Source organism: Haemaphysalis longicornis, unplaced genomic scaffold (assembly GCF_048455015.1).
Source record: "Haemaphysalis longicornis isolate Haplotype H1 unplaced genomic scaffold, Haemaphysalis longicornis Haplotype H1 scaffold_8, whole genome shotgun sequence".
In the NCBI taxonomy this organism is placed as follows: Eukaryota; Metazoa; Arthropoda; class Arachnida; order Ixodida; family Ixodidae; genus Haemaphysalis; species Haemaphysalis longicornis.
In genome coordinates, this window is record NW_027526445.1 from 40,865,437 (window position 1) to 40,987,332 (window position 121,896).

Below are 121,896 nucleotides of genomic sequence, written 5' to 3' on the forward strand. Positions count from 1 at the left end.
AGTGTGCACCGTCACCGAACCACAACGAGACGGCCCATTCGGCGGCACGAGCGCTTACCTACCGCTCCCCCGAGAGTGACCGTTCCGTGTGATAGTTCAAAACCAAGGACCGAATGGCCAGTTATTGCGAAGTTACCAAGCTTATCGCCTAGCTCGACGGACAATGTCGCTTCCCCATCCGGCACTCAATCGGGAGGAGGTCGTCATCCTAAGGAAGCTACAGGCCGCGTCATTCCCCGCCCCGGCATTGCTACACGTGCTTCACGCAGAACTCTACCCGAGTGGTGTGTGCCGTGTTTGTGCAGTGGGTCCGGCGGACCAATAGCACATCATGTGGGACTGTGCCGGGTTCCCGAACGAATCCACCTTCAGGACATACCCGCCCGAAATTCAAAGCGCAGTGCAGTGCAGTCTACAGTACACGGCGCTCAAATATGGGTCGTCCAGCAGGCCCGGGGTGCGCTCGAAAAGCACAAGCCTCACAACCTGCCCCAAACAGGCTGAACTGGGGTAGTGCAGAGTATGGTAAAGTGTTTATCGCCGTAATTGCTTCCCCGTAACTTTTGGTTGTACCTTTTTCTTTGTTATAAATATTCATCCGCATCTACATAAATTTCCCCGTATTTGAGGGTGTATTGGTCGTATGAAGGCTTGCTAATTTTTGCTTACTTCATGCAAGGTGGTCCTTAGCCATTTGCCAACACCAAACTGTTTCCCCTGGCCTTTCTTTTTTTTATGGATGAAAAGTCTCTTCTCTAGTGATCCCAACCAAATCATAATGCCACCCTTTATAACCTCACCTGCGTTAGCAAGTGGAAAATGTCCCGCTTTGGTGCAGCCGTGCTAACATTCAGTTAGTCCGATGTGACATTCTCTTCAGCGTGACAACGCATGTATACAGCCTACGATCTCAGCATCCGTGGCGTAAGGAACCACTGGACATGTGCATCAAGAGCCAGGATGCCAGCATAGAAACTCTATGCGTGCTCTAGCTCGCTCCGTTGACCTGTTTTCCTCGCCTGCGCGAACGCGAGATCTGCTTCGCCATATAGTTGCTCAAGCTGCATGCTCCGTTAAATGTTTCCGCCAGCTTTCGCGTGCTTTCGGCACCTGGTCTATCGTAGTGAGCGAGATAGGTAGCTAGTAACCCCGTACAATGAGATTCATAAACAAGCAATTTCGTGGTAACGGTCGAGTAGTGTGTGCGAGAGGTTTTTCAGTGGTCCAATAGACGCTCCGGAAAGTTACTTCCCAATGTTGGTGCCACAAATCATGGAGCATGGAAAATCTTCGTGGCGGCACTATCCTGAGTGCGTTCTTAGGTAACGAGTTTGCTATTTGGGCCGGCTACACTAAACTTATTGTAGTAGCATTTAAATATGATAAAATGGTTGTTACTCTGATTCTATCGCACCGCATCGACTGCGGAGAGACTTCCCACTAACGGTTCTAGCGAGCCAAACCACCGGAGAGGGTCGATCAGGTAAGCGTTATTGTCAAATGAGTCGGCCCCCGCCAATCAATCCAGGGATAGGCGATAGCTTTCACAGAACGGAACAGTAATTCACTAGGCCGACAACCCCGATGCAAAAACAACACTGCACTGAACACCTAACCCTTACGGCAATCAACCTTCAGCGTATATACACAGCACGACATCGGGGCAGTTAGCGCATGCACGGCAACTGCAGCGCGCCGCGCGCTGAGGTAAGAAAAAATTCACGCATCCCCACGAAGTGAATCATGACGAGTGGGCGAAGCGCTGGGGATCGTTCTTACCGAAAATCACCCGTGGCATTGCCCACTCGCGCATGTAAATAAGTGACAACGCGTGTGTACATCATGTACAATTCCAATCCAATCCAATCCGGTACAATTCAATTGAATCCAATCCAATACAATGCTCCTCGCGCATGCGCAACACTGTGTACACGAACGCCAAGCCCCGAACAAAGCGAGGCCCTAAGGTGCTTCGCGCCTAAAAGGGGTTGGGTGAAGGGGAGTGCTCACGACGGCCGCTACGCGTCAAGCTATACACGGTTTCGCCAGCGCTCGCCGATATCTGGCAACATTGTGCGTTCACCGGAAACGTGCCCTAGAAAGCTTCCTGTTTACATTGTTTTACCGTGATTTCAGTCTGTGTTGGTAGCGGCAGCTGCTTGTCTTTCGATGTTTTCGGCGGATAACATTATTCCGATTAAGCGCTCGCGACCCGGACACTGCTGTGTTGTGTCGGGATGCAGTCTTCGTTCCGGAACAAATTTGCTATCGGAAGTCAGAACGTTCTGTTTCCCGAGAGATGGAGGAGCGCCTGGCTTGCAGCGATCAAGCGAGAAAACTAGACTCCCACAAATAGCGCGAAGATTTGTTCTGCCCACTTCATCAAAGGCAAGTAAAGCCCAACGTGTTCTTCAATTGCACAGAGGCGATGCTCAGACGTTAGTCAAAGGTCCTCAATTACAAGGAACACGACGGACGCCGTCATGATCCACCCATAACAGTAACCGCGGTGACGCTTTAGTTGGATAGCAAAGCTGGCTAACGCCGACAATACATTGTAAAGGTGTTTCTTGTAGTTAGAGGCTTAATTATCAGGGATGTGTACTGTTCGAAGCAACACTGGGGACACCAAAGTAGCCGCGCTTCGCATGAATCGCCGCACAGCGTACGTCGCGTTGCCCACGTTTTGTTGTTAATTACAGTAGCGCCGTTACATTTGCTTTTTGTGAGAGCGACGCCTGCGAGTGGGTTTTCATCGGTGCGAGCAACTGACTCGTAGTTTGACGTGTTGCCGCCAATGGAAATCGTCGCACTCCAGCTAATTTACTTTTCGGTGAGAGTGCGGACTACATGCAGGTGGGTTAACTTGAAAGTTAGATTCATGAATAGTGCACTCGTCAGTAAACCATAGTTGTCCTCGTAACTCAGCCGCACCTGACGTCATCACATAATGAGTACGTCGTGTTATCTCAGTCACACTGAAGAACTTAGATCGCGACCGATTCCGATCGGCGCCGATCTCTATCAAAACTACCCATTGTGACACAGGCGAAGTCAAAATCGATTTATCGTGATGTGTTCCAAACGTTTGAGTGTGTCAACTAGCCCGTTTTAGGCAGCTTAAAATACGTGACAGAAAGCGTAGGTTCCATTTATGTGAAAGGGCGTACCGTACACACCCCTTCTTATGTAAAAACTGGTGTTCATTATTGCGACTTTGTTAATAGTGTTGTCACAGTAGTAGTAATGTAGTCGCCAGACATCGCTCTGAACACATCTTAAGAAATGAGCCAGAAATAATGCAGCAACAAACTCAAACACACCAGGCAAATACCGCCGCGACGGCCGCGACCATTGCAAACCATTACCGGAAGTGCCGCACCGGAAGTCTTCTGGGGCGAACCGTTCGGCGCATTCATGTTTGTTTACAAACAGCGAAGGTGTCTATAGCCTGTATTATATAGCGAGGCACGCATGCAGGCAACCATGTGAATGCGCCGTCACTGGTTACGTCGGGCTCCGCGGGATGGCTGTACTTGTCCGTGCTAAGCGCATGATATGGGTTGTACATTCCAAGTTCTAGCCCGCCGAACGCGAAGTACCGTACTTACCCGATTCTAACGCGCACTTTTTTTCCACAAAAATAGGTCGAAAAATCGCATGCGCGTTAGAACCGGACAGGAAACCGAAACTGCCGAAACAGCGCAAATTTCGTCTCGCCCATCGCCATCGCCATCTCAAGATGGCGCCAAAGTTTTTAGCAACAATTTTTCGGACGCAGGAGGCATAGGCGCCTCGGCTTTTCTATCGGCGTTCACACAAATCGTCAAATCGTTCCACTTGCGCGCTTGATGACAGCAATGGCTGGCAGCAGCGGCTCCCACGCGTTCAAAACAAGCGGTCGGCTGAAGCGTGCACTTCTGGAGAAGCTCTCGGGATGGGCGTGCGAGGCGTGGGTCACGATCCCATCGACCATGGTTGAATGTTCGTTCAGAAGTGTGGCATCGCGAACGCGCTTGACGGCACCGAGGACGAGATGTTGTGGTCAGCGGAGAGCGACGAGGAGTGAGATGAGTGAGATTACTTCAGGAAATAAATCGCCCGTTTCTCTCGCATTCGTTTTTCTTGCTCACAAAGTTCCGTGCGCGTTACAATCGGAGGTGCAAGTTTTTTCGGTTTTTTTTGCCAGGAAAATCGGGTGAGCGTTGGAATCGGGGGCGCGTTAGAATCGGGTAATTACGGTAATGCCTCGACTATAATGTGAGTGCGATTAACAACAACTCTGCTGACACCTCAATTGAGAATCGGGTTGAAACGGAGCAGACGACGCACGCCGGTGTTATTTTTTGCTTCGGCGTGCGGCCGCAGTGGCACAAGCCGCGCCATGTCTGTGGCGTGTCGGCCATGTCCGTGGCCATTTCAGTGTTGCCAAGAGAAGAAATTGACAGTTAAACTTTGCAATGAATACCACCTATACGGGGCTCGACCGGGCGGCACGTGGCACTCGTCTGCCAACATTTAGCGGCGCTAGCCGTCCAGGCGATGACACAGGCACACCCGACTTAAGGCAGAGAAGCCCGAGATTGACCCAACGTCCTCTGACAACTAGTCACCGGCACGAGCACGGAATAACGCAGTCATGGCATGCATGCACATGCCATGACTGGGCCCCCGCGCCCCGTCACCGCAGCCATGGCTGTTCCTCCGCGCGCTGCAGAAAGGGCCTTTCTGCGAGTATTTTGAACGTGACACGAGTCGTTTCCGTGATTTCACCCACTTAATGTGCTTATGAGTTCCTGCAGCGATGACAAAAAAAAAAAACTAGGTTCGACAAATTAGATGATGCTAGGCTATCCCGTTTGAAAACGCGCTCGCACGTTGACATCCAGGTCCGTCGCTTCGGCAGAGGGGTACGCTGATTCGAAATTTTCTTGTTACGTCTTTCCGTGTGTTTTTCGTGTTACGCGCGAGCGAGCGCACATGCGCGCCCAGACCGCGGCCGAGGTCTTCTCCATCTCTACGGGTCCGGGCAGCATGACGTTAGTCCCAAAACCATGACGGGTTATACCAAAGCCACTTTGAAGTTACACATGGCGAAGCAGCGCAGCCTCAGCCAGCGCGTCGGTTACGTCACGGGAGCCCCGACGTTGGCAGTTTGGGGCAAGGAGCAGATGATGTCATGCTCCCCCGCTCTGGGCTTTCTCGTGCGGACGAAGATTAAAATGGATTTAAAATGTGTTATACTGAACGGTTAGTGTTCAAGCTTGCTGGGAGATATCTCCTGATAAAAAAGAAGCATTTTACATAGTTATGTCAGCTTTGAAATTCCTGGAGTGCTGTAAGCTGGTCTAGTTGGTACTCCATCAGAGTGGTTTCTTGGTCGAGTTGGTCATTCATAGTGTAAGTAAGCGCGAAATGAACTGGTAAGCGCGAAATACGTTGCTACTGTTCCATGGCAGGTAACAGCGCAAACTGGCCGAAAACACGAAAATGGAGAGACACAAACAAGCGCTGGCTTACAACTGATTTTATTCAAAAAAAAAACACAATTATATACATACGTCGCATCCTCAGCGTGGCATCATCCGTCGCAGCGCTTGTTTGTGTCTCTCCCTTTTCGTGTTTTCGTCCAGTTTGAAATTTCGAGTCACTACTCCTTTAACTTGTACCCGAGTACAGTGGGAAACAGCGGCGGGTGGAACCAAGGCCACGAGTGGCGTAAATGTACGCCGTGCCTTGCTGAGCCCCGGTCAACCGTCGTGTCCGGGCGACCTCTCGTGTTCCTGTCGACCAGGGTTGCCACGTCCCCGGAAGGAAAAGTCGCCGGTTAATAGCCGAAAGTAGCCAAAAAAGTCGCTACCTTAAAGTGAATGTTTGAAAGGGAGCCAGAAAAGTCGCCATTTTTAGCAAGACGATGCTACATAGTAAGTACTTTTTCCTTACCTTGGCGGGAAAAAATCAGAAATTACGAGTAAAAAACCGTATTACAAATTTACTCATTTGTGGTGGTGCGAGAAAGCGACAGCGGTTGACGACTGCCTACAAAAAAAAAAGTTGAAATATGCAGGAATAGGTAAATCATTCAAACAATAGGATTGACTTGGAATGGGCGTTTGCTGCACACCGTGCTTTACCACTTTCGCTGCCTTTTGTAGCGTAAGGTACACTGGCCGAGGTTGAGCAGTTTCGCGTGGACCTTGAAGGGCAAGCGCGAGGAGCATTGCATTGCATTATATTTGGATTGGATTAGATTGGATTGGATTGTATTCCAATTGGAGTATGGGTGGGTAGAGAATTGGGTCTGCACATTCGCCGAGGCAGACGTACTGGCGCCGGCGCGTGCCCAGCTGTGCGCCTCCGTGTCGCAGTAGCCAAGTCTGACTGTGCGCCAGAGCCGCTTGATAGCCGTTTCGCGTGGCTCCGGGAGAGCCGTGCTGCGCATGCGCGAGGAGCAGTGACTGGACTGGATTGAATTGGACTGGGAGAGCAGCAGTAAATCGTTTTAGCACCAGTAAGCATGATAATCAAGCTAATCCTAGACAACCACGAAACCTAAGAATAACGAGCTGAGCCTTAGCTCACGCTACGTATATGCTGGCATGGCCGAGCTAAGCCGCTGTTAATTTTTTTTTTTACGTACACCACTGTGCATGACATCTCCCGCAAACTACTGAAGCCTTTAAACCGATATCGATGCTTGAAGTAAGACATCAGGTGCAGGATATTAAAAGGAGCAAGGCAAATTTCGATTTGTGCAGGTAAGTATCGCTGTACGGTGGTGTGTTTGAGTAAATGATTTGTTGGGACCTATTCTAGACTTTGCCACACAACCGTCTTGTGCCTAAAGGTGTGTTCTGTTCTGTTTTAGGTTTGTCTCAACGACTGCCATGAACTGAGAAGTCATTAGGCCTCTTTGTGGAAAGTGGGGGCATCGGAAGTGCCCGGAAATGCAGAAAATCATGAATGCTCTAAGGAGCCAGGAAGTAGCCAAGTCGCCGCACAGAAATTTCCCTCGCCAGTTTGGCGACAAATCGCCAGACCTGGCAATCCTGCTGCCGAGTCCCCCCCGTAGGAAGAGGAGGAAAGCGCGCGACGATACCCTCGCACCACTAAGAAGAGAGAGCGAGAGAAAGCCCGTTATTTGAGCTTCATGCTATCGTGGCTCCGGGTTTATGCCGGGCACCGACGTGGGCGGGTGGTGAACAGGGAGGTTGTGATATCCTGGTCTGAACTCGCCATCGCCTCTTCCCTCTGCTCATTGGAGGAAAAGGGAGAAAATGGTCTTTGATGCATCCCCATATGATGTGGAGAAGGGTCGCGAGGCGCCCGCATGCTTCGCAGTTTGCTGAGGCGTATGGTGAAGGGTGGATGAGGTTGAGCGTGGCTGGGTTCGGAAATGTGTTGCTTCAGAGCACTCGCCACGTGTGCTTTTGTGAGCGCGTTGGCTGAGGGTATATTTTCCTGCGGGAGCGGCGGAGATGGGTGGTTATTTCTTGACACGAGACCATGCTGTATCTTGCGGATGTGGCACCATGGTAGGGGAACGTGCTTGCCCGGGCTCGGATAGTGAGCCCTCGAGCCGTACTGTGGGCGGCCTCGTTACCCTCCCGGTAGGCCAGCGTGCCCCGAAGCCCATACGAGTTCTACTGGGGATTGTGGTGGGTGCTGTTGGATAATTTTGGTTGCCTGTCTTATTCGAAATTTCGAATGGCTGTCTTAGAATCGGATATTATGGTTGCATGGGCTGGCCTTTGCACGAGCGCGAGGACTATAACATACCTGCCAGGTTCGCCGGGATGGCATCTGGCATACGGAAATATGATAGGAGGGGGGGGGGGATATTAGCAGGAACACAATGGAATATACCTTGTGGCAAGCAAGCCCCCCTCCTCCCCTATATAATGCTCTCGGGCCTTTAAGGAGCAAATAAATGAAATGCAATATTTTAAATTGATTTTCGTTTAGTTACACCTAAGCAGGAACCGAGCTGTTTCGACCAACTGCTAAAACCCACACCACTGGTCACTTGCCAAATATTCGACGTGTCAGACGCCGCCCTCTGCAGGAAGTCTTGGGAATTCTGTCGAGCGGAACAATGTTCGACCCTGCGACAATTCGCCGAAAGAACGTGACTGAGGTTTGTCAGACATAGAAGATCGGACCTCGGTGCGATTTTTTTCAGCTATGCTAAACTGCCTCTTGCATTCAGCGTTGAGCAATACTGACCAGTTCAACGTATGCGCATGGAGGACTTTACCTTTTAAGCTCTTTACTGATAACGATGTCAACTGGTGTAGGAATGAATTGGATGGTCAGGTAGCTCCGGCGTAACATGGCCAGACTTCGAGAAAGATTACAATAGACGGGTGCGTTTTCGGGAGATATTTGTTTCGGTCATAAAATCGTACATACCCATCACAATTCGGGAACCTCCCGGAGAATTCGGGAAACCTGGTCAGCATGGCCGTAGCCGCCTCTTCCGCAGATGCCGGGTTGGAGTTGAGAAGAGTTGTAAGGAGTTCAAGAAAAGGGGATTTCGGGGTCTCTGGTTGTTGCTATTGCGAACGCAGCACGGTGTCTACATTCCGCCGCGTCCACATAGATCGTTCCCACTTCGGAGGGAAATCGTATCTGAAGAGCGTTCGCCCTCTAAGGAGGGAGCGGCAACTCCTCCGCGCCTAATGAAGAGGGCGCCCAGCAAATTAACACGTCTCTAGTTGTGGGGACGAAATGCATTCCCACAACTAGAGACATGCTCACAATGTGGATTCTGCCAACTGCGCCCGCTAGTCTACCTATAAAGAATAATTATATTGTTGCCTTCGGTGACCCCTTATGCAATAGTAAGCACGTGTGAATTACTTATGCGCTGCCCACAGAAAATAATATAAGGCATGTACGGTAAATTGGTTATAATTACAATTAGGTTACTCACGTGGCATGAAACTGCAATGAAAACAGGCGTGATTTTTTGGGATCTTATTCATATCGTGGTTCGTTGTGGTCTCTCGTGTTTTTTTTTTCCAGAGCTTCATAAGCCAACCCATTCTGCCACACAATGCGATGAAATTGCATTGATTTTAGGTACATGCAGCACAAAATAAAAGTGAATGGCATCAACTCAACAGCCTTCCTTCACGTATGGGCGGGAGCTCACTGGAAAAGAACTCCTTTCGCAATAACAGAATTGGGGTATACCACCAAGCGCAAAGTAGTATTTGGCACTGTTCATCAGTTACCCCGAATTTAAGGTGGTTTAAAAAGCAGAGGGTACACTGGGGACCCCTGTGGTGAGCTACAGGCGCTGAGATTAACCTAAACGCCTATGTCTTCGATCCACTTTATTCCGCTGTCCTCGAGAGGAAAACGGCCGTACTGCGCTCTATATATACAAAGCCACTATCGTAAGAAATGGCCGCAGGGATTTTAGTTACCCACTCCAACCTTTGGCTGCGTAGATTATTGTTGCCGGAATGGTCGGTGCGACGCTGATTCCGAAGCAAGAAGCGGATTTAGAATGTCCCGCGTAAGGTACAGTCCTAATCATGGTTGGCGGTAGCGCGGTAGAGCGTAGCTTCGGCTACTATCCGAACTGCATAACGGTCCGCCGAATAAAGAACGCGCGTATGGCCACCCCAAGTATATGGCGACAAAAAATCGGTGTGATCCGTCCGACTGTATACGTAATTTCGGCTTGCTTTCGACGCCAGACGCTAGTACTACAGCACTAAAAGGTACGCACAACCCTTGTTCCTGTGAATTATGTGGCGCATAACCGAGGCACAAAGAAACAAACGCGGCCGCTCGATGGAACCTCCTTTTCATCGAGTGGTCGTGAAACAACAACACCCGCTCGTTTGAGTCGTTTGAAAAGCAGCGGTTTTTGCTTTATTTTATGGTAAGACACGCTGCGACGTCAACTTATTGTACCTAAAGTCTACGGATCATCATCGTTACTTACTATTACTCTGTAAAGGCCCCTTCTGTGGCTCATCACAAAATGGGGGGGGGGGGGGGGGGCAATAAATGAAACGCCCCTTCGTCTAACAACAACGATGGTGGAAACACTCAGCTTTTTCTGTTCACAGAATTTTGCTGACGGGGCGGTCGGCATCAGTGACACCAAGAAAGCTTCGCTTCAAGTCCAAACTGCTTCTACCATGCCTTATCATGTATTTGTTGTGATGGGATTGTACCGCTTGTTGAAGTGCCGCATGACTGACAGGCACGCGGAACCCCCTCGCCCAACGAAGTCCATTTTAAATGCAGAGCATTTCAGTAACTCACGATGTCACCCGCGTTGACTTCCGTAGTCGTAGTCCGCACCGTTGTTGTCCGCACCCCTCCCCCTACACTATATAAAAAAAATACTATCCGGCGCCTGGTTTCGATCCCTCGACCCTGCGGGCGGAACGCAATGTACACGGTGCTCTACCCACTGCGCCACAAAGCCGACACAGATTGGGTGGCTACGAACGCGCCTTATATCCTTGACTCATTCAAACTACGTCAAGAAGCTGCTGATGCGCTCGCATCGCGCTTTCTCGCCGCGGTCGGTTCGCGCTTAAACCACATATGTCGTTCGCGCGCGCTCCGGTCGCTAACATCTGTGGCGTGATCGTGACGTCAACATCACGCGTTCGTGTGGTGGCGCGATTTCGGCGCTATAACACTCTCTCGCGAGGGGCATTGGATTGGATTCGATTGGCTTGACTTGGCTTGGCTTGGCTTGGCTTGGCTTGGCTTGGCTTGGATTGGATTGGATTTGGATTGGATTGGATTGGATTGGATTAAAGTGGATTGTGTTGCGTCATAGCCGCTCCACGTTGCGTCATAGCCGCAGCAGGGGGTTCACGGCACGTTTCACGTTTCACCATCGACTTCATCGACAATGTCTACGCTGGAAGAGAAGAGCGGAAATGCTCTGTATTTGATCGTGCCCCTCACGAGGGGGATGTTCTCATTTGTCTCCACAGGAAAACATCCACCGCGGACTGGATGCCCGTTTCTAAGTTTGTCTTTGCGTTTCCACCTTCGTGGAAGGAAGGCCTGTTTTTTCCGGAGCAGGCTGCGTTGGTGCGGAGCATTTATGCGGCGCAAAGTGACCCACCAGAATAATGGCTGCATCTGTTGGACGCGCGCGTCTGCTTGCCGGAGTTTTGACGGACGGCTTATTTTAGCTGCAGTGATGTGCATCTTCTTCGATGACTGATAGCTTTTGTAGGCTGTAATAAGGGCAGTTTTCTACGCAGAAAAGAAGAAAAAAAAATGTCCGAATGACGCAATCGGATAAACGCCGGCTTCATAACGCAAGGAACTCATGTTTGATTCCGACCTCGGGAAGCGCTGTTGTTCTTTTTTTATTTTTGCTTGAGGCGCGAGTTATGAATTCGCTTACCACCATGAAAATCATTTTGTGAAACCCAATGTGTACAGTTGGCATTCCTGCAGTGCGTCATGGGGACGAAGCGGTCGCCAACAGTGACGCATAAAAGAAACGTTTCAAATCGCGCGCCATCAGCCATAAAGGGTTCGCACAACATCCGACAGATGGCGACGAGTGTACTGGCCAGTAGGAAGACGCAGTGAAACATCCCCCTCGCCAGGGGCACGATCAAATGCAGAGCATTTGAGGGGGCGCACGACGTTAAGTAGTTTGCGTTACGTTAGTGTTGTTGCACTTGTGGCAACTGCTGACGAGAGAGCGCTCGTCAGCAGTAATTTGAATGAGTCAACGATATAAGGCGCGTTCATAGCGTCCCATTCTGTGTCGGCTTTGTGGCGCAGTGGTTAGAGCACCATGTACATTGCGTTCCGCCAGGAGGGTCGAGGGATCGAAACCTGGCGCCGGATAGTATTTTCTTTTTATATAGTAGCTACTAGGACAACGACGGTGCGGACTACGGACGTCAACGCGGGTGACATCGTGAGTTACTGAAATGCTCTGCATTTCAAAGATTCGCTTTTATAGCAGAAACATTTGAAGAACGGTCACGTGAGAGTAATACCTCGAGTAGAACACTAAACATGCGCACAGACAAAACAAATAGAAAAGCAATGCAGACTCAATTTCACTTAAACTAAACAGTTCCGCGTCACACGTGTTTTGCACGTACGCAAATGGCAGAACGCAGCGATACTCACGTTTGCGCCTCGCGGCAACGAATCTCGCCGTTTCGCTACGCCAGTCCCTTTCTTAGCAAGAGACGCTACACAGTCTTAACGCTACCTGCCTCCGTGTTTTCGTGGCAGCGTGGAAAAACGTCGTCGCGGTTTATTCCCCGCACAGCGTAGTCGTACGTACTTACTAGGAGTGATAACAGCCGCCACAAGCAGCTGACGCATGCATTCCTAAACGTTTCTCATTTGTTTATGCGGGATCGTTTTGCGGGCGATAAATAACATTACGCGCAATATTTGCCGCCTTTAAACGTTTCCGGCTGGGTAACAAACTCCTTTCGTCTCGGAAAGCGACACGCACCCACGCGCCCCGATACGGCGAGATAGGGGAATTTGTGCCCGGCTAACCCATAGATAACAATTTACGTCGTTTACGCGCGGTGTTTTGGCACACCGTCAACATTGTGCCCAACCCTTGTTGCATGAAACGTCGATGCTTCGCGGTTGTTTCGTAACGGTCGTCGTATCAGTCACGCTTATTTTGAACTCTAAGTGCACGCGTACGCGTGGAGAGTGCGACTTAAGCTACCGTTAAGCCCAAATTACCCAGTGACGTCTCTCCCCGCACGTTCCCGTGTCCATTGGCCGACGCCCATTGGCTCCCAGCACCCTTTAAGGACTTGATTGATTGTAGGGTTTTAACGCGCCGACGCAACGCAGGCGATGAGGCGCGCCGTAGTGGAGGGCTCCGGAATAATTTTGACCACCTGGGGATCTTTATCGTGCGGCGAAATCTCGTACACACGGGCGTTTTTGCTTTTCGCCTCCATCAGAAAAGCGGCCGCCGCGGCCGGGAATCGAACCCGCGACCTCGTGCTCAGCAGCGCAACGCCTTAGCCACTGAGCCACCGCGGCGGGTCCCTTTAAGGACTCCCGATGTCCTCTAATTCGAATGCAGCAATTCGAATGCAGCAATTCATTGAGAGAGAAATCCGGCGTCGGTGTCGCGGACTGGAACGGGAAAGCGACTTCTAGGGATGCGTTCTATAGCACGACGTGTTCCACAGCCCGAGGCGTTCCATAGCGCTAGCTTAAACTTTGCAATAGCGAGAAACGGCCGTCAACGACAATGCACCGAAGACAAAGTAAGGAAGATGACGGAGGCAGCTAAGCGAGCTAACAGACAGGCTAAGAACACCACCAAGTACATGACTGCGCAACGGGGCGTTGGGCTGCTGGACACAAGGACGCGGGTTCGACTCCGACCGCGGAGGGCCGCTTTTCAGGTGGAAGCGAAAAGCGAAAACGCCCGTGCGTAGAGAATTCGGCGCTCGTTAAAGATCCCCAGCTGGTCAAACATGAATCCGTCGCTTTCCACTACGGCGCGCCTCGTCGCCTGTGTAGCGTCGGCTCGTTAAACCCTCAAAATTCGAAAAAAAAATTCCCGCATCTCCACGAAGTGGATCGTGACGAGCGGGCGAAGCACTGGGGATCGTTCTTACCGTAAAACACCCGTGGCATTGCCCACTCACGCATGTAAATGAGTGACAACGCGTGTGTACAGTATATACAGTTCCAATCCAATTCGATGCAATTCGATTTACTCCAATTCCATATAATGCTCGTGTCGTACACAGTACACGAGGCGGAATCAGGGCATGTCCGGCGTACACTGAACATCCATATACTGTGACATTCACAACCCATAGGGAGCACAGTTATGAACAAATGAAACGCAAACGCGAAAATATGAACCAGAACAGACAAATAGGGCGATTTCTTTCAATGCAGGTCAAATTTACGCGTGGCCTAATTTCAGTAACAAAGTTTGGAATGTGGCTTTATAAGTATACCAGTATCGCGCCATTATTACACCTCACCAACCGTATTTTTAGATTTTCCGTGTTCTGGTTCATATTTCCGTGTCCACATTTCTTTTGTCCGTAAATGTACTATCGTGATAAATTGAAATACGAACAACTGTGCTTGTGGTTTTCAGTACATGCTGCGCTCCCTGGCGACGGGCCGTGTATGCACAGCAGGCATGTATGCGGTTGGGAAAACCCTCTGGTAACTTATTCTTACCACGCAGGCGCAGCCCCTCGCATCGAATTCGGATCATATACCAAAAACCACGCGCACCTTTGTTCGTATTTCAATTTACCACCACAGTACGTGCCGCCGGACTTCCCTGTCACCCGGATATCTGCTGGAAGCGGTCCACTAGGCCTGGCCGCAGCAGACGATCTGATTTTAGTTTGCACTATAACGGTGTATTTCTCCGAGCGCAAGTGTCCAGATAAGGAGGAGCGCAGGGCAGGTCGCCATGGTGCTGCAAAATGAAGGTTACATCGTTATCAGTGCACACAGGAACGCGGCGCGTATGCGCGCTCGCAGGCACGAGCGGCTCGCGGTAACTGATAACCGTGTAGCGCTCGCGAGCCCACGCGATAAGAGCTCCATGGCGGCCGGTAACCTTCCAGGGACTCTAAAAACGGTAACGGGCCAGGAGTGCGCGCGTGTGGCGTGCAATCGTCGTTGACGTCACCAGACCCCGGCTGCACCGTCACGTGCCCATAGTAGACAGCTGTGCAAAGAGGTTAACCGGAAATTCCGCTGAAGGAGCACTAGACTAGGCAGCGAATAGGATTTGTTACGTAAAGAAGGTTACACAGTTTTTATGCAATAAAAAAAGCACGTTTTATGCGCTAAAAATAGGCAGGCAAAACAACGTTCTAGGCCTCCAACGTCGTCAATATAGGCCCCATGAATTTTTACAGAAATGTAAACAATTTCAAACGGAGACGTACGCGGCCTGTATATGCGACAGGAAAACCCCAAAAAAAAAAAAAAAAAAAAAAAACATGCACCTCTCCGTCAAACGACGACGACGGTTGAACGCGAAGCTTTCTCGTGTTGGATTCTTTCGTTGGCCAGCACCCACACTGCGGGTGCGTGCTACTCTAGAGGTCTGGGGTGATCGCCGAGATGGAAGCGTTGAGGGTAGATCGGAAAGTATCCCAGTTCACCACTGTGCACCGGCGACGAAGGCGATCTCGCTGACTCCGGAATGAGACCGATGCGAATTGGGTGTTAGACCCACACGGCATTCGTTACCTCCCCATAGAAAATAAGAACGATGCACCGTACGATTTACTGATGCTCCTTTCCCTCCATGACATGCAGAGAGCACGCATGACCTGCCTCCATGACGGCGTGGAAGCTAGGCCGGCGAGGCAGATGTTCCGCGAGAGTGTTACACTGTTTGTTGAAGAGATTAAAATCCAAGGCTCGGTACTTGATTGGGTGGCACGTGTAGAACCATTGTCAATGATCAAATAATTTCAGCTGACCGTTTTTGACGCTCCGCTAAGCTCCCGACGACCCGCTCGGCTCAACCGGAGCCTCAGCAGCCAAAAGGCTTTTAGCTAAGCGATAACCGTATCTCCCTCAACGAGGAATGATTCGCGTGACTGGTCGTTACGGTTGCGCCTGTAAACGAAAACTTCATGCTAAATTAGGAAACAAAAATTTGTATTTTGTCGCCCAACAAAGCAAAATACCGTGTTTCTTGGCCTCATTTAACCTTTTTTTTTGTATAATGTAGTCGCTGACATGCTATATTTTTTCTAAATAACAATAAACAAGCCGATAAACTTTGGAATAGCCAAGCCAAGGCTGTCTTTCTCGGCGCTGCATAGAAGCAGCCCCACGCTTCGGTCGACGTTTTTCGCTTCCGTTATAAAGATCTTTGAGGTGTGTGGCATCATTGCCTATTCGGAAGCGCTTTCGCGGCTTCGTCGGTCGTTTTTCAACTGAAGAAACGGAGTTCACCGTAGCGCGCTCGCATCCTTGGAACAGCCATGTTGAAATTCCGCACGGTAGCGTAAGCTGCCGCGACGGTCCGCTAAGAGGTCCCGGTTAGCGGAGCGGGGCCCCGCTCCGGTATCGCCGGTAGCGCGCTAGCGTGCCACGCATGCGCAATTGCGCTCCCACTTGCTATCGGAGCGGAGCGGACAGTCAGAAACGGTCAGCTAAAACTCTATATTGTCATTACAAAGCCAGCGGGAATGGTGGCACTGTACGTTAAAGCAAAGCTTTCTACCTCTACCAGCCAACGGTTGTTTCGTGGCGTGCGAGACAACACCCAACGTGGTGAAAGCGGCGGCGGGGGGTGGAAGGGGGGGGGGGATGGTTTCATTCGCGCAGAACGCTATGGATGGCGTGGCAAATTCACCCACCGTTCCCCGCGCGCCGGAGCTGCTCACCTCGGCACCTCAGCGGTCACGTCGGCGGGACCATTACGTGGGCTTTGTCGTCTGCTTTAGCGACGGTTGTTTTGGGCCTGTTTAGGCGCAGATTCGCGTCCATTGCGCGCTGCCTTTGCACGGCTTGATTAAATTGTTCGACAGCACTTCCCGGGTAACCCGGTCACGACGGAATTTAGTGGTCGTATGGCAAAGATACGTTAACAATTCGTTTGCAGGGGACGAAAACAAAATGTAGAGACCACATACAGGCATCTGGCCGCTAGAGAAAAGCTACTTTTTGCGCCCTGCTTGCCACAAATGGGACTCCGTTTTCGGTTGTGTTTTTTAAAAGGTATTACCAAATGCGAAAGGAGCAACTCGATCTGATAAATATCGACTATAAGAGCTCCCTCAGCTTTCTCGCGTTTCCCGAACTTACTAATACCTAGTTTATATCGGTATAAATGGGAATCACTAAGCCCACACGCTGAATTGTTTCGGTGTCTGCGCTTGTGTCGCGCGGTGGTGTAGCTCCGAGCGAACACATCAGGATGGCTAAGTTCCGCTCACTGTCTCCCCCTTCGAACGACGCTCCTCTCCGTTTCCTTTCTCCCGAATCACGGCCGGGCTAAAGCGGCGGCGTCCGCCGCTCTAGGCCGGACGTGGCCAACGTTGCTGCTCCGCTCTGAACGCCTCCCCCGCGAACTCCAGGTAACGGCTGGCGGAATGTCTGGTTTGACTCTTTGGAGAGCCACGTGTGTGAATTAAAGTGACGTCGCATGGGCAGTTGTGTGGGTGTCGTCTAAAGCTTTGCTTTCCAACCACCTTCACAGCGTGGAATGTAGCCATTTTTTAGATGCGACGCTGAGAGGATCTCTTGTCGGCGGCCCTGTCCTTCCTGCGTGCGTCCGTCGTCGTCGTCGGCGTCCGCACTCTCCTCCGCTCACCCCGTCTCCTCTCCGATAGCGAACACTCTCTCGCGAGGGGCATTGGATTGGATTCGATTGGCTTGGCTTGGCTTGGATTGGATTAAAGTGGATTGTGTTGGATTGTGTTGCGTCATAGCCGCGGCCGACGCACTGGCGCCGGCGCGTGCCCAGGTGAGAGCGAACCCTCTCTCAACATTTGCGGGTGTGCGGCCCAGCGCGCTCTCACTCCGCCACCGGCGGAGTGAGCGCGCGGTGCTGCGCGCGGTACTGCACATGCGCGCGGTGCTGCGCATGTGCAGTACTCTCTCTCTCTCCGCGGTCTCCTCTCCTTCGGGCGCGCTGCGCATATAACCGGTGTGCCGCTCTCCCGCGGCCTTTCGGCCGACGGTTGCTCTCCGCTTGCGCTTGAACCCCCCTCAGCGTCGCATCACACCAGGGTTCCCGCGAGGGGAGGTGGGCGTAAATTTTTTTTTCATGTTGCACTGCTAGCGTTGTTCCTTCTGTGCGTATGCCGCAGTCCGGAAACATATCCGGATGGTGGCATTGCACGTTTGTTGGTTTGCCCTGCATTGTAATGTCGCTGCTGTGAGTATGTCCATATCCGGGAATAAATTTTAAAAATGTCGAAATGAAGCAATCGGATAGACGCCGCCTTCGTAACGCCGGGGACCCGGCATGATCAGGCATGGGAAGGAATACGTGAAAGCTGGGAATGCTCATTAAAAAAGTGCTCTTCTATTGGCTGGTTCGAATCGCGTCGAGGTAATTTCTTCCCTGGGTTTGGACGCCTCAAAAAGGAAATCACAAAGCAAAATGAAAGCCTAGTGTGAGTACAATTCAGCTCGTGTGTTCCTCGTGTGGATCAAAGCGCAGCCAATAAAATTGCGCGTGGATCTACAGCTGTTGGGGATCGATATCACACGGGAGAGGCGGTAACATTGTCCTATTCCAAGAGGTATGAGATAACAGCAGCACATGTTGACAAAGACGCCTTTGTTGAAGCTTCAGTGCACACATGCAAGTGGCGCAAGGTCAGCTTGTATCGAAAAGGAGGCGAGAGCTTTCGTAATGGGACCGACGTGGTCCTGCCAAAAAAACTAATATATTTCCTCATAGACCGGTTGGTCAACCGAAAAGCTCTGATAGTATCATTGGAAAGACGGCACGTGCGTGAAGAAACCAGGCTTCCGCTGTGTCCAAATGATTACTCGAAATCGTGTTCTAGATGAGACAACATGCGCATCAATCATGAAGGAAGAGTTCAATAGTTCAAAACTGAAAAGTGCCCCCCTATATGCTCACTTCGTTGCAAATGTCGTCGAAAGACGATAGTGGTCTGCCCGTCTTGCCACCTAAGTGACACCATTCTCCCTTCCGCCCACCTCTGACGCCCTTCGCCTGCCGTCTCGCTCCTTCCACTTTAAAGGAGCCATGAAGACAAAATACAAGTTGGGTTTATTAGAAAGACTGCTTAGTCCCGATAACAATGATACCAATATCATCGCAATCTTCGAACAAATAGCGGAGATATTAAAGAGAACGTGTGAAGCAGTCGCGACCCCCTAGCCGATTTCCCGCAACTTTTCTATGACGTCACGGAACCTTGTTTGTGCGATTGGCGCCCGCCTAACTAACCTGTCGCGACGACACATGACTGGACGTCTGTAATGGGGCCTCTAGTTCCATTTGACCACATCACTGGAATGCTAACGTGCAGTTAACGAACTGAAAATTATGTTTTATTGCTGGCCCATATGACGTCACTCTTGCTCATAACACGTCACTGTGGCGCAAAATTTGAAAGCTTTTAAATACTTCTGGGTTTTTTTTTCGTTAAAAAAAGATCTTTTGTGGCTGTAATGGAGCTGAATGAGATACTGAATCCTAGTTCTTTTAAATTAAACGAAGTTGTATTTTCTCTTCATGGCTCCTTTAAACACGGATGAGGTTTGTCAGGACACGGAGGAGATCCAAAGTTCGCCTCTGAACCCAACGTGTTCTGAGGCGTGGATATTTGGTAATGTCAATTCAATTTTCGCGCGTTCCAGTGCTCGCGCGCCATGTATTGGAACATTTCGCTACTGTTGAACTTGGAACGCCGCCACGAGGTCCAGGATGGCCACATGCTTTCTTTGTATTTTCGGGACGAGAAATTGTTTCCAACATGTATTTTTTAATTTGGTATCGTGAACACCCTGCAAACGCTTACTTTCAACTGAAAGAACAATCCGCATTCAATTTGTCCCTTGATGTTTTACTTGTAACATGCCCGATGTTTTGTTTTGCTCAACAAATGATCACAAGTGTGGGGCATGTTTTCAGATTTTAGTGGCTTGAAAATGTTTTGCCTATATAAACGCCTCGTTCAAAAATTGCCTTAGCTTCGACCGGGCTGCTGAATCTGCGGACATACATACATACATACATACATACATACATACATACATACATACATACATACATACATGCATGCATGCATGCATGCATGCATGCATACATACATACAAACATACATACATACATGCATGCATGCATGCATGCATGCATACATACATACATACATACATACATACATGCATGCATGCATGCATGCATGCATGCATGCATGCATACATACATACATACATACATACATACATACATACATACATGCATGCATGCATACATACATACATACATACATACATACATACATACATACATACATACATACATACATACATACATACATACATGCATGCACACATACATACATACATACATACATACATACATACATACATACATACATACATGCATACATGCACACATACATACATACATACATACATACATACATGCATGCATGCATGCATGCATACATACATACATACATACATACATACATACATACATACATGCATACATACATACATACATACATGCATACATACATACATACATACATACATACATACATACATACATACATACATACATACGTACGTACGTACGTACGTACGTACGTACGTACGTAAATACGTACATAGTTTCATACTAATATATACTAGGAGAAAAAAATTAAAGCCGTTCCTTTCAATGTGAAAGTTTTCGGAAGTACAGAGCAGTGATTCGCCATAATGAACTGTAGCGCCGTTATCCGCTCACTGCTGCGTTTCAAATTTCCCGCCTTCGCAGTGCTCGCGCGCCCCCTGCCTGAACCTACGCCAGCGGGAGTTCTGTTCTTTTAGCGCTTGCTTTAATTTCGTATGCTGGAGCTGTTTTGCGTCATTTCGAACTCGTAATTTTTTTCCTGCGTGGCTGGAGCCTTTCTGCGGCATTTCGAACGGGCCATTCTGTTCTTGCGCGGCTGAGCCTTTCTGTGTCATTTCGAACGCGCCATTTCTTTATTCCGCGGTCGCGTTTTTCACTTACTCCCGTAAAAACCAACCCAACGAGCGTTCCTAACTAAATGAACGCGGGGTCTGCCAGTTATATACACAGATTTTGCATGAAATGTACCTGCAGTTTTCTTTGCGCTAAATAACGGGGTGATGTATGGCGAGCGCCAGCGGTTCACGAGGTTTGAACGGTTATGACTATTTAAACGCGTGGTTTTCGAAGCTTCAGCAGGGGAGTGAAACTTCCTATACCTTGCATGGGACGCGATATTCGCTCGCAGCGCCGGACAAACCCCTAGTGTTTGGGGGCGGTACTAAAAACATGGCGGCGCGTTGCAGACATCCACTGGGAAACGCCATCTTGATAAGGACTAAAAAGCCGGGCGGGGGGGGGGGGGCAATTTAGCGCCAAGTTCAATTGGGACGCACATGCAAGGTAACTTCAGCGAGTGGAAGATATTCAGATGGTCAGCGCATGACCTTGTTCCTGTTGGACAACCCGCCACATTATCAAACGGGCAATTGTTTCGTTTTGATTGCATGAAGTTTTGCGCGTCCACTTCGTTTTGCACCACTTATTCTAAGTGCGTCGTCGTGTTTTGGTTTATTAGAACACAAAATCTAGACAAGAATAAAGAGTACAGTTATTTCAATTTTTATTGCTTAAATGTACCATTCATACACTAAAACACAACTAGGATATTTTACGCTTTTAGTCGCAAACAAAAGTGCACGGAACATGGCCGTATGCTAATAACTAGGTATCCAGCCAGTGCATATCTGTCCAGTGCCTTGTCTGTCCAAGGTTCGCGTAGTCTCTGCTGGTGAAATGGGCAGGACCCAGCCGGTAGCTGCTGTAGATCTGTCGAGGTGGTAATGATCCAGATCCTGCCTTCTCGCACACTGGATCCAAACGCGAGATCTGGAACATCAACAAACACGTTTGTATATTTGGGTTAGAATGAATATATCTTTAATGCCGCTTTCAGGCGAACATAGTTTTGAGTGAAAACTGGCATCTGTACTCGGAATAAACGTTGTCTGATATATTAGGAATGTTTCTTAAATTCATTTCGGCTACAAAGACGACTTGCGACAACACCAATCGTAAAGGCAAATTTTAAATTAAAATTACCCTTTATTATCAAGAAACGCGGATACATGTTTCTACTTGTGCGATCAAAATGTTCGGTGGCAACGACCCACCTTTCCTCCTAATCCAAAATACATTTCTGCATAAAAAATCAGCCATCCCACACCAGGATCTGTAAATGATTATTCATGCATATATACTTTCGCGCAATATGTATTCCTCAGGTATTTCTCCAGCCCTGCAGCAAACCAGTAATAAAAACCTTATTTAAAACCTGTAATAAATTGCTAGCACAGGTTAAGCCTGCATTGTCTAATTATTTATCGCCTTATAGCCGTAACTGCGCGTTCTCATGAATATGTCGTTCTTGTGTTTAAAGCTGAAATTCGAAGCACGGAACAGAAGCGTAAATTATCTATTATAAGTGGCGGAATTCTAGTTATGATTGTATTATAAACATATACAGTAATTTTTCAGTTTGTATATTTATTGCTACAAATTCATTCTGCTATGTTTCGTTGATTCACGTGAAGAGAAAATGCAGAACACACAATTGAAACGCAATAAAATAATTTATGCAGTCACCACTTAGTTCAAATAGAGCTACGAACACGATATGAACCTACGGACCCACCCTTTGAGCCATAAGTGTATTGGAGAAGCCTTCCTCCAGCTGTGGACATAAATAGACTGATAATAATAACGATAACAGTAATACTGGTGATATTTTATAATCACAATAATAATAATAATAATAATAATAATAATAATAATAATAATAATAATAATAATAATAATAACAATAATAATAATAATAATAATAATAATAACGACGCATGCTACGAGAACAAACTAAACGCAGGCAGTCAAAAGATAATAAAAAGAGAGCAGATAAGCATGTATATGTTGCCTGATGTACATTTTGCTTCATACTGTGCATTCACTTGCGCTAAAATGCAAAACACACGGTCGAAGTGCATTAAATCAATACCGCACGTATAAACAAACGTGTGTAGCTAATGTAGACATTACATTAATTGCCAGATGCTCTGCCGTGCATTTCTTGCTTAATTCAAGAGTAAAAGAAGACAATCAGAATGTAATAAATAAATATTGCACGTGTATGCTCACTTAAATTATAACGCTACTGCTGCAACCGCATCCTGCTATCTCGGGAAAGCGTAGAAAAGCCAAACGAGCAGCATGAAGATCGTACCTTTCGTCCGCCGGGATCCAGAAGAATTTTATGCGGCCTGACGTGAAGAATTTTGACACCACTCAGTACAGAACGATCTGTGATGACGGCGCTAATCCATCGATGCGTCTGTTTCGATGAAACGAACTTTACGGTGGTAAAAACGGCCTTCGGAACACCGTGGATTGTAGCACACCGGTGGGCGCGACAAGAAACGCCCCTTTTCAGCGGTGCAAAGTAACGCCCTAAGTAACGTAAGAAAGGTGCAAAGTAACGTAAGAAAGGCGCGGTTCCCGTTTTCCACTCCGGGTGGCGCTCGTATTTTCGCAATCCCGAACTGCAACTTTTAAGTTCACTAGCATATTAAAAACTCCGTAATTATTAAGTCCCCTGGTAGTAAATATAAAATGCAACAACAACGTTCATTTATGCTCGTATGTAGTACAGCCCCCAAACTTTAGGATCGCTGCAGTCACGGGACAGAAAAACTGCGGAGTTTCATCCCCCTGGCTTCAGCGTGACTCCCTGACCCCGGTACAGAAGGCTCAACTTGGGTGCGTTATCTCGCTGCGCTGGCTGATTCCGGCAGTTTCATCGACCGTTAGCGAGTTAAGACGACAAGGCGAGCCCATACATTGCTCTGCACTTAAACCTGGCGCCTCCGTCTAGGGGAGCCGAGTTTCAGCGAGCGTTCCGTCATGTACCGGGCGGTCCGTCCGTCATGTACCGGGCGGTCACGTTCCACTTGTCCTTGGCATGGCTCATAACCAGGCTGAGAAGTTGCCTCTACCAGCAAAAACACAATGCTGTGAAATATTATTTAAATTTGTTTTGCTATTATAAATATGAAGCTCCGAAAAAATTTACTTGCCAGTGACTATTACGAAGCTTCAAAACAAAAAAAAGTTACCCTTTTTTGTTTAGTTTGGCTTCGAGACAAAAAAGTAGCCACCAAGCCAACTAAGCAAGGAACGTCGCTGGCTGCAAAGGCGGCGCCCACAACGGCCCGCGATTGCAGCGCCAGATTTCCATCTAATATGTATTAGTATGAAACTGCCCTGGCCGGAAGAGAGGAATGCAGCGAGAGCCCGTCGTCTTGCCGACTAAGCTACGCCCCACACATAGAGACGGGGAGACATACGGTGGTTTGGAATCAACGCCTGAGTAGGGGGAGGGCGCTTTTTGGAGGCGACACATGAAACAAGAATGAGGGAGAGACGAGAGAAACGATGCGTTAGCCGCGCGTGCCGCCCTCCTCCTCATTCTTCGAAAGACGCTCCTCACCGTTTTAGTTCTGCCGACGCTGCTGCGCTCGGGGCGCCGGTTCCGAGAATCCCATGTAACGGCTGGCACAGTTTGTGATTTCCCTCTTGTAGAGCCACGGGTGTGATTTCAGTTGCGCCGCATGGGTAATCATTGTGGGTGTCGTTTACAGCTTCGCAGTCCAACCACATTCACAGCTGGAACCCCGTAACTGGGCCGTTGGGGTGGCCCAGTGGAGATCTGTTGCCCGCTTCACGGCGTGCTGGTCCCGGGTTCGATCCCCGAGACTTCCCTAACCGATTTTTTTTTTTGGGGGGGGGGGGGGGGGGGGGCGCGCACTTCCAACGCCTGCTCGTGGGCTCCTTGCCTCTCCTCGCCAGTCCTCCTCACACTTCTAGGTTTTTTGGTGCGATGGGCGGCTATTGCTCGGTCTAGACAGCTCCGCTGTTAGAAAACGGATAATTACGAGAAGGCCTGTAGCCGGGCCCGCGCGCACGCGCAGCGTTAGCTGTTACCGGCGCGACGTAATGTTTCATTTCGCTGCACGCAAGGTATGACACCGCAAACGATTGCGCGGTCATTTGCAAATTTCCAAGCGCACATAATGCACTCGTCGGGACGGGAGATACGACCTTGGCCAAGCATAGTGTCTAACACTAACTATACCGGCAGCCTCAAACAGAATGCCCACACATTGGCGTTCAAAGAGTGCGTAGCAGGCTGCGTACCTTTTTTTTTTTTTCTGTCGACGATATCCCGTTCGTTCTCTCTACCACTCACGCCCGAGCAAAACCGGATCTTGCCGAAGCTGCCTTCTGCGTTCTGTATTTTTTGTGCCTAACGGCCGCGTCAAGGTTAGTAGTTACACGCTCTATCACGAACACACTCCCGCTCTCGTAACGCCTACATGCAATACCGCATTACGAGAGCGGATTGCAACCATTGATTGCAACGAGATGAACAGCTTGAACGACAGGGTTGCCCGCAGCTGCTTTCGTCTGCTGCGCGAATGACCTGCTTTCGCCAACGGGATCCTCAATCTTGTGTTGTCAGTGCCATATAGATACGAAAGCCGATGCCGTGCTTTCTGTTCCCTGACACCCAGCGCGGCACGAGGGCTACTAAAACAACCTTCTTTAAGTGCAGAGCACTTAAAGCGCTCGCTTTGTCGTCGTAGCTTGCTCGCTGGACCCAAGTAGAGCAACAGGGCATCCCGCGTTAACGCTGGCGTTCGCGTCGTTCCCCAGAGGCTTCGAAAGCCAAGCGGTTTATTTATATATTCATAACCGTTCGAAACTCGTGAACCGCTGGCTCTTGTCCTACATCTCCCCGTTGTTTAGGGCAAAGTGAACTGCAGGTGCATTCGTAATTAACCGGCAGCGCCGCGTTCATTTAGTTAGGAAAGCTCGTTGGGTTGGTTTTTACGATAGTAAACCAAAAAAGCGGCCGCGCAAGAGAAAAAATGGCGCGTTCGAATGACGCAAAACCGCTCCAGCTATTAACTCTATGGCTCCAGCATACAAAATTAAAACAAGCACAATTTACCCGCCGCGGTGGCTCAGTGGCTAAGGCGTTGCGCTGCTGAGCACGAGGTCGCGGGTTCGATTCCCGGCCGCGGCGGCCGCTTTTCTGATGGAGGCGAAAAGCAAAAACGCCCGTGTGTACGAGATTTCGGCGCACGTTAAAGATCCCCAGGTGGTCAAAATTAATCTGGAGCCCTCCACTACGGCGCGCCTCATCGCCTGCGTTGCGTCGGCGCGTTAAACCCTACAATCAATCAATCAAAACAAGCACAAAAAGAACGGAATTCCCGCTGGCGCAGTTTCAGGCAGGGGGCGCGCGAGCCCTGCGAAGGCACGAAATTTGAATTGCTTGGGGTGTAACAGTGAGCGGATAACGGCGGTACAGCCCATTACGGGGAATCACTGCTTTACACTTCGGACAGCTTTCACATTGAGTGGAACGGCGTTAATTTTTTGCAAAGCAACCAACCATACTGCAAAGGTGAGGTAGTGGGTGTTTTCTTTTCTACTGACTGCTCATGGAATGTACATATGGATTATGTTGTCGCGAAAGCTGCGAGAGTGTTGAACTTTATTCAGCGTAACTTAAGATGTTCCCATCAACGACTTAAAGAATGTGCGTATTTGACGTGTGTACGACCAGTCTTAGAATACGCCTGCGCTGTCTGGGATCCGGCGCAGGTATCTCTCAGTGATAAGATAGAAAAAATACAGAACAGGGCGGCAAGGTTCGTCTTTGGACGGTATCAATGGCGGGAAAGCTGTACCGCTATGAAACAAGAATTGAATTAGGAGCTGCTTTCATCACGTAGAAGAAAATTTCGATTAAAACTTTTATATTTAATATTTAATAATAGAACTGGAATCAACAAGGACATGTATTTACAGGCGCCATATTATTTCTCAAATCGAATTGATCATTCCTTTAAACTGAGGTAATACCGTCCGAGGACTGCAATTTGTGCAAATTCATTTTTTGTCAAAACGATACGCGAGCGAAATGGGCTCTCAAATGTAGAAGTGCCTGCTGTGAATGAAAACGTTTTTTTTTCGAACCTGTAACCCCCCTGCTATGACGCCTTCAATCAATCAATCAATCAATCAATCAAGAGCTTTATTATCACAAGACAGGAAAAAGGTTTACAGACTATTTGGACCGATAGCCAGGAGGCTAGTATACGTTGCGCTGCAGGTATACGTTGAATAAAGAATAAATAATAAAGAATAAAGACATGTTTATTGGTTCGGGCAACACGAAAAGCACACTGGGGCAGTAAACGAACCGCTTTGCTTTGCGCAATGCTGCCTTGGAGACGGCTGGTAGGCCCCTTAGCGGCGGCCGGTCGACGTGTCAAACATGAGAAAGTCGGTTTTAGGGATGACGGAGTGGAGTTTCATCGAAATACGAGTGAAGACGCCGACTACTATAGAAAAAGAATATATAGGCGTTTCGGCCCCAAGAACGTAAGCAAGGCTCCCATTCCTAAACGATGACAGTAATCCCTCGTTATAACGACGTCAGCGGGACAGCTAAAAATTTCGTTTTAAGCGGTATTTCGATATAAGCAGCCACTGCAGAAAAGCTGACACATTTGAGCTTTGCTTGCGCCATAGCTGCGAGGAGTGAAATCACAATGCATTCAGTGAAGCAAAAGTTTATTCGCGTGCAAAAGGGCAGTGAGCTTTGGGTGTTTCAATTTCTTGCCGAGCGCGAGCAACCCCTTCTCCAGTTTGAGCAAGCATTGCATAGGCTATGATCACCGCCCATAAAAGCGGCAGTGGCAGTGGCCACTTTTATAGGGGGTCGTGCGGGAGTCACGGAACGCTATGAGTGTTCCGCGATGGAATGCGCCGCAAATTCCGTGACTCGAGTCTGAGGTTGTGTGTGTGTGTGTGTGTGTGTGTGTGTGTGTGTGTGTGTGTGTGTGTGTGTGTGTGTGTGTGTGTGTGTGTGTGTGTGTGTGTGTGTGTGTGTGTGTGTGTGTGTGTGTGTGTGTGTGTGTGTGTGTGTGTGTGTGTGTGTGTGTGTGTGTGTGTGTCTGTGTGTGTGTGTGTGTGTGTGTGTGTGTGTGTGTGTGTGTGTGTGTGTGTGTGTGTTTGTGTGTGTGTTTGTGTGTGTGTTGTTGAGATCGAAAAAAAATGATTAACAGCTCATTGTGGGTACAAAGCGCAATCTGAAAACAGACTGGTTTTGCACTAAGGGTTTTGAATGATCACTGGGTGATTTTTTTTGCCGAGGGTAAAAACCGTGAAGTTTTTGGCGCCCATTTTCGACGACACTGCTAATTGTACGGTTTGAGTGTCGGTGTTCGAGCACCGTCGCGTCCACGACATTTTTTACCTAGAAACGAAACTCAGTGACCCTACCACGCATTTCTACCGTTTGTTCAAAGTCAGGTGGCGTTAATCGAGCATGATCGGCGCGAGAAAATCGCCATGTTGACAGCCTGAACCACTGGGTCGCCGCCGCTCGCCGATGCCTCCGCTCGACACTTCGCTCTAAGCGGGTCAAGCTCTTCGTTCGTTTCGAGTAATGCGGCCTAAAATGCATGCGTTTGTGTTGGGACCAGACAAAATTTCGAATGAAGCGATATTTCGAGCAAAGTGATTTCCTTTTAATGAGGGATTACTTAATATCGTTTTCCTTTTGTGGTCGGCGTGTTTGATCTTTCTTCATTAACCATTCCCGACTAGACGGCCGTCCCTCGAAGCCTTGATTTCAGAGGAGTAGCATGTGGTACGTAGACAGTGTGAAAGGCATGATGAGCAGTTGGCAGGTTAGGAAAGGCCCACGACGACCCGATGATTGACGAGGTTGACGCTGACATTACAGTAGACATCCACTTCTTCGGCTCGCTCGGTCTTGGCGAAGGTGGTGGAAAGGGTGAAGAATGGCAAAATCAGTGACCCGCCTAAGACATAGGGTAAGGGAGTGAGTATGATCGAGTAGGACATCCCATGGACGTGAGATGGATGCCTTGTTGGGCAAGGGTGCGTTTGAAGGATGATTGGTTGATTTTCTCCTAAATACTATACACTCGGGGACAAATTTGTGGCAATGGGGAGAAAGCTACAGGGGGAGGGGCGAGGCAGAGCTAACTGGTCTGTGTTACTGCGCCAAAATAGTTCCAGATAAACTGGTGTCGGTTTCAGTTTCGGCGTCACAGATACGCATTTGCTACAGCTCATTTATTCGCATGAGCACCGTGGTTGCCTGCCCCGAACCATGATCACGAAGCATGCAGGCATATTGACGCCTCCTCCCCCAGGTTTCATTTGTTTGTAAACACAAGCCAACGCTTTCACTGGAGAATTCAGACCGACCGTAGACTATACTGTCCAACCCTGCATTTTCTCCTTTAATGTGTACCGCTGTCCTTTCTTTCCCTTTCATTTCCCGTATCCCCTCCCCCATGAGTAGGGCAGCCAACCGGACAGTATCCTGGTTAACCTCCCTGCCTTTCCTGTACTGTTCCTTCCTTCCTTCCTGCATCGTTCCGAAGTGAAGGGAATTTTTTCAGCCCTGCAGTTTTGAGGGCATGCACTGATTTGTAAACTCTTCTGGAGCAGAAGACTGTGCGCAGCACCACCGACATGCGTAGTGCGTTTGCATAGCAAGGGCGGAGAGCAGCATGCACACACGCATACGCACACGCTCACTTAACTGGCTAACCGAACAAATCGCGTAAACGATGGAGAGTCCCGGTTGCATGTGTCACTTGGCACTTTTCAAATCACTAGTTTAGTTTGTTTGGGCAGCTTTTGCTTCTCAAGCTCCTTAAAAGTCCTACGCGGCGAATGAAGTGGCGAGCTGCCGAAGGCCGTCGATGAGGACGCTATGTTTTTTTGTTTTGTTTTTTCGGAAGAGAACCTACTCGACGCCAGTGGCGACGGCCGCAACCAAAATTATTCGAAAATAAAACAAATAATGATTTTTGTTTCATATATTATGGCTAGTAATTTAGTGGCATCATTAATACAAGGCTAAAACATAAGAACAACATAGTTTTGAATTGCTTAAGTTACAGCCAGTCAATTATTTTTGTTGAACTACTTCCCCCTGCACAGCGAAACGGACGACGGCTTAAGTCGGACGAGAGAGTGAGTCAATGCAGGCTTTGAATCGGGCGGTAGTGTGTCGGATTAAGATGGCGTGCTTGAGAAGAGTCTGTGACAATATTTATGGTCACAGCGGGCGCCAGGGTTTGGACGGTTTTTGGGCTTGCCCCGCCTTGTTTGTTCGAGAGGTGGTGAATGGTTAAGACAAGGGACAAGATTAAGAGACAAGAAGAGAACGGAGTGGGTCAGGGAACAAACGCGTGTTAAGGACATATTAGTAGAAATTAAGAGGAAGAAATGGACGTGGGCAGGGCATGTAATGCGAAAGCAAGGTAGCCGTTGGTCATTAAGGGTAACAGAGTGGATCCCTAGAGAAGGCAAGCGTGGCAGGGGGCAGCAGAAAGTCAAATGGGCAGATGAGATCAAGAAGTTTGCGGGGATAAATTGGTCACAGTTGGCACAGGACCGAGGTAATTGGAGAATAATGGGAGAGGCCTTTGCCCTGCAGTGGGCGTAGATAGGCTGATGATGATGATGATGATGATGATAGTAACGATGGTTTCCCCGAAGTCCGGTGTCGATCAGGAACCCAATCGCCCGGGCTCCGGTTGATTTGGCAGGGGGCTGGCAGGGCGATGGTGTTGAAGTTCTTGAAGACGGCGGTCGAATTGACGAACTCGAGGCGTTGCGGTTGATTAAGTGAAACGAAGGGCTTATATACAGCTATTTACAGTAGGAAAACTGGGTGCATGAGTAATAAAGAGAAAAACTTCAAACTTCAGCTAGACGCTAGCTCCGAGTGCGCGACAAATCACTCGAGCTCCTCAACTTCGTCTAACTCTCCTATTCTCGGAGCGTACACAAACCGCTTGAGAAACGACGGCCGAGCCTCTGTCTCGCCGCAAGATCCGTCTAGTTGCCCGGTACGGCGCTGCACCCTAAACCTCCGACGCGATCTTAACCTCTAGCCTAGGGGGCTCTCAAATCCCAACCTAGCTTTAACGGTCGAGACTCCTTGTCCCGCCGGGAACTGCCCAGCTCGGCGCTCAGACAAGAACGATTTCCAACGGCCAAGTTCGGCCTTATAAAACCTCGAGATCACCCTCTCTCGGGAACGCCCCTGTAGCTTTCGTACACGCGTAAGGGAGTGCCCAAATTCACGTAGACAGCTGCCACTCAGCACGCCACGGAATATTCAATGAGGCGCCGCCATCTTTGGGTCAACGGCACGCTCGCAGAAGAGCAGGTGCGTGCAACCCCGCGGGGTGAGAGCGAAAGACGCGACTGTGCGTCATGCTGACCGGGGCGCGTTAACAATGGAGACCCGCGCGGCGCTCGTCCCAACGCCGGTAATCCCACCACCTCCGCGCGTCAAGCAGACGGTTCCCGGAATCCGGCGGCGCTGTCTGTTTTCTCAATGGGGGATTATCCCTGTGGTATGCGGTGGGCCAGACAATCCGTCTCCCGTGCACGCCGTGACGAATTGGCGACGGCTGCAGCATAGAGTCTACGGTGCTGGGCCACCAGACAGAGCGGCGGGTTCTCACGCGCAGCCCGGGCGCCTGGCCGCTAACCTCATAAGTGGACCTTACAATGATGAATGGTATGCGGTATAATTTTCTACTGTCTTTGAGTCAGTGAAGCCACAGTTCCAGCCACCTTACCAAAGTGCCGGGCTAGTTTTGCGTCCTGTTGCCATGCCAAGATGTCAGAGAGGCTCTAGCGAGGCAGAAGTGGTACAGAAGCGAGTAAGCTAGAGAATATATGGGGTCGATAGCTCACGGTGGGTTGCCGTATACCGGCAGGAGTTCTAATCATGAAGGAAAAACAAACGAACAAAAGAGCAAACTCGAGAACCAACCGAGAAACTGATAAAAAAACAAGTAGAAAGGCGTTCCGGTGTCCACCCCTAGGTGTGACAATTTACGCCTGCTGGTGGTCTTTCCTTTCCTTTTTCTTGACAATAAATCCATTCATTCATTCAAGTAGAAGCTTCGAGATGCAGCGGGCGTACATAACGCAGCGATTCTTTTGTCCATTTGTGTCTTTCTTCAAGGATACTGCAACATGGGTCACTGCCCGGGTGATAGAAAACTTCGAAGTCGCGTAACCTGTACGTGTGCGCATCCTGCGTCAGAAAAATAATCATCAGTAATTGCCGTTCGACGATACGAAGAGTCAGTGCCTTCCTCCGTCGTTCCCTTTCTCTAGCCTTAAAATTTTGAACGGCAATGTCCCCCCTTACCCCCCAACCCCTCTCCTTGCGTGCTATGCCAGTGATGAGGACAGTGCAGTACCGCCGAGTGGGTGATAAACGCAAGATGGTTAGCTGTGGCCTTTTTATGAATAAGGGTTGCGATAGTACCGCAGTTGCACGATTATAACACGCCCCAGGTGTAACGCGAGAGTAAGCTTACTTATGAAAATTCGAAAAAAACAATTTGAAGCTGATTCTACCTCGCAGATGTACGTCACATGACACCACCTTCCTCGCAGAACGCATTTTATTTGACGCACGCAACTGTGGCAGCAAGGTTATTTGTTCTTCATAAACTCGCGTATCCAGCTCTTGCTGGAATTAAAACAAAAGCGGGAAACATTTGAAGCCGATTTCAGTTTTAAGTCTGATTGTAATGAGCACCAAATTTTGACGCTACTTATAGCGAAAAAAGGTGTGCTAGAATCATGCAAATATGGTAATTATAATGCTTATGTCGATTACAGATGTGACGACGCCGGGGACCAAGCACCAGCTTCCGCAACATTGGTAAGACAAGTCAAATCCGGAGGCGGCGGGTTTTGATAAGGGTGACGATTACGACTACTGGCATTGCTTTCATGACGACAGAATGCCACCTCGCGCCATGTCCGTTATGATGAGAGAAGTCTTCCACAACACGAACGAGTTTCAGAAACTCAGGCATGCTTAATTAGTGCCACTTCCCACGGCATCACCGCCAGTACAGACACTCGAACGGCAAATTCCCTGTCGCATCACACCCTGTATGGTGCGAAGGCGACCCCGACGACCTTCGTCCTGCGTCGTCTATTTCGCTCAGGCCGTGTAAGCTTTCAGGCTGTTGGCATTGACACAGCCTCCCCGCTCGGAGATGAAAATGCATTTACGTTCCATTTGTCGGTCCCTGATATTCAGTGCACGCTTCCTCTCACCTTGCGCGACGCCATAGATAACCCGGAACCAGAAAAATGAGTGCGCGCATGTCGAGATAAGAAGCCTTTCCTGCCTTTGACGCCATCTTCTGTTTCGTGCGTTCACCTTGGCCGAATGCGTCGTCCGCAGGGCCCTTTTTGTTGCAGAAAGAACGATACTTCATTTATACGACCTCCACAGCTGCGTTGTATAAGGACACGTTTCCACCCTGCGCTAACGCTCATTCACCTACGGCTGAGATATTTTTTATGGCATGCACAACCTGCGCCTGAGATGTCATGTGTTTCATTTGCAAGGACGAAACTTCTAACTTTATTTACTTCCTCCTGTAAAGTTTTTTTTCTTTTTTTATTTGAGCCAGCTCGTGTCTTATGGGTTATCGGCGCCTCCTATGCAAACGATAAGAAGTTTACATTGTTCAATAACCAGCGTTCCCGTTCCATTGCGATTATATTTCCCAGCAGCTTCGGAGTTCTTCTCAACCGTGAAATATTTTAACGGTGCTGTTGTTGTGTCCCCATTTCCCCTGCTTCCCGAACAATGCCGTCTGATGACTAAAAAAGTTCCCTTACTCTACAACGTGTATACTAGCGCCATAGCTAGTATTGATAAAAAAAATTGCCGCAGCTTGCACTGTAAGGGTGGAGGAACAGGAGAGCTGGTGGCCTCAATCCCTTCGTCGGAAAGCCGTCCGTTGCGCCTCACTTGGATTCCCGAACTTGCCGCTGACCATGTCTGGCAGGCTCGGATCGCTTCGTCCGCAACCTTTCCCCATCTCTCCCGAAGTGGACCGCGTAGCACGCGCAAGAACCGGCGGTAACCGGCTTCGCGAACTCAGCGCCTGTGCTCCCGGAACACTACAGGCGCGAACGCACGTGAACTGGCACAGAGAACAGCACACCAGCTTGGCTACATAAAATCAACATTGTTTCATCCCCTTTGTGCCCCTCGTGCAGTGTGACTGGTGACATTGATCACTTCATTATGAACTGCTCCAAAACCAACCCTGAGCGGACGAACTTTATTCGTGATCTCCAGAAGTTAGGAGTGCCCCATGCTACATCGGAGGGCAATATTTTTCCTAGGGACCACTGCATTGTGCGAAGAGATGTGTCTCATCTCCTACTCGGATTCTTGCAGTCCACAGGACTAAGTGAGGTGTGGTGACATAGCGTGTCTGTTATTTTAGGACTAAGTGATGTGTTATGACTTTGAGAGATTTGATATGGTATTGGGGACGATTAGGCGGAGCAATTGCCGGCAGCTATGCAAGGCTAAGTCCGCCTTATTCAACAATACTTACTACTACTACTACTAACAGCACACGAGAGGTCACGCCACGAACCTTGAGAAGTGTTCTTGAAGGTCGAGCTGGTCGCGACGCGGGGCTCTCCTCACTTAGCACACGCTCACCTGCGCCCGGTCCTATTCTTGGTATTGTTTTTAGAGCTCCTCACGCTGCGCAAGCTTACGCCCCAGCCTGGACGACGCCGGGCGCTCTTCACGAGGCGTATGCCCGGATGGGCGACAACGAGGTGGACGATGTGAGTAAAGAGTTTGCTTGTACACGACCGCAGTGTGCCTCGTTTCTTGGCATGCCGTAGAGAGCAGGCCCACATACTTCAAGGAAAAATTTAACCGATTATTAATACAGCCTCCAGAAAGTAAGCAAAGAAGGTGCTCTACCGTAATCGGGTGCATCCCCCGTTACTTTTCATTAACCTTTTTTTGTCACCGTTCCACATACATAGACACATGTAGCCTGGCATATGTAGCTAGGGCGCCAGAACATGGGTATCCGTACACACGTAACTCGAATTTTCAACCAATGATATTTTAATTCTGCACCCTACCGTATCAAATATTAAAGCAGAGCCCCACTTCTATGAGAAGTACGAACAACATTTCTGAAAATGCCTACGACGGACGACGACGCAGACGGGCATGGTGCCGCGAGAGCAGTGTTTGCGTCTGCTGAAGACGGAAACGAAGCACATATAATACAGAAGTGGAGAACTCATCTTTGAGGTTCCGTGCTTAGTGCTTCGAGAAAATAAAAACTAAGGAAAGCAGGAATGGAGGGGGAAATGCACAACGAAAACCGAGCCATTTCCACTAACGTGAAACTTGAGTAGGCGCGAAGCATGCAGTGTATAAAAGTGTATTCTCGGGACCTTGGCGTCTTTGCCCACGGAGATGAAACTGTTGGAGGGTATAGGTATGCAGCCTGGCTGTAAAAGTCTCGTGTCTGAGGCACGAAGCGTTCTAGCGCGAGGCATCGGAAGACGTGTGTCCCGGTGTGTTCTTTTAGTGCGCGTTTTTGCCCACGGAGATGAAACGTTCTAACGCGAGGCGTTGGAAAACAAGTGTGCCGGTGTTTCAGTACCGTGATTACGTGAGACGCCGACGACGTCGACAGGAGACGCCGACAGCCCGAGCCCCTAAGGGGCTTCGCCACTAAAGAAAAGCAAAGCATTGACTGTTCTTGCACAGAACTGAGCGACTTTAGCACAGGGGACACCACACCAGTTACTGGGAACAAGAAGACGACGACGACAACGACGACGACGACGACGATGATGATCATGATGACCCAATCCCTCTCACAAAAAAGTGTAAAAAAATTGTGATGGGTAATGTGTAATCGCTGAGAGTAACGCAATTAGTTGACCGTTACACCTTAAAGGAAGAAAGTGAAGCGTTACAAAATCACAGCAAAATGAAATCGATTACAAGTAATCCATTACTTGCAACGCATTACGCGGAAGTCACCCTTGTGTCACGTTAGACGAGGGAGCAGGGAGAGGTGATGCGAGGAGAAAATGGGGATTTAGCGGAGGGAGAGGACGGGGAGCGAGGGGTATAGGAGGAGGGAATGAGAGACTGCGACAGGAGTTAGAGGAGGAGGAGGAGGTGGGAAATTAGTAGTGCTAACGGGGGATGGATTGCGATCCCGCTTGATACTGCGAACAGTGCAATTAGGTGAAAGGGTGAGAGCTAGTGTCTGCGGAGTTAGGCTCTATCAGTGAACTCGACTTTTTGTTACGTAGCTAAAAATAGAATGTAATAATACTCACAAAGGAATAACTATATGTTGCATTAATCTTCAACAAGTAAATACGACGTGAAGTGATTTGCAGTGCTTACAGTAGAAGTTAAATTAAAGTCTGTGGTCATAAAAGCCTTCTAAATTTTTAGCAAAATCTCTGCACTCCTAATAGATGTTTATTTATCGACGCCTCCTTTATTTGTTTTAGCGTCGTAGAGGGCAGCACTGTGCAGGCTATACAGGGCGCAAAGCCCCCTTTTGCGGTTTACATGGCACAAAACACTCAAGTGCGCCTCAACACGCGAAAAATGCTCTACCCGGAACAAGAAAAGTGAAATAATTTTTGCCAATTCAAGCTATTCATCTCAGAACTGTCTGAGATATAAAAAATCGAAACAAAGCAGTGGAAGTGCGGTATACAGGAAAGCAAGATAAGCACACTATACATCGCATAGACCGGAAGATGCATCACTAAACACAGCGAGGGAGGGAGCAGCAAAGCTAAGCGTAAGACCACTAAACGAAATAACATCGCGCCTTATCATTTTTAAATTCTTCCTGTAAACAGTAATGGTTAGTGATGCACATGTAATGGAACAGGCAGGTTGTTCCACTCACGGCACATTTCGGAAAGAAAGAAGCGAATAAAGGATAGAAAGAGAGACGAATTTCAATGGAAAACGGTGATGTTAGCCGCACCGTCGCGATGGCTTACTACACCAGATGATAGGAGAAGAAAAAAAATCCGAAAGCGAAAAAAAAAAAATGAAGGAAGCCCACACTAACGCGTCAGACTTGAAGGTAGCGAAGTTGTACGATACCTGCACGACCATCGCGACGATTTAAATTCACGATTGCAGCCGATTTGCTTCTTCGTTGCCGCAACGACCTTCACTCCATCATTGCTGGTCTAAGTGTGAGCTTCTTTCTTTCGTTTTTTTTTTGTTGTTGTTTTGAAGTGATAGTCATCGAACATCAACCTTGGAGAGGCGTACGCAATGACACGTCTTTCTCGTTCCGTGATAGTGTTGCCACGATTGCTGGAGTTTATTTTGGCTAAATCTTGGCCAATCTCCCTAAGTGGGTATGCTTGTCTTGAAAAACGTGCGCAGGGGACGCTGGGCGGTCGTCGCAAGGCACGCACACACGAGCGCTAGGCATTTTCTTTGTTTTTTTTTTTAACTGAGGCCCGCGCTCACGCGCGCGCGCTCGGCAATGTCTTGGTACTCTTAATTGCGCACAGGGAAAATTGCGATTTGGTAAAAAGCTTCGCTCTTAGAATGTCAGATGATGAGTACAAACTTCCCGGTCACATAATTTTTTTTTATTTAAAAAATAACTCTGCTCTATTCAGTGCACCAAGATAAAAAAAAATCACCAAGAGAGCTTTGGTTACACGTGCCGCTTGACTGTATACTGAACCAAGGACCCAAAACAGCCCTCAACACAAGTCCCGCACCAAGCGACCTGCATAAAGATAATATGAGTTTCTGCCTTTGCGCAGTGCACTTCGTACACACGCACATAACATCCAGGATGTCGTATCGTGCGTCACGTGGTAGTGTTCTGGTGCGGGGTGTGATGTTTGTGACGACCGGTGATCGAGGCGGTTATATGTAAAAGGTGAGGCTGGCATCCGCCGTCACCTTAAGTATCTCGGTATGGCAATAGGCCTTGTGAAAAAGGTCTAGGGGCACGGAGCAAGAATGTATAGGAGGGGAAACGGCCCACTGCCGGAAGCGCGGGCGAGCGACCAGATAATGTCCCAATGAAAACCAAGGCGCACTGCAAAGATTCTTAGCTGCGACGACGAAGGAGAGGATAGCGGCACCTCATTAGCGAAATTATAGCAGCCGCAATTCATTCCGTGGTTGATCAGTGCAACGCCGAAAGCGGCGGCCGAGCAGTTTCTTCAACCGCGGCAGATGCCGCTAGCTTAAAGGAGTACTGACAGGAAAATGTTATGTTCCACTTTTACTGCTTTTATCGATGCTTAATGATCTGGCAAATCCAAAACAGCACTTTTAATACTACAGCGCGCGATAATTAATTACACTGAACGGCCTGAAAATCGTTTGTTTCAAATTCCCGCGCTTTCATCACGAAAGGCGCATATGACAGTATCCCGGCATGACCTCACCACTTTGTGCGGACGTCAAAACACTGCGGAGGCCGGTGGGGGCGTTGTTTCAACCGCGGCACCACCGGAGCTGGACGGCTGAGCTATAGGGTGTCTAGCCACACTATAGCTGAGCTGTCTGAAGGTGCTAAGTCTACCACTGCGGCGAAAATTCGATGACCGCTTTCATTGAAAGTTTTGATGGCGACTTCTATTGCAATTCCGGGCTATATTATCGCTTCCTTTCCCGTGTGTGGAACTTTATTTTGTCAACAGTGCCTTTTTGGACAGCGGTTATGCCTGAAGCTCTGGCTACGTGCACCCGTTTGGGAATGCGCCGGCGCCCTCTCGACGCTCGGGGGGCCACGCGCGTGAAGTGACGTCACGAGTTTTTGCTGAGCGCTGCCGCGTCACTTCTGTTGGCTACCACGGGCTGATGTCACGCTGATGTCCAATAGGTGACGGGTAAAAAGCGCAAAGGCTCATGGGTGCATTGTTTTCTCCCGCGGAGAGCCGCCACTTCCGGTTCGGGAGCTCTCCTGGCCTCCCGTACGCCGTCGGCTTTCACGCGCGTGTGTGCTTGTTGTTTATCTGTTTCCACCGGGAAAAAAACGCTCATGCATCGGGAATTTCATAAATAACAACGATTGACCCTACTAGGAGTTTATGTGACAGGTAAGCACCCTGTGACAGATAAACAACACGCACGCACGCGCCTGACAGCCGCCGGCGCACGCAGACGTACGGGAGGGCAGGAGAGATCTCGAACCGGAAGTGGCGGTAGCAGACGACGTACCCATGAGCCTTTGCGCTTTTTACCCGTCACCTATTGCCTGAGTGCCGCTCTGCGTGCTGTTCCGTCGGCGCGATAAATGAGATCCAATTAAAGCATGTTCTTCGCGTCGCACGCCGCTCATATTTCAGCCAGGGTATTCTGTTCAGTGAAGGAAGCGAACTGTGCAATAATATTAACGCCGAAAATTGGTGTCAGTGCTCCTTTAACCTATGACGACAGCTTGTGAAATTATCTGGCCGCGCTAGGCAGCCTCCTTTCACCTTCTATTCTATTCTTGCTCCGTGTCTATGGGCAAAAACTTCCTACTTGTAGCCCCGGAATGTCGCTTGTACTTGACATTACCTATTCGGATCTAGGCTGATAGAGAAAAAGCCTATGTCTCGCAGAGCGGTGTAGTACTGTTTGAAGGCGCCGTGTAGACGGAATACCTTCATGATGATTCATATTCTATTGCGACCACACGTAAATTATACAAACTGCTCTTGTTAGACAGACTATGTTCAAATTCTGTTCAAGTTTTCGAGGTTGCCTCTGGCCTTATATGTTGCGAAAGCAATGTGGCGCGACACAGACATATTGCTAGTTGTGTACCTTCTGAGACATTAAAACGTTACCACGAACGCTAGCACGATGTCAGGAAACAGGTAATCGGGACAAACTTCCTCGGTTTTTAAAAGCACACGGCCCTTTCTGTATAGATGCAGTGAAAGCGCGTTAATTTGGACCTCCAGGGAATAGAAGAAATGTAGAAATTATCTGAATGTCCCATTATTGAAGTGCAGACAGAAACAGCACATTTACAATTCTTTTATGCGTACCTTTACTTTCCGAAGAAGTCGGTAATGCTAGTTTATCTTTCAGCGGGTAGCTGTGCGGAAAGAACAAGTTTTCGGGCGTGTTAGAGTCCGTACAGAGAAAGAGTATTTATTGCATGAAGCATCGTAGCAGAATTCTTCCATAACAGCGACAGCATCCATAGCTTCTAGCCCGTAAACAGCCTGGCTGTGCCGGTTGTTTAGTGACCGCGACGTAGGCTAGATTACTCCCCGCGGCAATGGGAGAGAGGGAGTGGGCGAACGACTGCTCGTTGCGGCTCACGTCTCGAGAAGGCGTTGGTCCGGATTGAACGGTGCGGGGGTAACTTTGCGCCGAAATAACCAAGGTGCATGGCCATACGGCAATGTACATTTTTGAAGGAAGGGAGGAGGAACGCCGAATTATCCGAACTTCTGAATTAACGAGGGCATAATTAACGAGGTTCTACTGTATATTGCGCTAAATATAAGCTGAAGTTTGCGCAAGGTGGTATTATCATTAAGGATAGACTGACGGCATTAAATGTCAGGGTCAGTATATAGTCCTGCGGTACACTATACAGTAATCAGCGAAAAAAGCAAAGAAAGAAGAAATATTTCTAGGTAAGCCATATATATAATAAAAGGGAGTGGTCGTAGCCCACAGCCCTATGGTATACCTAAACGCACCTAGGAAGTTATATTTGGCGATAGACGCAAACTGACAAGCTGGATAGGATAATTTTGAGACTCTTTAAACCAAAGTAAGCTTTCAAATAGTTTAGTCCAACTAAGGGGAGGTGGCGACATATTTTATAAGATGGTTTTGAGAAATAAAAAAGTTTGCCGCCAATTGCAAAAAAAAAAAAAACAGAAAACACATGTAAACCGTTAGTAAATGTGGTAAGCTGTGTTTTTCAAGGAAGACTCAAGAAAGTTCATCAGTCGGGTGAATATTATGAGCCACAAAATTTTATGAGGGACTAGAAATAGAACGATTGTTCGAAGGGTAAACGCGTGTTATCTGGTCGTACAGCCGAACCAACCAGCCTATTTTTCATTCGTGCGAAAAACTGTACTCGCATATAGAGTGCAAATTACATAAAACATATTTCAATTGATTTTGTTTTGTGTGTATGAAGAAATCTACAGCTCGTGAGATCAGGGCCACACAAAAACGAATGTTCGAGTTCAATATGGCTTGAATAGAGCTATAGTACAAAAGTTATAAGGGTCATTGGAAAAGCAATGGGACACCCGGTTGTGATGCCGACCGAGAACACCGTCAACAGCAAGGTTTATTTGAAATCACAAAAGAAATTGAGTAATGTTTCGTCAGATGGGCAGGCATCCTATACGTTCTGTGAGCGATTCTGTGAGCTACGTGTGCGCTTTTCGTTTTTCATTCTGCATTCAAATTGCTTTTCTTTTTAAAGAACAGATTGCGGCGCGATAAAACGCGTGCTGAAACCATTTGCGAACGTCTTTCCTAATTTATTATAGCTTTATATGTCTCAATGACGGCGTACGTCGTGTCAAGATCGCACTGCAGGAAAGCCAACTTTCTCTGACGATGGTGATCATCGGGGGTAAAGTGAAAAAAAAAAATTACACCATCTTCCTGTAGGGGAACCCTGAGTAGTATGCGAAGCAGCCATGGGGTCGCCTGAAGTTCCCATTAGTTTTTAGTTCGTAGTTTCCGTTGACGTTCAGCTTGGCGTGCCTTCGTTGTATCAGTACCTTCTTGACGTAGTTTGAATGAGTGAAGGACATAAGGCGCGTTCGTAGCGCATGCTCCCGTCTCGGTTTGTAGCGCAGTGGGAAGAGCACCACGTACCTCCCGTTGCGGCCAGAGAGTCGTAGGATCAAAACCGGGCGCCGCCTAGCTCTTTTTTTTTTATAGTGGACAGCGCTGACGTCAGCCCAAACGCTGACGGGGCTGAAGAGACGCGCATGCGCAGTATAGTGCGGACGGCGGACGAGGGAGGGAGGGACACAGCTCCGAGCATGATATATGCTTCGCATCTAAAACATGTTTCCCGTAGTCGGAATCCGACCATGGGTCCCTCGCGTTATGAAACCGACGTCTATCCGATTGCGTCATTTCGACAGGATGGAAGCAGTTTATATTGGATTTGGAGAGGGGTGCATGGACGTGCAACATTAGACAGAAAAATCATGCACCGTTCTGTCTAACGACGACGATGGTTGAACGCGAAAATGTCTTCGTGCGAAATCAAGCAGCGGATTGTCAAAGTCAAAGCCGCTGCAATCAAAAGGACAAACTGCGTGCGAGACAAAGTTAAAGCTCAGCGAGTCAATGTCCAGACCGTCTGCAAGCCGAAGTCCAAACTCTGACGACAACAAAGGAATCCCCTATGAGAAAGCTTCGCATTCAGCCATCGTCGTCGTTAGACCAAGGGGTGCATGAGTTTTAGCCATTCCTCTAAAACTATGCTTAATTTATAATTTATTTCATGGCGAATCTGCGCGCAATAAAACCCCTTATTTTACTTGAGGCGGCTACACTTGACAGACACGCAAGGTAGGCGAAATTCAAACTCCAGCGTGGCGGTTCTCGGAATTTTTTTCTCTGCCGTAAAAGCAAAATGAGCCAAGTTGTACCGAGCGATTGCTAAGCCTTGGCGTACCTTGGACGAAGTCATCGAGGCCCAACGGGTGGCGAAACTAGAGAACTCACTAACCACGCCAAGCAAAGTGTCGGAGAGCATTTGCGGCACAGCACACGAGACCGGATGACTACGTACATACAAAAACATTACTCAGGCCTGTCGACTTGCCAGACGCACGCTCCCGCCGCCCTGCAAAGGATTGAACAGGGAGGAGGCGGTCATCCATAGGCAACTCCAAGCAAAGACGGTCCCGAGCCCCTACCTAAAGCACAAGATGCACCCGGAGACATACCCTGATGCCACCTGTCGGGTGTACTGCAGAGCCCCCGCAAGACCCGAGTGAGTGAGTGAACAACTTTAACGGAGCTTCAAATAAAGAATGGTGCGCGCAGGCACCAGATGGGGTGGTTCCCTATTCGCGGGACCCATATGTGTCCAGTAATTCTTCTCCTCGAGCCACCAGCTCTTGCTGAATGGCGAGGTCAGAGCTGGACAGTAAGGTCTCCCATCGCTCGAGCGGGTTGGAATTGGGGGAAGGGGGAAGGGTGTAGGGGGGGGGGGGGTCTTGAGTTTTTTGCATTCCCCAATAATGTTAGCGAGAGTGCCGTCTCCCCCGCCGAACGGACATGTGTTCTCGTGTTCTGCAGGGTACATTTTGTGCAGAAGCGCCGGGTGTGCGAGCGACCCTGCCTGTAAGCGGCGCAATAACGTCTGCTGCCGTATGCTTAGTTGCCTGTGCGGCTTCGGAAGCCTCGTTCTACTTTCTTTGTACAGGCGGACGATCTCCTTATAACTCGTTACGGGGTGCGGTTGCTCTTCCTCGGCCCGGATGGCTAGTTCTCGGGCATAGTGGTCGACGGTGACGTTGCCTTCCGCGAGCGAGTGAGCCGGGACCCACACGAGCTCGGTGACTAGTTCCGGTGTTGTGGGATGTTCGAGTATAGTTGCTGCCGCGGAGGAGACGATCCGCTTCCGATAGCTTGCGTACGCTTTCTTGGAGTTAGTAACCACCATGCTGACCTCCGGCATGGCTAGGGCCAGCGCTATGGCTACTTCTTCTGCCACGGTCGGGTCCGTAGTCTTCACCGACGCGCAGGTCTTTAGCTCGTCAATATCCGTTACGGCCACCACGGCCTTTGTTCCGTGTTTTGGGAGTGAGGCGTCCACGTACCGGACCTGGGGGTCCTCCTCCAGCTTCCGGGCCAGGGATTTGGCCCGCGCCGTCCACCTGCCTTCGTGCCGTTCCAGTGTCATGTTGCGCGGTAACGGTTTGGTTGTGATGGAGTCACGCCATCCCTGAGGGAGTGGTGCCTCTTCCGTCTCTGGTTCAACCTGCCATCCTATATTGTGTAGGGCGACTCTTCCGTGTTCTGTCCTGCTCTGACGAACTCTCTGGTTGGACAAGTGTGCTTCGATGAGTTCGTCCGTGGTGTTGAGGGTGCCCATGTCCATCAATCTTTTCGTTGACGAGTACATTGGCAGACCCAGGGCTATCTTGGTGGCTTTACGCATCGCCGTGTCCAGCGCTTCCCTGTCCGCCTTCGTTAGCCGGAAGTACGGGGCGGAGTAGGTTACGCGGGGCACGACGAATGCCTGCACTAGCCGCAGGGCGTCTTCTTTCAGTCCGCCGTTGCGGTTCGCAACTCTACGTATCATGCTTGCGATCTGTTCCGTCGAGTGCTTGATCTCGGTGACGGCGGCCGAGGCTTTTCCATCTCCTCTGAGTAACAGGCCCAGGATCCGAATCTGTTCTGTCGTTGTGATTTGCGTGCCGTCGATGGTTACGGTTACGCTCGGGGGTGGTTGCTTCTTTGGCCTTCCCGGTTGGACGATGAGCAGTTCTGACTTCTGCGGGGCGCAGCTCAGGCCGTCTCCGCCGCTTTCTGCAGCACTCCTTCTATCCAGGCGTCAGAGCCCGCGCGGTTGGTCCACACAGTGATGTCATCGGCGTATAATGCGGGGCTCACCCCGCCTATTCACTCGAGTAACGAGGGTAGGGGAAGGAGTGCCAGGTTGAATAGCAGAGGCGACAGGACAGGCGCCTGAGGGGTACCCTTGTCCCCGAGCTCCACGGGTTCTGACTTCTCCTTGCCAATCCTGATCATTGCCGTTCTTTTGGTCAGGAAGTCTTTGATGTAGCCGAACGTACACCGGCTGCATCTCGTCCTTCCTAGATGTTCCAGCACGGCCGCGTGCGACTCGTTATCGAACGCCCCTTTCAGATCTAGGGCCAGTATCGCTCGCGGTGATCACGTCTTGCGTGCTTAGGTGTTGTCTGAAGCCGTACATCGTGGCCGGCATCTGTCCCGTATCATCTAGATGAGCTTGCAGCCTCTTAAACACCATGCGCTCGACCACCCTCCCCACGCAGGAGGTCAGCAATATCGGACTCATGTTTTCAATCTTGAGCGGTTTGCCGGGCTTCTGTATGAACCTGACCGCGGCCGTTTTCCATTCGGGCGGTAGCCGCGACTTCTCCCAGGCCTCGTTAATGTGACCCAGCAGTTCTCTTGCCGCCGCATTTCTCATGTTACCGAGCAATTTGTAGGTAATCGTGTCCGTACCGGGAGCACTCCTCTTGTTACTTTCGTGTATTGCGGACCAAAGCTCAGCCGTGGTGAAACGGTCGTCGAGGTACGGGTTTTCTGACCCCGCATACTCGTCAAGGATCGGATGCTGGCCCTTCTCAGTTTTGAAGTACGTCCGTTCCAGGCCGTTCAGCAGGCGCTGTCCGTCTCCGTTGTAGGCTTTCAGTGTCTCGATTAAATTGCGGTTGCCGGCCGTCTTGCTGCTCAGCGGGTAGATGAGATGTCTCAGGAGACACCACGTCTTCCGCGCCGACAGCTTGCCCTGAAGGCCATCACACACGCTGAGCCAGTTTTCGCGGCATAGCTTGCTCGCGTACTCGGCTATTTCCTTATTTAACCTCGCTATTCTTTTGACTAACTTTTTATTGTGACGCGGCCGTTTCCAGCTTCGCATGAGCGAGTGGCGCGCCGCCCACATGTGCGCGAGGCGCGCGCGTCCACGAAGGGTGTTCGCGCAGTCGTCACAATTTCCTAAGTGAACTTGTCGAGCGTTGTCTTTTGCTCACGGGCCCACTCGGCGTACGTTTGGTTGCTTCTTTCGTCCCGGCTTTCTTCGGTGTCCGAGTCTTCTTCATTTGCTTTCTCTTCGGTGTGCTTTCGCATCCGGTCCCAGTCCGTTACCCTGGCCTTGCCCAGCGTTGCCCGGTAACTCATTCCTTGAATTTCAATGTAGATGAGGTAGTGGTCTGACCCGAAGTCTTGGTCCTCGCACTGCCAGACAACCGGTGCCGTTCCCCAGACCCACGATAGGTCCGGCGTGGTGTCTCGGCAGGCGATGTTGCCTTTCCGGGTGACCGTCCCCGGCTCGTTCAGGAGTACCATGTCTCGGTCTTCCATTACTTGCACTAATTTTGTCCCTCTCTGGGTTTGATGCTTGTAGCCCCATTTCGGGTGAGGAGCGTTAAAGTCGCCGAGTATCAGGAGCGTCCTGTTATCTGCAATCTTTTTCGCTTCCCGCACCACCTTGTCAAAATCGTACTGTTTTTGCGAGGGTCTGCCGTACGCGCTCATAATAAACATGTTTCCGGAATTGCCAATCGTTCTCGAAAGTACCTCGACCAGCGTGTGCTCGCAGCCGCTCTGGGCAGTTAAATGCTGCGTTGTGGCCACGTTGTTTTGTACAAGCACCACCGTGCCGCGCTCCGTCGGGTCCGTGTAGGTCACGTACCCCGGCAGGCGCGGTTTGGCGTGCATTTCTTGCAACACAATCACGTCTGATTCTGGTCTTGGCTTTCAATGTGAAGGAATAGTTCGCTGTCTTTGTTGCGAATTCCTCTGCAGTTCCATTGGTACACTATTGTGGTGACTCCCTCTTCCCCCCCCCCCCCCCCACATTCCCCCGATTATTATTTCCCTTATTTGGACAAAGCGAGGTCCTAAGTGGCTTCGCCCCTAGAATCTGCAACTCCAGGCTGTCCAGCGAGTCATTGTGGTGCTGGCCAGGCAGGGGGACCCCGGCGACCCGGTGACGGGGAGCGGAGTGCTTCTTGCCGGGTTGGCTATCATCGGGGTGGCGACTCCGGCCAAGTCATGAAGACCTAGCAATGGGAGCTTATTCGCAGGCCCCAATGAAGTTTTCCCAATCCAATCCAATCAGAAAATCACGAAGAAACGTTAGCCGGTAAAGCTTCCCAGAACAACAACGTAGAGAAAGTCAGCGAACGAAAAGCGTCAATAAAGCAGAGCCCTTCCTCCTTTCATTCATTCGCGCACAGACCCGGGGCGACCTGCTCAAGTGTCAGCTGCTGCCCAAAGCGAAGGCGAAAAGCCATTTCAAGCACTTACAGAACGTGCTTCTTTTCCAAAAAAAAAACTAGTCAGGTACCTGCGCACATCATGACTGTAGTGTCCGGATTTAGAAAGCTCTCGACACGTAAGCTAACGGTATCACCCGTTACCGCTTCGTATCTCCGCAGGGTAAACACGCTTTGAGATGACGCATGCACCACGGCCACCGTGCCAAAACGAACATCTACAGGTGTGCTGGCGTATTCCCACCTCCGTATTTATTTTCTCTCTCTCGCAAATATCTTTTATCTCAGTTATTGTTCAAGGGCATCAACCTCGTGCGTGTGGGAGCCGTGTAGTGCGAACCAAGCTTTACTAAAAATGATTCACTCGTTCGTGTTTGCACTGGAGTGATTGACGCGAGCACGTTGAGTCTGTCGCGGATGCCGTGTTTGTGACGAATGGGAAAAGCGGAGCAGACTGGTGCGTCGAGACTTCGGCGTCCGATAGAGTTGTCCAAGTGGTGACAATTAATATGGCCCTCCATTAGCGCTGGTATACAGCTCCGGCGGACAAAACGCTCAAACTTTAAAAATTGCAACGTTTAGTCTGGCACCCGTGGCTTTAGCTAAAAAGTTATTGGCCCGCCTCGGTTGCTCAATGCTCTGCTCAGCGTTTGCACTGCTAAGATTACGAGGTCGCGGGTTCGATTTGCCGAAACGACGGGTGCTTTTATACAGAGGCGAAAAGTAGATTTCTGAGTACGTTAAAGACACCCAAACGAGCTAAATCAATCCTCAGCACTACGAATGCACCCAGGCGTTGCCTTACCCTAGTTTGAGCAACGGGTTCTACACAAGATTATCCAGAAATACAAACATATTTTTTCCTTATAAAATGCAGTCGTGGCTGGCCCAATGCTCAGCACACCTACATTCCCTGATGTCGGTCACCCAAGATGACCGTCACGCGATAAGAGTTCATGCACCCCAGCAGCCGGAACTTTCCTCGGGTCGTCATAAAGTGCTTGGAGAAAGCTGTACTGCTCCAGTTGCGGATACGGGCTTGGTATATGAGCTTGCGCCGGTCGGACGAAGCTCCGCACAAGCTTCCCGAGCATTCATGTAGGAAAGCGCTACGCAGTGACTCTTAAGTTCTAGCGGAAAAGTGTACATATTGTCCCAGTGACAAGCCCGATTTCCAAGAGAGACAGCAAATAACTCACCGCTCACAGGCCGTCGTGATCCGGAAGCACTGACTTCACTGGTCGTTCGGTAACGATTCACGCTTCACTGCAACACATCCTCACTCACAAACACACCCACCACTGGTCTCTGTGCAGAAACAATCCCCCAGGCGGCGTTTCAAAGCCACACGCTGGGAAGGCGAATCATAGTAGACCACACAAGGTAGCGGCAGACGAGCAGGCAACTTCTTCGCTGCGTGTGCACTATCCGCGGGCTCCACAGACGAGACCGACTGCCGCTATCGTCGTCACGGGGGAGTACGTGAAGGAAAGGCGGAAATGTGTGTCACTTCACCCCCAACAAGAGGCAAGGAGCGTTCCAGAGATGCGTCATCAGTGAGAAAGGTACTTGTATCAACTCACGCGAGCTGTAAGCGAGAAAGTCCCGCCAGCTGAAGTAGTGATACCAGCAATCACTAGATAAAAAGATGGCGGGTGGGAAGCCAGGAGAAACTTTTGCGGCGTCTTTTCTGGGAGGAGACAGCGTAAAGGCCGGCGCGGCCAACCGGGGGCGGTCGCTGATAAGCACCTCTCACGATAAAGACGTCAACAAATGTCTGGCCTGTCGGAGAGCGCGTCGGGGCACGTGATTCTGGTTGCTGCGGCAACTGGCGAGGCCTTACTGACGGCGCGCTGTTTAACGGTTTGACAATATGGCTGCGCCCACGTTACTTGCATTTCGGCACGCCAGTTCCAGTTTTAAACGACGTCGAAAGTCACGCCGGAAACGTTCGTTGGGACAAGGGGCTTGAACACTAACGAAATGCCGGTTTAAATCCCATTTCTCAATGAAAACACTCAAACACTCGGCAGGATTGCGAACAGGAGGCGGTGGCTAAGGCGTTCAGCTGCTGAGCACGAGGTCACGGGTTCGATTCCCGGCCGCGGCGGCCGCTTTTCTGATGGAGGCGAAAAGCAAAAACGTCCGTGTGCACGAGATTTCCGCGCACGTTAAAGATCCCCAGGTGGTCAAAATTAACCCATAGGAGCCCTCCACTACGGCGCACCTCATCGCCTGCGTTGCATCGGCGCGTTAAACCCTACAATCAATCAACAATCAATAAATCAATCAATCAATCAAAAGGAGACGCCCAGAACTGACAACCGGGACCGAAGCCAGAACGGAACCCCAACTCGAACCGAGATTGCTTAGCGCGTCGACCTGGAACCTTAGCTGCACCGAAAAGAGAAAACGGCTACCGGTTCGGCACAGAACAGTTTGTCTAAACGCTGATAAAAAAGCACGGTCTAAGCTATTTGGTGACCTTGTCTTCGCTTAACATCAGCCTTGTAACACCGGTAACACCTCACACGTTATGTCCCCTGTGATCGATGACGAAAATTTAAATTCTCTATTCTAGGTCACGGTATGGGGAAAGTGATGCCGCCGGTCGGGCTGCAAGGAAGCGCAAGATAAATATCCCACTATGTGTTTCCCGTAGGCGACATTAAACGTCGACTCAGCCTTCTCCAGGCGCAGCTATTGCTCCGAATAACCTTGGATCAAGCAGAGCACAAGTTTGCTGCTGTGTGTATCGGCGAGGGCTTGCAGCCTGAAAGTGCCGGCTTATTGCATCGCGTATTTCGTTTAAAAGAAACCGCACACCGGTATTGTGTAAGCATGGAAGAATTATTTTTCGAACTAATAAAAACGTGGTGGATTCCGCGCAGAGATGGAAACCGATGTAACATAACCTTTAACCGTGGCATAACTGAATTTTAATAAACTTGCGTGAGGAATTTTAGTGCGAAGTACTTAAGCACCGCTACTGTAGTTTGGCGGCATCACTTGCTTTGTAACCGAGCGAACGAAGGAAACACCAAAGACAGAAGGAACACGGAGGAGGAAAGTGTGGCGAAAGTGTGAGGGAAAGGGCGGTATGTCGAGGCGACGCGAAACGCTGCCCGAAGGCGACGTGCCACGAGGTTATTATTATTTCTATACAGTTGACTCTCGATAAACGGAACATCAAGGGACCGAAAAAAATTAGTTCCGTTTAACAGGAGTTCCGTTTACTGAGATAGATGTGTGAAAGTGCAAATTTACGCGCGTACACACTCTTAATACCGTTTCATGGAACTCTAAGCACTAGAAGGTGAATGTACCTGATAGTTTTTGAGAAGGCAAGAAAACTGCAAGAGCTTTAGACACAGCATTCACAAAGTTGATTAGACAATAATGAGTCGTCGTGCGCTGCAATGTGCATACATTATTTTTGTTTGAGTCCTTGCAACTGCATCTCCACGGAAGCTAGAAGCCTCAACTTCGCGCGTGCTTACGAGCCACGAAATTTAGAAGACGGCAACGCGGTAATGAAGGGCGAATAGCATCACGATGGCACGAACGAGGCGGCAGGAGCTGAGCCCTGTAACCTCGGCGTCTTGAATCGAATCCGAACGACTGGAACAAGAACTGCTATGTTGCTTTCGTTTGGCTAACATGGCTGACCACTGTTGCGACCGGGTGGACCGACCCGAGCCGAGCTCCGTCACCTCCGGCATACGTGTGGTAGCGTGGTGTGACGAGCGGCCAGCCGCTGTTGCAGCCGCGAAGAAGTCCAGAAGCCGTAGGCTAACGTAACTGTTTATTTCATAGCGAGAGGTGAGCCGAAGTCAAAGAACAATGCCCCGACGGGCGAGGTAACAGTACATGACTCGAGCAGAGTGACAGCAATGATTCGCTGCCCAAACAGGAATGGGTTACAGTGCTTGGGTGGCTTCTATTTATACCCAAAAGCGGTAACGGTCAAAACAGCGTTCCCTCTACATTTGTGCACGCTACGAACGTCACAGACACACACAACGCTCTTTCCAGAGTTCGTGAGCAGTCGGTAGCATCGGCGCACGTTGAGTCCGGGGAGAGAAAAGGATTCCGCTGCGATCGCGGGGCCTCTGTGTCCTTGGGCGCGTCTCGACGTGAAAGTATGATTCACCGACAAGATGGAGCCTGTTTCAAAGGCGCACGCAGTGGCTTCACCGCACAGCCGAGGAGTGATGCGGGAAAGTACGCTGGCGGGCCGATTCGTAACACCACTAACGAGACGAGGCTTACGAGGCCAACGAGGCTAAAAGAACGTGGAGGAAGAAAAAAACGAAAACGAAACAGCCTGAACCGTAAAAAGCCGATTATCATGTCAATGGGTTTCACAAGAAGTTCCATTTCTGGTTCCGTTTATACTGTGACGCGGAAATTTTAGTTTCGATTACCGAGAGTTTTTTCACGTTATATGAATACAAAATTAACCAACTTACAGGCTACAGTTCCGTTTAAGGAGCAATTCCGTTTACACGATTTCCGTTTATCGCGATTCTGCTGTATTCATACTGCCAATTCCAATGAGGGATTATTGCAGGGAGGTCAAAATAACACAACCTTCAACATAATACAACATACAACATTTTACAACGTATACAACATTATACAAAATTTGAAGACAACGCAGGCTCGTGCAATTAAGTGTGTAAGCATTCATCTTTAATATATCACAAAAATCATCCAGCTGTAAAATAGCATCGAAAAGGCAGGAAAAAAAATAGCGTAGTGTGTAATAAGTAGCTGCTGCAAGGATTGATTTATGTCGAAGTGCGCAGGTTTACTAGCAGAGACGAAAAAGTTTCAGAAGTTGGACTGCTTGTGACGCAGGAAGGCAAGGTGCTCCATTCATATATCGGGATTGGAAAGAAGGAGAAGTTAAAGCAATAGGTTCGGCATTGGTATTTTGGAAGTGTTAGTGAATGCGTGTGTCGTATTGGTCATTTCTGCCGCGCGAGTATTGCTCGCTGTTTGAGGGTTAAAATTACTGCCTTTTTTTAAAGAGTTCTGTGGGCGAATCAGTTGTCCTATATTAGTTGTAGATAAGTCTAATAGCCTTCCTCTGCACTGCTTCAAGTCTTTGTATTAATGCGTTAGTATGATTGATTGATTGATTGATTGTAGAGTCTAACCCGCCAACGCAACGCAGGCGATGAGGCGCGCCGTAGTGGAGGGCTCCTCAGTAATTTTGACCACCTGGGGATCATTAACGTGCTCTGAAATCTCGTACACACGGGCGTTTTTGTTTTTCGCCTGAGCCACAGCCACTGAGCCACCGCGGCTGGTAGTGTGTTAGTATGAGGAAACCAGATGACGCTTGCGTATTGCAAAGTTGGCTTTACGAATGTATTATACGCGAGTACTTTTGTTTCCGGCACGCGAATCCCACCTAAGGTCACGTGTTAGAGCTGGGCCGAGATATTTCTTCCAAGGCAAAACAGCGCAAAAAAAAAAAAAAAGACACGGACAGCGAGAGATACACGACAGGACTGTCAGGGAACATCATCTACAGTGCCACAAAAATTTTATATCGGTTGTTTTCTGGTTATTCTTATAAGAGCTGAATTTGTTGCGTCAGGGTTACCTGCCAGTCGGAGAACCAACCGGAAACCGATTGTAAATCGCTGTTAAGTGAAACATGATCTTGTGGTAAATCGATTTTTGTAGCTACACTGGCCGAGGTAGAGCAATTTCACGTGCGCCGTGAAGGGTCGTTCTGCGCAAGCGCGAGGAGCATGGATTGGTTTGGATCGGGTCGGATTGGATTGGATTGACTTGGATTGGAATCCAATCCAATTGGAGTACGGGTTTGTAGAGAATTGGGTCTGCAGATTCGCCGGCCTGCGCATTCCAGAGGAGTGACGTCATAGCCGCGGCAGACGCACTGACGACGGCGCGTGCCTAGCTTTGGGCCACCGCTGCGCAGTAGCTAAGTCTGACGCTGCGCAGGAGCCGCTTGATAGCCGTTTCACGTGGCTCCTGAAGAGCCGTGCTGCGCATGCGCGAGGAACAGTGGCTGGACTGGACTGGACTGGACTGGACTGGACTGGATTGGATTGGATTGGATTGGAAATCGTTTTAGCATCAGTAAGCATAATGAGCTAATCCTAGACAACCAGTAGAATAACCAGCTGAACCTTAGCTCACGCTACGTATACCCTGGCATAGCCGAGCGAAGCCCCTGCTAATTTTTTTGGTAAATAATACAATCATCCGCAAAGAGTGTTATATTGACTGGGATATTTGCAGGTAAATCGTTGATGAATATTAAAAAATAAAATAGGCGCCAAACAGTGAATTGGGGTGTACCCGATGTCACTAAACTATTCAGGACCTTTCTTGGTGAATTTCAACTTATTGTGGTCGGTCAGGCAAGTAGTCGAAAATCCAGTCACTGATTTGGCTTTTCCTTTGCTTGGTTCAAGTTTCTTTAATACTTTTATGTGAGCTACCCGATTGAAGTCTTTTGAAAGAAAAAACAGCATGACAAGGTATGTTTGTTTACGATGGTCAACGCTTAGAGGTGATGAACCAATTCTAGAAGTTGGGTTACGGTTGGCAGACCTTGGCGAAAACCGTGCTGAAATGGTGATAAAACGCGCTCATCGAAAAGAAAAGTTTTTTAGTGTTTAAGGATAATGTGCTCAAGCAGTTTACATGTGGTGCTTGTCAGAAAAATCGGTCTGAAGTTGGACGCACCTGCTTCGCTGCCCTTAGTGTGTACGGGGGATTACTTCTGCCATTTTCCATCAGGCGGGCAGCGAGCAAATTGACGACGATTTGATAAAAATTATGCACAGACATTTTCCCATCCGTTCAAGCGTATCTTTTGAGAAATATACTTTGTGTAAATTGTCGGACCCAGCCCCTTTTTACAAAGAAGCTGTTAAACTCTCGTTGGCCGAAAAATTTCGTGTCGCAAACAGAAAACTCAGGCACGACCCAGTGGTCCTCACCCCAGACGCGGAGCGCATGCGCAAGGCTAACCAGGCATACAGCAAACAGCTCAGCATTCCTGTAAAAAAAATCACGCCCACCTCCCCTCGCGGGAACCCTGGTGTGATGCGACGCTGAGGGGGGGTTCAAGCGCAAGCGGAGAGCAACCGTCGACCGAAAGGCCGCCGGAGAGCGGCACACCGGTTATACACCATTTTCCTTGCTAGAGGTGGGCGCCGCCATTTGCTTTTTCTGACCGGACGCTAGCGCCGTCTATGAAGCGACCGCCGAAACTTCCGCGTTCTTTCCGTGCGTCTGCTCGGTACCCGTGCATTACCAAGTGAACCGTAGTGGTTTGGCGTTAAGTTAGCGGCTGCAGCGTTTGTATGTGTGTGTGTTCTGTTTCGTTTTCATCATCTGCGGACGGATTTTAGGTCCTAATTTGCTGCCAGAGCGGAAAATGCCGATCCCGGCTGTTGCGAGCAGCAGTAGCAGTGTGGTGGTGGTACCGGTGGTGCTCCGCAGTTCCGCGATGCAAACGTACTGGTATGGCACCGACTGACATAGAAATCGATATCGGGGAGTAAATACGCGTTTTCAATGCCACCGTGCTCGTTATGTTCACCGATTAGTCATGTTTACGGAAGCGCGGACGTCGAATGCGAAGCGCGCACAGCATATGTGGGTCACGGTGATCCGTGCTCGCGATGGACTTTCAACGAGGCGATTGCTACGCGGTTGACATTGCAATGTAATATAATCTTTCTTAACTAGACTTATGATGGTTACTGATGAAACGAAATTACCTGGGCGGAAAAATAACACGACCGCACAACCAGTCAAATTACTATTCTTCGAAGGTTGAGCAGAAGGGTCGACGTTCGGGCGAGTTAATTCTGGTTGATCATGATCGTGATTATGATTGACCTAACTCTGCGCAGCGCATGTGGCCTGTCGCTCGGAGCCCACCTTTGTGAAACCGCTGCTTGCACCACAAATGCTTTACGCGACCAGCAGTAACTGTTTTGTAATTGTAATTGGCTCCGTGACAACGCAAAAGGATTAGTAGCTTTTCCTTTGACCGCGTTGTAATCAGGTTGAGCTATTTTCCAAATGCAGCGTTCACGCGTATCTCGAGCTTCGTTTTCACATTGGGCTGCCTGCTTATACTGCTATCGACCAGCAGTGTGCGATAGAGAAAGTTATCTCGTTTGGCAGTGTAATGCGTTGGCCTGAAAAAAAGTAAACAAAACGCCGTGATTCTAAAGGTTAGATTAGATGAAAAGGGTATTGTTTAATGCCAATCGGCTGTAATGACCAAACAATGTATGGTATTTTAAAGTGACTACAAGGAACCAGAAGTTATTGTAATGTTGTATTGTATCGGCGCTCGTGAAAGATCCCCAGGTGGTCAAAATTTACCCGGAGCCCTCCACTATGGCGCGCCTCATCACCCATGAAGCGTCGGGGCGTTAAACACCATAATGAATCAATTAATCAATAAACCAATCAATCAATGCTGTATGGTAAAGGATAAAGTTTCTTCTAACATTTCAGGGGGTTCCGTTTCCTGTCGCAGCTTTGCGTGTGATAAATGGATTTTGCTCCGTCTGCTTGCCGTCCAAGTGCACCCAACAAACCCTGGAGTTGGTCGTTGGTACAAAGTCGTTGCGATTCATCAGCGGCATCCACCAATATCTCAACTCGGTGTGTGTTGGGAAGCGATGCAGCAAAAACACGCCGCAAACGCACTGCATTTTCTCCAGGCAGTGTCGTGCACATGCGTGCTGTCAGCGACTGTTTCTCATTTTCTCTGGTTGTTCAATAACCCACCACCGCGCAGTGCTGACCAAGCGACGTTTGCGCCTTGAACGGCATCGCAGCATTGGCTAAAACAGTTGAAAGTTCCGCAAAAACTAAGCACGCGGTGCCAAATACCCCCTGTATACGCAGTGGAGCACACCACGCCGGGCGATTTTAGCAGCCCAGAGCGCACAAGCAACACTGGTCGGCCGCCTAGAGAACTGGTTTGAGAGTATTTTCCTCCTTTCCCGGCTGCTTATGGAAAATGGTGTATATGCGCAGCGCGCCCGAAGGAGAGGAGACCGCGGAGAGAGAGAGTACTGCACATGCGCAGCACCGCGCGCAGCGCCGCCCACCGGCGGAGCGAGAGCGCGCTGGTCCGCACACCCGCAGATGTTGAGAGAGAGTTTTCGCTCTCACCTGGGCACGCGCCGGCGCCAGTGCGTCTGCCGCGGCTATGACGCAAAACAATACAACACAATCCACTCTAATCCAATCCAATCCAATCCAAGCCAAGTCAATCCAATCGAATTCAATCCAATGCCCCTCGCGAGAGAGTGTTCGCTATCGGAGAGGAGAGGGGGTGAGCGGAGGAGAGTGCGGACGCCGACGACGGACACGCACGCAGGAAGGACAGGGCCGCCGACAAGAGATGCTCTCAGCGTCGCATCTAAAAAAACACCATAACACAAGGATTGAAACCGCGTGATGGATCATAAGGCGTGTGTTCCTGGTAAAGATTGGGTTTGCAGCTGCTTTAAAAATGGGGTTGACGTCATTAGATGGCAAAAGCATGTGTCAGGCTAGGCAGCTGGACCCAGCATTTGCCCCGCCAGAGAAGCCGAGCGCAGGCGACAAGCCGGCCTAGACGACGAGGAATATTTCATACCCTCCCCCCTCAGCGCGTGTAATGGTTTACAACAGCTAGCTTAGCTGGGCATCCACTTTGGGAGGGTGGGATGGCGTCCATTTTCTGGCATCAATCTTTAACAAAAGGTTGAGTACACCAGTTTCGGGTACAATCAAGTTGCCAGTTAAAGGGAATGCGTATATCAGACAAACTCCGTTATCTTCAGTAAAGACTGACTTAGAAAAGTCGTTAAACGAGTTGGCTCTGGTTTTATCATAATTCGGGGTACCACTGTTGGAGTCACAGTTTTTGGGGTTGTTGTCGTAACGAGGAAATGTGGCTTGATTTTAACATACACGATTTCAATGTAACTAGCTCTCTTGCCCTACAACCTGCTACGTACCGAAAGGGGTAGCCATTGCCATAGAAAACCGTCGAACATTTCTTGCCCATCAAAGCACTGCTATGAAAACGAAACGTCGTTCATGGCTGGAACAGAACTGAGCGAGTTACCGAAGGCTAGCAATCTTAAATTGATCGAAGTTGTATTTTGTCTTAGTGGGCCATTTAAGCCGAAGTGCACCAGTAAGGGTGGCTAGCGTGTCCTCCTCTCACAACCACTTTAACAGCTCCTCGATTCTCTCAGAACCGTCCATTGAGACAGCACCCCTCGGCCCATGCACGTAACACCGAATGCTGTTCCCTGTAACACAAGAAATAGCGCACACTTCAGCTGCAATGCGCCCTCTTCCTGAGTAATATTTATTCATCAGCGATGAATTGATTATCGTTAATGTAAACAAACCAGCGTTACTGTATACCGGTTTAATGAGATCGATCTAAATGCTTAAAATAAAGTTCTATAATTTTGCGTTTTGATTGCATAACCCGCACCGCGCGCCTTCGAATCCACAGCAGTCAGCGCTGTATCTGCGCCCTGGCCGAGGGTTCGGGCAAGTTTTCGTCCGTCATGATCGTCTCGTGAAGCCTGGTGTAAGACGGCCTCTTGACGCGCACGGGCGACATGGGGGCGATGGTTATGGTGATCTCGTTGGCGCCCTTGGCCAGAGCCGCCCTCACGGCGTACTGATCCATGTTCTCCACCGGAGTCCCGCCGACCATGAGCAACACGTCGCCAGGGAAGATTCGCTTGTTGGGCGTGATGACCTGCGGGTCGCTCACCGTCTGGACCACGTGGCAGTGGACGAGCGCCCTTTTGGTCTCGTTCCAAGCCTTCGCCTCGAACGTCTTGAAGCCGTAGTTGCCGCTGCCTCCGCAGGTGGTCCTGATGGCCCGCAGCTGCATGGTGTCGTGGCCCGCAGCCTTGATGATCTGGTCCATGTCGCGCCTGGACTCCAGCAGCCGGAAGGCGCTCGAAGACAGCACCGTCAGCACCAGCTGGTCCCCAGTGTCTTGCATCCGCCGCTGGATTTCGGAAATGGGAAGCGCCGCGACGTCGCGCCCATTCACGGACACGATAAAGTCGCCCTCTAGAACGTGGGACACATCGGCGGGGCTGCCCTTGGTGACCCTGTCGACCATGTAGAACTTTCTGTTGTTCTCGCCTTCGACCCCGACGATGCTTATGCCGAAACTCCAGTACTTCCCGAGGCTCTTGGTCCTGTAGAGGATGACGTCCATCCTCTCCTTGGCCGTGATGGACCTGTCCTGCGCTCCGCCTGTTCCGGAGTACGCACTGATACCTGTTCTGACGTCGGTGTCAGAGCGATTCCTGTAGTCCAACTCCGCAGACTCCGCCGCACTGGTCTCAAGAAACGAATCTTTGAGGCTAACTGGCCCGCCTTGTTTTTTCACGTAATTGACCATCTTCTTGAAACCCGGAGACGAGTACGTGTACAGTGGTCGCTGGGTGGAAGGCTCGATGTCAACCATTTCTTCCATCTTGAGCAACTTCCGCTTGAGGGTCTTGCTCGTGGCTCCAATGGTGAGATGCTCTTTCTCTCCTTCTTTCGGAAGCTTGCCGCCCGCCATGATGTCGGCTATAGCTGGTATGTTGCAGAGATCCCGCTCCGCCGACAGCCTCTTCCAGTTGAAGTGTGCGTAGAAAGGGTGCCCTCGAATGTCAGCGTACGAGTTAGACCCGAGCCGCTCGACCGGGTTCTTCTTGAGCATCTTGAAGACCATGTCCTTCGCTTCCGGCGTAGCCGAATGCGGATGCTCTTCCACCTTGGGCCATTTGAGCGGCTGGTTTATGATCTTGTCTTTCAGCTCTTCTTTCGTCTCTCCCCTGAAAGGCACGCGGCCCGTCATGAGCTTGTAGAACGTCACGCCGGCCGACCACCAGTCCAGGGCGCGGCCGTAGGGCCGCCGCTTCAATATCTCCGGCGCCATGTAGGGGACCGTGCCCGCACACTCGCCGTCGTGGAACTCTAACGCCGTCTTCCTGAAGTACCCTTTGAAAACGCGCTTCGAAAAATGGCCGACGCAGACCTTGTTGGTGTCGAAGTCGATGACCTTCACTCTTCCGCCGGGTAGGATCAGCATGTTTGAGACCTTAATATCTCGGTGCAACAGCCCCCTGAGGTGCATGTGCTCTATGGCCAAAATTAGTTGAGCCATAACTATGCGGCACTGTTCTGTGGGTAGATAGACGGCCTTGTCCATAACCCTCATCAGATCAACGCCACAGATGTACTCCATGGCGGTTATGTAAGCGTCCTTCGTACAGTAGCAGCAGTAGTACCTAACCAAAAACGGGCTGCTAATCACAGAAGCGCAGACCTTGTCAATGACGGCCTGCTTGTGTCTTTGAAAGAGACTGCACGACACGAGTTTCACCGTGCATACGAGCCTGCTAGGCTTGTACGAAGCCTTGTACACGGCACCGAACCCGCCTGCTCCGAGCAATTTGATACATTCGAAGTCGCTCATCTTCGGAATGTAGGCCCAGAAAGGTGCGATCTCAGCCAAGTTCAATTTTCCCGTCTTCGCCACGATGGTGTCACCGACGCCCATCCAGTCGGTCGGCGGAACGTCCGAGACCTTCTCCAGCGAGGTGGCGAGCTCGCCCACGATGATGATCACCTTGCGGATGCTTTCGCCCAACGTCTTGGCGATGTCCTGCGCCTTCTTGAAGCACAGGTTGTGCAGGTGGACGAGGTTCTCGGCCGTGTCCCGGACGTCTTGGTACGTGATGACCTGCGTGTTCAGTTTCTCGAGGAGGTCCTGCGCGGCCAGGACAACTTCCTCCTGGCAGAAGTGGCACAGGGGCTCGCGCCGCAGGTCCAGCATGCCTTCGCGGCGAATGAAGAAGTCCAGGAGCAGCGTAGTCACCTTCGGGATGCGAGGAAAAAGCGTCGTGACCACCTTTACGGCCGAGCGTTTTTTCTCTTCCATGGTACGAGGAGACGCGGTCCCGGGAGCTGCCATTTTGACGAGAGGCTCAGTGCAGGCGGCACTCACAAACCCGCTGTTCCACTGGACCCGCGTCGAGCTCTAGTGGCGCGGCTTCCGTCTTTTTCCTCGTCTGGCAGCGGTGGTGATGATGATGGCGACTCTGGAAGCTCCCCTTTTTTTTCGCAGGCGTGGCGGTTCAAGTCCCTCTGAATCGTTTTAAGTAGAAGTCGAAAGTGACACTTTGATAACAATTTTTGTTTGATTGTGTTCCTTCCTTCCATCTCCTGTTAACGCGTCCTTTTCTTTTTCAGTTTGTACCAACTAGACCAAGTTTCGGTAATGACGTTTGATTCTAATTTTCGGCCCAGTTTAGTTTTTTTATGACTGCTCTCGAACGGGCGTGACCCCGTTTGGCAGTACAACGTGCACGAGCACATCAGAGAGGCTTGGAAACCAAATTTGCTTTCAAGGTTTCCCCTAAACGCTTCAACTTCTTGCCGCATCGGTTCCGAAGTTTATCTGTCAATTTTTTCGCTTGGCAACACTGGAAACGGCCACGGACATGGCCGCTGCGCCACGAACATGGCGCGGCTTGTGCCACTGCGCCCGCGCATTCGCTCCGTTGAGGGGCAACCTCCTCGCCACCCCCGCGCGCGCCTGCGCAGTCGGGTCCCGCTAATCCGCCGCCGCAGCGTGAGCATCTGGTAGCCGCTGGGTGTGTTCAGATAAGGACTGCCAAAGTGGTACCATGACCATTTTTTGTTTGAGACAAAACTTTAATATTGTGTAGTACACTGTATCCCCACCATGGAACTGGCATTAGTTTAGTGAGCAACGCCAGAATCGATTTAATAAAAAAATATTTAGAGCACGATCCAGCCGACCAAGCCGACCAAGCTTTCTACAAAGCTTGGTGTGGCAATTTGGGGACCTGAAACAAGAAGCGGAAATTTTTCCGAAGGCTCTTAATTTTTTTACCAAATATTTGCAAACTTTTCTGCTGGAATCAAAAAAATTGAACTTGTCATGTTTGTATTGTTTGAGAAATTATTTCTCAAACTTGTAGCGAGAGCAATGTCGTTCAAAAGTGGACTTCTAAAAACAATTTTTTACACGTAGGCAAAAAGGCTAAGCTGCCGGTTTTTTAGACTTGTTTACCAGGGGCTACTGAACCCTTCCTAGCCTGCTCATTGCTCTAGGAAAAAACTTTTTCAAAATACGGCTCCGTAAAGTTGGACGAAAAACAAAAATTTGGAAAAAAGGGCCAACTTTTGACGTCATTTAAAAAAACAGTTTCGCAATTTTTGTAATATTTACTCAAAATGGTACGCAGTACCTGAGTATTGTAGAAAGCTGAAAATGTGCTGCTATATTTTTGTTCTAATGTGAAAAAATGAGGTCACATTCAACACTTTTTTTAATGTTCAAACAGTTTAGTAGCACTTCGGAGTAAAACAATACAAATAATTATGGCTGTTTTCGAAAATTTTAGGAAAATAAAAAGACATTTATAAATAAAACTCATTAAAGTAGTCATATTTTGCCATTGTTAAATTTGTTAGTTGCAGAAACATTAAAACAATTGTGAGTTTTTTTTTCCAGCTTGTGTCTTTTGCAGAGTAAAGTTGCTATTTCAACTTGCTATTTTTTATCGCCTTGCCTTAGCTGTGTCATAATCCCATAGTTAACATTTCTGACGCTGATTAATCAGACATGATTAGTAATTTATCCCATTTACAAGCCACTAACTACGCTGCTGCGACTGAAAATGTTTGACGTGCGAAAGTCGTGGTCATAGGGGTAGCTTCATTCTACCTGTTACATGCGAAGTTCTAACTGCAAAAAGAAAACTTAGCCTTTTCAACTGTCCGTCTTTCAGGCTCCCCGGGATAAGATATGGATGTGCTTCTCGAAAATGTTCTTTTGAGTTGTTAGAAAAATAAACGTTTATCACACTACAAAATCTGTCTACCTGTACTTTGCACTCTCCAATTTTAAGGGGAAGTTGCAGCTGTCTACATCGAGGGACCTTCAAAGTGTTGACAAACACTGGTCTGAACCTTCGATTGTGATGTACGGAAATACATCGCCACCAATGGTAAAGGATACTACTGACGGCAGAAGCAAATACGTGTGTTCACGTGCGTCGCGGTGTAGTGAAAGACTACGCAAATCTCTGCGGGAGCGCAGTCCTGATTCGGCCCATGCATGCTTAAAGTTGGCAGAAATCAAGCGAGTGCTTGAAGAACATCCACCAATATTCGCTTTAATAATGTATATAAATGATGGTGGTGCCGCACAATTTAAGAAGAAATATTAGTTCCTCGATGTGCACAGCAGCGCATTTAGGGGGACAAAGTGGCTTTTCCCTGCAACCGGACATGACAAAATTGCATAAAACGGCGTGGAAGGCCTTGTAAAGCATCAAGCTGCTTTACTTAAATTGCGTTGGCCTTCAAGCGAAGTCACCAAAGGGGCGAAAGAGTCCGTGGACAGCATCCTTAAAAAGTGAAGAACTTCGTCGTGCAACGTCTTGACAATGGCCAACTCGCCACATTTGGGGAAAAGAAACAAACTAAATGCAAAAATGTTCTTCCGGTACTCGGCATCCCGTATACTCACGGAAATAGCGAAATAAAACGAATGAACTTCAATGTACACTGCATCCACCTCGGATTTGGAGTATCGGCGACGGTTATGAACTGTAAGGTCCTTGGAAGTAGAAAGCTGTACCTTGCCGCTAACATTTAAGTGTGGAAAGCACAGGTAGACAGATTTTGTTGTGAGATAAAAGTTTATCTTTCTAGGAACTAAAAACAATTTTTTCAGCAAGCAAATTAATTTAGTATCCCCGAAAGCCACTAAGTCGGACAGTTAAAAAAATAGTTTTTTTTTTTGCAGTTAGAACTTCGCATGTAACAGGTAAAATGACGCTACCCCCATGACCAGGACTTTCGCACGTCAAAACTTTTCAGTCGCAGCAGTGTAGTTAGTGGCTTGTAGATGGGATAAATTAGTAATCATGTCTGATTAATCAGCGTCAGAAACGTAAACTATGGGTTTATGTGACAGCTAAGGCAAGGCGATAAAAAATAGCAACTTGAAATAGCAACTTTACTCTGCAAAAGACACAAGCTGAAAAAAAACTCACAATTAATGCCTTCTGCAACTACCCAATTTAACAATGGGTAAATATGACTGAAATTACTGAAAATTGTACTCAGTACCTGAGTATTGTAGAAAGCTAAAAACGTGTTGCATTATTTTTGTTCTAATGTGGAAAAATGAGGTTACATTCAAAACTTTTTAATATCCAAACAACAATTTAGTAGCACTTCGAAGTAAAAAAATACAAATAATTATGGCTATAAATTATAAATATAAATTATAAATGGCTATAAATATAAATGGCTATAAATATAAAAATATAAATGGCTATAAATTATAAATAATAATTATAAATAATTACTTACAGCTCCGTTTATTCTTGTCAGTTTCGGTTTCGGGAAGGCGCATTTGACGTCACTATTCTCGTCGCATCACAGCCGATCGATGCGGTCTGGGCGCGAGCGCCAGAACGAACTGACCGGCAGTGGTCGCACGCGACGTCAGTCCCAAAAACTGTGACGTGAGCACAAGGCGGAAAAGCGCGCGCCAACACTACTGCGGCCGCCTCGATACGTCACGGGAACCCTGACGTCAGCAGTTCGGGTTGAAGCGCAGATGACGCCATGAACTTTCTCGGTGGCGCGGATGAGCTTTCTCGTGCGCGCAAGGGTTAAAATTGATTTAAAATATGTTCTGCTGAGTGGTTACAGTTCAAACTTTCCCGGGGGTGTCTCCATATGTAAAAGAAGCTTTTTACATAGTTATCTGATCTCAAAAATTTCGTGTCAGTACTCCTTTAAGTTTGCCGTGCACTCCTCTCGCCCTGTGGCGCAGTAGTCATCAGCTAACCAGGGCACTCAACGGCGTTCGGTAGGTTGATGATGATAGTTGTAATGGCATAACGCTATAATGGGCAAAGAGCACCAAAAAAGGCGTCCAGTTGGACATTAATGCGTCCACATCCACCATTCATAAGAAACGGATTTCGTTTCCGTTTACTAAGGGAAGCAAAGTTAGCGCAGAAGTGTGGGAGCAGGACGGGAAAAAATATGGGCAAGAAATATCAGCCCCAGTTTTTAGAGACAAAGCTTTTATCCCTATAGGGACAAACCCAAATGCCTCGTTCCTCGTATACCTCGTATACGACCTTCAAGCTCAACCAAGGTCAAGCCGGTGCCTGATGTGGAAAGCGTCTTATCGCTGCTAATTCGAAAGTGGAGGAGGAGGGAGGGAAAACGTTTACATTTTTTTAGTGGTTGGGCGGCACTCCACCAGGGTCTTGTGCCACGTGCGAAAGTGGGGGCGGCAAGCGAAAAAAGTAAGGGCACTTGCCACCCGTAAATGATGCAAGGAAGATCTGGTTGTATCAAGGGTAACGGTACGTGTTGTCTGGCGGTGAAATTGTGTGCGCATTCACTGCATGCTCTCTGCGCGAAAGCCGCTCAATACGCTTAACATAGTCAGGTTCGACCACGGCAAAAATTCGTGATACTAGTGCTCTCTGGTAAAACGATATTCCACATAAGCTGACCGTACCATAACCGCAGAGTCAGAAAGACAATAATCGGTCGCGTGGTTCCTTACCAATATCATTCCCTTGCTCCACCTGACGAGAGGAGTCGCATCTTGTCTCCTCACGGGGGGGGGGGGGGGGGGGGGGGGACACTGTCCTGAAGGGGAAAAACGAATCCACGAGTGCATTCCATGTTTATTTTACTGTCCACACTGCTGCCGCTGACAATATCCCCAAATATTATGACTGCGCGCATGCGTTAACCATTGTAAACAAAACTAAACTACGGGCAATACGCCTCGAGCTTCGCGATCGCTGCGCCGCCTGCCGCTGCTTCTCCGCGGCGTTGACGGGATTTGCGCTGCGTGGCTGATAGGGGCTCGTGCAGTGTTTTGGTTCTGTTTCGCTTCTTTTCGCCTTTCCGCGCCTCAAAAAACTTGGTATGGTGACGTCTATAGGCGAAGAGTACGTTTAGGTCACTTAAAATGCAGCTGCATCTTCGTACAGTACGCGATCGCCTGCAAGTGATACCCGGGGACGCGGTTCTGCGCGCTTCGTCGCTGCTGTTCCGGGCGTCGGCGACGGCCGCAACATATCACCCATGTCATCTCCAAAACATCAGGCGCAATTGAATTATACTGTCGCCTCGACCTGATACTGGCACAATGAGAGGTTGGCTTCATTTTGCAGCGTGGACAACGAATGCGGCTTCGTTTCGAATATAAACGTAGCAGAAAAATATGTTTTGGGGACGTGATTACCCAATCCCACACAATAACTTATGTCTTATATAAGAATATAAACCATGCGAAAATGTTAAGTATATTCCAAGCCTGTGCGTCGTTAAATATGTGCCCACAGACGCCATATAGCAAAGAACCAAGGCAAGTTAATGAAACCGCGGAAAAATAAATGCTGTGCAAGTGCGGAATTCAGAAACATAATAGCTCTAACGGAAATGAAAAAAAAAAAACTGTGCAGCTTCTGACATGCTAAAGACGTTCGTCGAAACATAAGCTAGGTAAGGTTCATTAGACCAACTATACGCGAAATGCGCTGCTATTGCGCGACACATTGGTGGTGCTGGGGGGGAGGGGAGGGGGACGCTGTGTACAAATGCGGAGCGGAATCAAGCAATGAATGTTTTAGTAATCGCACACACAAATCTCTCGTTCACTTTCGTTTTGTTTTGCTACTTCAACGAAGAGCTGATCGTACGGCGGACGCATTTTTGGAAGTATACAGGGTAGGCTGTTCAACAAACGATGAAAGGTTTCGTTGTAAGAGTGTGGTATGGGATAAGGCCCTCTGATTTCAGTTTAGGGTTTATTCTGTAGGCTCCCTGTGCCATATGACAATATTTCGAAGAAGCCTTTAGTCGCGGACGCGGATTATATTCTAAGCCCGCCTCAGCGCAGCTCGCAGAGGATATATGTAGCAGATGAGTGCTTGCGGGCGCTCAACTCACAAGACGAATCTGTCGTGTGCTGATGCATTGTCCATGGTACGTTTGTTAAATATTCCCGAAATTAACACAGACTGGCTTGTAAATGGTGGTGATCAATATCTGAGGTATAATATTGGCAAACGTAACTGGCGTGCTGTCAGTATGAGTGCTCCGCTGATTATGTGAGCGCACAAAACCGATTTAAATCGTAGTGTATAGCCGTAGCATGAACATCTGAGGAACCGGTGGTTACGGAGACACGGCTAGTAAATTCAGGGCAGTGTAACTACAATCGGCTCCATCATACGCCGGTTCCGCGACGCTGGCTTGTGACACACACCTGGCGCTTATACAGACCGAAAATACCACACTAAGATCGCTTCAGAAACATTTACACTCTCCTAAACACACCCTATTTGCGGACAGAGTGACTGCTCCACGTAAACATGGATTTCAAGCGCCCTCAAATGGTAAAGCTCAGTCGTGAACGTGCCGCAAAAGCAGCGGTGGCACTGGGGAGCGGGGCGCGGACTCCCGCGGCTGCTTTCGAAACGGGCCGCTAGGGGGATTTCAGTGGCGCCCCTACAGGTCGCGCTCGAGGCGTATACAAAAGCCTAGTTGGACCCTATGTTGCTGTGCTGTTGAACCTTCTGTTGAACTTTCATGTAGCTCGCGTCGGGATGCTGCCGCACCTTCATCCACGGTCGCGACCTTTTGACACTGGTTACGACGAGTGGCATTTTGAGCTCCATTTTGAGCTGCCCTAGCCTCTTTCACCGTACCATGCTTTCTCCCTCTTTCCCGTCCGCATCTAGAGCCCGATGTGTTGTCCCCCAAGGCGATGTTGAATGACGGCAAACTTAAGAGATTGTGGAGGCTTTCGAAGTCCTTGGCAGAGGCGATGCAAGTGCAAGACAGCCTTCAACGGCCCTCACAGACTGAGAAACGCTATCTTGCAGTTAAGTTTTCGGGCATGTGGCAATGATATAGGCATTCGTTGGAGGCTTAGGGGGAAATGAGCGTTTTAGATGCGACGCATCTCTTGCTCGTGGGTATGTCCCTCCAGCGTCGTTGTCCGCACGCTCACTGCACATGCGCAACTCTCCTCCGTTCTTCTCTCCGACAGCTGTGCGCAACACTCTCACTCCGTCTCATTATCATAACAACAGTTGCGCGTGTGCGCTTCGCTGCTCTGGGTGCGCGCACTCTCCCCCCCGGCTCCTCTCCTTTCAAAAGTGGGAATATAAGCGGGGGAGCGCACGGCGCCGGATCAGTCCAGCGCTCGCTCTCGCACTTGACTTGACTTAGCTTGACGATACCTCCGTGCAAGATCTTCCGATGAAGACGTGATGGAAGCGACAGTCCCTTCAGCGAGTGGACTGACGCAATCCAATACCAGCGTCACTCCAAACGCTCCCCCCTGATGCGTCGCATCACATCAGGGTTCCCTCGCCGGAAGATGCGCGTAATTTTTATGCTTGTTTCATGTGTTTTTATCTCTGATTTTACCACGCACATCCCTACATAGTATTTCTTGTCTCTCCAAATAAAAACACAGTTCATGGTCTGCGCTTGCGTTGTCCATTTCTTCTTCCAAAAGTATTTGTTCCCGCCATTTTTTTCCGATCAACTCAACCAACTTGCTCAGTTTGCTGTTCAGAACCCCCAGACATAACGATAGGTAGCGTGGGGAAAGTGTAGTTACCTGCACTTCTTTTGGGGAGTGGTTTCTTTTATTATAAGTTTCGTGCCAGCATTCGTTTTTTTTTCATATTTGAGTGTTTGTGTTATAGCTTGTATTCACTGGCAAGGTCCGCATGCAGACAACCATGTGAGTGCGCCATCACTGGTTACATCGGGCTCCGCGAGGTGGCGGTAGTTGTCCATGCTAAGCACATTACACGGTGGAGAAATTCCTCCACCGTGGCACATTATTTGTGTTGGACGTTCTGAACTCTACCCCACTGAACGCGAAGTAATGCTACAAGTCCAATGTGAGAGCGATCGAAAACATCTTTGTTGACACCACCATTGAGAATCCGCTTGAAATGGAACAGAAGACGCACGCCGGTGTTTTTTTTCTTCCGTGTGCGGGCGCAGTGGCCATGTCCGTTTCCAGTGTTGCCAGGCGAAGAAAATCGCAGCTAAACTTTCCAGCGAAAACCACCTATAGCAGACCATGAAGGCTTTGATGGTTTCCTAACACAACGGGAGGTGGGGCCAATCAAGCTGCTATAGAGCAGCTTTTTCCCCACTTTCCATGCCACAATTGTTTCTATTTTGTGCAAATCACGGTGTACCATTGTGGTGAAATAAACTTCAACTTCAAATTGTACTATGGCTGCCCTCCAGTGTTGGCAGCAATGGGCAGACACTAGTGTACAGTTTGGACCCGATTCTAATGCGTAGGTGACTTTCAGACCTGTTTTCATAGAAAAGAAAAGGTACGCATCTGAACTGAGTAAATTGAGTCACGAATTTCTAAGTAAAATGTAACTTTTCTCAGGAACTGACTGTGAATGACTTCCTCCATGAACAAAGATGCGGTGTCCAGCTGCAATGCTTGCTCAGAAGACGGACGAATGCTTCGCGTCCTGCCTCAGTGGCAAGTGTGATTCTCTTGAAGCAGAGTGCTACAGTGCACACAAGTCATTACTGTAAGCGTGGGTGGTTCTCCTGTCTTAATAGCTGTTCTACAGCGCTGTTTCATAGCTGGAACCTATAACAGAATGTCTTGACTACCATAAGAGACTGTGGTTTCTTTGCCTCAAACATGTGTGTACATAGACATGTTATATTTTGTTCCACCCTCGTCTGAAGGCCTATGATTGAGCACTCCAAACATTCTGAGACAAGAAGTACCTTAGATCAAAAAGCATGAAAGAAACAAAAAATTAGGAAGCATGACTTGTATTGGCTGAATGCATACAAAGCTTCAGCAGATCCTTTCAAAGTGAGTAGAAAACCACAAGGTTGTGTAATCTGCGCAGTTCTCCTGGCAAGAGTGCTCAAACTGTAAACTTCTTAGTAAACAGGACAGAAAACAGCGGTCTTTTGTTCCTATAACCAACTTTCAACAAGACTCCATGTGCAACTGTTTCAAACCCTTCCAGCAGTGAATAAGCAGTAACATGTTGTACATTTAAGTAGGATTGTTTCCCCTAGTCTGGCTGACATTACTTGGCAAGTAATTGACTACAGCTCTATACACCGATTAAGGTAGTTTAAAATGGTGGCAAATTTCTACCACAAATGGCAGAAAACAAACAAGAAATTTACACTGAAGCACTGTGCAGCTCGAAACTTTGAAACTCAGTCCATGCAGTCATGCATTAAAAAAAAAAAAAGAAAAAAAGAAAAAAGAGCAAAAGCCCACCACCAACTTACTGGCTCCACAAAAGTAGGAAAGCTACGCGGGGCCTATTTGAGTGCGCATTTCGGTAGGCCAGTTAGTTTCATATTTTGTGCTTCATAACAACTAGGAGGAGGAGGAACCACTTTATTTAATCAACAATCATTAAGTTTGATTATTGATGGGCTTCTTCTTGACTCCGTGAAGTGGCCAGAAGACATTGCTTCGTGGCGACTTCCAAAGCCCAGACCACGGCCTGAATTTGGGTCTCAGGCTTGGAGCTGGTCACCGCAGTCTCCCACTCTATTTGGTTAGAGAGATGCTATTCGGCTTTAAGTTCGAGCTCAGGGCATTCATATAGGATGTGGGCTAGGTCGGCTTTTTCGGCCTCACACATTCTGCACTTTGGGGTGTACAGACTTGGGTACATTAGGGCCAATTTATAAGGGTTCAGAAAGGTGCGAGATTGGAGTTGCCCCCATGTCGCCTGCTGAATTTTCGTTTGTGAATAATGAGGGGCAGGGTAAACTAGTCTTTCATTTCTGTAGTGAGATGTAATCTCTTGAAACGTAACCATACGCTCCTTAGAACCTCGCAGGCACGATTGGTCCACCGCCCGGTTGACGAGTTCGCGGGCAAAACTGTGAGCCGCTTCGTTCCCTGGATGGGACGAGTGCGCAGGAATCCAGATAATCTTGATCTGGCGGGGTTCGAAATGATTTCTTAATAAAATTTGAGTTGCCGCTTCGTGAATTTTGTTTTTCGCAAAATTACGCACAGCCGTTTTGGAATCGCTGAAGATAAAGTTTGCTTTGGTATAACAACTAAGAACCATTTGCTCTACCACAGAGAAACAAAAAAGCCACAACTCCCAGAATTCCCTCCTGTGACTGGAATCCTGGGTAAACCCTTAACACGATCAACTTTCATAAAAAAACAAGACAACACCGCTTCTTCTCGAACACGTTCTCAAAACTTTATTACTCATCGAGTGATCATGGCAGCCGGTTCGAGTAACCGGCTGTGATGAATGACAAATACGTGAAGCTATTGTGAGCCATAGGATAAACGGATGTTGCGAACACAAAGAGATAAAGATAAAAAAAAAAGGAAAATCTTTCAAAACACCTTTAATGCCCTCTATTCTTCAAAGAGGGAATGGGAACGGCAAGGAAGAAGCAAAACAACATCACTCTGCTATTGTAAATGCAAGGGCACTGAGAGCTGAAAAGTGCAATACATTTCTGGGAGGCTTGATGGCCGAGAAAGACGCACATGCGTGAATTGGTAATCTCTCTGGATGGGTGCAAAATAGGTTAGAACAAGCCACCAGTCAAGGGGGGGGGGGGGGAATTTTGAGAGAAGCAGACAGCTGTACTGTAAGATATCATGTATCATTTTTGCAGCATGCTCGTATTGATAATGGAGCAAACATTAAGAAGGAAACACGAAGAAATTTGGTTAAACACGAAGAAATTTGGTTTGTTAGGCATTATCGTTGTCTCGTCACCACTAGAACAAGATCACAAATATTGGTGCCGTGTTGACGCAAACTACGATTAAACCCTAATTCTGTTTCAGCATACTTTTACTCGGCTATGCCCTGAATTTCGCCAATTTCAAGAAACTACCACAACTGATGTCAGAGAATTACGTAGCATTACAAAATGGATAAAACTATCTTCTAGTCCCCTTTGAGTTCAATGCTGCATCGATATCCAGGCTCAGGTCTGTCCCAAATTTGAAAGGCCCTCCTTGGTGTTTTCCTGTGCTGCAGTGCTTTTGAGAACTGTCAAACGCGGCAAATTTTGTGGGAAGAACATATTCAGATTACTGGGTTCAACGTGCCGAAGCTACACCTCGACTACGAGGTGAGCCGTAGTGGAGGGCTCCACATTAATCTTGAGCACCTGGGGATCTTTAACGTGCGCCGAAATCTCGAACACGCGGGCATTTTTGCCTTTTGCCTCCATCAGAAAAGTGGCCACCACGGCTGAGATCGAACTCACAATGTCCTTGGGCTCAGCAGCCCAACACCTTAGCCAATGAGTCACTGCAGTTGGTACAGTAGAAGCTTATTAAAAGGACACTTGGCTACGAAACATTTGCACAATACAGTTTGGTTGGCTTTTCTGTTTGCCACGCTAGAAATGTCAAATGCAAGAGACCTTGGTTACCCGAGACGTTTCCCAGGTCTCTTGAGTGTTTCTTCTGACAAGTTTCTACTGTATGTGGGAAGAACGCACTCCAAGCAGCTAAATTCTATTGATTCTTAACCATTACCACTCAACAAATCAAGAAATAACTCCTGCAACGGTCGATAGTTTGTTTAGAAATAAGAAGCATGCAAAAAAGCTGACAAAGCCGGCACTTCAAACATATCTGAAAGAAAAATTTTATGGCTTAGCAGAAACATACACGCACATTCTTTACCGCGCTAACTGATTGCACTATGAATTTTTGCAAGTTAAGCTAAGTGAACCATAATAGCTAGGCTAGGCTTGTCAATTCAAACGTGCAGCTCTGCTTTTTTTGTTACAACACCAGCTCCTATGTGAGCAAATGGTAAAACGTTTGGCATGTGTGGGTCAATGCCAGATGAACAAAATACACTCAACTCACAAGCCTTAAATTCCAAACTGTGCAAATGGAGCTCGTGGTTCTTACACTAAGTACTCTTTGCAAGTGAGTGCTTGCACTGTGCCTTTTTTCTCTGGGTCCACATTTTACCAAAGCAAGTGTTAACTTTCACTAACGCTCACTGTTTGAACAAACGAACAGAATACACACCTCTTGCAATTTTCAAATTGTGAACATTCTGTAGATTCGAATCAGTAACCTTAATTTTGCTGCCAGCAGTCGTCTTATAATTTTCCTTACTGTTGCAGTTACACGCTTACTGCACATTCTCACAACACTACTGAAGTAGCTATTGACCCTGCCTAAACAAACAGTACGGCAATATAATTGGGTAAACACATGACACCCCAGCCATATAATGACCATAATCTGCCGAAAAAGAAGGGGAAAAAAAAAAAAAAAAGCCCAAGCAGAAAGTATTGCATTTGCACTTCTTCTTTCTTCTTGGCAAACAAAAAGTGATCCAATGCAAGGCACACACGCTTTTCCTTTTTGTGCACTGTTTCTTTTCCGCTGAATGGTTTACGCGCACAGCACTAGATGAAGATGACAAAAGAAGAGAGAGGGCAATAGAGGATGAATAAGATGCACAAACTTGGTGTCGCACATTGACGAGTTAATTCACTGAGGATGCACGAAGCCGTGCGCAATTACAGCACACGGAAAGGCAACTGAGGTGGTAAAATCCATCCAAGAAAGTCCCCATATTTTGGTGCCTAGATTTATGAAGCAAAACAATTACGATGGCAAAACAGAATTCACCAGATGGTGACGGTTTCCCAAAAAACATCTGTGGTCAACCTCAGGCACAGCCTTTCATCCACTTTAGCTATTGTAAGAGGCTGTGTTGGGGCCACCCCGCTATATGGTATGGTAAGATGATGACTGCCTGTGGTATGATGAACACGTCACAGCGCATTGGTGCATCTGAAAGAACCCTTACCGCAACGTACCTCCAAGGATTCCAAAGCACAGCTCAACACTTGAAATTGGATCTAAATGTACTAGCCAGAAGCATTCTGGCTGCAACTTTCCAGAATGGTCATTGTAAACAGTTTTAATCTTTGTTTAAATAACCTGCAAAAAAAAGCGCTAAAACGTGAGGATACAACTTTATCGCAAAGACATTAAAAAAAAGGAAATAAAATGGGATAGCAACCTGGATGAAAAAAAAGAGACAAAAACGAGGAAGTTTGAAAACAAAGCAGCCTTCACAACATTTTCATACCAAGCCCCCTCGACAGAAATTGCATGTGTAATTTTAGTTACAATTCCTTCTTCTACTGCAGCAGCACAGGAACCATTCAAATGCCCAACATAAGATACTGCTGCTCTCACGTTCTTTTCTTAACACAGCCTGAAACCATCTGTCGAGTGAGAACTAAGGACATGAATATCGTCCACCTCTTTTTGTTGACCTCTAAGACGTAAAAAACTGCCTCTCACACCTCACGATTCCATTTTTTCTCGCTTTTGTGATGCACAGCTTGCCTCCACACAACACTTCAATCCCTCCACACTGAAAACGTCCCAGGTTACTTAAAAAAAAAAAAGAAAAAAAAAGAAGAAGGAAGAAACGAAGAGAGGGAAGAGAAAATGATGGATGAGTATGACGCTCCATCCAGTAAATGCGTCCCACAGGAGATTTCAATCACTGTTCATGGAAAGCATCCCAGGCTGATCATAAAAATACAGAAGAGAGAGAGAGAGGGAGGGAGGGAAGGAGATGAATGAGGATAACGATGGTTCACGTGGTGATGTTATCTCAGTACACGGCACCTCCCCCACCTAGACGCGAGAACACGCTCTGGGGTGCGGTCGTGCTTCGGCTGATGCCCGTGCGGCCAAGTGTGCTGGCACGTTTCGCGGCCGCCACGGCTGACGTCGGGACGACCGTCGTCCGCACAGTCCTGGTGGTCGTCGCTGCAGCCACCCCCACCTTCGGACCGAGGCGATCGCGGGCTGGTCCGGGTCTGTGCGAGGCGGCTTTCGGGACGAAGAAGAGATAAAAGAGGTTCATGTACGACAGCTGTTGATGCTGAAGAAGTACAGTGGAACCCCAATAATACGACTTTCAAGGGACCACCCAACAGCATCATATGACCGGGGTGTTGTATTATTGGGGTATGAATAAATGCCTCCTTAGAATATGGCCTCAAGCGACAGGTAAGATAAGAACTTACCGTACACTACCGATCAAGCAACCCGCCCCCATTGAAAGCGCCCTTCTCCTATAATCTGAGTATTTTGAATTTTCACGTACTCCAGAAGTGCTTTCCCCCCCCTCCCCTCAGATGACCCAAACCAGCGAAACCCAAAACTGCCCAGGAACACTTCTGACTGTGCTCTTGTATAATCCAAAAGCCAATCCAAGAACACACAGCATGCCATAAATTTCGTTCATGCTCGCTTTTTTGGTATTGTCATCTGACACAGCCGAATGTGCTTGTGATTGATTATGAGGTTTAATCCACCGACGCTACACCGGCGGTGAGATGCACCGTAGAGGAGAGCTCTGGATTATTTTTGTCCACTTGGTGATCTTTAACATGCTCCAAATGTGCTGGAGAACTTAGGGTAACGGTAGTTTGTGACATGCATTCGTATACAGACAATAAAACTGAAGTCGTGCAATAAAAAGGATATGCAAGTGGGACGAAAAGTAGGATTGTTCGTTGCAACAGAACTTTGGCAAGGCCTTTGGCCAAAGTTGAGCAACAGAGCGCCGGTGTTCAGTGAAAGAGTGGATGACACTCCTTCTGAGTTTTGTGAGCGAGAAAGAAGCGCAGGGCGTGCTGCGAGTAACAGGCTTCTGTCTGAACAAGCCCTCATATAGCGCGGAGCTTGTAGATCAGAATATTGGTTGCGTCGAGCCAGTGCATCGAGCGATAGAACCAGCGGTTTGCGGTTACAGTGCATTGTGTCACTAATGAAAGACAGAAGACACTGGAAAATGTATCTAAGGCAGCAAAGGCCTTTCACTCTGCCGTGAACGCCCTGTGACCATGCGACGAGTACACCTTATTCACCACCCCAAAAATAGACCAGATGATGGCTAGAATGGATTCTATGGCTTACAGTATCAACAACGTTGTTGGCGAGAACGCTGTACAAATTGCTAACACTGGTTGCGCCAAGACAGGCTTCACGGTCTTTAATTAAAAATATGTTTCACTCCAATGCACTGCACTATTTTTTTTTTCTGGGGTGCGAGAGGGGGGTGCGGGGGTAAGTGGAGCTAACGTTTCCGCGCCGCCATTTTTAATTATGGGGCAGTTCCGAACAAGGGCCCACTTCCCAAAATTCAGTGAACTACCCCCCGTCAAGGGGATACCGCTAGGTCGGTATTTTACGGTACTTAAATTACTATATTTAGTGCGTTCTTGCGTAATTTACAAACTTGTAACTGAAATCCAAAGTTCCTAATGAAGGATAAAATGCTTATTTTTTGCCTTTCTCCCCCTTGCAACGTCAGCGGTAGACGTGAGATACGCTGGGAAGGCCAGCATGGTTGAGCAAATTGAGAGGGGAAAAGGAGAGAGTGTTAAACTGCCAAGGCTGCAAGCAAGTCATACAGGGGGGAGGGGGGGAGATAGAGAGAGAGACAGAGGGAGAGGAGGTGAAGCCATTACTGACGAAAACAGAAAGGCAAGAAAGAAAAAAATTGCGCCCACCTCCCCGTGAGGGGAACCCTGTGTAGATACGACGCATCGTGGGGTTCACTCGGTGTTTCCGTTGGATTGATTCTGAAATCGCGTGAAACGTGTCGGGAATGCGTATGATTATTATGTTTTATGATTATCATTATGTTTTGTTGGCCAATCTTGGTCAATCTCTCTAAGTGGTATGCTTGGGGCTTCGCTGTCGCAACGACCTTTACTCCATCATTGTTGCTGTAAGTGGGAGCTTCTTTTCGTTTATTGCAAGTGTTAATCATTGCCCCATCATGCATTGTATCAGTAGCTTCTTGACGTAGTTTGAATGATTGATTGATTTGATTGATTGTGGGGTTTAACGCGCCGACGCAACGCAGGCGATGAGGCGCGCCGTAGTGGAGGGCTCCGGATTAATTTTGACTACCTGGGGATCTTTATCGTGCGCCGAAATCTCGTACACACGGGCGTTTTTGCTTTCGCCCGTAGTTTGAATGAGTCAAGGATATAAGGCGCGTTCGTAGCCTTTCATTCTGTGTCGGTTTTGTGGCGCAGCGGGTAGAGCACCATGTACCTCGCGTTCCGCCCCCAGGGTCGTGGGATCGAAACCGGGCGCCGCTAACTATTATTTTTTTTTTATAGTGTAGGGGGAGGGGTGTGGACGGACAACAACGCCGTATGGAGGGACAAGGCGAGTGATTGGGATGCAGTAGCATCTAAAACAATGTGGGGGGAGACGGCAATGAACCCAGCGGTGATGCAAGCGGAACCAAAAGAAACGAGGTGGCGTTAGATGAAAAGGCATGAAAGAAAGGAACGAAGCCACAACATGGGTTTGAAAGACACTGATAAGCAGAGATGAGGTGGCAAGAGCGGTAAAGGCCGGAAGGATAAAACTGTGGGGCAATGTGGAGGTTTAACACTTTCCTGGTTGATTAATTGATTGATTGAAGGGTTTTAACGCGCCGACGCAATGCAGGCGATGAGGCGCGCCACAGTGGAGGGCTCCGCATTGATTTTGACCACCTGGGGATCTTAGCGTGCGCCGAAATCTCGCACACACGGGCGCTTTTGCTTTTCGCCTCCATCGGAAAGCAGCCGCCGCGGCCGGGAATCGAACCCGTGACCTCGTGCTAAGTTATAACACTTTCCTGACCACGCCTATTCAAATTGATAGTATTTTATTGATGCTTAAGCTCTAATTGTGACGTTTTCTCATTCGTATTTGGCACTCAAAGGGTGTGCTCCGAGAGCTGTCGCCATCTACTGAGAACTGGATACACTTACATCCTCTTTGCTTTCGATTTTTTGCGCAGTGCTTAATTTTTTAAAGCACCACTCACTCTGACGACATGGCAATGGCACTGACATCGCACGCGACCGCACCACGGAAACGCCTCTTGGCTAGACTATTTGGACGAGCCTACACACAAATTTACGGATGGCGTTAGCAGCACTGACTTCGAGGACAACTTTTATTTATTAGATTTTAGTACAAAAAGTAAAAGTGCGTGAAAGAAGCCGCGAACCTGATACCTCTGTTCAACACAAGCGCAGGAAAATGCAAAGGTATTGAAACTGTAAATTGTGCTATGGACAAGAAAAAGCGCCGCAGAAAACTGTTTTCTGCAACACCTATGTGGCCAACTTATGTTTCATGAGTTCCGAGTTTTTTTTTTATTTTTGTACGTCAAGAAATTTCACTGTTACGCATTTCATATTTGCAGGAGTTTTGCACTGTTAGTTTGTGCATAAAATGTACTTCTCCAATTTCTTGTGTCTTTCTTCTGTGTGGAGCGCCACCGAAGTATTTGCTTATTTTTTCTTTGTCGCAATTTTTTTTGTACGGCTCTTTTTATTTTTTGTCCACACAACTACTCTTGTTTGAAACCATTACTATTGGAAAGAAAATTTACCATTTTACATCTAGATACCATACATTTACATGTTACATATTTTTTTGTTACTGGGAAAAAAGTTATTTGCTAGACTACCCAAAATCACCGCTTTTTCCGAGGGCAGGAAAGTATTAAACAACAACAGGGGAGACAGCATCGTGAAAGGAAGAAACTTGGATCGAGTCGCCTAGGAACGCGGGAGTTCGGTTATCGCCATAGCGTTCTGGTGAATGTGTTTTCACATTCGTCGGCTCAATGGGAGTTTCAAATTGGTGGTCCGCTGGGCACTTGGACTATGACTTCTCGCGCTTGGTGTGTAGGGCATTTGATGTTGCGTAGGGTCATCGAAATCAGTGGGGCAGCCGGAAATTTTTTTCGAGAGGTGTTGTACCCCGTAAATAATTTTTTTTTTAAAAAGACAACCTGTGCCCAAACAATATCTTACTTTCGTATTCTTATATTATTCTTATTTTTCCACTTAAATTTATAAATGAAGTCTGTAAAAAGCATGGGCCGAAAAAAGGCCGAAAGGAGGGCATGGGTTGTGCGCCACTTATAAAAATTTAAGGGGGTGTTCTGACACCAAACTCCCCCCCCCCCTCACCTACATTCCTGATCAATCCGCCTCCCACAGACACTCTGTGGTGTCTTCTCTGATTCGACAAAGCCATACCGTTTGCACAAGACCAGAAGACTCGGCGAACGACACTACGAGAGCTCATCAGGACCTCTCGTGCCGTGGCTACCCCGACGCCTTTGTTTCATCCGTGGAAAGAAGGGTGGCTTTGCAGACTACGCCCAGTGCCGTTAAAAAGCCATTCCTTACGTCCCTGGCACAAGGTAAGCTGTTCTGCGCAGCTACGATGCGCACGTGGCACGCATGCCAGCGAAGAAGCTGCGACACACACTTACCAGCATAAAGGATAAGCTTCCCAAAGAGAGATTTCCCGGAGTAATATATGGGGTCCCCTGTGCAAACTGGAACTCCGTGTGCGCAGGCGAAACAGGCTGCTTTCAAAAGCGCCTAAAACAGCACTGCTATGATGTGGAAATGAAAGAAGTGGCGTCGAATCCCCTCGCCGAACTTGAAGAGCTGACGAGCCGCAAGATAGACCGGAAAAAGGCATGCGTCATCACTACGGAGGAGAATTCGGCCGCAAGATGAAATTTAGAACCTCCAATAATTCAGGCAACGCCTAACACCCTGAATCGCAACTGCGACACCTTGCACCCAATGTATGCACGCTGCCTATGTCACATTTTAAAGCCTTAATTAGGGCCGTTTTTGTGTGCAATAAATTATTCTGAACGAGACTCGGGAGCCGAAACGTCTTTTAAGTTTTTCTTTTTCACTACTTGATCGGTGCCCTCTTTCTCGCTCAAACTCCTGATCGAAAGGTTAAGCTCCCCCCCGCCAGCACCCGCCTGCTTGCTTGCGTCGGTTCAGCGAGTGGTCCGGCCCATCTGCAGATCTTTGCGCATCAAACATCAACAAATGGGGGTTAAGAATAACAAAAGATTGAGACGATGCAGCGAAGCGGCGTAAAAGATGGGAAAAATGCCGGTTTATCCCTTCCAGGGTCTGTCGTATGAAGCGAACCATGTGCACCAAAGCGTCGTATCATCGGGGTTTTTAATGCATCATTTCTGTGGGAACTTTGACGGGACTGCAGCGATCCATCATAGGAAGCGGGTCATTATAAAACTGGGGGACGTATGATCGGGGTTCCAGTGTACAATGAAATTTCACAAGAAGTCGGCAGAGGGCATAAAAAGCTTCGTTTCTGTACCCTCTGCGCCAAACAATGTGATTGCAAAGGAGACTGACACAAACTGGCGCATGGAACTGCCACAGCACTTGCACGGAAATGGTTTCACTGCCCATTTGGGGGGCCTTGCAGGTAAAAACTAATCATCATCATCATCATCATCATCATCATCATCATCATCATCAGCCTATCTACGCCCACTGCAGGGCAAAGGCCTCTCCCATTATTCTCCAATTACCTCGGTCCTGTGCCAACTGTGACCAATTTATCCCCGCAAACTTCTTGATCTCATCTGCCCATCTAACTTTCTGCCTACAACTAAACTAAAAACTAACCACACTCATAATGGTGATAACTCGGGGACACATGTGGTTTGTCGCTGAAGGTGCATATTTTGTCTTTGTGTTAAAACAGGCATTTTAGAATTTGTTTGAACATTTAGATTCAATGTTAGGAAAGCTTCTGCAAACAAACTGCACCACAGGTGCGGTTAGACATGGTGTCAGTGAACTGTGCACAAGTCAAGATCTGCAGTAAAACAAACGCGTCATTCCATCCGCGCGGAGCAGAAGTTACGACCGTTTCAACATTAGGCTCGAAGAAAGGAAAAACTGGCCGTCCACTTTTCCGGCGCGAACATCGAATGGTTTTAACTTCAGGGAACTCTGTGTGGTGATACTGAAAGTCGGCGAATTGACAGCCCTCCTGGCAGTTACAATTAATTTCAGTGTAGTTTTTTCAAGATACTGCCTGCTTGAGATTGAGGTACAGAACATATACGCTAGTTACGCAATGTTTTAGTTGTATTATATGCGGTCGGAACCCAGCCATGCGCAGCTTCGCTGCAAAAATTCTGCCGTAACGTGAGAATTCTTTCCCCCCCCCCCCTTTGAGACTCACCCATGGTAGAGGTGAAGCGGCCCTGGGTGCCACCCAGCCTCCCCGACGTTGCCTCGGTGAGCGATCGCCGCAGCATGATGGTGCCCCCTCCTCCCGCATTGTTGCCACCCGCCAGGCCAACTCCTCGTGAGGGGGGGAGGACTTGCCGCCGAACCACGGGTCTCGTTGGACTGGGGGCTGCGTTGCCCAAGACAGCACCGTTTAGTCATGGGGAAGAGGTCGTTTAGATCGCACAGCAAGAAAGAGACAGACATAGATTTGTTCACTTTGATGAAGCAAATTGTCCTCAGCAAAGAGACACGAACTTGCTCGCCCAAACGAAAACAATTTTTATAGCGCTACACTACACTACCTCGGGCCATCTTCGCGGGGTGACCAGTTTTGCCCTTGAGCGTTAGAGGTCAAACCACACCCCCCTTCCGCAAGTGCACGGCACCGAGCAGCGACCCAATAACAGGGAGAGATAGGACGTGCGTGGGACCCATGTCGCCACTTGACGAAGGAAAGCGAGGAGGCCGCCACCGCAGCAATAAGCGCACGCCACAAAGGAAGGCCACAAGGCTACGTGCGCTACAGAGCCATGTGTGATGGAGGAATACCAACATCCAGCTGTGGTCGCTCGTACAGCGGCGAGGCTTTTAAGGGAATACATGGGTCCTTGATCATAAACTTATGCTGATAAAAATTGGAGGACATATGTAGTTTCTCATTCGGATTGTAGATATGAAATTTGTTTTTGTGCAAGACGAGTGCATTCAAATTCATTCGGGCTTTGATGTTTGATTTTGTGACAGCCTTTGTAAAAAAAACTGCCGGAGTGAGGCAGCTGAACAAGGTACCAGTGAAGTGCGCACCAATCAAGGAGTGCAATAAGACTAACAGTATCATTCCATCTGGTCTGTAGGAGAAATTAAGCGGCCATTTTCAAATTAAAAATCTGAATGAATTTGAATGTAGTTGCTTTGCACAAAAACAAATTTCATATCTACAATCAGAATGAGAAACTACACGTCCTCCAATTTTTATTCCCATAACTGCAAAAAATAAACATTTTTGGTTTTAAGACAGTGTGCCCCCTTAAACAATGCCATGAGGCAAAAAAAGATGATTCATAGACAGTGTATTAATTGCAAACATGTCTGTATATCATTGCGAAACCACACCTCGACAATGGGCCTGGTTAGGGCAGTGATGCTTCCGCTATCAACTATGGTTAACCAAAGCTAAACCAAAGCAATTTTTTGTCGACCGCGCCACCGAACCCTTGGTGGTCTTCCTTTATTTCCCTTACTGTTGTTGTGTAATAGTACTGGTTGCATGACACCATGAGAGGTGGCGCTGTGACCTGTTAGCCTGTGATGTTGTGTATATACTGCATTTCTTCGAATATAAGGTGAAGTTTCTTTCTCCAAATCCGTAGTCTGAAAGTCACAGCCCGCCTTATATTTGAAGCTCAGTACATATATATATATGGCGATTTTTTTTTACTCTCAAAAGTGCACCCTCACCTTGTAATCGTGACCGCCTTATAATCGAATAAATACGGTATGTGCACTGTGCAATAAATGATGTAGTCGGGCGTCGGTAGCCCACGATGGTGTCAATGTGTCTGAGTTTGTTTCTATCGTGATATTGGCCCTCTGCGCACGCACCACGACTGTCTCTTGGCAACCATTCCGGTGAAAATTGGTCCACCAGTTGCCTTCCGTCCACATTATGTGCCACACCCGAGCCCTACTTCCGTCACTTAGTTCAAACTGCAAAGCCTTTTACCCAAGCCTGCTCCCTCATACCAAAGACACATTTCTGGCCTTTCTTTTACCCTGACCTTCACTCTTGTTATTAAAACGGCAATTCCCTTTCATCTGCTGGCTCGTCAGGTGCACGCTGTTTCTTTAGCAGAAATGTTGCGTACACTCTGAGGAGCAGGTCTCCAACATTCAACACCTATCCACTTCAAAGGGTGCCAAATCGGTGCTAACGCAGAAGCCAGCACTCAAACTTAGATGCGGACAATTTTTTTTTTTTTATTCTTCAAGTATACCGAATGCTGCACAGCTTTTCAGTTCATCTTTAACCACGGTCAGCTATTTACACTTCACCTTAGGAAAAAAAAAAAAAAAAAACATGAAGCCCCTTTGTTAAGAGAAAGATGTTTAAAACGTGCAGCCTTATCCCATCATGCAACCTGCGTGAAATGTCAGAGTCCAGAACCCACACTGCTTCGACCGTGTTGGAATGGCGCAATGGAATAGACGTCGGGGGTCACCGCGTTGATTGTGACCACGGGAAGCATTTTTTTTTTTATTTTACGAAGAAAGCTTCTTGGCTTTTCCACAGTGTGTTCTCGCATAGAAAAAGCTTCACCGAAAGCTTCACCTGCGAGAAATTCCCTCTAACCCAACTTTCCTCTGCTCAAAACAGAACTAATAGCAAAGGAATCCGTTGGCAAGTTAGGCTCATGGACATTTTTCCATTGAATCCCACCTCGGCCAATGTTACTATGTCAGAGAATTTTTTGTCATATCATTGCATTTTGTGTAAAAGAGTTAGCCCTGCATTTTTTTTTTCTTAGAAGGGTGGGTGGGTTCTCTTCTCCCCAATTACACGATCAACACGTGGTTGGTATTGCCGCGACTTCTGTAGTTGATGTATGTTCCCACGAGGGATTTTCCAGCATTCAACTGGTAGCTCGTTACTAATGACGTATTTCCAGGAACAAGCCATTCTTGACAACCTGCATCAGTACTGCTTCCCCCGTTAGTTTTAACTTCTAACTGCAATGCAGTACTTCATAACGCAGAAACCATGAAGGGATTTCCCATCCCAGCTACTGCCCCTGCACCATAGCTAACAAAAATGAATCAACAACAAAGCCCCTTCATTGTTCATGGCTTAAAGGCCAACTGCACTCAAAATTTCGACTTCTTGAAAACCCTATTTCCGTATAGTCTGCTTAAAAAGAAAGCAACATGCAAAATACAACAGCTGAAATACGCACGTGGACGCTGCAAGCGGCCAGCAAAAATCGGCGATTTTGAAACCGAAACCGAGGAGAGCGCGGCCATTGCAGTGACGTTGCAGCCGTCCAGCGAGCGGCCGGACGGTCACCAGTTCGGGAGAATGTCTGCGCGCAAGCTCTACGCGCGCACGGGGCAGCAGAGCTTGACCGGTTCTCCCGCTGCGTGGCTGGCCAGAGGAAAAAGCCACCGTCGGCTGGAACGTCACAGGCGCGTCATGGCTGTTTACGCGATCCGCCGGCAGGTGCAGAGTGGTCTGCGGCGGGGCCTTTTTAAACGCTTCTGACTGATTAACGAGGCGTTTCACGGGGCTACCACTTGTGTCTTAGCTTATTTGGGGGTACTTACTACGCATTAAAAACAAATTTGGCCGAGGTGAAATTTGAGTGCAGTTGGCCTTTAAGGGGGGACACTGCTCTTAAAACTATTTCTTTTAATTTTTAAGTAAGCTCCTGTGAAATTTGTCAGCCTTGCTGTTTTTCCCCCACTGATTTCAAATATGGCATTATTTTTTCAGTTGGTCAATTAGTTCACGAGATAATTGGAGGTAATTAACCATTTTTGGAGGAACAATAGACAAAACTGTGCTGGTCATAAGACTAATCTTTACATTTTCGAACACTATAAGCCGTGGGGAGTGCAATAAGACAATCAGTTTTTTGATGCATCGCTAGGAACTAATTTCACAGAAAGAAACTTTTTCACAAGAAAACTTTCAGTGAAAATTTCCGTGTTAGAAAAGTGCATTAATTAGGTACAACGTGGCTCACAATTTTTCACACGTACGAAAAAGTAAAATGCTGCTTCTTTCCCGTACCTGCTTAGCTTAAAAGAGCTATTTCCATGGTATAGGTAAGTGTAACCCCGTTATGCTTTTTCCAATTCTGTGCATGAGACTGCACAGTACTCTTCTTTTGTATTGTGTGTGTCGTTCCAAAGAACGCAGATACACGTTGCTCCTACAGTTACGTTGGTACGCATATCGGCGTTTCCTAGTCAGCACAGCCAAGCGACGCATGGCGCCATCTATGGGCATGTTTGAAGCTATGTCCACGTGCGTCTGGCCCTCAATTTATTCGCTCAGGACCGCTTGGTCCTGTAGTGCATTAGTTCCGCTCCTGCGAAGCAAACATCATAACCCGGGTTGCTTTTTTTTATTTTCAAGGGTTTGTCATATCTGAATGTTAACATTTGTTATCACACATATAATCCATTTATGACATCTGTATGCAATATAAATGGGATTTCAGGTATTTTCGTTGCCTTTTGGCCAGTTTCAGCTACTGCTTCTGGTACGTTTTTGCGGGTCTTCCCCTTTTAGGTTGCTTTCGGCTATATGTGCTCATTATTTTTCTACACCGTAGTTTTCAACCATTGAAGGTCCGTTTTGGCTGTCATTTATTTCAGTTCGGGTGGTTTTGTATGGTTTAGGTACGTTTATGCTCTGATATAAATCCCATAACCAAGCTCAGGTGACGGCTGGCTGTACTGACTAGGAAACGCATATACGCCGTTGGAAACGTCTCGGGTAACCGAGGTCTCTTGCATTTGACATTTCTAGCGTGGCAAACAGGAAAGCCAACCAAACTGTATCGTGCAAAGTTTCGTAGCGAAGTGTCCCTTTAAAGCTTCTACTGTACCAGCCGCAGTGGCTCATTGGCTAAGGTGTTGGGCTGCTGAGCCCAAGGACGTTGTGAGTTCGATCGCAGTCGTGGTGGCCACTTTTCTGATGGAGGCGAAAGGCGAAAATGCCCGCGTGTTCGAGATTTCGGCACACGTTAAAGATCCCCTGCAGGTGGTCAAGATTAATCCGGAGCCCTCCACTACGGCGCACCTCACAGTCGAGGTGTAGCTTCGGCACGTTGAAATAATCTGAATATGTTCTTCCCACAAAATGTGCCACGTTTGACAGCTCTCAAAAGCACTGACGCGCAGGAAAACACCAAGAAGGGCCTTTCAAATTTCGGACAGACCTGAGCCTGGATATAGATGCAGCACTGAACTCAAAGGGGACTAGAAGATAGTTTGATCCATTTGTAATACTGATTCTCTGACATCAGTTGGGGCAGTTTCTTGAAATTGTGGCGACATTTAGGTCATAGCCGAGTAAAGATATGCTGAAACAAAATGAGCGTTTAATTGTTGTTAGTGTCAACGCGACATCAATAGCTGTTTGTTGTTCAAGAGGTGACGAGACGACGCTAATGCCAAACAACAAAATTTCTTCGTGTTTCTTTTTTTTCTCTTTTCTTTCTTAATGTTGCTCCATTATCAATACAGTAGAATCTCGATGATACGAATCTCGCGGGACCGCGAAAAATATTCGTATCATCCGAAATTCGTATGAACCAACACAGACCAAAAAATTGAGCGCTGAAAAAAGTTTTCGTTTATTTCTTTTCTTACTTTCGCGTGAACAAATCCGTGATTTTTTCTGCTTTTTTTAAACCCCCACGTCACAAAGCAGTCCTTTCTGGAGCGCGTAACGCTTCGCCTAGATTCGCGCTTGTCTCCTCACTCCCGGTGTCCAAGCTCGCTACACGCCGCAACAGTCAAGCGTGAACCGCGTGGTGCGTTTTTGCACGCGATTCGCAGGCCTCGGCTTTGCGCGCGCTGTATTTTCACGGCCGCATTGACGATTTCGCGCCCGCGGTATCGCCTACCTCGGTCAGAAAAAGACGCTGACGACTTGCGAAACGCTCGAGACAACCCGCGGTGGCTCCGCCCGAGATGTTTAGGCTTAGCACTCCGGCAGATATTTTATAGGCGCTTTCACTACCGGCGCAGATGGTGTTTTATAGTACCGTTTTCGCCAACGTTATCAGCTCCTTTACTGCACAAGAAACTTCGTGTCTGCCTTGAGCGGCATTTTAAAGAGCGGCTAGAAGCAGTCGCTCAAGCGGCCGTGCCACTTCGCGGCCGAAGCCGCCGCCATGTTGCTGCCGCCGGCAGCGGCGCGCGCAGCGTGCGAGAGGTTTCGCGGCGCGCATGGGGCGTGCGGGGCGCGTTTTCGCGAGCGGAAAACAACAGCCCGACCGTTTCCGGAGAAAAAAAGTGACAAATGGAGAGAGAGAGAGCCGTCACTTGCTTGTTCGGCAGTCGGGCGCCTCGCTGGCTCGTTCGTATCATCCGCCGGGCCGCGCAGGTCCGTTCGTAACAGCCGAAATTTTTCCCATTGCAAACAATGCAATTTTGCCGGGACTTTTCAGAAATTCGTATCATCCCGAAATTCGTATCACCCAGAATCGTATCATCGAGATTCTACTGTACTAGCATGCGTCAAAATGACGTCTTACAGTACAGGTGACTGCTCTCAAAACTGCCCTTAACTGGCTACTTGTTATAACCAATTTTGCACCGAATTGAACCCGTACAAGCGCTACAGTATGACACAAGCCAAGCGAAAAATAGAAGTGTTTCACAAGCTTCAACATAACGAGGCAAAAGACGGGGCTCAAAAAAGTATGCTCGGGCACTCCCAATTAACGCTAGGAGGCCGAGCCATATCCCTAGCTAATCACAAAATTGTGCGTGCGATCTCCAAACTTCAATGACTGCAGTTATCACATCAAAGTTGGGCACTACCGGGCTGGCCAAGAAAAAAAAAGCACAAAGTGTAGTGTTCACCAAACGACCCGGGGCAGCCACAACTACAGCAGAACCCCAATAATGCAACTTTCAAGGCACTGCGCGAAAGTGTCGTATGATCGAGGTACAGGTAAATAAATGCCAGCCTAGTAAATGGTCTCATGCAACAGGTGGGTTAAGACCATATTTTGACTACTACATTTAGTGGATTCTCGCGTAACCTGCGAACTCCCAAGATCCCAAAATATACATTGTCACGTGGATATTTGTCAAGACCCGCCGCGGTGGCTCAGTGGCTAAGGCGTTGCGCTGCTGAGCACGAGGTCACGGATTCGATTCCCGGCCGCGGCGGCCGCTTTTCTGATGGAGGCGAAAAGCAAAAACGCCCGTGTGTACGAGATTTCGGCGCACGTTAAAGATCCCCAGGTGGTCAAAATTAATCCGGAGCCCTCCACTACGGCGCGCCTCATCGCCTGCGTTGCGTCGGCGCGTTAAACCCTGCAATCAATCAAATCAATATTTGTCAAGCCGTGATCCCCTGCTTGCGTTCTGTGCGTGATCACCATGCAGTGGACGATCCCCCGTGAGTGATACGTTCCGTGCTCCTTGGCCAGCCAGTTGTTCGAAGATGACAATACAAATGTGTGGGTCCAGACTGATTCAGCCATCTTCACTGGGACTCGCCTTCAGCATACCCTTGCTGCCTGTACTCTTCGGTGCAGTGCTGCGCCTAATAAATAGGTACATCGCCATCCTGATGTCTACCCGTCCGCCTACTAAGATGCAACAATATGTATAAAAAAAAAAAAAACACCTATTTTGTGTCCTGTTACCTCCTGTCCTGAAGCGGACCATGTTAGAAGGAGGGTGGTTTGTGTACGTTGCACGGTGTAAGGTGAAGCGAGTGGCAATCAAGAACTTCACGCGCAATAACGCCACAACCTCAGGGAAAAAAAAAAAAAAAAAGAACTTGCTTACGAGGATAACACTCTTGGAACGCAGACAACGCTGCTGGTTTGTGCGAGGAGTCCACTCAGGGGACTACACACGCACAGCCCCTGCCACACCCAAGCATATTCATGTTACCTCTTTACTTAACTCCCCGCCACTCGTCAGACAACTCGTGCAAAAGTTGCGCCATGCATTGAAAAGTCCCATAAACACGCAGACAACATAGATCGCGTAGATCTGAGACAACAGATGGACTGCATGTTTCTTCATCCGTGCCACCTCGTCATGTCTCAGCAGCCCAGCTGTGCTGAGTCGGATGCAACACAGGCAGCTTTACAAGTCTCGCTGTCTTTGTGTTAGCCATCAGCTGCTGCTTTGTGTGACAGCGGGTGCATCGTGTTGAAGAATGTAATGCTAGAAAGTTTTCCATACACCTGGACGTCCTAATTAACTGCTGCGTATTTTGTTAACTAGTTGAGTGTTAATTTGTCTGCATTCAGTGAAACTTCTTCATTAAATAAGGTATCCCCGAATAAAGTGTTTGCAGGCCCTGCAGAGCATTGTAGTGCATTACTAGCATAACGTTTCCACCCAACGAGCATAAAAAAAAAAAAAAGGGCAGCAAGTTAGGATCAGACATAAAGAAAACGTGGCAATGAATGGGTTAGTACAGTAAACTCGTTAATAGAAAAAAAAAAAAAAAGAAACGCGAGGGGGAAACACAAACCAGGTAAGAAACCAGGTAAGGTACTAACTGGTAAGAAATGTACTACGGAGAATTTTTAGTGTTAGCAATTGACAGCGTACAAACTAGGAAATCGTATGAACTTAGAACGCATCAACGGGGTTATACTGTATATGCGAGAGGGAGAGAAAGAGAGAGAAGTCCCTCCTTACAGCTGTTGAGCCGGATGACTCGGCTTGGCTTGGGTGCGGCCGCCAAGACAGCCTGGTACGGGGACGGCAGCCGCTTGGTGGCCAGCACTGTCCTCGGCGGTGCCTCCACTTCATCTTCCTCGTCCGCAGTGCTGGGGCCCAGTCGCTGGAACACCGTGTTCACGGCCGCCACTCCCCCCTGCACCAAGTGGGGACGTCACGTGCTTCCTGAGAAGTGAGGCCACCATTTCACGGACAGATGTGGCTCGCGTGGCCATTTATTGCCCCCTCTTCTCTACGGGGGGGGGCAAAGAATAACAAGTAAAACTATTATGGGCCAAACTTAGTCAAATTTGGAGAATTTATGTAGCTAACTAACCTAATAATGAAACTTAAATCAGTTTAAACATACCTTCTATACCTTTCGAGTTACCACACTAATTACCTTCACAAAGTCTCCCCACGATTAATTACCTAATTAGGCAAGAACTCAGCAAGATTTTTACATCAGCGTGACCCGGAAGGTCTATTCTGTGCAAGGAAGCTGCTCGATTATTGCTCTATTTGCTTGAGGTATCCATAAAGAAAGACAGAAGTTTCACTTTCTTTTTGACATGTAACTATTTCCATTTCGAAAGGAAGGTGAAACTGTTTTTGTTCTTTCTTTATGCCTCAAGCATATACCTAATGCAACAATCCAAATAGCTTCCTTGCATGGAATATACATTTTTGATCACACAGATGTAAAAATCTTGTCGACTTGTAGCTTAAATACTAGTTCATTATGCTGAATGCAAATTTCAGCTAATTAGTCTTCTAACTTAAAAAGTATAGAAGGTAGCCTTCAACCGATTTCAGTTTTGTTGTTGGAATGCCTAGTTACAAAAATGCTCCTAATCTGATTCAATTCGGTCTGTATATATAAAAAGTCGTTTTACTTGCCACGTGCCATTTTAATTTTTAAAGGAGTACTGAAATGAAATTTTCGTGTTACGTTTTTTTTCGCTGCTATGGGTGCCTATTAGCCCCCTAATCACAGAATGGCACATTAGACGGTCAGTCGCAACGCAAACAATCCTTTACGTTGTTTATTCGTGTCAGTTTCGGTTCCAACAAAACGAACGCCGAGCGGCCACCATGACAGGAGGTAGCACCTGACATCACCATTCTTGTCGCCCCACTGCGCAAGGTCTGAAGACCGACCAAGGTCTTCACCATCCCTGTGCCCCTGGGCAGCATGACGTCAGTCCCAAAACCGTGACGTGATACAGACGGCGTAGCAGCATGCGCCAACTGCAGCCGACACATCGGCCACGTCCTGGGAGCCCCGATGTTGGCAGTTTGGGGCGAGGAGCGGATGATGTCATGTCGGCCCGCTGTGGGCTATCTCGTGCGGATGAAGATTAAAATGGATTTAAAATGTGTTACCCCGAACGGTTAGTGTTCAAGCTTGCTGGGAGATATCTCCTGACCAAAAGGAAGCATTCTACATAGTTATCTAAGCTTTGAAATTTCATGTCGCTACTCCTTTAAAGGCGGCAGCCTTACATGCCCCACCAAACGCAAAAAGGACCATCGGTGTCAAGACGACTGGTACCAAAATCGCCGCCACAATAAAGAGGACATACAATGGGTTCGTGTAGGATTTGAGCAGGGGTCGTCAGAGCAGAAGTGCGTTGTTCTAACCACAGCGCTAACCCAGCGCCCTGGCAAAATAAAACAAGACTGATCTACCGCCTGAGAGGTGCGCGTGCGGCATGTCCTTAGAATGGGTGCATGCACAGCAGAGCATTCCCGGTGGGGAAGCCCTACCGTGAAATGCGGCCAGTGCGCCCGTTGGAGTAGTTCGCACCAAAAGACAAAGAAAAAAAAAAATAAAGAGACGCGAGCATGATGCAGAAGTAAGAAGTCTGATAATGGCTGCCTTTCCCCTTCAAAATCGAGTAAGCACGCTTCAGAGCTCGACCCCAGGAACCTTTTTCTCCTCCTCTGCAACGGTGCGAAGTTGCTGGTGACTTCTTACCCCTCTCTTCACGCCACCACTGCTAGGAGAGAATGAGTTGTTAGTGCCGGTGGTTTTGTTGGTCATTCTAGATGGTCCGGTGTACACAAACAGAAACTTTCTGTAATTTGAAAAAAAAAACTAGCTTTTAGTAACTGATGGAACTCTACTCTAGCCATGAGAGACTTCTCTTAAATTAGAAAAAAAAAACCTAAACCAGGGAGTATGGAGAAACATTCAAATTCCAAGCTGCACGACGACATCAGTGACACAACAGAGGGAGCACAGAAAATAGTTTTCGGTGCGTTAAGTGCACATTAGCATCCGAACGATGCAATGAAACAGTTCAATCAACTAGAATTAGACAAAAGCATCACCATAATTTCTCAGTCATGTTTCTTCACGGTGGCTTAGATCAGCAGCAATGAATCGGACGAACAAGATTCTTTGAAGTCATACAGAAATCACCATGGGAGTTGCCTGTTTCCTCTAATGTCTGCATTTTTTGTTTGAAATTTGGTGCAAAGTTTGTTTCATCATTACGAGAAAAAAAAGCAGCTTTTTAATGAACCAGTTCGTATTTTGCCTCCACGGCCCCTTCAAAGCTCAAACACTACACCTGGCCTGTCATGCTTAGCCCACACTTGTTTAAAAGTCACCGCTAAACCATGCCAAAACAAATCGAACCCACAGACCTATCGGGAAGTTGAACAGGCCGGTCACAATTCATTTTTAGCTGGGCCATTTAAAAACAAAAACAAATGAGCACACGAAACTCCAGGGCCACTACACTGCAGAGATAAACCTCGAAAGCAAGGTTCCCTCTCAAATCGGCACTGCATTAAACTTCAACCAATTCACGAATAACCGGCTGTGCACAGTGCCCAAACGCATTTTGCGGACAGAGAGAAGGCAGCGTTCACGACCCCCACAACCGGTTTGAATTTGGTGTGACATCTTTTATGCAGTGCAATGCACCTGCAGCATCAACAAGAATATCACTGACGCCCCGCTTGCCACAGAATGGAACACTTGAACATGCTATTTTCACACATCATCCCCCACCGAAGAACATTTCCTATGTGGGAATGTGGCAGGTAGAAACCACTTTTTTATTTGTGGCGCAAGCCTAATAAAGTTAAAGGCCAACTGCAACGAAAATTTACCTGCCCTAAATTCTGCTTCAATGTGTGGTATGCACCTCTAAAGTTCCTTATGACCTCATTTTAAACTCCACAAACGCGCAGTTTTTTTATTAAAACCGTTCGAAAACACGCCACTCCAGCCGACGCAGCACCTAGCGGAGTGTCGCCGCAACTTGCCGCGCCGCCACTGCGGCGGACTTCCGGATGTGACGTGCCAGTCAGGATTCCCGTGCGGCCGTCGCCTCTCCTCAGTAGCACTTTTACGTGCGGCCTCACGTGAGTGAGCAGCGTAATTCGTGCCTCTTGCATGAATAATTGCTTCACGCGTTTCTGTAACATGAGAAGCTGAAGAAACTCTGGGTTGCCGATACAGTCGAACCCCGCTACAACGAACGCCGCTTCAACGAAATTTCCGCTTCAACGAAATATTTCCAATTCCCCGTCAGCTAGCCATAGAAGTCAATGCAACGAAGTCCTCGCCACAACGAACCATTTGTCAGGCTTGCTTTCGCTTCAATGAAATTTTCGATGATTTGGGCTGGGTTTGAACAATTATTTTACAATAAAATAAGCATGGCGCCAGCTATCTGTAACTTTTTATACATTCAGGACGCTTAGTTTCACCGAAAATGCGCGTTGCGACCACACCGCCACCCAAAACAAAACAAAAAATAACTCATAGGCGCACGCCATTGCTTGATGGTGATAACGATGTGGCTGGCCGTCTTTACACGAGGCGCAGGCCCGCTTCGCCAAGGCGGAGCCCCAGAGCTACAGCCAATCCGTATCCAGTTGAAATTGCATGAATGTGCTCCGCTGCTGGCGCGGTGCCGTCATGTATGCGTTGTGAGCAGCTGTCCTTGCCGTTTTCCTTCTACCATTCTTCATAGCCAAGAGCGAAAATCATGTTTGCGCGTTTGGTCTTGAAGCCTAGTCATCCTATCTTAGTCGCGAGCGCGCGGTCATGTTAAATGCAAGCGCGCGCGTCTTGCCTGCCAAGGTCAGTAGCTGCCGTGCCCTGTCAGAGGATAAGATAACGGCACTGCTCCTGCCACAAGCGAGAGGGGGGCTTCCGACGGCCTAGCAGCTATCTGCAAGTAATCAGCTCGGTGGACACGCCTTGTTGTACAGCAATACGTTTTGCGCCTGCATATCTTCACCCCCCTCCGTAACGCATTCTTTGGGTGGTGAAAAAAACAGATAACCATTGGTATGTTTGTTATCCGAATAAACATGAGTTATTGCACGTCACTCCTTTTTCTAAACATTGTATTATGCTGCCAATGTTGCGGAAACGCACGGGGCTATTTTTCTGGCCTTTCCGTGGTGTGTTGGGGCAGATTTCGCCTCAACGAATTTTCGCTTCAACGAAATTTTTCGCACGTCCCGTCAATTTCGTTGTAGCGGGATTCGACTGTACATAAAGAGCAAATTCGAAAAGTGCCGGGGCCGGTCTGGAGCGAATACGGCAGCAGTAGCAGAACGGCCGATTTCGTGGTCGCGACGGCAGCAGCAGGCTCTCGGTCGACTCGACGAGCACGTGAAACGCGTGTACGGCCTACGTGAGGCAAGACGCTGTTGACGGAGCTAGTCGGTGTGGTGGCGCGTGAACGACTACGGCAGCTGTGCGGCGCACTGCAAGCTAGCGGCCGGACATCTCTACGAGTGCGCAATACGTAGAACGGCCGATGCGAGACGATACGCTGTTGTCGCGGCCGCTCGGTGCGTCGCGCACCGACGCACCGAGCGGCCGACTACGGCGACTGTGCAACCACAGAACAGGGAGGATTTGTGCAACGCACTGCAAGCTCGCGGCCGGGCGTCTCTACGAGTGCGCAATACATAGAACAGCCGAGACGAGACGACACGCTCGACACTCTGTTGTCGCGGCGCGCTGCAAAATCGCGGCCGGGCGTCTCTCCGAGCAGAACGGCTGGGCGTCTCTACGAGCAGAACGGCCGGCGCGAGACGATACGCTGTTGTCGCAGCCGGTCGGGGCGTGAACGAGTACGGCAGCTAGCAGTGCGGCCCACTGCACGATCGGCCGGTCGACTTTTCGAGAGCGCGAGTACGCAAACGCCATCGAAGAGCTCTGCGCCTACGTGAGGTGATACGCTGTTGTCACTGTAATTGCACCGGTCGGGGCGTGGACGAGTACAGGAGTACAGCACACGGCGCACTGCACGGAATCGATGCAGTTCAAACAACTTGGTCAAAAAACAAATAAATACTAGCTGCTGTGGGCAACATTTCTCTTGCCAGTTAGAAAAAAAACATGAAAAATGGGGCCACATATTTCTCAGCACTGTGCCTCGGGGAAGGTCACTGCTTCACGAGTGAAGACACTGCAGTGCTTTCGTCGCTGTATGGCATCATTATCTAAAGATTTGGAGCGGACACCCTGCTAACAGGAACAAAACTGACCGTGTAAACAAAAATAATAAAATTATGGATTTGGACTTCCACAACAAGCGCTGAAACCGAATTCGTACACCCTAGCCGGCATGCTAGACCCTTTCCTCCCACGGTAGCTTTTTTTTTTTCTCTCTCTCTCTCTCACAAACACAGGATGGTTCGATCGGCACAGGGCATATTAGCTGTGCCAGCGCCCATCTAGCGCTCAACACTGCCTTTTGCGCACCCAGCTTCGCCACGATGTCTCGCGACGCCTGTGTTTTCATTTTACCGGACGACTATAGGCGCGTCTCAGCAGCTCACAACGAAGTAATAATAGTTGCACCAACTTCCCCGCCCCTTTTCGCGCATGTTTTAAATGTCTGAAGCAACAGACGGCCCGAAACATATCGAATGCGCGCCGTCTTCTCACAGGCAGCTGTGGGAAAATCCGCCGCCTGCGCCCACTCGATTCCTGAGTGTAACGTCACTTCCGGCCGTACGTAACGGCCGCCCTTTTTTTCCAGTTTCGGTTTGAAAAGAGCGTTTTTGATCTTCGTTTACGATGCAGCGAAGCACATTTGGGACTTCAAATTTTGCAGGTAGCAACTTTTAAGGTTATAATACCGGAAAATAGTGCATTTAAGGAGCCGAAAATTTCGTTGCAGTTGGCCTTTAAGACAGTTTATGTAGTTAATCATCCTAACAATGAAACTCAAACTGGTTTAAGGACATCTTCTACACTTATTGAGTTACAAGGCTAATTAATTAGCTAGACAAAGTCGCCCAAAGGTTTTTGCAAGTTTTTGTGACAGCGTGGCCAGGAAGGTCTATTCGGTTCAAAGAAGCCCTTTTAAGTTATTGCTTTATTTCCTTTAGGAATCAAAAGAGAAAGATAGAAGTTTCACCTTCCTTTCGACATGAAGCTATTTCTGATTTGAAAAAGGGAAACTCTTGTTTTTATTTTTTAATGTCTAAAGGAAATAAAATACCAACCCACAGAGCAAGAATATACAGGAGCGGAAACGGCCCATTGTGGTTAGCGTAGGCAAGCAACCAGATAATGTCACAATGAAAACAAAGGCAAAGTGCAAAGCTTTGCAGCTGCGACAGCAAAGGAGAGGGTAGCGGCACCCGGTGGACAAAATGATAGCGGCTTCAATTCATTCCGTGACCGCGCAGTGAAATGCCCATCACGGCGGCCGCGCAGTTTCTTCATCTGCGGCAGATGCCGCTGGATTAACCTATGGCGAGCGTTTGTGACATTATCTGGCTGTGCTTGGAAGCCTCGTTCTTGTTCTTGCTCCATGCAATAATCTAACGACTTCTTTGCACTGAATAGACATTCCTGATCATGCTGACATTTTTAAAATCTTGGGCCAACTTTGTCTAGCTAACCAGCCTAGTAACTCTAAAAGTGTAGCAGATATATCCTTAAACCGAATCAAGTTTTGTTATTAGGAAAGTTGATAAGATATGCTCATAACTCTATTAATCTTGGTCTATAAATAAATAGTGTTCTTGAAGTGCCACATTTACAAAACTTTCAACGCGGATTGCATGCAACAATTTCAATGTACATTGACGACTGCTAAAGGCCCTTCATGCATGAAACCGAAAAAGGAACTTCGCGCGCACCTAAGCACATCCTACGGGTTGCGAACGCCTTACTGTCCGATTGAGTGCCGCAGAGCTGCGCAAACCTCGGCGTGCAGTGGGGAGAAGCCACAGGCAATCTCTCTGTTTTCACGTGTTAGTTTGTGCATGCACGCGCGGTCTTTTCTTTTGCGTGTATTTCATTTCTCGGTGCATGCTATGGAACAAGTTGCTGTTCTTTTATTTGCATTTCTTTTACTGAGGCCTGTGAAAACAATGCTTTTTGGAGCGAGAATGGAGTTCAGCTAGTTACTAAAGGCCTGTCCTCTCAACAAGAATGCAGGCTGTATTCACGGTACCTTTTGGTGCAGATTTGCTCCAATTGGTGTCTTAAGTGCTCAACCTACATCTGTGCTATAAGGTATCGAATAGAAGATATGACTAGACATTATAGTAGTAGAAGCTACATCTGGGCTATAAGTAATTTCCCCCTGACTTTGGATACTTTTCTTGGAAATCACTGACAATTCCATCGTTTTTTCTGCTCTCGAAGCTTCCCCTCAAGAACTACAACTCCCCCCACTGTCCCAATCCTTACAGTCGCTAAAGACCCTGAGAATGTACAGCTACACAAAGTTCCAACAAGCTATGTATTTGCATTAGATGTGCCTCTATTCGCTTCTGAAAAACAATGTCTATCACACATTTTTCACCACTTTCAATATATACGAGTAAGCAAGCGTACTAACACTACAAGCAACAATAAAAAGACAAACAGAAAAGAAAACAGAGACCTTAAAGCCAGGAAAATTCAGGGTTAGTTCCGCTTAAGAAAAAAATTTGGCAGAATGCAGATGACAACCTCAGGCGATGCATGAATTCACAACCGTGCACGCATAAATGCACACTTGCTGCACTGCACTAGCAATTTCGCTATCTTGTCCAACACCCAATGCTGCTGCTGAGGAGAGCTATCACGAGGTCCTTTCCTTTTGGACTGCCTAGGATAGCAGTGCCCCATTTTTCTCGCCGATAGGATTTCCACTGCAAAAGCAGTCCTGGACCGCCTACAAATGGCTCAAAACGATTCTGCACTCGTAAATCAACCAAACCTGCCACCCCCCCTCGCAATTCTGTTCCGCTGGTAGTGAACAGGAGGCAACGGCAATAACCATGCTGAGAATTCCCTGACGCATGCCCAGACAAATAATTTTTTCCCAAAGCCACACACACTCTGTTCCGCGAATTCGAACACACAACAGATGGAACAGCAAAGGAACCAGGGGCAGACCTTGGAGGACAGCGACGTATCAGTGGTGCTGGTGACGGTGCTCTCGCCCAGACGGTCAAAGACGGACCGCTTGCTGCCTCCTGCACCTCCCGCCAACACCCCTGTGAAGAAGGTACACGGCACAACACTCAATCCACCAGTTCCGCAGTTTCCCGCTGCAAGCAGAAAACCAAATAGAGGACTTGCACGTGACCCCAAGCCAGCTACTGCAACTGGCTGTGCTCAAAACACACTCGGACTGTCCCTGGAGCTGCTGTGGAATGAAGTGTCGTATGATGATGATTATACTGATGACTGTTACATTAAGGGAGAGGACACGAACAAGCACCCCTCCCCCTTTTATTGTAATGATCTATGCGGACTAGTACAAAAAAATTCTTGAATAAAAAAGTTTTTTTCTTCTCAATAAAACAGCTGTGTACCTCAACAAATGTTTTCTTCCACCTAAACGGATGTCACTAGATTTTTTTCCCCCCAATTTTAGTTTAGAAAAACCAACAGAGTTATTCTGCAAGCCTAGCTTGCACTGGAAGTGGTCACTGATTGTTATGGGCTAACAACAAGTTGGATTTGCGCTGCAGCTGTGGATTGAGCCACACTAAACAAAGCAGTGGCTCTGACCTGCCTGACAAACAAGACATTAGGCTGCAAATGGTGTCTTGGCAGTGTACACTCAACATTACTGTCCGTGCAGTCCCCAAAACTTGCAAGAGGGAGAAAGTGTTCCTTCACCAAAGCCAGGAAGTTAGCAGTCACTTCAGAAATTAGCATTCAGTTTAGGCACTGCTGAGCGCCCAAGCCTACAGTGACATCACCATTTATTTTACCAGGGTGCTAAGGAATCTGTGAGATTCTGAAAGTGAGTAGACGGTGCCCACTTCATTTTGCCGTTTCAGCTTCACTTTCGTGTGCCTCAAGATGCTGTTGTGTACTCACTTCCGTTGAGTGGTTTCACTTAAACGAACCTCTTGTTTGAAGTACGTTCGATCGAAGTACCACTTTTCAAAGTTCCGTTAACCTCAGCCTCCTGTTTTCAAATTCAGATTCAGTCTACAAACTCCATCCTGTTTCACTTGATCTTCATCCGTTTCTTACCCTTGCATGGCATTTTTATTTCATCCTTCCAAATGCCTTGTTTCTATAATAATACAGTAAAACCTCCCTACGAGATACACTAAAAAAACCCGGGAAACATCTCACTTGTAACCAAGGTTTCGTGTAAGCAATGTTGCTAACATGACGAAAAACGAAAACCAACCAAACCACTTTCATTCAAATGTCTCTCATAACCAAGTGTCTCGTGTAATGAAGTTTTACTGTATTATGTTTACAATAATGTTTCTAACAATAAATCAAATGTTTATGAGAACAATACCTGTACAAAGCTGTGTTTTGAAAACATGCCCTCTTTCAAATTACCCAGTGCCACTCGAGCACAAGCCTTTGTCGAGGCTTACAGCATGAATAAATAAATAATCATCAATGTGATCTTCCAAAGCCTCCTCATATCCTCCTGTACCTTCTCTGTATCTGGCCCCACATCTCCCCAGTATCTTTCAGTATGTCTTCTGTATACGGGAACACATACGTCTTCCCGTATGTTCCGTATCTTCCCGGTACCTGACCCCCACAATGCACTCAATGGCCAAAAAGGCGTCCCCCCCACTTGCCCGTGCGTCCGGTGGTGGCAACGGAGGCCAGCGCCTGGCGGCTGCGTGCGGGCAGCACCACCTTCAGGGTCGGCCCCTCAATGCTGCTGCTGCGAGGGGGAGGAGTGGGAGGAGGAGGGACTGCCCTCTGGGGAAACGACGGGGATCCCTGCGCCCAGCCCACGTTGAGCCGCTTGGGAGTTGCAGACTCCTCCTCCACCAGGTGCTGCCGCTTGGTGGACAGCGGTCGCACCGTGGCACGGGCCTCCACCTCTGAAACGGGAGGGGAGAATGGGAGAGGGACTGTGGTGTTGCCACAGAGTTTCGTAGAAATATACCGGGTGCGCGAGGTATTTGAGAACCAAACGTTGGCGTCAGGCACAACAGAATATCTCCCACAAAATCACACATACTTTCGACAGACTTTGCGAAGTACTTATGTTATGGTTTAATTCCATAACTGCTCAATGAATCCGCCACCGGCAGCAATAAGTGATTCGATTCAGCTTCGCAAACGGCTGCATGCACGGATCTGGTGCTCCTTAGAGATGTTGGCCATTGAGTTGGAAATGGCGGCCCTCGGCCAGTATTTTGTATTATGTGGTCCTTTGTTCGCCTCTCTCTCAATGATGTGCCAGACATAGTAATAAAGAGGAATTAAATCTGGAGAGCTACGAGGCCACAAGTTGGGAGTGACGGGGTCGCAGACGTTGTCAGCCGGCCACTATTGGGTGACGCAGGCGGTGTGGGCAGGAGCCGAACCTTGCTGAAAGACATATGATCTTCCTTTCGAAAAGCTCTCTATCCATAGCTTTACAACAGTAGCAAGCACATCCACGTAACCGGCAGCATTATCGCGGAGTCCTGCAAAAAAGTGTGCCCGCATGCCGTTACCCTCATTGTGGACAACGGATAACACCACTGGCGGAAAAATTAAGGGGTTCTGACGATGTCTGACCGATGACTGTGCTTTTTCCTTTCCACTACACATGCCATGTCACCGGCACAACACACCACCTCCGTCCGCACTTTGTAAACAACAGACTTCGAGCATTTTGCAAGTCGCTGTGGTGCACGGCCAGGCCGACGAGGACCGCATGGCGTTTTATTTCCTGCTTCAACTTGTACACTTCCATCTCTGAACAAACTGCGCAGTATGAAGCATAAGGGATCGACGAATAAGAAGCCGTACGCCTAAATATATATGATGACCCTGCTGGTGTCTATGGCGATACGGAATAGCGTCCTCAAATACCTCACGCACCCGGTATGCTAGAGGGAAATCTGGAGCTAGCGTGTAGGCAAGCCATGCTTCGGGGAGCGCGCCATCATGTACAAGGTAGGAATGCTCCACTTGTCTTTGGCGTAGCTTATGAACCCGCTGAAGAGTTGTCTGGCTGCTCCATCGCCGCCTGGTACTGTCGTTCGTTTCGCTTGGACCTGGCAGTTTCACACTCACCTTTCCCCCTATAAATCTGCTCAACCACGTCAGCCTCATCTCACACGCACGAGGCCTGGGGGGGCCGGACCACACTGGGGTCATTTAGCGCGCAGCGTTTGCCTGGTGGGCTAGCTCGGATGCCGTGGAGGAAAGGGGGGCACAAAATAGGCGTTTTTATTTTAACTTGGGTTTCAGCTAAAGGTTTGCAAATCACGCGAGAACGCGCCAAATACAGTAGTTTAAATAAGTTATTCGCCCACCTGTCGCATGAGACTGTCTACTAGGCCAGCATTTACCAGCACCGTGGTCGTACGACACCCCGGTCATGCGATGCTTTCGCGCGGTCCTCTGAAAGTTGTATTATCGGGGTTCCACTGCACAAAAAATTCAAATTCTTGGGCTTTCACCCGCCGAAGCAGCACCTGTGCTACAAGTTGCACCGTAGTGGAGGACTCCAGATTAGTTTTGACCCCATGGAGATCTTTAATGGTGGCCAAAATCTCGACACATTGGCACTTTGACACACTGGCAGGAAAGCGGCCACCAAGGTGGCCATCGGACCCGCATCTCTGGGATCAGCAGAGCAGCGCCTCAACCACTGAGCCACCATGCCGCATGGCCCCATACCAAGGCCTGAGACCCAATCAGCACACCTTCAACCTCAAAGCGGAACCCAGAAAAACCGGTTTTGGCCTGGAAGGCACAGTTCATGCACAGTTCATGCACAGTTCACTGGTACCTTGTCCAGCTGCCTCAGTATTTTTACAAGAGTTGTCACAAAATCACATAAAAATCTGAATAAGAATGAATACAGCCGTTTTACACAAGTCCAAATTTCATATCTACAATCAGAACAAAAAAAACTACGTACATCCCCCAATTTTCATCATCAGAACTGTAAAAATAAAGTTTTTTGGTTTAAGACCAGTGTGCCCCCTTTAAGGCCAACTGCACTCAAAATTTCAATCTATTGAAAACGCCATTTACGTATAGTCTGCCTAAAAAGAAAGCAACATGCAAAATACAACAGCTGAAATACGCGCGTGGACGCCGCAAGCGATCAGTGAAAATCGGCGATTTTGAAACCGAAACCGAGGACAGCACGGGCGTTGCAGTGACGTTGCAGCCATCCAGTGGGCGGCCGGATGGTCAGCCGCTTGGGAGAAAGTCTGCACGCAATCTCCACGCGCGCACGGGGCAGCAAATGGGTGAAGCGTGCGCAGCACAGCTCGACCGGTTCTCCAGATGCGTGGCTGGACAGAGGAATAAGCCCCCGTCGGCTGGAACGTCACAGGCGCGCCACGGCTGCTTACACGACCCGCCGGCAGGTGCAGCGTGGTCTGCGGCGGAGCTTTTTTAAACGCTTATGGCTGATTAACGAGGCATTTCACGCAGCTACCACTCATGTCCCAGCTGATTTGGTGGTACTTACTACGCATAAAAAATAAATTTGGTCAAGGTGAAATTTGAGTGCAGTTGGCCGTTAAGAGCACTGTCGCCCAAACAATGCCCCGCTTACCACGTTCGGCGTAGCTCTCCTGGAAGCTGACTCTGCCCATATGCGGCGGCACCTCGGGTTTGTCAGCTGGCAAGCGGATCGGCGTGAGGCGCCGCGGGAGGCCCACGGCTGTGCCAAACAGAGAAAAGTGGAGAGAAAAGATAAAAAATTTTAGAGCCATCTTTCAGTGCTGCGAAGGTGGACAACCACGTTGTGTTGAAAGACATTACACTGGGTTTTGTATGGTGACTTGCTGAAGTCATATAATAAAGACACATGCACATAATCTCTTCAGGAATAATCTCACGTAACGTAGTCTGGGACACTTTCCACAAAACAGGAGTTAGTGTTTTTCTGTAGCCATGCACCCTCCATAAGATGGCCAGGTATATACTGACAGCAGATGGGAATGGAATGGACGACTTTATTTAGAAATAGGCCTCAGGCCCTGGAGGGTTATTGGGAGATGAGGAAAGGGAGTCCATTGGCAGGCCCTACTAGGGCTGTCAGACCGCTCTACACTGCTTTGCAAAGACCACTTCCCCAGTCAACGAGCGCAAACCTGGATACGCAATTTTCTTGTGAGCAAAGATGACAGATGGACACCACGCACATTCATCCTCGACGAAGGTGTGCCACAGGGTTCTATACAGTCTACGCTCGTTACAGCGGATCCGGCAACAACGGACTTTTGGTTACAACAGACCATTTGTGTTGGTTTGTCTGGTCCCCATGCATTTTAAATGGAGTCCACTCCGCTCACAACAGACCCGGCTAGAGCAGACTATCGGCTACAACAGACTAAATTTTAGACGAAAATTGTTTCGACTGAACGTTTACAGCGGACTTCCCCGGGGCCGGCACCCGATGTGCTTTTTATTTGTTTATTTTGGCGAGAAAACTATTATGTCTGGCCACATTGCTGGCAGCCGGGTCGTTGGCGAAGCCAAGCCAAGGTTTTTTTTTTTTTTTTTTTGTGCGACGAGCGGCATGAGCAGCAGGGCAGCTGATTTCACTGTCGGATAAATTAAGCGTAATTAACGCTGTTGAACATGGGTGAAAAACAGGCTGACATCGCCAGAAGTACAGGCCTGTCTAAGCAGAGTGTCCGCTCTACCGTCAAGAACAAGGCCGCTGCCGATAAACGCGACTCTGGTGAGATTGAAAACAGGGCTATCGAATACTCGAAGTGGTGCACTCGGAGGCGAGTCTGCCCTCGTCAGTTTTTTTATGTAATAAAAAACTCGGGTTCAGTGAAGTTCGGCTTTTATTATTCCCACGCATGCATCGTTCCCGTTCCGTTCGGTGAAAAAGGTAAGCAAAGCCTCAAGTAGGGGGGTTGTTCCCCATCCATTGTGTGCAATCTGCCAGTAACCGTGCGCAGTCTAACTTTCGATTTTACAGCTGTCCATCATCAGATTATTTCATTACATCTGTTTCAATGACCAGAATAAAATCGCTTGAAATGTGGAAGCTGCCTTGAGGGAACGTCAGGCAGTGATCCATTTGTTTGACGAACGGTTTCGGGAAAACCTGCCTCGTCGTGAGGGGATTTAAAAGAGCCTAGCTAATGCTGATGGACACGACTGATATATTATAGCTGGTTTATAATTGCACCTAGTTATATTCTTGCTTTATTTGCTCAGCTTATCTTGCGTCTTTACACGCTTGACCGCATGCGCTAGGACTTTCGAAGTGCCGGTGCTAAGCTTTGGAAACGGTGTTTACGCGATTCTTTGCCCTCGCGCGAACACTGTGCAGAGGTGCTGCAGGAGTGTAGAAAGAAAAGAACAAAGTATGTACTGTGCATGCAATATCAATCAAAGTACCCACTGTAAGGCTCATCCTCCCCCCCCCCCCCCCCCCGTCGGATACTGCATACTTCGGCTACAGCGGACGTTTTTTTTCCGGATTCAGAGGGTCCGTTGTAACGGGCGTAGACTGTACTAGGGCCAATGCTTTTCAACCTGGTTATGAATAGAGTAGCCAGATCCCTCGAGCAAGACATATCCGCACACTTTGCAATCTATGCCGATGATGGATGATGTCGTGGTGTAAACAGAAGCATTGGATTATCCAGACACTGAGCACATGCAAATAGAACTACAAGCAGCTGTGTTCAGTCTTGACAGATCCCTTACAGCCCTCAACTTGACTCTGTCTCTAACCAAGGCAGAATTTCTTAGTGTCGATGATTGCCAGGCCACCAATCCGGTTTACCAGTTACGGCTTGAGATGGATATTGTGCGACGTTTACAATTTCAGAGTGGACTAACTAGTGAAAGCGAGCAAATCAAGTTTGGCGTAATGGTAGCGTCATCTTAGTGACCAATTGTTATGTGGTAGTTTGTTTCGAGGCAGTTTCGATAAAGGAAGAGTTGCAGTCGTTTTCCATAACCATACTCCCCCTGTATTCAGATGGCCCTGTACTGGCAGCAGACAGGAAATGCGTAGCGTTTACAACCTCACTGTGGAAAAGTTACGACAAGTAAATGAAAGTTGGCATAATGAGTCGCCGTAGCGGCCAATTTCACGTCAATTTTATCTAATACACTTGCTTTAGCTTGAGGGCTACAGAGCCTTTTGCACTAGCTCTGAGCAAACATGTCCCGATTTTTTGACAATGTGGCTTGGCAGATGCACACAATTTTGCTGAGGACCCAGTTAAAGACAGCTTTGCTGTAAAAAGAATAAAAGAGAAAACAGCATGTAGGACTATGTGCACAGTGCAGTGATGCGACTGCCCCTTCTAAGTCTTCACACTTTTTTAGAGACCGCACAATCTGTTTGGAGTGGATAAAAAAGTACTAGAGCAACCATCAATATAATGAAAACCTTGTTGTATAACTTCACGCCCGCTGAACTCCATGCGTACTCAGCCTTCATGTAACGAAATAATATTTTCGCTATTTTAAAAGAAGAAAGCTTGAAGCAGTAGCGAAACTTCAAGAAAAGTGCAGCAGGTTACCAGGCACTCAAGTTGCACGCCTAAAACATACCCTTGTCACAAGGGTAGGGCAGTAACACCAGTAATTGGCTCATAGACCGTGACACGTCCCAAGAAACCATCTGCAGCCTGAGTTAAGCCACTCAGCACTGCGATATGTGCCTGCCCTCAACCTCCCCCTCTCTACACTGTTCCTGCAAAATGTTCCATTAACCCGAATAAACCAATCAACATCATCCTCCTCTTCACCTGTCACCCAATCGGGAGAAAGTTCAGCGCCTGCCCACCTGCTAGCCTCCTCCCCAGGTTCCACCTTGATTAGGTTATTCATTCACTAAGATTCCTTTGGGGAACAAAGGAATCTTGGCAGCTACCCAATGAACACATTACATAGGCCATGAAGAGGCTCACTAAGAGGGTTCAACTTAAACTGAGGACGACTCAGCGCGCAATGGAACGGAAGATGATAGGCGTAACATAAAGGGACAAGAAGAGAGTGGAGTGGGTCAGGGAACAAACGCGTGTTGAGGACATATTAGTAGAGATTAAGAAGAAGAAATGGACGTGGGCAGGTCATGTAATGCGGAGGCAAGATAACCGCTGGTCATTAAGGGTAACAGAGCGGATCCCTAGAGAAGGCAAGCGTGGCAGGGGGCGGCAGAAAGTTAGATGGGCAGATGAGATCAAGAACTTTGCGGGGATGAATTGGTCGCAGTTAGCACAGGACCAGGGATTAATGGGAGAGGCCTTTGCCCTGCAGTGGGCGTAGACAGGCTGGTGACGATGATGGTGAAGACAAAATAAAAGTTTCACTCATTGACAAGACTGCTTCCTCCCGATAACAATGACACCAACTTTATCGCACGGGCCTCCACTTTTTTTCAATCGTACCTCTAGAATGTCAACATGCACTTGACACACTGACAGCTGCATTTTTAGTTATGGCCCGTATTACACCACATATCACCGTGGTGCAAAATTTTAGTTTGCAATATTCCTTACATTTTTAGGAAGAAAAAAAAAAGAAGTCTTGCACGACTGAGATGGAGCTCAGCAAGTTCAAAATGCACAAAGTTGCATTTTGTCTTCATGGCCCAATTAATAAATCTGCACATAAGCACGATTCCCCATTGAGGTGCTTTAGGAAACATTACGACAGTTTGTGTGACAAACCGTAGTCGGCACAAGTGTACACCAGTGGTTTGCGTGCATACAGCAATGCACACGCTCGACAAACCACAAAACGCCATGTAAGCCCCGTTGCCTATCACTGCAACGTTACAATTTTAGCTGCCAAACAGGCGATTAGTAAAGGATAACGGAATACTTCTAAACCCGCTGTGAATGAGTGATCAGTCTAGTGAGTGATCTGCACGCATCAGGAACGTATTTTCGATTGAATAGAAATTTCAATGTACTAACGAAGTGAAGATGTGATTTTATCCATCTGTTATATCCAGGTGTAACTGTATTTCAGCAAATTAAGGACCGAAGATCGTAAGAGGATGATTTAAGAATTCAACAACCAAATTAACAGCATACGTTTTGCAAATCAGGGGCTGCATAAAGTCAAGGTCGAACTGAACATTTCCCTGAACGTGCCTATTCGGAAACACTTTTTGAGGCTCCAGCAAGAAGCAAAGCTATTTGTTGAACACACGCAGAAAAAGAGCACTTAAATAGGTTTTACCTGAAGTTTGCAGCGCAACAAGTTCATGTCTTAAACCTGATCACTTGAAAAACAAATTCTCACACGAAATACCAGCCCCAAAATGAGCAACAAGAACTTCCACAAAAATGTGTCTTTGCAAAATACATACACGACAATGCGGAAAGTTTCTAAGCCACAAACAATAATAATGAAAAAAAAAAAAAAAAACAATGCCTAAGAGCAAATGAAGCATTTTATGGAAGTAAAAAAACAAGCGGTTTCCATACTTTACCATGGCCAAGAAGCCTTTAATAAAGACTGTACATTACCAACCAGGCACAGCTTGATATTGGTAACAAAACGTGCAACAAAAAACACTGCTGAATTCAGCATCGTAGTTCAGCCACCCGGAAACATACCGAACCGCTGCTATCCAGCCGTGGCCTAGCCCTTCAGCTGTTTCGCACTACAATGAGCTCCGGTCTTCTATCTCATTCAAAATTAATGTTTACAAAAATAGCACGCTCGTTTTTGGATCACTGCAGAGATGCAGCATACAAGCTAATCAACATTACCCTAACAGTAACCTCAGTAACAATGGCAGGCAGCATGACAACGTGGTTGATAATGCAGCAATTGAAACTTGTTGAATAACACAAGGGAAGGGCTCACCCATTTTGGCTCCTGATGATGGAGCACTGCGCATCAATTTCTCCTGGGCCTCCTGCATTGCAGAAATTGTTTCGCTTGACTCATTGCGTTTGTTTGTTTCCGTTGGTTTCCACTAACACACAGACGCAATTGTGAAAAAGGGGGCAGAAAGCTGCACTCAGCCACTTGAACATGGTGTGTGCATTATGAATACGGCTCCAAACATCTTTGTTTTACAAACTTTCATCAGCAGTGTCAGTGTTAATTTTTCTGTTGCTTTGCAAATCTTCCACAGAAGTGGGATGATAGCGGGGTGGGAACAAGACATGCATTACATTAAACCAACCTATGGATGGTAAAACAACATTTCAACCACAGAAACACAATACGTTGGAAAGAATGGTACACAGTGCACCAGCCAGAGCACATAGCATTACAAAGAGCAGTAGTTATTGAGAAAGTAAAAAAGAAGTAACAGAACTTTGATCACTCAACTTTGCCGTGACTGCTTTCGTAGGACAAGAGCCTCAAAATCAGGCCCCTCCCCTCACTTCAAAACCATACTCAAGCTCGTAAAACAAAACTACGTGTTTAACAGCTGGATGAACACGTTTCCTGTGAGGTACCGTATTTTTGCACGAATAACCCGTCCCTGCATATAATCCCGCACCCCCACTTTCAGCCTGCCGAAAAAAAAAGAAACTCACATATTGCCCGCACTTTTGCTACAGGAAAGGCTGCAACCAAAGCTACTGCTCAAGCAACACATCACATACTATGCAGACACAAAAAGCGTATATTTAGCAGGTAGACTACACCAACTTTAGCAGGTAGACTACACCATAATTCCCTAACAAAATTCAGTTGTTTGAGAGCGCCCGTCCGTCTATGTTTTGTGCAAGCGCTTGCACGGAAGGCTTGGTCAGTGTTACTGCATAGGCTTCACGGCCCAACACGCATTGCCGCGGAGCTGCACTGAAGGAAAAACCCCGCGTATTATCCGCACCCCTACTTAGCCGCTAAAATTTCCACATTTTTGGTGCAGGTTATACACGAGAAAATACAGTATATGCTGTACACGAATTACTTTACACCAACCTTACTATTCCCCACACCTACTGCCAACTCTACTGGTGCAGCCAAGAAAAAAGAAAAGGGCATCCATTGTTCATAGATGCCACTGAACTTTTTTCACAGTTAATGCCTAAGTCACTGCCACAACTTTCGAGCACATCTGAGCTTGAACTGAACCTTGAAAAAAATAAAAAATGTGGGATACCAGCTTGTGGAAAAAAAAAAAAAATGTTCTGGCTTCCGGTCCAATAGCCTGTCGTATATTTAATCATCCTGTTACCATAGAAACTGCACAGATTCTCCAACAGCCTATGTCTTTGATCAAAAACTATTTCTGCAGTTATGATGATGAAAATTTGGGGGAACATGTAGTTTCTCATTCTGATTGTAGATATCAAATTTGTTTTTGAGTAAAATGATTATATTGAAATTTATTTGGATTTTTATATTCAATTTTTTGACAGCCTTTGTAAAAAAACTGCTGGAGGGATGCAGCTAAACAGGGAACCAGTGAACTGTGCACAAATCAAGGAGTGCAATAAGACTAACATTGTCATTCTATCTGGTCTGTAGCAGAAGTTACGACCATTTGAAGTTTGGGCCTGGGAGCCAAAACCGGTTTTTCTGGTTGCCACCTTTCAAGCTCAAACTTCAAATGGTCGTAACTTCTGCTACAGACCAGATAGAACGATAATGTTAGTCTTATTGCACTCTTGGATTTGTGCACAGTTCACTGGTTCCCTGTTTAGCTCCATCTCTCCAGTAGTTTTTTTACAAAGGCTGTCAAAAATTGAATATAACAATCCAAATAAATTTCAATATAATCATTTTACTCAAAAACAAATTTGATATATACAATCAGAATGAGAAACTACATGTGTCCCTAAATTTTCATCATCATAACTGCAAAAATAAACTTTTTTGGTTAAAGACCAGTGAGCCCCCTTAACCTTTTCAGGGTCAAGGACGTACATATACATCCTCGGCAAACACCTTCAAAAATGGTGAATAACGTCTATGTACGTCATCGCTTGTATGTCTAAAAATGTAACTGATTAAGGCGGATTTCTGGGCAAGTTGGTATTCCATTGCAAGACCGTTCAAAGCGCAAAACATAAAACGAGGGACGACGAGAGGGCACAGGGACAGCGGAAGTAACGCGTGTCCCTGTGCCCTCTCGTCGTTCCTCGTTTGACTATGAAGGGACAATGAAGTGGAAATAGGAGGGCCAAGTGATCAGACCAAACCAGGGCAGCCTGTATTTGCGAAGCTTTCTAAGGTTCACAAACGGCATGGATAAGCGGAAATGAACGGCAGGAAAGCCAACTTTACACAATGGCTTTCACTAAACAATGATGATGATAAGCGAAGGCGCATCTCAAGTGCCTCAAGAAAAAAAAAAACCCTTCTTGTGGTCGGAATGGAAACAGGGTGCCTCGCGTTATGAAGCCGACGTCAATCCGATTGCGCCATTCTGATTCGGTCGAAGCAGTGTGGATTTCGGACTGCCACTCCAGTTGCATGGAAGAAAGCATTGCCTTTTAACCATCTTTCTTTTAAGGCAGGGGCCTTGATTTCTTTTATACAGTTCATGCTTTTTTTTTTCCCCCCAAGTTTACACTTACGGTATTGGCCTGGCTAGCACTAAGTAAATGCATAGGAGGACAACGGCGCCAAAGAGATCATGTGCAACAAAGTTGCATGTTCCCTCTCTCTTTCTTTTTGAAGTTTTCAGACATGGTGTTCCAATACCCAACTTCAATGGGTGTAGTGAAGTAAACCCGTCCAAATTTAAAGGTCTACTAAATGGAAATATGCCTGTCTTTTCTTCTTTTTGAATAAACTGGCCTTTTGTAGCACTGCATGTTGCTTTCCATTTCAAATATCCATAAATAACGACCAACTTTGAGATTTCGTGCCATTTGGGCAAAAATGACGCCATTCTCGGAATGCGGCCAGCTGTCCCTAGATTTTCTTGTTGTTAAGAAAAACAGACGAAGTCGTGACCGCTCCTTCCCCCCCCCCCCCCCCCTCCCCACTTTACGGGAACGTCTATGACGCCACAGAATTTTGCTCAAGCGATTGGCAGTCACCGACCAAAGCCACCACCATCAAACATGATGGGGCGGTAGCGGTGGAACCTCTATGGTTCCGTTTGATTGTATCGCTTGGATGCTGAAATGCACTTAAAGAGACCCTGCACACTCCTTCAGCAGTGCAAGTAAACTAGCATGACGTTTAGATTACACTGCCAGGAATACCCGAACCAAATATTACACGGGCACGTGAAGCGGTGAGCGCGCAAATCGCTGCGAAAGACTCAGAAAAACCAACAGCGCTCTCTTCAATTTTCCTCATTATGCACACCTGGCATGGCCTAAACGACGTCATTGAGGCCATTGCTGTACTACTGGCTGTCGCTGGTCAACTTCGTGGCTTATTTCTCGTATTTCTTGTAACAATCCGCCGTCGTCGGCGTCGTGTACCAACCTCATCTATGCTTGAACCTGTATGCACAGTTTTGGCGTTTCTTTTGTGTTTTGAGTCCGCGCGGAGTTTGAGTTACGAATTCAATACTGCCCTTTCAACGAGACCACTCGACAACAAACCTTTATTCCTTCAAAAATGCCCTACCAGCCTGAGTGCACGCTTGCATACAGGCAGCCATGTCTGCTTTTTTGTGGCACTAGACCGGAAATAGACCCTTCCACGTTGCGGAGAAAACTCCCCGGCTTGTGAGATATCGAACGCCGCCAAAGAGAACGCTGTGAGCCACCTCCCTCGCCGGGAAAGAGCGTACAGCTGTAATCACATTGTCGGGAGTCGAGTTGACAGGCAATAATTATGCGCCATTTCTCATCACGCGTAGTTTCGGTGGTAGTGAACGGATGTTCGTAATTCTTGCGGGAGGAGGTTCCCGGGACAATGGACTTTACCCTAAAATACATCCCGAGTAGTCGATGGTAAGTGCTGCAGGGTCCCTTTAACACACTGGTAACTAGGTTTTTAGTGGCGGCTTATATCACATCCCTTCTGCCCGCATTACATTTTCTGGTGCGAAATTAGCTTTTCAGCATTTCTATGTTTTTCCAGCCAACAAAGATCACTCGTGCCTGGAACGAAGCAGAGCGGATTGCCAGAGGCTAGTTATCCTTTGTCTTCCCAGCCGGCCCCTTAAATGAAGCAGAGCCAGTCGAGACGGCACACCTTTGTGTGGACGTGCTTGGCGTGCTTGAGGATGGCGATGACGTCGCCCATGGTGTGGATGCCCATGTCGAAGAGGTACTCCTTGGTCAGGTCCAGCAGCATGCCCCACTGGATGCGGTTGTCCGCAAACACCACCGCGTACTGCACCGACACCTCCTGGGGCAGCCCGGCCGCCCGGAAGAACTGCACCCACTGCGAGGTGCCTGCGAGGGGAACAAGGCAGGGTGGGCATTTTGCGCTGCTAGTGGGGCAGGCTCCGTTAAAAAGTTCTGCGTTTAACTATAAGTGCAAAAAAAATCATTACCAAGAGTAATTTATCCTTTACATCTCCTCCACCTTGCTTCCTACAGTTGCCCGAGCCGCTGCCGCCTTTGGAACCGTCGGTACAATCTTGCCCTTCATTCTCGTCTGCAGATATCCTTACACGTAAACTTAAATAGCTTGTACAGGTGCCTCCCAAACTTACTTTTTTCCTCAAAATCCCTATGCTCCAAAATGTTCCTGCAAACATCTCCCACGTGTTCTGTCAGTATGATATTCTCATGTGAGTATGCAACAACAAGGGCTTGCTGTTGCCATGGAGAAACAGCAATGCCGTGAGAGTAAGGTTCCCCCAAGGACCAGTACTGAGCCCACTGCTATTCTAACGCGGTGATGAGCACTATTAGAAAGGGCGTCTAGGAGAGGTTTTCTATACTGCGCATAACAATGTACAAAATGAGGCATTTGTCAAGCAAAATTTTGGCGCAGGACGTGATGTTGTGCCTGGCTCCAGTGAAAAATCTGACCACATTCACATGCACACTGAAGTCTCTTCATCCGAACTACTATAACCTTATCCCCGTACACTTGTGTGGCAAGGTGGATAAGGCTAATTTAAAGATCTTTGGGGACTGCTGAGGGCAGCTGCATTTTATGCAACTAGGATGCATTTTTTGAGGAGAACAAGGACTTTGTCCCAGACTTAAAATGCCGAATTCTCCCCGATAAAATTTTGACACATGTACATATGCTGTGACACTCCATTATCGAGACTGCCTCCCCTCACTAAGAGAGGGAGATGGCCTGCGCCTCATTAATGTGACTGAGTGTAGGGTTTAATACACCAATGCTTCACAGGCGATGAGGCATGCCGTAGTGGAGGGCTCCAGATTAATTTTGACCACATGAGGATTTTTAACGTGCGTAGAAATCTCGAACACAGGGGCATTTTTGCTTTTCAACTCCGTCAGAAAAGCGGCCGCCATGGACGGGAATCGAACCCGTGTCCTCGTGCTCAGCAGCACAATGCCTTAGCCCCTGAGGCACCGCGGCAGGTGCCTCACTAATGTGAAAGTGCAAAGTGACCAGCAACCCTCCCCAAGAGACACTCATTCTACAACGAAGAGCATGTTGAGCAAAAGTGCACGAGTGTTTGCGAATGCCCCTGCCACCGCATTCTCGTTCTCATCAGTTTGCTGACAAGTACCACGAATAATTTCTTCCCTTCATCCTCACCTAGGCTGAACTCACTTGCAGGTTAACTTGCACACAGAAAGATGTCTCAGTTCACCTTGGTGACTCATCCCCGGTAGCAACTACGACCCACCACAAAATCCGTGGGCAGGACACACACAGTGCAATGCATTACAATGTCAAAACAAGCGGGTGCGGATTCCTGAGCAAGTTGGTGTTGCATTGCAGAAAAATTCATAGCGCATGTGGACGAGGGCAAGGAAAGAGAACAGAGCGCTCTGTGTGTCGCTGCTCTCTTTTCTTGTCCTCGTCCACATGCGCTATGAATTCTTCTGCAAAACAAGCGGGTCGTGGCCGCCTGTTGTGACAATGTAACGTGTAAGTTAAGCGCAGTGGGAATAACTTTCCAGTGGACAGCCTGGAATTGTACAATCACCAGTTGTGCACGTGCCACAGTGGCTAAGGCGTTGCACTGGCGAGCTCAAAGACTTGGGTTCGATTGCGGCCGTGGCGGCAGGTTTTTAGATGGAAGCGGAACGCAAAAAGAAAAAAATGTGGTTGATCCCTCTTTCATGGGAATCGGTAAAACACGAAAGTGAAATGTGCCTTCGCAGGAGCACCTGAATGTTGATTGTGCATCGATATGAACATGCACATCGCTATTCATATTTCGTAGGTACGGCACCGCTGGACGCATCAACATTAGACACTGGATTACACGCGCCGAAGCATTGCGTAAATCCGACTGAAACCCCAGGCGCTCGCAAACCGTGCGAACAAAACCGAACGGGTGTCAGCGAATCGTTTGGTGAAGTCACAGTACGCTACAGCGAAAGGAGCATGATTTGCGGGTCGGCAGCAGTTTTGTGGGCGTGCTTGGCGAGCGACGTCCTGCTGGCGGGTCGCTTAGGCAAAGGTGCGACCACATTGGTCCTGCTCCGTGCCGTGTACGCCAGACGCGTTGCAACGAGCTCAGCTTGTGGAACGCGGTGGCGGCGCTCCACAAGCTAAGCGGTATTCCAATTTTTTTCGTGACGGAAAAACATTGGCGACGTGCCCCTGGCAATTGCACAGTATACATGACAATAAACTTTCTCCGTGCCCGAAAATAACATTCCGTTGGACCAATGCAGCTCAGTACAGATAGCTAAGTCTCCACTGTTTGCACCTGAATTTCAGGTCATGTCAAGAGGCAGCTATTCCATCAACCGAAGCTTGGTGACATTGAACGCAGGTTTGTACGTAAGGCATAAATAAGGCTATAAACATTCGTCCAAAAAGAAAAAATAGAGAATGATCTCTGGCAGCTTCAGGTTTAACGTTACTGCCATTTCGAAGGACTGCGAAATGTAGTGATCGACCTTACTGACACAAGTCTATTCCTACTTTTTCCATCACTCATTTCTTAAATGGAGGCTGCAGTTGCAATACGCTGAACATGGCGCTGTTTTTTAGTACAAAAAGAAAAAAGGAGAAATCAGTAACAAGCAGAAAACTTGAAAACGTGGATTTGACAGCAACCAGCATTTGCTTGCCCCTTAATTTTTACAGCTCCCTTCAAGATGTTGCTTGACAGCAACCATAAAATGTTCTCAAGCCTGTTGACACGTCAACCTAACTTCCCAATACATGCAATACGTGTTCGTTTTTCCTGACTTCACTTGAATACTAAGGGTACGCCTATGGAACAGCAATAATTAGAGCCAAATAACGCCACAATAAATGAGCCAACGCAAACATGCAATGCCAAAGCACATGTCTTGGTTCGTAATCGCTCTGAGGGCTGGTCTGCTTCGAACTCAAGTGATGTCTCCGTTCCAGTTCCACCCCCCCCCACCCCCCCCCCCTCCATTTCCTTTACACCGGCAGCGTAGAGACCACCAGCCATATAATGGGAAATCGCGCCACATGCACGAAGATGAGATACTCAACGACATCACCTCATTACCATAAAGTCAATTCTCGCTAACAGCAGTCAGTGCAGGCCTTATGTGCTAGGTACCGGGTGCTGCCCCACAAACATCTACGGTTGGCATTGAGCGCGGCACGCTGTCCCTATACAATTGAGATCAAACGTTAATAGCGTAGGCGACTGGCCAGAGATTGAGGCGGGTTTGATTTCGGCATGCATGAGAAAACTGGGCAAGCACACCAGAGAGACACCGCAGCTATCACGGTCTTAGTAGACTTTGCGACTGCATGCCGTTTCAAACTGCCCCGGAGACGAGATGGCGGCATGAAACTAAACGTCTTAACCGTGTGTTGATTTTCACCAGGGCCTAAAGCCGGCAGTGCAGCGCAGAGGAAGGCGGGACCACTATTTTTAGAACACTGCATGCTCCGAGCCGAGCAGATACGTACTCATTTCGTCTTTAGAGGCCATCTTGCCTGTTACCGGCGGTTTTCGGAGTTCCCCGACGTGCTTTTCTTTAGGAGTGAAGCTTCAAATCACCGAAAGTTAGGTAGGTTACGCTGTTCAACGGCTGCGTGCCAAAAGAAAGCATTTAAGCTTACAATATACCACGCTAGCCGTTACGTTTTTTCTTTGAACTATTTACTTTTGTCATGGCGGCTACCCCATGGTTTGTGTGCGTAGATCGATTTCTGCCAAATAAAAGCAGCAGCTCTAGTAATTAAAACTTGCATTTTAAAAGCAATTTTTAAAGTTACTTCACTTGCCTTTGTTTTACAATTATATTACATTATTATGCCTAAATTTCTGAAAGCAAGTATTTTAGAACTCGCTATAGTTTCTGTTTCGATTTTTGTTCTTGTTAGAATTACGCTGTTGTAGATCGAATACATTTAGTTCGACCATAAAAATCTTGCTTCCAGCCCAATCGAAATATCAGTCGCGGGTAATATAGCCAAGTTCCCACAGTAAACGTCTACCAAAGAGTGTTTTAAACAATCTAACTTGCTCGTTTTGAATGTGGCACCTCTGCGGTCTATTGTTTGTTATTGAGGAGAAAAGCCACCGCCCAGAAGCGCGGAACATAAATTTTTATTCTCCTTCGGCATTTCACCACCCACCTCCGACTTTCAGCCGCTCCAGATAAAAATTCCCCCGCATTTCCCCGAGGGGGAGAATGTGAAAGTGCGAATGCACGGTTGTCGGCCCGCTTGCGGCGCTTGCGCTCGGCCCCCGCAGCCCACCGCCTTCTCTTCCATCTCTTCCATCGGGTTTGTAGTATCACGTGTACACCACGCAGTTATCAAGCCGCTATAACGCCGCTGAGTCGCCAACGCACGCCGCTGACGACGTAGTTTGAATGCGTTAAAGATATAAGGCGCATTACTAACACTGATATCAGCGTCGCGTCCGTGGCTTAGTCGGTAGAGCGTCGCGCTGCGGCCGCAAAGTCCTCGGATCGAAACCTGGCGCCGGATGCTGTTTTTTGTTTATATATAGAGAGGAGGACTGCGGACGGACGGCGCCGCCGGCGGTGGAAGGTTTGGGGTCGCTTATAAAGTATTCGCACTTAAAACTCTGCCATGACACATATCCAGGGGCGGATCCAGGCTTTCTAAATGCAGAGCATTTCAGTAACTCACTATGTCACCCGCGTTGACGTCCGTAGTCGTAGTACGCACCCCTCCCCCTACACTATATAAAAAAAGTACTATCCGGCGCCGGGTTTCGATCCCTCGACCCTGCGGGCGGAACCCAATGTACATGGTGCTCTACCCACTGCGCCACAAAGCCGACACAGAATGAGAGGCTACGAACGCGCCTTATATCCTTGACTCATTCAAACTACGTCAAGAAGCTGCTGATAGAACGCATTCACTACCACCAACTCCCCAAACACTAAACGTTAACGCAATACACCCACCCCCTATGCGACGCATTTACTCGAGTCCCCCTCGCGGGGAGATGGGCCCAATTTTTTCTGAGAGGGGGGTCAGCTCCTATCAGTGATGATGATGATGATGATGAGCAGGAGGAGGAGGAGGAGCCTTATTTATTCAATGAAATTTCGGGGAAGCAAAAACACAAGGAATACAACAAGTCATATCAATTCACCTTTTTCTGCGACCTGAGTGGTCATCTTCTTGGAGTTTTCAAAAATGAAGGGAGGGGTCAGGACATCCGGACCCCCCTCTGGATCCGCCAATCATGGAGGAAAGAAAAGTTTCTCCTTCCTCCATGCTTTTCTTCCTCTTTTCTTCCTCTTCCTCCATGCCGCCAATGCACATATCCAAAAAACAATGAGTATCGTAGATCGCGTGAAAGTCGCTTAAAAAGGCGTAGCCTCTAAGCTATCAACCTACCACGAAGCGGGAGCGGTTTTTCGCATAGAGTTTTTTACAATATAGTTTCTAAGAAACTCTATGGTTTTTTTCGCACTTGATGTCACCCCACTGCTCTTTGCGCACGCGCCCCTTTTCTATAGCAACGTTGACGCGTCGTCTGCTTCCACTTCCAGGCCGACGCTACTGCGCGCGCGGCGCGACCCCGAAGTCAAACGGGAGGGCGCGGAACGGCGCTCGTCGACTTTCGGGAATTCGGTTCTGTGCATGAAACCAGAGACCCAAGTGGGCGTGGAGGTAAATCAGATGGCGGTAGGTATACGCTGGCCCTAGGGGCCCCTATAGCAAAACTACGAATGAAGAGGTACAGGGGGATATGGGGGCTACTGAAGTGTTTTTAAAACCGGGCAAAACTCTACTTTTTACAATTATTATATTGGTCACTTTATGCCTGTAAAGTTTTTTTCGTCATTTTTAGCTTGGGGACAGCGGTATTCGTCGTTAAAGTTGACCCTACGCCCCGCCCACCGCTCCCTGCCGCATCGCCGGAAGAGCGAGAAACTGAGCGGCAGCGACCGGAAATAGCGTCTTAATCGGAAGACGGCCAGCGACGTGCGCCGCCGCTTCGCTGTGTCCCAGTTTTCTGGGCGAAGTTGCGAACGAAGCAGGCGTGTAATCTGCACTTTATTAATCTTCATTGTCTAGAGTTGCTTCCGCGTCGATTTTTAACCGTAATGCTACTGCGTGATTCTCTAAAGCGGCTCATACCAGAGATTTCCTACCCGAGCGCCCGTGGCTACTACATTGCCTTCACGAGTAGTCGCGGGGAAGGTCGTGTCGTCGGGTGCTCTCTGCTTCGTACGCGAAGCGACGGGCTCAAACAAATACGGAGGTACTCCAAGTTCCTCATCCATTATTATAAGGGAATTAGAAAATTTGTGAGACCACAGCGCTCTGGGCTTTCGTTTTCCCGATCAACGTTGTTGGCTGTGACGACAGCTTAGCTGAATAGCTAGATTTTAGGAAGAAATCAAGCAAGCTGAAAGCATGAAGCGTTTTCTGCGCGCGGAAGCGCTCCGCACACTCGCCGGTCGTGCATGCCCGTACCACGGCCGCCCATCGAGCGGCCGTGCCCGTACGGCGCACGAAACGGCTCGCGCCACACATGCCGCGGCAGCGACCGCCCTTCGCTGCCGTCCAGAATCAATGCCGTCGCGAAAAGCAACGTAAACGTGCATGAGAGGATGATAGTGTGGTGAAAAATTGTGCTAGGGATTGTCATACAAGGTGATTTCGAAAGAGGTGATCGAATTTGTATCGCGATGCGGAGCGCCGACCGGTCGCGGAGGCCGCGGAGGCTCGTCGACGGCCGCAAACGAACCTGCCCGAGCACGAGATGCGGCGAGAGGCCAATGGATGGCGTTACCTGCGCGCAAGAATGAGCACAGCACCGATCGCTAGAATTCGACTATCAACGTAGGAATAAGGTTCCACGTGCGAGAAAGGGGATGATAGCGTGGTGAAAAACTGTGTTAAGGATAGTCATTCGCAACTGTAGAGATAGCGGCGACCAACTAGCTTCCTTGGTGCTAAGCCTAAAGTTCTCAACATCAGCGGCGATCCGAGCAACCTGAGTCGGCTGGAGCTGTTGGGGAAGGCGTTCTAAAGCTCGTCGGGGACCAGCGTGCTGCGCTTGGGTTCCTCTACCTTTTGGGGGGCGACCAACGTTCGGCTCCCCTATTCTAAAACATGCGTATGTGCAGGAATTCCACGTTCCGCTGACCGGCCGAGCAGCGACCCGGCACCAGCACCTCTGCGCGACGCGGCGACCGGCGGCGGCCGCGCTGCCTGTGCGCATGCATCGCAGGCCGCTGCACAGAGCTTGTTGCCGCCTGTCCAAATGTAAAAACAAAGTTCCACATTCGAGGATGGGGATGATGGTGGGTTGAAAAATTGTGCTAGGAATTGTGGCTAGCACTGGTAGTGAAAGCGGCGAACCAATATCTGCGCAACTTCCCTGCACCCGACAAGTCGGCCATGAGTCGTCGGGGGTGAACCCCTTTCTAAAGCTCGCCGCGAGCGAACCTAGTGTGTTCATACTTCCCTCAGGCTCTCCTATTCTAAGGGAAGATTGTGTGAGCCCTCCATTCACCAGAGGACCCTCTAGCCCGTATCTGAACGGGAACAGAATGCCTCAGGCCGAGCGGTCCCCGCAGCGCCGGCACTTCCGAATATGACGTCATCTGCCGCTAGCCAATCGCGAAAGGCAGCCAGGGCTCTCACCGCGACCGCGGGCAGGGGTCGGTTGTTTTGACGAAAAAAGATGGTTTGCGTGTATTTACATTAAAAATAAACATGTTTTTCGAATTCAGCGTCAGGAAAACCATTATGTAATGCCCCCAACAAAATTTTTTTGAAAAGCTCTTCACCATTAAGGCAAGGGAAGCGCAGAGCAAGGTAAAATCTGAGGAGAGACTACGCGACATGGAGGAGGAAAAATTGGCTGCGAGAGTGTTTAGGCATAGAGTTTCATACAATAATAGTTGTATGAAACTCTATGTTTAGGTGTCTGTATATGAGGAGCATGGACACGTGGTGGAGACGGAGGACCAAACAGCTGACCAAGCGGTTCGGAGATTCGGTAGGGGAACGTGGGGTATGCACAACAGTTAAAAAGCTGGTAAGAGCAGCAGAGACTACAAAGTGGGTACAGAGAATGGAAGTGAAAAAAAAACCCCTCGAGACTTATAGAGAAGAGAAACTAAAAATCAGGAAGGAAGATTTCTTCGGCAATACGCGAGGCAGTGCATTGCTTTTTTAAGCACGGGCTTAAAAGGGGCCGCCGCGGCAGGCTGTCGCTGTTTCGATGTTGGGTAGTAATTAACCCTTAAAAAAAATGCTACTCGCGTCTGGCATTTCCGTACCTTGCTAGGAACGTTTTGTTGCAAATCTGCCCGTTTGAGCTGTAGTGAAACGGCTGAGAACACGGGCATACACGGCACTACAGGCAATTTACAGGACGAAACTTGTGTATGCTGCGGCAGGGATCGGGAAATCGTATGCATATTGTCATAGACTGCACAGAGATAGGACCACGACGGGGCGATGGGGAAGCGACGTTGTCGGAGACTTTGGGATTTGGTGTGAGGCCAGGGGAGGTATTCTCGAGTTTTGTCCCTTTTGCGTCCCCTTCAAAAGTGTCCCTTTTGGCAAGCCCTGATTGGCTGAAACCAAACAACCGGAAGTGACGTAACGCAAGCGCGGCAAACCTACTGCCAACGCTCAGTGCTTAACCGGAAGTACGTCACGATGAAAGGGTCGCAAAAGGGACGTTTTCAAAAAGGACAGTTACGAGAATACCGCCCCTGATGTGAGTTGATTTGGTGTGAGTTGAGGCTCCCCCGGCGGAGCCTCAACATCAGGGCCACAGAGCTCGAGGTGACGAAGAGGCGGCTGGAGTGGTGGCGGAAGAAAAGTAGGCAAGAGAGTGGGACGTAGGATGAGTAACATACCGAATTAGAATTTAGAACTGAGGGGGAGGGGAGGTAAACAGGGTTGCAAGGGCAGGAAGGGGGGGGGGGGACGATGGGAGTTTAATCGGGGGTGGGAGGGGGATAACCCATTAGGTTAGGGGAGAATAGGGCAAACAAGTAGAATAAAACAGGCAAGTCGGTTGGTGACAACCGACGTCCCGATACAAAAAGGGGGCCTCTAATCATCATCATCAAAACGTGCCGTCGGACGCGAGAAGCATTGCCGCCGCAGATATCCGATCGCGATTTTAAAATTTCGAACGTGCAGCGCCAGGCATTTGGCGCATTTTGCTCAGTCTAGCGACGAAGAGCTGTTCTGACGATCCGTGCCGTATTCCGATATGCGCATGCTGTAGCTAGTCTAATCGGCGCTAGCATGGGCATTCATCGCGATAGTCGCTTGATACAATTGACGCCCTTGTAGCGCGTGCTTCACAAACCGACTCCGCTATGCAAGCGCGATATTGTTTATGGGAATGATGTACTTTGATATATTCTGATGTATCTGATGTGCTTCCTGCTTTGTCGGAAACGATGCTTTTTTTCGCTCTTGTTGCTTTGTGTCCCCCCTTGCCTGGGCGTAAATAGTGGCCTCATGTACAAATAAATAAATAAATAAATAAATAAATAAATAAATACACTAGAATAAAATCTGAATAAAAAAGTCAAACGTATTCCTGCTATAGCAGGGCTGAATGCCCTGCGCGCGCTTCTCGCCATGCGCGCAATCTTTCTTTGTTTTTTCATTCGGACAGGGAAGATGCTTGTGGGAAACGAAATAATTTTGTTGGCAAGATAAGCGTCATCACGCGGTTGTTTTTCCGCTCCTTCATAAACTCCACTATAGTGAACTAGAATGATCTAGTGGCGCGAACGGCGAGGAAGGGGCGTGCTCTTCTGTGTAGAAAACACCAGGTGGCGCTGCTGCGCCATCTTCGAAAGGCGCCGCCGCGGCAGGCTGTCGCTGTTTCGATGTTGGGTAGTAATTAACCCTTAAAAAAAAATGCTACTCGCGTCTGGCATTTCCGTACCTTGCTAGGAACGTTTTGTTGCAAATCTGCCCGTTTGAGCTGTAGTGAAACGGCTATAAATCGAGTTGTTTGGTGTCGTCTGCTACCTGCGCAGACGATCGATGCGAGCGTACGCGTTCGATGTGCTGCCGGCGGACAACTGCTATGTTTAATTCTTTACGAATGAATTTACTTTTTATATTTACTGTAATAAAGTCCCGGCATGAACCTACTTGTGAATTTCACTCTACAAAAGCAAATTATACCCGGTATTCACGCGTCCAGTAGCACCCGGCTGATTTTCTCAGCAGCAAAGTTTGCAATAAACAAATTACCTTCAGAGGAAACTTTCCCCAGGCACTTAGTGCTGAAGGCAGCGTCTCCAAATGTGTCGTTTGAGATCGCAGCTTCTGTGTTAGCACGTGTAATACATCACTAAACCTCCTAGTCGTCATGGCCCCTTTGCAGGCCGAACTGCTGCAGCTTCTTGCAGCACACTGTTCGCAACAGCTAGGGAATATATGTCACCGCTTCCGCATAACACACCACGAAAAGAATGTTTGCGACGACACTTTGTCGTCATGTGGATAGAAGAGCACAGATTTCTCGTGAAAATGTCTAGCTTTTTTTTTTTTTTTTTCGTATCGATGTCGTATAGCGAAACGAACGTTTCGATCGTCGGCACAA

The 121,896-nt window shown here is 48.3% G+C and overlaps 2 protein-coding genes across 2 annotated transcripts; both read right to left on the reverse strand.

Annotated features, from left to right (window-relative positions):
• Positions 1–57,257: 57,257 nt before the first annotated feature.
• On the reverse strand, positions 57,258–59,696 carry LOC144148262 (uncharacterized). Its single transcript, XM_077679824.1, has one exon. The coding sequence runs from the start codon at positions 59,694–59,696 to the stop codon at positions 57,258–57,260; it is 2,439 nt and encodes an 812-aa protein (XP_077535950.1).
• Positions 59,697–70,067: 10,371 nt separating this feature from the next.
• Positions 70,068–114,995, reverse strand: LOC144148263 (uncharacterized). The gene is made up of 9 exons (XM_077679825.1): positions 114,774–114,995; positions 110,958–111,160; positions 106,698–106,749; positions 101,449–101,556; positions 98,486–98,761; positions 96,840–96,940; positions 88,433–88,610; positions 79,977–80,153; positions 70,068–73,742 (listed from the first exon to the last, which is right to left on the reverse strand). Exons 1-9 carry the CDS (start codon positions 114,793–114,795, stop codon positions 73,522–73,524), a joined length of 1,338 nt encoding a protein of 445 aa, XP_077535951.1. The 5' UTR covers positions 114,796–114,995; the 3' UTR covers positions 70,068–73,521.
• Between the last annotated feature and the right edge of the window lie 6,901 nt (positions 114,996–121,896).

Excerpts from the sequence above, each read along its gene's own strand:
- LOC144148262 (XM_077679824.1), bottom strand. The coding sequence starts at position 59,696 with ATGGAAGAGAAAAAACGCTCGGCCGTAAAGGTGGTCACGACGCTTTTT.
- LOC144148263 (XM_077679825.1), bottom strand. The coding sequence starts at position 114,795 with ATGGCCTCTAAAGACGAAATGA. Across the intron at positions 96,941-98,485 it reads GTGGGGGGGACGCCTTTTTG|GGGTGTTGGCGGGAGGTGCA; the intron begins GCCATTGAGTGC and ends CCTTCTTCACAG. Across the intron at positions 80,154-88,432 it reads AGTCATCCGGCTCAACAGCT|CCCCCAGTCCAACGAGACCC; the intron begins GTAAGGAGGGAC and ends TGGGCAACGCAG.